The 144,179-nt window shown below is 38.3% G+C and overlaps 7 protein-coding genes and 1 pseudogene across 12 annotated transcripts; 4 read left to right on the top strand and 4 right to left on the bottom strand.

Moving 5' to 3' along the window:
* Nucleotides 1-45: 45 nt before the first annotated feature.
* Nucleotides 46-1,013, bottom strand: LOC129771029 (uncharacterized). The gene is made up of 2 exons (XM_055774273.1): nucleotides 945-1,013; nucleotides 46-882 (listed from the first exon to the last, which is right to left on the bottom strand). The coding sequence occupies exon 2, from the start codon at nucleotides 878-880 to the stop codon at nucleotides 326-328; it is 555 nt and encodes a 184-aa protein (XP_055630248.1). The 5' UTR covers nucleotides 881-882; nucleotides 945-1,013; the 3' UTR covers nucleotides 46-325.
* Nucleotides 1,014-6,627: 5,614 nt separating this feature from the next.
* Nucleotides 6,628-7,876, top strand: LOC129767599 (cuticle protein 19.8-like). The gene has a single exon (XM_055768641.1). The coding sequence runs from the start codon at nucleotides 6,690-6,692 to the stop codon at nucleotides 7,665-7,667; it is 978 nt and encodes a 325-aa protein (XP_055624616.1). The 5' UTR covers nucleotides 6,628-6,689; the 3' UTR covers nucleotides 7,668-7,876.
* A 7,853-nt stretch (nucleotides 7,877-15,729) lies between these two features.
* LOC129767598 (citron rho-interacting kinase) lies at nucleotides 15,730-58,376 on the bottom strand. The gene is made up of 6 exons (XM_055768639.1): nucleotides 57,981-58,376; nucleotides 56,945-57,042; nucleotides 56,738-56,884; nucleotides 42,985-44,828; nucleotides 19,560-21,715; nucleotides 15,730-16,872 (listed from the first exon to the last, which is right to left on the bottom strand). Exons 1-6 carry the CDS (start codon nucleotides 58,210-58,212, stop codon nucleotides 15,830-15,832), a joined length of 5,520 nt encoding a protein of 1,839 aa, XP_055624614.1. The 5' UTR covers nucleotides 58,213-58,376; the 3' UTR covers nucleotides 15,730-15,829.
* A 659-nt stretch (nucleotides 58,377-59,035) lies between these two features.
* LOC129766698 (39S ribosomal protein L46, mitochondrial-like) lies at nucleotides 59,036-60,131 on the top strand (annotated as a pseudogene).
* A 1,364-nt stretch (nucleotides 60,132-61,495) lies between these two features.
* On the top strand, nucleotides 61,496-77,680 carry LOC129769072 (transmembrane protein 134). 2 transcript variants are annotated; one of them, XM_055771087.1, is made up of 2 exons: nucleotides 61,496-62,081; nucleotides 75,348-77,680. In XM_055771087.1, the coding sequence occupies exons 1-2, from the start codon at nucleotides 61,882-61,884 to the stop codon at nucleotides 75,661-75,663; spliced, it is 516 nt and encodes a 171-aa protein (XP_055627062.1). In that variant the 5' UTR covers nucleotides 61,496-61,881; the 3' UTR covers nucleotides 75,664-77,680. The 2 variants fall into 2 exon arrangements, with proteins under 2 accessions (XP_055627062.1, XP_055627061.1); XM_055771086.1 differs by having other exon boundaries at nucleotides 75,315-77,680.
* Nucleotides 77,681-86,303: 8,623 nt separating this feature from the next.
* LOC129770897 (uncharacterized) lies at nucleotides 86,304-101,533 on the bottom strand. Its single transcript, XM_055774069.1, has 3 exons — nucleotides 101,151-101,533; nucleotides 100,874-101,071; nucleotides 86,304-87,312 (listed from the first exon to the last, which is right to left on the bottom strand). Exons 1-3 carry the CDS (start codon nucleotides 101,188-101,190, stop codon nucleotides 86,426-86,428), a joined length of 1,125 nt encoding a protein of 374 aa, XP_055630044.1. The 5' UTR covers nucleotides 101,191-101,533; the 3' UTR covers nucleotides 86,304-86,425.
* A 13,519-nt stretch (nucleotides 101,534-115,052) lies between these two features.
* Nucleotides 115,053-130,806, bottom strand: LOC129767585 (protein LSM14 homolog B). Of its 5 annotated transcripts, none has more exons than XM_055768626.1 (9): nucleotides 130,666-130,806; nucleotides 129,817-130,310; nucleotides 125,253-125,597; nucleotides 123,347-123,648; nucleotides 123,143-123,265; nucleotides 122,275-122,520; nucleotides 121,589-121,821; nucleotides 117,578-117,798; nucleotides 115,053-117,506 (listed from the first exon to the last, which is right to left on the bottom strand). In XM_055768626.1, exons 2-9 carry the CDS (start codon nucleotides 129,935-129,937, stop codon nucleotides 117,499-117,501), a joined length of 1,599 nt encoding a protein of 532 aa, XP_055624601.1. In that variant the 5' UTR covers nucleotides 129,938-130,310; nucleotides 130,666-130,806; the 3' UTR covers nucleotides 115,053-117,498. The 5 variants fall into 5 exon arrangements, with proteins under 5 accessions (XP_055624601.1, XP_055624603.1, XP_055624605.1 ...); XM_055768628.1 differs by having other exon boundaries at nucleotides 122,302-122,520; XM_055768630.1 differs by having other exon boundaries at nucleotides 122,302-122,409.
* Nucleotides 130,807-134,265: 3,459 nt separating this feature from the next.
* Nucleotides 134,266-136,286, top strand: LOC129767511 (cytochrome c1, heme protein, mitochondrial). The gene is made up of 5 exons (XM_055768495.1): nucleotides 134,266-134,438; nucleotides 134,877-134,921; nucleotides 135,039-135,320; nucleotides 135,383-135,676; nucleotides 135,743-136,286. The coding sequence occupies exons 1-5, from the start codon at nucleotides 134,367-134,369 to the stop codon at nucleotides 135,965-135,967; spliced, it is 918 nt and encodes a 305-aa protein (XP_055624470.1). The 5' UTR covers nucleotides 134,266-134,366; the 3' UTR covers nucleotides 135,968-136,286.
* Nucleotides 136,287-144,179: the final 7,893 nt, after the last annotated feature.

Below are 144,179 nucleotides of genomic sequence, written 5' to 3'. Positions count from 1 at the left end.
AAGAAAATATGAATTATTCGAAAGAAATAAAAAAGAATGGTTTATTCTATTATCATCGGAACAAACTGCTTGCAAAATGGAAAAAGGAAAATGAATCGCAGACTGGTAATATAAACAATTTCATGGCTTTTTCTTTATTCACATTCACGCTTTACTTTTTGTAGGAAGTCAAGAACCGACTACGTCTAAAACCGGTCCGAACAAAAGGGAAACCGACGACGATATCCCGATGTACACATCTCCGTCCGATCAAGACAATTCCGATGATGATGCCAGCGAATATAACGACTCTTGGGGATGATGAGGATTCGTTCGATGATGGGCCTTATGGCGATATCTTGGGTGAGATGAATTCAAGTGAATGCATCCGATATTGGGCTTTCTGATTTTCTTGATGGAAGTTGGTTTCAGAGTTCGGCGTAATGACAACAGCTGGTGTGGCTTGGGATGATGCTGCTACTGGAAGGAAGATTTCATCACGTACGTTCATAGTCTGCGGGGGTGTTTGGTGGGTAGCAGGAGGCGTATTTTCCAGAACAAGCATTTTCTGGAAGTTGTTTTCCCGATTATTCGCCTTTCTCTTGCGACGTACCAGCTCTGTAACGTCAGAAGATGATTCCCCGGACAGCTCTTCCAATAAACGCTTCGCTTCGGCAAAGGATTTCGTCGGGCTGCGCCTTACCGTGCACTTATATTTCAGCCACGATTTTTTCGGGCAGCTGTTTTCATCCCGAAGCAATTTCTCCTGCTCAGCGATGTTTTTCGCATTCGACCAGAAAATGATTTTCCCGCTCTTGGTATTCCGTGTCCATTTCTCCGGGACGACGGAAAGCTCCTTCCCGCCCTGAGCATTATCGGTTTCCACGACGATGAACGGCATGTCTGGATGAAAAAGGCATTCTATTATTAAGTTTCCCTTTTTTAAGTCAAATTTAAGTACATACTTATTACTTTTGCGAAATTTTGCAGGAATTCAAGCGAACTGATGAAATTTCTGAAAAATATACCGACCGCTTCGAGAATCAAAACAAACACTGAAATGTCAAATGACGCACGTTCACATGAAGTTCCGCATAATATTATAACGAATTCTTCATGAGACTTTCAAGTTCACAAGGAGTTCTTCATGAGACTTTCAAGTTCAGATGGAGTTCTTAAAGAACACAATGAGGATTTTTAAAGTACCGAAAAGTTCCATAAAAAAGGATTTGTTTACTTTAAAATACAATAATGTTTGACATCAACACAAGTAGTAAAATTATATGATAACTCATATTGTTCGCGTGGAGCAGAGGTATGCATTCCGGTTTTCAAGAGGAAGATCTAGGTTCGAGGCTTGGTAAGTACAGTCATAAAAATGTTATTTGTAATAAATATTGAGCAAAATAAAATAACTCGGCAACCAAGAGAATCATCATAATCAGTGGAAAATATTTATTTTGGGCGTATTTTTTTTTGGAACGCTTTTTAAGCTACTGTTAGCTTGCTCTAGAGCGGCCTAAGCGAACTTTTTGTGAACTTTCTAGTTTGCAAGAGAAGTTGTTTTGTATGTTATAAGCAGCTTATTCAGTGAATGTGAACTTTAAAGTTTGGTTAACTACTTAAAATTGAGCTTGAATAGAATTCCCTTCATTGATCTCTGATGAGCTGATTAAACTCAAAAGAAGAATGTTATACGAACTTTTGGTTGCTTGGGATTAGGTTGTGTATTTCTTGTGTGCTCATGGCTAATTTCTACCTTATGATCATATTAATATCTAATTTCTTTATCCTTTTTATTAATTTGTATAACCAACTTAACTGACTCTCGGTCCACGAGTACGGTAGTTTTTGCTTCCGAGCGGCAGCTTAAAATGGAGCGAATACAATATCGTTGCTTGCCTATTGCTTTAGGTTGCATGCAATCGACTCATACGATGAGTCTTGAGGTTCTGGCTGGAGTACTTCCTCTGCCTCTTCGATTTATAGAATTATCATACAGATATATCATTCGCTGTAAGATTATGAATCCATTGATAATTGATAACTTCGAAGAACTTCTTCAATTGAATCCAGAGTCAAGTTCCGCCACCTTATATGTTGTGTTCCGTACACAAGGATTGCAACCTTCGCTAAGCATCATAAACCAAGACTATCTATCGTACTTCCGCTTCTTCGAAATTTGGCGAAGTAAGTTCTGATAGAATGTTTTTTACTGATGGAACATGCATTAATGGCTCCACTGGTTTTGGCATATTTAACGAAAACTTCAGTGCCTATTATAGGTTGAGAAATCCCTGCTCGGTATACGTTGCGGAAATGGCTGCAATCTTTCACGCTTTGGAGAAAATTGAATCCTTGTCGATTGATCGCTATTTTATCTATTCAGATAGCCTCAGCTCAATAGAAGCTATCCTTTCGATAAAACCTATGGTATAAAACAAAACGTAGCAATAATGGTTATATAATCATAAAATTTCATAAACATGGCGGTATAACACGACAAACATATTAAAAAAGCCTATTTACTATAAAAAAAGACAATAAACAAGAAATGTTTTTTCAAATATCTCGAAAATGGCTGCATTTAGAAGGAGATTGATGAAGGGCTTTTTATTTTAAATCACATCAAGATTCATAATTTGTGGCTAAAAATTATTGTTAATATACAAAAATTCAAAGTTTCGAAAATTCATAAAAATTCGATGTTCCACAAAGTTCGTTAAAATCAGTTTTACCACCTTGGGTTGATTTTTTAAATTTTCTTCATGACTTCTATATTTATATGAATTAAAAAAAAATAATATGGTTTTTAGATATTGCAAATTAAAGTTTTTTTGTAAATAAAAAAATACTAGTTTTTATCTCAGTGTATATTTGTTTCACGTTTCAACATCAATATTCTATAACTCTTTCTAAGATACTATTTCGATACGACTCATAGTTTTTGAGATATAAATTATCAAAAATTTCTCTTACTAAAATCGATACGCCAAAAAATTCCCAAATGTTGTAGAAAACTCATATTTCCTCCAACCCAAACGGAATACAAACTTTCGTTCGAATCAAAAATAGTCATGTTTTGTCATTTGTCGATTTCATTTGGAATTGCTCTATAAAGAAATATATAAAAATATATGGTTTATATATTTAGTTAAGAACACCGAAATTTGTCAGCTAACCCATTAACGACCAAGCTGTAAAAATTTGTTTTTTATGGAAGCCATTAGTGTAATTTTGATTATTGGCGCTAAAGAAACCCTAATGTTCAAGAATTATTTTTTTCCCATCTTCCATTTTCCGGGAAATGGCTGTTCGAAAAATCGAACATTGGCCGAAACCCGCACTTTTTATTTGCAAGTACAAACATACTGCGAACTGAAAGTCCCTTCAATTATACGGCAAATATACGGTATTCATAAATGCATCAATTTTACATTCCGGGACGAACAAGCACAGGAGGATGGAGGTCTCTAAGTATAAACTCAAACAAATCCACCTAAGGTGAGATATGACATTTCATATTTAATGTAATTTTAACTTATTACTGGCAGGTTTTTTCTTTCAAACGAAAGCATATGCTGTTATTTCTATTGTTGGTCTTGGAGAAATGTCTATGCTTAAGAATCATTTCTTAGGGGGTCTTCGTAGCCACTTGGTTACGCGTTCGCTTACTAAGCGATCGATCGTGAGTTCAAACTCAGGGCCCTCAATTGACCATCTTTGTGTTATTATAGAATAACTACGTCCACGCAACCATCATCAGCGATGGAGATCGATCCACGGTCGAAATAAGATCGATTCATCCATACAACTGCTCTGCTCTGCAAGAAACATCGGGCTGCTGTTCTATAAACAACCCAACAATGATCAATATCAACTGTCTCCGCTGTCCGGTCTGCTGAACAATGGAAGAACCGATAGAATATCCTTACGCCCAAATGGCTACTACAGTGTAACTTACCATAATGTAATGGAAAAGAAAACCTATCGCCTAAATGGCTACTACTACTACTGTGTAATTTACAATTTATAGAAACATAAACATATGTACATGTACACGATAAAAACCCGGCTCTGTTACAGATAAAATGCTACTGAGCCTGATAAATAAATAAATGAGATAAAAAAAACAAAGAATCATTTCTTCCCAATTATCTTTTTCCCGAAAAATCGAACATGCAATGTACCAAAAATATGCGAAAAAAAGGCATTGAGTATTGGGTGGTTACTATTCGGTCCACCAGGAGAATATTCACACCAGCAATCACATTAGAATCCTCGTTACACGTACTGATCGTTTTCTCCAGTTCCTGCACACACGGACACACGGGCCGTTATCACTTAAGGTTATTATGGACAAACAATCGTACAGATTGTCAATAATATTTGCTAAATTAATCGATATTTGCAAACATTCACAATTGAAAAAGCAAAAACAAATGAAAAATCTTCCGTCTTTCAAAGTAAATAAACCAAAATGCGCTGCGGATGTTAGATGTGTTGGTATTGATTCAGCAGAGAAAAATGTTGGTTATGGCCAACGTTCGATTTTTCGAACACTCAATTTTCCCGGCTGTTATTTTCTTGTAGGAGCCTCAATCGAATGATTTCTGCCCGATATCGCAGTGTATGTTCTTTTATCAAAGTAATACTGTAGAGAAGTTCACATATTTTTGTTGTCTCGTGCCAAGGATTTATTTGTAGAAGGAAATATCAGCTTTTAGCAGGATTCAGCGCCGTCGCGAAGACATTGATTGTCCTGGAGTATTGTATCCTCCTGAGTGATCCACATCATATTCCGATTTGAATCCATTGAACTTCAGAGTTTGGGGATACATGTTATGGAAGTTGGGTGAAATAAAGCATATTACCTTGGATACTTTTGAGAATCGTTAGGTGAAGATCTAAGATGAAATGCCAATGGAAGTCGTGCCGGCGGCTTGCCTGTTATAATTTCGAAAAGAGTTTGCGGCCCGTAATAAAATAAGTATTTGAACTAAACTAATTCTACTGTAACTTCTACTACTTTACCATGATAATGAAAAATAACCAAAGCATAAAAATGTATGTGTTATGTCATGTATAAAGTGTATCACTTTCACGGTGACACCCTGTTTGTTTCGTATGTTGTTCTCCCACTTTTTTACAAGTTACATCTTATTTTATTAAAAAAATAGACAACCATGAGTACTCTGCTTGCAATACAAACGACTTAATTTGGTGCATGAATACTGATAAACTGTAAATAAATAAACTAATACAGTCGCAAAAAAATAAATAATGAAAACTCATTTGTGAGACATACTGTGAGGTTAGCAGAACCACTTGATTCTAAAATTATTGATTTTAATTAAGCTTTCTGTTCTTCTGACATTTATCATAAGAACAAGATTTAATTTTCAAAATAATTCGTAAAGATAGAATTTAGTCAAATAAAAAATAAGCGAAATTTTTCGCCATCAAACTGTTTTTACGCAAAATGATCCATGAAATATAATCTCACAATCTGTTGTAAACACGATGTCTCTACAGCGATAGTGAGAAGATATCATTAACACACATATAAAAATGACATCAGACAATTGATTGAATTTTCTCTGACTTTTGCCATTTTCACAGTTCTACCGCTAAATTTGAGAGGGACGAATATTGTTCGGGTTAAAGTCTCTTCTGAATAAGAACGAACCAAATTTTGAATTACTTTCATGCTCGTATTCATTTTTAACTTCATTTAATGGTATCGACAATGAAAGAAATGAATTTGAAAATTTAGTACAAAAAAACGTTGACTATTTTCGCGCACATAAACCTATCATTCAAATGAAACAGACTATCCAGCCAAAAATAGGAAACCATAAAAACAATTAACCTTTCAAGAAATTCTAAACCCTTACTAACAGGATCGTCCAAATCCAGTGAGCAAAACCAGGATAGCCAGAAACCAGAAACCCGAAAAATGCCATTGCCAACGATTCTTTACCTGGTTGCTAATTGATACACAGGATCAGAAGAAAAGGTGATAGTCAAGGTTTAATGATTTTTGATTCCCTTTTTCGTACCAAACACATTGCTGCATACAACTATCTCCATGCAAAAAACGCGAGCAACATGCATTGGGAAAATCCAACTATACACGAGATTAAAGAGATACTTAGCTTCCTGCTATATTATCACACCGGCAACGCATTTGTTACCAAGTGACGGCACTTAACAAGAGACAGCAGAAAGACGAAAATTATGTCGATATGTAACATGGCACATAGCTGGGAAGGTAGAAGAATGTTTATTAACCATTGTTTTATGTTCCTTTGCCAATTCTTTGCAAATCAACCGGTTTATCGACTAGGGTAGTCCCGATAGAGGTGATCCCACCCTTTTCATCCTGTCTCAATATGCATGGTGGAGTCCGGTTCCGACTAGGAGACGAAATAGCGCGCACAAAGAAAAAGCGTAAGATGCTCAAGAGACAACTTTTATTGTATTGCGGTTATTTTTTGCGCCACCGGCTGGAACTGTATCACCAAATGTCTACTGCTTGTGTATGAAAAAAGAATAATTCCTGTAATGACAACCTAGTTCGGGTGAACAAATTCGATACCGGTATAAATAGTCCAACAGTTCGGTTCTCAAGGCATCAATCGTGTTGAATCCTCCAACTGAGCGAGTACTGGTATCCCAGCAGCGCAAAGTTTAAAAATATATACATAATGAAAGTGTTTGTTGTGGTCTCATCGCTGTTGGCCGTTGCCGCTGCTGCCCCGCACTTGCTGACCCCGCAGGTGTACGCTGCCATTCCGGCCACGACCATTATTACGGCCCCAGCGGAATTGACTAGTCAATTCCACGCACAGGATGAACTCGGCCAATACTCATATGGATATAACGGAGGACTCTCGGCGAAGACGGAAGCCAAGTCTCTGGATGGTGTAACTCGTGGTTCGTACAGCTATGTAGATCCTGAAAACAAGGTCCAGACTGTTACCTACACTGCGGATTCTGCCAACGGATTCCGTGCCGAAGCTAGTAACATGCCAGTGGCACCAGTTGAAACCAGAATTGCCCCGGAACCTGTTCAAGATACCCCTGAAGTTTCCCAAGCTAAAGCAGAACATTTGGCTGCCGTTGAGGAAACTAAACTGCGCAATGCTGCTGCCGACAAGGCCGATGAAGAGGAGAAGTCTTCCGTTGTTGTGGACAGCGTACCCACTGCCGCCATCGCTCCAGTCACTTCATATACTGCTGCTGCCCCAGCCATTGCTTTGACCCCAGCATCACGTTTCGCTTATTCCACCTCTTCTCTGGCATTGAAGAATAAACCACTTGCCATTACTACCTACGCTGCTCCAGCTCCATTGGCTGCCGTCGAGATCAGAAATCCAGCATATTTCTCCTACTCGACTTACACTCACGCTGCCCCAGCTGCCATTCAATACAGTGCTGCTCCAGCCTTGCAACTCCAATCGCTTCCAGTGAGCGCATACTCCCTGAACGTTCAGGCTCCTGGTTACGCCTATTCTTACAATACCCCAGCTTTCATCACCACACCCCACGTTGCTCCAACCGTTATCGATGCTCGTTCCGCCGCTCCTCTGCCGGAGCCAGTTCCAGACACTCCAGAGGTTGCCAAAGCCAAGGCCGAGCACCTGCAAATCGTCGCCGAAACCAAGGCTAGGGATGAACAGTAATGGTCTTATGAACCTAACCAATCCCAATCACCAATACGCTGATCATCAACATAATCTAGCTCATCGGAAAAACTACCTTTCAATTTTGTAAAAATGTGTAATTAAAAAAATGCAGTCCCATAGAGAGTACGCGTGTAAATTAGTTAAACGTCTCAGTATTGCGCTTAATGAAAAACTAAATAAAAAAAGGAGAAATATGTAAGAATTTACTTGATGTTCGCTTTAAAGGTCGGTCTATAACTATCACAATCCATTTTCTGACTGCCCTAAAACATGATGGTTACAAATGTATCATTCAAAATGTTGCTCATTGCTAGCTTAAAATCGAAATCGATGGAACCAATATTCTCCCGATAATCACCCCTATCCTAGTATCCGATCGAATCAGAATTATCAGAACGGAATGAAATTTCGCATTTTTAAATTCGTTCGATTCATATTCAATCGAGTTGTGCAAATGTGGCAACCTTACTACGCAATGCGACCCATCCGAGATGACGAATGTACAATATGGCCGAGATCCGAGATGACGAATGTACAATATGGCGACATCTGTCTTTTGCGGCAAATGACTCTATTAGTTTAGCAAATCCGAAAGCATTTTTAAATTGTTAAAATATATCATAATAATTATATATAATCTATATATATAAAAATGGAGTGATGTCTGTCTGTCTGTCTGATTCTTTTAGACTCGGAAACTACTGAACCGATCGACATGAAAATTGGTATGTAGGGGTTTTTGGGGCCGGGGAAGGTTTTCGTGATATTTTGAGACCCCTCCCCCCTCTCTAAGGGGGAGCTGCCATACAAATGAAACACAAATTTCTGCATTACTCGGAAATTAACCAAGCAAACGAAACCAAAGTTGGCATGTGAAAGTTTTAGGATGCAATAAATGTTTCTATGGTGATAAGATACTCCTTCCCCCTCTCTTAGAGGGGGCTGCCATACAAATGAAACACAATTTTTTGCATTACTCGCAAATTAATCAATCAAACGAAACCAAAGTTGGCATGTGAAAGTTTTAGGGTGCAATAAATGTTTCTATGATGGTTAGACAGTCCTTCCCCCACTCAAAGAGGGGGCTGCCATACAAATGAAACACAAATTTCTGCATTACTCGAGAATTAATCAAGCAAATGAAACCAAATTTGGCATGTGGAGGTTTTAGGATGCAATAAATGTTTCTATGGTGTTAAGATACTCCTTCCCCCTCTCTTAGAGGGGGCTGCCGTACAAATGAAACACAAATTTTTGCATTACCCGAGAATTAATCAAGCAAACTAAACCAAATTAAGCATATGGAAACTTTAGGGTGCAATGAATGTTTCTATGGTGGTTAGATACCCCCCCCCTCTCTTAGGGGTGGCTGCCATACAAATAAAACACAAATTTCTGCATTACTCGAGAATTAATCAAGTAAATGGGCGGGACGAAGTTTGCCGGGTTAGCTAGTATTATAATATAAAATCATGGCCAGACCCTTCTTTGCATAATAGAAATTTCCATCATAACATTCAATGCCCAAAATTGATATAAAAGAGCAAGTTCACTTTAAGTTGATAGTGTCTGGACCTTGATTTATTTCACCAATAAAGAAAAAAACATGCAAAGGAGGGTTGATACATAGAATAAATTTGCGTTGTCGTGACGGAAAACGACGCCTCGTTAGTTCGTCAATTCTGATCACTTTTTCTGCTACGGTGGCTTTCAATTGTTCCAGTTGATTGAAATATTTGTCAGCATTGATCGTATCCCCTTGAGGAAGGAGTACGTAGAACACTACTCCTCTCTATTCCTACCAAATGCGCAAAAGAACATTCTTCGGTTGAAGTCCAGGCTTCGCATCGTTTGAAAGTCTATTTTCCGTAGACTAAGTGCGTTTTCGATGCACGTTTTGGTATAAATTCCAAGTCTTGTCTCCAGTGACAAGCATCTTTAAGATAGGATCCCTTTTATGTCGCTGGAGAAGCAAACCGTACGTAGAGACGCGATTCATAAGGCCGGTCTCCTTCTAACATTCCTGAAACGCGTAATCTGTAGCAGGTATTGTCTGATACGTCTAAAATCATTATAATCGATTGTATATGTAAGTGCGCCGAGGCGGAAAAACTCTCAGAGTAACAGATAGTGGTTATCGAAACAGTACCTTCATTTCAGGATTTTTTATAAACAAACAAATGGTGAAACGATCAGGGAGTGTTTCGAAAAGTAATCTCAAACTTTAAAAAATCAAGAAAAAGCTAGTAGGTTGTTGAATTTTTTTTATATGACACCTCCCATCAAATTCTGCACAGATTCCTTCGTGCACTTCCTGGATGCTGCTGACCAATTCTTCCTGAAGACATGTTTCCAAACAATACATTGGGTTGGGGAAAAAGAAATGTCGTATATTGTCAATATATGGCAACACTTAAACATATCTTGTGTTGTACTAATCGCATCGGGTCATACCATACGGCTATTTAAAGACGACAATCTGTGCTACAAGCGTGAGCGTCAAAGATGGAGTCCACCAAGCAAGAAATTCGCCATATTTTACGTTTACGTGCCACACGAGTTGACGCAAATAAATCTTTTAGACCGAATCAACGCCTGCGATACACTGCTGAAACGGAACGAGAGGCTCAAGAGAGACTAGCGAAAACTGGCTGTCTGAGTTTTTTTACAAATAAGGAGGGGGGTTTTATAAGGGGGGGATAATGAAGTTGCCTTCTAAGTGGCAACAAGTTTGCGAACAAAACGGCGCATATTTGACTTAAATTGGATAATTTTAAGTATGCTAAATAAAGCGTCAAATTTCGATCAGAAATACGACATTCCTTTTTCCCCAACCCTCGGCCTTATTCTGCGTGGCGTGTGAGGTGAGATGACAATTGTCACTTATGTCACGCGATTCCACCAGGCGTATGCCGTGAGAAATCTCACTTGAATGAACTCTCACTTTATTCCCGCTCTCAAATATACGTGACGATTGTCACATGAACTGGGATTTCTAGGTGACAATCGTCGACATGTCTTGAGGTGTCGACAGTGCATGAAAACAAATGAAAAAAGGAAGAGGAATAATAAGTGTTTTTTTGGGTCGTATAGAATCGATAGTAATGGTATTATATGTATCAATAAATTCAATTTATCTTCAATTTTCACAGTACGAAAGACAAATTGCAAGTAGTTTGTTTTTTTTTGTGAAAGCGGTAGTGAGTCTGTTATTCCTCAATTGGACGAATAAGCACACCGAAATTATTTTCATTTCATGAAATCTATTTATTTTCTCTAAAATATATCTATCATATGGGTCTTGTGTTTCATCTATCTATCCGCGAGTCATCGTCACCGAACTGCATATCCATTTCAGAAGCCGTGGTATATGCCCGAGCCGGAGCCAGAGCAACAATTTAACACTGAGAGTGCAGAGAGCAGCAGCAACTACGACCAAAACAAACAAAAATGCTAAACTTTACAGGATGCAATCAACTGTTTCACCAAATCTAAATCAAATACCTGCAAATTCGGCAGAATGTCCTGATACACTAACAACAGGCCAGGTTAAATCAGATCTATAGATACGGTACTGACTGCAGCAAAACAAATATCTGACCTCTCTGAGCGAAACAAATAAAATTCTGGGATGCCAGATGTTTTTTCTCAAATATATGCGATAAAAATCTGAAATATTTGTAAATATGTGCTAATGTCTGACATACTGACCAGCTTCGTTTATCATATGGAATCAATAATGTTTTGTCACTATTTTAAATAGCCTGCAGCAGGAATAAAAGGTTATGATAAAAGTTAAATGTCTACAAATTCGTGAACACATGTGCTAATGTGGCATCTCTGATCAGATTTGGCAACCAGCAGAATGAACGCCTTGTCACTTGCTGTTCATCCTCTCACATACATCAAATGAACCTCTCACGGCATCCGAAACGACTGTAGGAATAGAGTGAGGAGAGTTGCGTGATGGTGATGTGACAATTGTCATCTCACCTCACACGCCGCGTAGAATCAGGCCGCCTATATCAGCCTTTTTGAGTATGCCTTTGGCAATTGCCCAGTGACGTTCGTTTGGCTTGCAGTTGTGAACAATTCGCGTACAACGTCTTGATGACGATAAGTACGATTTTGAAGTCATACAAGAAGAAATTGAATTTTTGGAAGATGCAGATGAGAGGGGAGTGGGGAGATTTTCAGGATATGTAGGTTAGGGTGGCAATGAATGTCGGGCTCCCAAGAAGGAGGAACATGAATAAGGCGATTTAGGGGTGCCTCTACTTTTGATTCTTTTGTCCTCGAAAATCTCCCAAGAAGGAGGTACACGAAATTGGTGTTTAAAAAAAACGAAGCGAATTGTTGTTACCGATCATTTCAAAATTAATCGGTCACGAAAGGTTGTTTGTGTAAATATTTTCTGGCTAGTGTGTAAGTCAATTTTTGTTTTGTTCCGACTGGTAGAATTGTCGTTAAATGTGCATGCCTTGATTGAATATTAGTAAACGTACTAACCCGACATCGCCCCGACAAGATTAAGTGTTGTGCGAAAAAGACACTGTCATGATTGACAGATGTCCTTCCGGTGGAAATGGAAGGAAGTAACGTTTGCATTAGAAATGGACAAGAATTGCCGATTTTCTCCGGTGTATCGCGACGTGACGGTGGTGATGGATAACGAGACCTATCTCACCTTGGATGGCAACGACTGGCAGGGCACTTCGTATTTTACTTCCCCCACGAAGGAAGAGAGCTCCGAAGTTGAATTTTATTTCACAAACCAACTTCCCCAAGAAGGCGCTGCTGTGGCTGACAATCAGCGAGAAGGGGATGTCGAATCCGATCTTCTTTAGCTCCGAACTGGCCATGAGCGGAGAAATTCATAGTACGAAGTGCCTGCCGGAAATTGCATCGTTTATCAAGAAATACCATAAGGGCGAAGACGTGGTGTTCTGGCCGGATTTGGCGATCGTTAGAGGAGATGGAGTGGCTGAATATCGATGTGTTACCCAACTCGGCGAACCCGCCCAACGTCTCCCAGCTGCGTTCCATCGAGAATTTCTGGGCAAGCCTGAAACGTAAAATCTACTCCAACAATATTGTCGCGAAAACTGGGAAAGAATTGATAAAAAAAAAGTTTTTCTTTCATTTTTTTGCAAGTAAACTAATATAATTACCTTTCATGGGAAATTTATCAAACTCACTTATCTGTCTTAGTTTTTTTATCACCAGCTTGAGCTTGAGCTTGGGTAGACTTTACAATTCGTAGTTGCTCTCCGTGATTGACCTGAACCAACCAAATTGCACAAAGAACACACATTATGACGCTTGGGACTAGCAAATCATTATCGTTGTGCAATTTTTCGGTGATTCGAGCTTTAAATGGTCAATAACGACGCCGGCTACGTCCTTACAGTCACCAGGGGAAGGGAAGGAATGTTAGTATGATATCCGCCGCCCGAAGGCCAGAAGGTTCGCCTCTATAGCGTGGTTCCCTAGCGAATATCATGGAAGGGAGAGTTGTTAGTGGGGAAAGGTAAGAATCAGGATTCACTGAGGTAAGTGATATGATTATGTAAACGCGAACTATGGACCACTTGACGAAACAAAAATCCAAAAATCTCGTGTGTTACAACTAGTGGGAGAGATTATCTTTAGGTATCCTGAGAAGGAAAACCTGTAAACCTGTAATCTAAATCAATCGGACTGGCGATATAATCCGTTATTCATCATGTGTATTCTGTACCAAACTTCAATCTCGATGGCGTAGTTGTTTTTTGGAAACTCGATAAGGTGACCGGTAAAAGCTTCATTTTGTTTTGAAAGGTTTTGTTTTTAATATTGAAAATATCTCAACGAATCATCGATACGTTTTGCCGTAAGATTAAGTTTTCTAAAACATAGCGATTACACATTGAAAAACTAGATATCGGTCACGCCACGAAAATTATCCAATTTTTGCTTAGTTTCATGAAGAATTCATAATATTTTTGTACCAATCATCTTGGACACCTCCTAACAATTTATGGTATTATAAAATTATTAAATTCCAATAGTTTTATGTTGAGATGTGTAGATGTGTAGAAAAAAATGGTTCGTGCGAGGGAATACACATTGCGGTCTTAGAGTTTATAGTTATTTTCAAGTGAACAATTAAGATTGAATTGAGTTAATATAAGTACCTGAACCAGCACCAGAACCTGTACGTATCCTAGGCATATGGGGTCAAAGCATCTTTATGATCATTTTTCAAGCCTTGAACGCTTTTATTTTTGAATTGTTGTCTTTTATGTTATGTATAATTGTTATAACAAAGCTTCTTACATTGCGCAATGTAAAAAGCATACCCCACACCACCAGGGCCCGAAATCTTCGACGGTGAAAAATGAAGACCGAATCTACTCCCAGTAACTCCGCTTCGACTAGAGCTGCTTCGGCAGTCACCTCCAACAAAAAAATGACTTGACTAGAAAATGAATTGACTAGCGTTGACTAGCGAGGATGACTGGTGAGCTAGTCCAGTCAGTGGTTATTTTAACTGACTCGACCAATGAATACAAATCTGCCTCTTCATTCAACTGACTTCAATCCACATTTCCATTTCCCCCTAACAATAATGTTGTACCACCGTATGCAATCTTATTGTACGTCCATATAAAGTGGAACGAAAATTTGATTCCTGATGCAAAAAAGTAGTTACCCCATCAATGGACGGTTTATTTTCTACCCATCGTGAACTCAAACCAACGAACTGAGACATTTATCAAGTATGCTATAAAGGTCCTCGCGTTAGTATTAGTTAGTATTAGGCGTGCAAAATAGCACACACACAGCACACTATTTTATACGTGTGAATAATTTTTGTGTACGAAAAAAAAAATCTAGCTCACCTGTAGCGTTTGTCAAATCACGGTGAACTCAAACATCGATGCATGCATTAAGATACATGGGAAAGAGAGCGAGAAACGAGTTCGTTTTGGTGGAAGTCACTTCAAAATGCAATGAGGACAATTTGACTGGGAAGAATGAATTGATATAGTCGAGTAGGTAGAGGGAGATAGCGACTAAACGCCCGACTGACTGTTCTGTCGTTTTGGCGGAGAAACTGCGTGAAGAAGCCAAAAGCCATTACTAACTGACTACGGATATAGTCAGTCGGTTAGTCAGCCGACTATCCTCAGTTAACAATGACTATGCTGAGCCCTGTACACCACAATGAAGCATTGTAAGCAAATTGGTACTTTCACTACAGTTCTGGCTTTACGTGGAATCCACGTCGTGGATACCATCGATATCGTCCAATTTGTCGACTTTATAATAACTATGCCAATAAATGATACTGAAGCAAACATTATGCTTCAAAATTGGACCTCTAAATTATTTATACAGATTTTCTGAGGAAAAACTAAGATAAAGAGATTTTTTGAGACCAAAAACACAGATTTTATTATGGCAACCCTGGTCACGACGCGATATATCGTTCTTCCCACTGTTGATTTGTGAATTCCGTGACATAGCCCGGTACCATTATAATGGCTTCCCTGTCCGAGCTAATGTAAGGTTGAACACAATTGATGATGTGGCTTGAGTGCACCTCCACGATTTGGAAGCTCGATGTCAGGACCAATTAGCCGCAAAATTTCCTCTATTTTTGCAGGAGTCATCCGAAACGCTGCCTAAAAATCAACTTCATGATTAAAAGTGAAATTTGTTCTTAGTGCGTCATATTTCACTCTATAGTATTTTTGTTTACACAAAATAACACTTTCTTCGTCACTCGATTCGTCCAAATACGGTACATTTCCGTACTCGCAAATTTCAAAAGAAATATCGAAATAAAAAGACGAACTTGTAAATAAAAACACGTGTCCGCTCGAAGTTGTAGAAACTTATAATTTGCTCTTGTATTTTGTTTATGCAATATTCACTTGTAATATGAATTAAAAAAATCTCGACGTTCTTGAAATTTCATATGAACATATATACAATTGCAAGATAATAATAAGAAGATGCTCAGCAGAGATAGAAATTTTCGGACACAACAATTATTTTCATGTTGAAAACATTTGAACGAAGTAAATCTTTATTCAATGAAAACATACTTCTTGTCATAAATTAAAAACAACTTATCCAGTATTGAGAAATGTTATATCGTTCACGAATACTTACACCGCCTGACCGAGGGCTGACAATGTTTCATTACTTTGAGTCACCGTTGTCGGGTAACTTGCTATGCTAGATAAAGTTTCCATCGAATTACTCATGGAAGCCGACGTAGTTTGTAATGCCTTATATCCATCCAGCTTGATAATTTCCTGCTCCCTCTCCGAACCACATTCACACGCCACATATATGCTGGTTCGTGCGAAATCCAGGAATGCCAAAAGTCGTGGTGCCTTAAGATTAACAAAAGCTCGTCGTTCCTCTGATGCTACCTTGCGCTCCAACTCCTTAGTGTATGATTTGCTTACATAGAGAACTTGAACGCAATCCGAGTGTGCTATGAACAGACAAGAATCGCGATACTTCACGTCTAGCGGCTCCTGCAACCAGTTTATATTGTCCGGACGTGAGCGACAACCAAACTCATCCACGAATATTCCAACCTCCTTGAAACAAAGCAAAAGCTCTTGGCTGTTCACTTTGAAGGCAGCCATTGGAGTGCACGATCGAATATCCCTCAGGCTGGTATCGGACATATCCAGGAATTCCTCCGCCCCAAATGATCCGAGATCGATTTCGAAGAATTTATCCGAGCTCACGATTGCTGTATGTTTAGTGAAAAGCACTGAAGAAACGGGCAGCACTGTATCCAAACCACGCACGGGTTTGAACCGTCCCAAGTTTGTGTCAAATTTAAGTATTACTATTCTGGAGGATGTTGCCGCTATTGCGACCGCATCGGATAGTTGCTGGGGCAGAACGTTATCCATCATGCGCACCAGATGCCAACGCTCGCTGTGCGTTCGGTTGGCTATCGAGAGATCTAGCACGAATGTCTCCAGCTTCGGGGACAGGCAAGATGATGCCTGAGCCCGGTTTTGTAGGTGCCGTAAGTCGCATTGGTACAGATACTCACCATCGTTTCCAATGATGATCGCCTTTGGAATGCTTTGCGAAATTGTGAATGATTTTACATTGGAGATGCCTTTGATTTGCACAATATCCGATGTTTCCATGTTGTAGGAGTATAGACCACTATCACAAGCTGAAATGGGAAATGTTAGCGTTATACAGTTTTCTCATGTCAGTCATTCCATGACAAGCCAATATAGTGGTTCTCAGATTTTCCTGAAAAGTTGTAGTTTTGCTCCTTATCGCAAAATATTAGACCCATTTTTTTATTTATTTTTTATTTTTTTCATTTCCATTTAAGGGTGGTTCGAAAAATCGTTTTTTTCCGCCTTTTTAGAAAGTTCATAACTTTCGAACTACTTATAGACATATGAAATTAAAACCAATGAACAATACAATGCAAATACACTCGCAAAGAAATTGGTTTTTGTTTTCGTAGTTATTGATTGTATTTGTTATTTATAATTTACCTGGTAAAAGATAGAGATTTTTTACTTGAAAGCTGGTGGTTTTTACACAACATATCCAAAAATCAGAGAAGCGTTTTTTCTTTTTTGAGTTATGAATTTTAAAAGTTAACATGCTTTCAATCTTCATTCATTATTCCTATGAGCCTACAATGATTCAAAACGACCGTAACATGGTTACATTATCGATACTAATTATAATTTCTAATCCCAAACTGGTGGCTAAAAATGATTGTTATCATACAAAAATTCGAATTTTGCAAAATTCATAAAAATTCGATCTTCCACAAAGTTCGTCAAAATAGTTTTACCATCTTGGACTCATTTTTTAAATTTTCTACGTGACTTCCATTTTATATGATTTTTTTTTAATTAAAAAATAAATATTTTTCATATTGCAAATTAAAGTTTTTTTTGTATATAAAAAAGAGTACTAATTTTTTCTCAGTGTATATTTATTTCACGTTTTAACATCACTACTCTGTAACTCTTTCTAGGACACTATTTTGGTAAGACTCATAGTTTTTGAAATATAAATTATCAAAGATTTCCCTTAGAAAATCGCAAAAATGCAAAAATGAGGCAAAAAATTGGAAAGCGAGAGCATTACGTTTGATGTGCGAGGATATGTGCGCTAATATCTCTTTGCCGGCTGAACGAAATACTATGACAATTACTTTCGAAAGATAAGAATTATGTTCGTTTCTTATTGACCCAAAAACATTTTTCCATAGCTCAAAATCTGCATTGAAAGCATATTATTGACATAAGAAAATGCACAGGTATTGGTAAAATCACAAAAATCTGTAAATACACTTGAAAGCCAATCGAAATCAAGATGGTGTGGGATATAAGGCAGACATGGAAAAATATACATCTATATAGACATCATATTAATTATTCATTCATTGGATGTGTACTGACATCAACCCATTCCTTGTATAATGTGCACAACAGTATCTATAAACGCTATAAAATTGAAAATTTGTCTTCAAATGAAAGATTCTGCGATTCTCAGTCAATTTTCTATGATTAACGATTTGCCGTACATCTGGCATCACTACAAGAAAATAAGAGACATGAAAGAGAATTGAGCGGGAGAGATTTAGATTCTCTTTAACAGATGGTGCATTGCATCGAGTTATGAAATCATTCTGTAAACGATTTCTGGAGCGGTAGGTGTTTCTTGGATCGAAGGAAAATATTTCCAAGATAGCCTCTGAGTGTCCAACCCTGGTCACGACAGATGGGTCAGCGTTTGATGCATGTTCCTATTTCACTACCGTGTGTTCAAAGTGATGTGCAAAGTTGTCCACCTCATAATGCATTCTAGGAATAGTGCAGAGCTTACTCCGACGAGCAAAAGCACAGCAGGAGAGAAATACAAAATGTTGTAAAAAATAAGAAATGATTCTATTAATATAGTTCAAAGGTATCTGGAAGGATCCTTAAACAATAGTACAGAACGAGTAATTTTCATTTTGATTTGTATCAATTTCACGAAATTGTTACGATTTTGACGAAACGATTTTTCTTGCAGTCAGGGGGTGATTTTGCCTGCCATTTCGTACTCAGTACTCTTATGCTTTCTATGTTACAGATAATAGTAATATTTTTTTGAACATATAAAGCAGTTTTTATAAAAAAAACACTAAAATTGTCGAAACTCCATACTTCCACTGCAATTGACAGTCGGGGGAGAATGCCAAACAACTTCATGATTTTATTATACCTCTTTCCTGCTTACGCAAGCATATCTACTAAATGCCAGTAAAAAAAAGCGCGAATGTAGAATGCGTCTACTATTGCGCTGTTAACCCTTCGTAAAGACTAGGTTTACCTCCATGCAAAAGCAAACAACATATATTTACTGAAAAATCTACAGTGTCAAACATATCAAATACATGTTTGGTATCATAACCTTTCTAATTACTGCAATAATTTAAAATCTAATTGGCTGAATTGCATTTTTTTCCAAATTGTTCACGAAATTCCCTGATTTTCAAGGTTTTCCCAAGTAGTCACCACCCTGATAAACCCTTTTCAAGAATAAATCGTGATCGTATTAACACAATCAATCAATAATTACGAGAAAAACAAATATATGTTTCACGTAATATTTTGTCAACAAAAAAAAATAGACTAGATATGTCGAGAATAATTGGAATGTTACGAATTTTTGGAAAAAGTCATTTTTGACAAAATTGATTTTTCGGACCACCCAAAAATAGAAACCCTAATGAAAAAATGAAAAAATACGGGTCTAGAATTTCGCGATAAGGAACAAAACCAGAATTTTTCACGAAAATCTGAGAATAATTACTAGCGTATGTTTGATTTGTTGCTAACTTACCCAATAACACAACACTTTCGCTGACATCATAAACATCATTTATGGCTAACACTGGTTGCAGTCTTTTGGTTTTGAACAGCAGGTCTCCCACATACTTGTCCTCGTCATCGTCGGACTTCTCGTCCACCGTGCTGATTGGTTCTTCGGTAGCCTCCGAGTCGAATTGCGCAAGGCTAACTCTTTCTTGCAGCGATTCTCTGTCACTACTGTCTTCTACCAGTTCATTGGCCAGCGATTCCAAATCCCCCTCACCTCGACACTCATCGGTGGCGCCCGAGCGACATTTTCGGTGAACATTAGCTCCACAAACAACGCACTTCCAGTAGGGATGTCCTGTCAAGATGTGACGATCGCAAACATTGCACAGCTGAACTGGATTCTTCGATGAGGAAGTTTCCATGGTCATGTCGAATGAGTGAGCTTTCTTTTCACGGAAAGGAGACTTTCTGGGACTCATTTGAAATTCTTGCCGGGACGTAGCATGTTGCTCGGTCAACTTCGAAGGTGATCTCTCGGAAGTAAAATTCCCCCTTGATCTCTCCTCTACTATCTGCTGATTTTCTTCATCATGCTTTGCTTTCTTCAAAGTACCCTGCATGGCAATCATATCCGTTTTTGCCCGAAGCAGCTGCTCTTTCAGTTGGTTGGTACGTTGGCGCTCCTTTTGCAGCTCATCGTGTAACTTTTTGTAACTGGTTGTGTTTTCCACCATAATCGGATTCGGGGGGACATTCTCTTTCTTGTCATGACCTCCACTGCCAAATATTTTATCTGCCAGTGTTTTCTTCTTCTTGTGAGAACTTTCTTCCACACGTGACTGCAAATAGTCGATGAGTTTTTTATGCTGCGCGAGAGTTGCTTCAGATTTGATATCCCGTTCTGTGTAGAAAGTTTTTTGTTCCGTGAGAACTGTCTTAACATGGTCCAATTCGTTGTTCAATTGATTGATCTGATTTTTGTAGTCTTTTATCTCGTTTTCCTGTGTTGTAGTATATTCCTTAGCCAGGAATAAATCAGTAAGAATTTTGCTGTTTTCTTCCTTCAATATTAAATGTTCATGTTCGTAGTTGTTTACTAGTTTTTGGAGGTTACCGATGTCCAGATTCAGTATTTCAATACGTTCCTGAACTTCGAACAGGTTGCTGGTTTTCTCGATCAACTCTTTTTGCTGTTCGACCATCTGCTTCTGGAGGTCTTCGAATTTAGTTCTCAGTTCTTGGTATTCTACCAAAAGTTGGGAAGATTTAGATTCGCTCAATGTCTTCGATGATTTTTCGCACTCGAGCTCTTTTCTAAGTTTGGCCACTTCTTCATTCTTACCTTTCACTTGCTTCCACAAACCATCGATCTTTTCTTGACTTTCTTTATTTCTCCTCTGCTCTTTCTCCAATAAAATCTCTAGCTCAGTTAGCTGAGTTTCTGTGATATTACAAACACCCTTCAGCATGTTGAAATTTTTGGACACTGTGTTCAACTTTTCCTCTAGATCCCTGTTTAACTCATGCGCATCTGCCAACTCTTCCTGGCATTCATTCAGCTCCCGAAGGAGCCGAGAATTCTCCGATGCCGTCATTCTCAGCTTATCATTCGCTTGGCCAATCTTCTGCCTTGCTTCATCTAACTTTTCGTCCAAGCTTTGAATTTTGGCGGCAGCCGTAATCAGTTCCGTCTTTTCTGCAAGACGCCCCTTTTCAGAATAATCTCTAGAACTCTTCTCTCTCTTCAGCTCCTCTTTCAGCAAACGAATATCCTCCTTCAGATCATCAATCTGTTTCTCCTTGTTACATATGATTTCTTTCGTCTGACCAGCCCTGAAATCAACCTCCTCTTTTTCCTTCCGTATTTTATTCACCCTTTCATCCGCCTGCTCGACCCTTCTGCCAAGAATGCTGTTGTCTAACTTCACCTTCTCCAATTCTTTCTCCAACTTCCACAGTGACAAATTAGCGGTTCGTGCAGATTGCTTGTCCAGTATCGATTGCTCCCGAATGGCGCTCAGTTTATCTTCCAGCCGTTCGTTTTGTCGTTCCAGAATTGATGCGGAACCCGTCCCCGTCGAGCATTGGCTTGTTTTGAATTGGTCGATGATCTTCTCCAGGCGAGAAACGACCTCCTCCAGTCCATCGGCCCGCTTGCGTTGCAAATCCTCACTCTCTCTATAAAACGGAGGAGAAATAAAACGGAAATATATAAAAAATAATATCATTCGCTTCTTACAAGTTTTTCAAATGAAATTGGCTGTTGAAAAATGGTGTAACGAAGACACAACAACAAAACAATAAACGAACCGTTCCATCGGTATTGTTCGTTTCCATTCATTTGTTTCGTGTTTATAAATTTTCCCCATACACCTAATTAACAGAAGAGCAAATGTGACATTCGCAAATATCAGTAAGTTAATCTGAATCTTGATCACAAACAATCATCTCCTAATCAACTCTGCAAGCAACTTCAACATCTGGAAAAATGAAACACAACTCACACTTTTCAACCGCAATTAAAGCAAATAAAGCTGTGTATATCGCATATCGTTAGATCAACTGTTATTAACAACAGTAAAGAGATTCGTAGACTGGCACGATAATAAAGACAACGACAACGGCATATCTGTTGTGTTTTGGTTGGTTTTGTGTAGATAAAATAACACACATGAAAAATTATCAATCTTCTCGTCAGTGAGGATACTGAGAATAAACGTTATTGAAGCGAAACATAACCTTCAAACTGTTGTAAGCGGGGAAATGGGAGTTGTAAAAACTTGAACAGAACACCGAGAATGTTTTGAAAATCAGTTCGATTCATACTATCATTTAACCCTCCTGTACTCGCGTGCAAAATCATAACACGTATACTCGCGCACGGTGTCACAGACCGAAAGTTGAACTTCTCTGTAATGTTGTCATTGTGTATTTTGCAGGCTTTATTGGCATTTATTCGAAGAAGAGGGTATGATTGAATGAAAATACTCCAAAAAATATGTTTTCTTCGTCTTTATTATGTTTTGATAGTCATCTAATTCAGCCTCCTCAAAACAGAGCAATTTTTGATACTCCAACACAAATAACGAAATTCGAATTTTTCACTGTTATTTAAGCAACTTAATACAATTCATGGAAGTATAACAGTTATACAATCACATAAAAACGTATTAATCGATTGTGGTTTCATTGGAGTAAGAATCAGAACATAGCATAACTGCATGATCGAAATAAACTTATTTTTTACATTTCATGTAGTTGTTGCGTGTTTTCGGGTATTTTATCGAAGAGAAGAATGTATAACGACCTTCTAGATAATTAACAGATGATAAAGGTTCTGGAATATAAAGTTTCCATATTTCTAATATTCTTTGTGTCTGGTAAACTAAGAATTAAATCCTTTTTTTAGATGGGGCATAAAAAGATGATATAAAAGGGTTTCTAGGAACTTCCTTCTCATTTTCTTGTTTTTATGTCGATATTGTTCATTATAAAAAAATATCCCCGAAACTGTAATTGTTAAAAATTACCATAAGCCACCGAGTAGTTTCTAGTTTACTGTTTACAATTCTTCCACAAGTGAAATCCTTTGTGTATATGTATGACCATTATATTTTGCGAATAACTATACGAAAGTCAAACTTTTATATTTTTCTTTTGAACGTATGAAACTAACGACGGATATATCAACAAATAGTTAATATTATATATGGATCCGTCCAATCCTGTTACAAAAGGGACTGCAATCAAATAAGAATAGTCCGGTAACGATCATATGCATTATATTCAATCATTATTCCGCGCCACTAACATTAATTTATACATTTCATTCAACAATATTCTAGAATATGAAAAAGTTATAGGAAGTTGTATCAAAGATACGACCGCATTGTTGACGTAGAACTACGCTGTTATTTTATATAAGTCGCCATACATTGGTGGCTTGAAACTACTAGTAATATAAACACTTCTCATCATTTTGCGCTATTCTCATCGCTTCTGTTAATATTACTGGCCTCAAAAAAAGTTGCATTACTTTCTCATGCTCGAGAGAAGCGCAGCTGTCACCCTTAGTGGAGGAGGTTTTGCTACTGGCAAGCGAAACCTAATTACATACAAAATCCCAGAACGACATTTACTTTCATGGTGACTAAACAAGCGAAATAAACTCTTTTTGTTAATAACAACCTCGAAAACAGTAGCATTGCTTCATTATGATCAATATTAGCGCAAATGCAATCCTAGTTGAAGGCAGTTTTGCGACTGGCACGCGAACCCAAATAACTTATAACATTCCAGTAAGACATTCAAGATGCTTGATATTCCCCAAATATTTTTTTGGCGCACAAACTTAACGCCTGCTTCGCCATAACGTCAGTTTGATGCATTGATGCATTCTCAAAGGCACCAACGAAGCCCTTATGATGACGGAAAACAACCAATGTTAACAGCTTGGAAAAAGACTGAATTATGCCACACAGCTTGTACTCTGCTGTAACACCCATCGATGCGAATTCGCTGATAAGTTTGTCAAGAGCGACCGCCTTCACCACCAGCGGGGGGAGCTTCTTGGTTGCTGACTGGGTAACGACGTTTACATTTTCTGACTGACGCGCCGAAATCGCCTACTTCGCTGTTGTTTGATGCGGTGTCACACTCGCGAAGGCTCGCTTCGATGCGAGCGCTTTTCACTGCACCAACATCGCGTGCATCATTAGATGACGCTTGCCTCGAAATTTTATTGCCCCTGGCAATGCGTTCGTTTTTTGCAGGGCTCGAGCCTGCCTTCCTCTTCTTCGTGCTCATCACAAACTACGCGAAGCGTCCAACTTATGATGCGGAAAGAAAAACACAATACGAATAATGCGAAAAACGAACAGAAAAACCAAACGACGATATCCAAGTTGGATTACCACTGGTGGGGTCCAATCTTAGATCGAAGCGCAGCGAAAGCAAAGTGAACTGGATTGCTCAACAGTCCGATGCCGAATGAAAGTTTGTTTCAGCGAGATTCACTGTTTATACTCTAGGCAAGTATTCCCCTTCATTCTTCTACTTTTGCTTTGTTCACGGAGACTTTCAATCCTACGATTTCCCCTCCGTTGGTCGTCGATAAGTTGCTCGTTATTGACAGCTCTGTTCGGGAAAGCACACAAATGGACAGAACAAATGTATGGGGAAATGGAAACTCTTAAAGTTTTCATGAATTTTAACCATTTACAAACCAGGGATTCTAATGTATAGCATATTAAACAAATCTTACGGAATTTCCGATTTGTTTAGTATGTAAATCGCCAGAATCCGTTCGCGACAAAAAAAGTTATTAACGCTAACTTTATTTCATAAAAACGTGACCTGTTTTCTGATTTGGCATCCTTAATGAAAGACGTAGTTCTACGTTAAAAAGTCACTTGTCCGAAAAAATTCCTCCTATACTCGCGTCGGTGTGTCAGACCGAAAGTGTAAAAAAAGTGGCACACGTCCAGTTTATACCAACACATGCGATACGCTAAACGGTGACGAACGACGAATAACGACGCTAGAGAGAATCGCAAAGCCGTAGTGTTGATATTTTCTGAAAAATCAACGAATTATTGATTTCTCGGTCTGACAGACCAATGCGCGAGAATAGGAGTGCTAACATCGTTTTCTTCATATTATTCGTACCCGTCACTGACGATGACCAAATCGAACGCTGATTAACATTCATGTACTCGCGCGCAAAACAATAACACGTATACTCGCACACAGTATCACAGACCTTGAACTTATCTGTAATATTACTATTGTGTAATTTTTATGCTTCTTTGGTGTTTATTTTAAAATGATGGTATAAAAGGGTAAACTCCACAAATAACATACGCACATAGGGATGAAAAAACAGTCATAATTATAAATGACCATCCAATAACGAAAATTGTTATTTTAGGTACCTGCCACCATATAAACAAAGTTTCAAAAAATCGGAGAAAGTCGAGACAGAGGCCGGTAAATTTGGCGTGGAATTGCTCTGTATAGTATGTTTGTCCTTGGGTACGAATTGCTCGTTGTTGGCCGCATATCATTCCTGAGACATTCTCACGCAGTTGCAGAAAACGATGTCTGTCCCAAAACAGAACGGTACAATCGTGTTAATAAAAACTGTGTCAGCCGGGCATTATAGCAAGAACTGCAAGATGACGCGACGTAAACAAGGAATTCAAAGCCCAACTTGACTCTATTACATAGAATACTTATTTGGTACGGAAATGTTAATTTTCATGTGAATTTGTATTTTTAAAATGTGAAAATTCATTGCCATTTCCGCTACAGACCAACGAAACACAAAATTTCAGTTTTTTTCTGATTCAGAACTAAGTTTTTATGATTCCAAAATGAATTCTACTAGATTTTTTCCACTTTTGAAATACACGAAAATAACATAGATTATATTGATGTAAGCAAAACAAAATTGCAGTTATCGTATCGAAAGAAAGCCAGTAACTGAGATGCACACATTCGATTTGCATTTCACCCAAGTGAAAAAAATACAGTTTTCGTCGAATTTCAAACGACCCACGGTTGTTATCAGTAATTCAATATTTCATTAAAAACAATACACAAAAAGGAAACGATAGCTTAAGAGCAGTTGTGTTGTTCGTCGTGAGATACGAGATACGACTGATGTTTTTGAATAACGTGATGATTTTTTTTTTTTAATTCGTTTATTTTTACAGGCTCAGTTACTTAAGTTTAAAGGAGCCGAATTCTTAAATATAATTTTAAAACTATATATATAAACAATTTTCTTACATCTATGGTTAGTAAGGTGGAAAACCGATTACTCGCGGTGTACTCGAGTTTAGAAGGGTGACATATTTTTAGGAGAAGGATGGGATATAAGGAAATTGTAACAATGTTGATGAACACTCAATTTATAAATCTATTCGTATATCTATAGTGTATTTACATTTCAACTTATTCTACTATTTATAGCAAGGGGACGAATTACCCGCAAAGGAAGGAAAGGAGGGTATAAGGATTTAGGGGCAATCACACACGAAGATCTATAGCTTTAAGGAAAACATATATATGGGACATGTAATCAAGGTCTAACCGAGCCAACACATCTCTCACCGGCACATTGGGCTGTCTTTCTCGGGCCCGAAGGGAGTTTTTTAAATTCGATCTGGCGACCAGATACACCTCGCACGACCAAACAATGTGCTCGATGTCGTGATAACCTTGGCCACAAACGCAGAGATTGCTGCTGGCAAGATTGAAACGGAAGAGTAGTGCATCTAACGAACAGTGATTGGACATGAGTCGGGAGAAGGTGCGAATAAAGTCCCGACTCAAGTCTAGACTTTTGAACCACGGTTTGAGGCTAACCTTAGGAATAATCGAGTGAAACCAACTGCCCAATTCATCTTCATTCCACTTGCGTTGCCAGTTAGCGATGGTATTTTTGCGGACTAAAGAATAAAATTCATTGAAGGCGATTTGACGCTGATAAATATCCCCTTCAATTGCACCTTCCTTTGCTAATGAGTCAGCCCTCTCATTACCCGGAATGGAGCAATGTGAAGGGACCCAGATAAAGGTAATGACATAACATCGTCTGGATAAAGCACTCAAAATTTCTCGTATTCTCTCAAGGAAGTACGGCGAGTGCTTTTCCGGCCTCACTGAACGGATAGCTTCGACAGAGCTAAGACTATCCGTTACAATGTAATAGTGTTCAACAGGTCGTGAGGCGACGCTGTCCAGCGCCCAATGAATTGCTGCCAATTCAGCAATATACACTGAGCAAGGATTCTGAAGACTGTGTGAGGTGCTAAAAAATTCGTTGAACACTCCAAATCCTGTGGACTCGTTTATGGTGGACCCATCAGTAAAGTACATATTATCACAACTGATACACCCATACTTTTCATCGAAGATCGTTGGAGCGATCCTCGATCGTTGGTAATCTGAATATCCATGGATATCTTGCTTCATGGACAGATCAAAACGCACAGAGGAATTGATGTAGTCAGGGAAACAAACACGGTTGGGAATATACGAAGAAGGATCAACCTGCATGGAGATGAATTCATGATATGAACTAATGAATCCGGAGTGAAAATTTAGCTCGATCAGCTGCTCAAAATTTCCGATCACCAATGGGTTCATGACCTTACACCGGATGAAGAACCGAAGAGATAATAAATTGAAGCGATCTTTTAGTGGGAGTAGGCCTGCCAAAACCTCGAGACTCATGGTATGCGTTGAGGGCATACATCCCAACGCGATACGGAGACAAAGATACTGAATTCGCTCGAGTTTAATGAGGTGTGTTTTTGCAGCTGATTGAAAACAGAAACTGCCATACTCCATCACTGAGAGAATAGTTGTTCGATACAACATTATAAGATCTTCTGGGTGGGCTCCCCACCAGGTGCCGGTAATTGTACGGAGAAAGTTTATTCTTTGTTGGCATTTTTTACTCAGATACCTAATATGGGCCCCCTAAGTACATTTGGAGTCGAACCAGACCCCAAGATACTTGAATGACATAGCATGAGTGATCGGTTTACCCAAAAGTTGAAGCTTTGGTTTTGCTGGTCTATGCTTCCTAGAAAAAACCACCATCGCTGTTTTCTCCGTGGAGAATTCGATCCCTAGCCCAATGGCCCAGGTTGAAAAATTGTTCAAAATATCTTGTAAGGGTCCTTGCAGGTCGGATTCGTTTGATCCTACGACAGACACCACTCCATCATCTGCAAGTTGTCTTAGGTTGCTATTTTGTGTAAGGCAATTGTCGATGTCGCTTACATAGAAGTTGTACAAAAGGGGGTGATGGTTCTATTATCCTACGTTGTGTTTCTTCAGCTGTGGTGGGACAGCAACCGGGCAGCAATAAACAGCAGGGAAGAATTTTACATGCACTACACTTTATTTTTGGTGTTCCCTTAATGCGGGTCGAAAAACTACTAACTAGACCACTTCAAGCAGCCGGCCGGTCGGGTATACTGGCTGATCGGCTCGCGAAGTGAGAGCTGAGAGAAAGGAGAACTGGGCTAAAGTGCGCCCGCTAGCACCAGCCCCATAGATAAGATCAAAAAGGCTAATGCAGTGCAGCCAGAACCAACAGGGGGCTTAAACATGAGCCCTGGGGGAGGCCCATGTAAGAGACCCGACTTACTGCCGAATCTCCGTGAGAAAAGTTCAAATGTTTCTCACAAAGCAAGTTATATAACATATTATTCAATAGAGGTGGCAGACCCCGAGAGTGTAATTTGTCCGACAAAACCTCTATTGAAACAGCATCGAAGACCCCCTTTATGTCCAAGAATACTGAAGTCATTTGTTTTTTTTCGGCGTAAGCCATTTGAATTTCTGAAGAAAGCAACGCAAGACAATCATTCGTTCCCTTGCCCCTGCGGAACCCATATTGTGTATCTGAGAGCAGGCCATTCGTTTCAACCCATCGATCAAGGCGAAACAAGATCATTTTCTCCAACAATTTCCGTATACAAGACAGCATTGCTATTGGGCGGTACGAATTGAAGTCGGACGCGGGTTTTCCGGGTTTTTGAATAGCTATAACTCGTACTTGTCTCCAATCATCTGGAACAATATTATTCTCCAGAAACCGATTGAATAAATTCAACAAGCGATGTTTCGCCACATCAGGGAGGTTTTTCAGCAAGTTGAACTTAATTCTATCCGATCCCGGAGCAGAATTGTTACATGAGAGCAGAGCAAGAGAGAATTCTACCATCGAAAACTCGGAATCAAGATCGCAACTACCTTGTGGTATATCTCGAACAATTTTTTGCACAGGAGAGGAATCAGGACAAACCTTCCGTGCAAAATTAAAAATCCATCGATGTGAATATTCTTCGCTTTCATTCGTTGAAGAGCGATTTCTCATGTTTCGAGCCACTTTCCATAATTTTTTCATTGACGTTTCTCGTGACAAACCTCCCACGAAATTTCGCCAATAAGCACGTTTTTTCCCTTTGATTAAGTTTTTAAATTGATCTTCAAGGGCTAAATACGTTTGAAAATTTTCAGGGGTTCCACGTTTCCGAAAAGCTTTAAATGCATTCGATTTTTCTACATAAAGCTTTGAACATTGGCTATCCCACCATAGATTGGGTGGCCTTCGAGAAATGGTGGAACCTGGGATGGGTTTCATTTGAGCGCGAAGCGCGCTGTCATAGATCAAACGAGAAAGGAAGTTATACTCCTCCAATGGAGGTAAACCATCTCTGGAATTGATGGCTAGAGCAATCGCGTCCGCATATTTTTTCCAGTCAATGTGTCTTGTGAGGTCATATACCATGTTTATAGATTCAGAAGAATTCGACCCAATGGTGATGGAAATTTCGATTGGCAAGTGATCACTACCGTTGGGGTTCTGGATTACATTCCACTTGCAATCTAACGATAGTGAATTCGAGCAAAGCGAGAGGTCAAGAGCACTTGGGTTAGCAGGAGGTTTAGGTACACGTGTTGTTTCCCCAGTGTTCAAAACGGTCATATTGAAGCTGTTACAAAGGTCATATATCAACAATGAACGATTGTCGTCGTACTGTTCCCCCCAGGCAGTTCCGTGAGAGTTGAAGTCTCCCAAGATCAATCGTGGCTCAGGAAGGAGTGAGCACATGTCATCAAGTTGTTTGCGGCTAACCGCAGCTCTCGGAGGCCAATACAAGCTGACAATACAGAGGTCTTTGCCTCTGATGTTTGCATGACAAGCAACAGCTTCGATCCCTCCAATAGGTGGAAGGTCAATTCTAAAAAATGAGTGGCACTTATTGATCCCCAAAAGCACCCCTCCGTATCTATCATCACGGTCCAAGCGTATAATATTAAAATCGTGGAAAGAGATATCATCTCGCGAAGAAAGCCAAGTTTCGGACAGAGCAAAAACATCACAATTGAAGTTATGAATTAAAAATTTGAATGTATCCAATTTAGGGATAAGACTACGACAATTCCACTGTAATACAGTGATATCTCCGACCTCTCTATTTGAATTAGACATCAAGAGAGATAATCATTGCAAGGAGGGGCCATGTTTGCATCAATTGTTGCAAAATTGTCTTTAATACTGGAAGCATTGAGATGACAAGGGTTCTGATGGAGTCGGAAACATTAAAACACGTGAAGATTTGATCCAAAAGGTCAGACAACTTTATAAATCCCGATTGGGAAGTTGAGCTTGACGGCGAAACAGGGACAGTTGGGGTTTTTGATGTCCCCTCGAGTGCTGGGTAGTTCGAAGATGAAATATTCCCACGAAAGCCAGGAGGAACCTGGTTTTGTTTGTCCGCTGCACTCGATTTTTTAGGCAAGCTAACAGAGGATATAACCGTGGGGACTTGTTCTTGAACTTTGGGAGTGGTCACATTTTTGCGCCGGGGATTCCCTTTGAAAATAAACGGTGTGCCCCCGCTAGCTGCGTCCGCTTCCATTTCATCAACTGGCAACGTGGAAAAGGTATTGTGTGTTGAGATTGGTTGTTCTTGTTGTTGGGTCAGTGGCGAAGCGCCCTTCAAAATTTCCGCAAATGTGCGCTTCGAGCGTTCCTTTAAAGAGCGCTTCTGTTTCTCCCAGCGACTCTTGTAATTTTCACAAACTGAGAGCTCGTGTGGGGATCCCCCGCAATATGGACATTTATGCTCAGTCGCACTGCAGGATTTCCCCTCATGTTGCTCTCCGCAAGTGGCACAGCGCTCCTTGTTGGCACAATAATCCGAAGTGTGACCAACTGACTTGCATTTGTTGCAAGTCATGGGCTTTGGCACGAAGAGTCGCACAGGTAGTCTCAATTTGTCCACCATAACGTAGTCAGGGAGGGCGGCACCAGTAAAGGTGACTCGAAACGAGTCGGACGGCGTAAATTTAGTTTGGTCCCCATCATGGGAATGTTTCCCGAGTTGGCGACAGTCCAAGATTTTCACTTCCATTGAGGGGAGCTTCTTGAACTTGCCTTTTCCTTCTGCTTTTATTTGTTCGCTCGTCAGACCCGTTTCAGTTATCACCCCCTCAATTTCTACGTTATGGGAGGGTATAAATGTTCGATATTCGAGAGTGAAATGTTGATCAGCAACAATCTCGTTTGCGTGTTTCCGTTCATTCACGATAACTCGCAATTTGTTCGGTCTAACCCTGCGAATTTCAGATACAGAAGTGTATCTCAGTGGAGGCGATCTGGCGTAGTGGTAACATCCATGCCTCTCACGCTAAAGGTCACGAGTTCAATTCTCACTCCCGACATTCTTCCAAAAATGGAAGTATAAGTGACGAACCAGCCAAATGAGTTGAAAGTCACTATAATACAGAAAAAAAAAAAAAAAAAAAAAAGAAGTGTATCTGGCCAGATCTTTCATGATCTGAATCACGTTAAGGTTTTTTCCTTTCGGTTTGGGCCGGAGGAAAACAACCCAAGGACCAGTTCCAGGTGCATCTTCTGGATAAACTCTGACACGTGGAGCGGAGACAACAGAGGGGGAAGACGAGGACGAGGACGAGGACGAGGATGAGGATGAGGACGAGGATTGGGTTGGATCGGAAGCATCAGAAGGGGAAAGCGAAATCGATGATGGGAGAGGGGGAGTGGAAGTAACAGTGGGTTGAGAAGGGAGGCTTGCAATTTTCTTAGAGGGGGGCTTGGTAGGATGAGCGGATTCGTCCCCAGAAGAATTATCTTCCTTATTAGGGACTCGTTTATGTTTTTTCCCAGATCTTGTATGAGATTCATTATCGGAGATCTCCATCTCTGGAGATCCTCCACTATTCTCCATTTTACAAAAATTTCTGTCTTATTTCTAAATTATTATTGATTTTACCAATAATCTTAAAAAAAATAGCAAAAAAAAATTATGATAATAATATTAAACAATGAACAAATGAATTGAATAATAATATTAATAATAAATATGTGTACCTTAATATATAAGATGTTCCAATAATGCGCTCTACTGCCCTAATCAGGGAGAGACAGAGGCTACGCGCTACGGAGACAACACAATAGCGCAAGAATAGCTTACGCAGCCACGTGATGATGAATCCCGTTTGCGACAGTCACGCGATGGCGATCCCGTTATGCCGAATCAGTTCAACAGCCGCAATCCGGCTCGCTGCAAGAGCGCTGCTTCCTTTGTTCCTTCGTTCCACTTCACAAAAGGTCAGGTCGAAAGCGGACAGCAATGACCTTCACTCGTACAAAATTCACTCGTACCAATAGCACAATAGCAAAAGTGGCAACGCACAATACCGACACTGAACTTTACTCGTCAAGAGTTGGATAGCGAATGCAACGTGATGATGCTTTAAATAGTTTTTATACGCTATCAGCAGCGTACTGTGCGGGCGGCATTTGCCGGGGAATTTGTAAAAAAACATCCATCATGAGCAGTAGTCTCTCTTTGATTATCTCAAAATTGAAACACCCAACATCATTTTACTCCAATACCCTTTTGATTTTTCCGCTACGCATGCCTGGGTGCCCTTCCATGGTATGCGATGATTTACAGTTATTGCTTAAACTGCATTATAAGAACGCATATTTCTAAGGGAGAATGTCTATTCTCCCTTCCCGTGCACTCGTGGCCGAGTGGTTAGCGTCTCACATTATCATGACGGGTGTTCGTGTTCGATTCCCGTTCTGGCCGGGGGATTTTTCGTCAAAGAAATTTCCTTCGACTTGCACTGTGGTCACGCGTATTCAAGAGCTTGCCCCTCGGAATACATTCAAGGCGTGTTATTTGTTAGTTAGTTAGTAAATACGTTGAGACGGCAAAAGTTCCACAGGGGGAACGTTAACGCCATTCAAGAAGAAGATTCTCCCTTCTTCGCACCGTGGTATTGGAATGAAAGAGTCAACTACTCTGGTTTACACAAAAGTAATAATGGCACATCTCTAGGGATTCCAAATATGACTTATTTCAAGCGAAAGTGAAATTTTTCGACGTTAAAGTGTAAGTTTATTGGCTATTTTGAGTACAGTGAAGTAAAAATCGTGATTTTTGTAGATTCTAGTTGAAGATTCACTAGGAATTGTTTAATGATATTGCAGCGAAATTAAAAAAGTTGTTGGGAGCCACAGAACGAATTGCTTTGCTTATCAGCTTTAATTTGACTGATAGAAACATTCAAGTTTATTATGTATTTTTTGGAAAAAATTAAGAATAACACCTTAAAAATAACTAACATTTAAGTATTTCGCTTCTAAAATGGTACTCGAATCTGCTGATTCGAAAGTTTTACAACTGTATCCTGTATCAAATTCTCTCATATTTCGAATGGAATTCTACCTAGCGTGATTTTGGAATCAGCGCCTGTTTAAGGCAATCAGAGCCCGAAACAGAGAAAAAGTTCAATAAACCTGTCAGTAAGGATTTTTTTCCATCAAATATGATCCTCTATCACCTACCGAAAGAATTCGGATTTTTTTTATATAAGAAAGGTTTGTTATGATTTTAAGGGGATGAATCAAAAATAATTTATATTCAATATTCAAAATTTTATATTCAAAAAACTGAAAAATATATATTGAAAAATACGTTTTCTCGAGGTCTGCAAAGTAGGCCTCCGTGGCGGCGATGACCTCCTCATTCGACTCAAATTACTGCCCGACGTGTGACTTTTTCAAGTTTGGAAACACAAAAATAGTCCCACGGGACCAAATCTGGAGAATCCGGTGGATGGGGCAGTAGTTCGTAGTACAAATCGACCTATTTGGCCGTGGCGACGGTGGAATTTCCATTTTTTCCTATTTTCCAAAATCCGCGGACACGCTCGCTTCCACACACGGTCAAAACAAAACTACGAGTCCGATTCGGCTGAAATGTTGACAGTAGCCGTTTACGAGATTGTATTACACGATAAGTAATCTTCATTATGACACCATCGGGCGATGGACTTATCGGACCGCCCTCGTATAATTGAGTCCGTCCCGTACCGTCTAGCAGGACATGTTCTGATTTTGATATTCTTCTGGGGCTTCCTGATTTATTTTTCATATACAGTGGAACCTCGATTATCCGCGAGCGGATGATCCGCGATGCGGTTTATCCGCGAAAGCGAGTTCCATAGTAATGCTATGGACTTTCCAGGAAATTATCAGTGAGGTGTAGGATTTTGCATTTTTGTTTTGGTAATGACTTTCACATCATTTGACATCTGGTGTACACAACCTTATAGATGGATAGTTTTATGATTCCTTTATTGATAAAACATAGTTATGCGATTTTCGTGATCCGCGGAAACCTAGCCAGACTATTCCGCGGATAATCGGGGTTCTACTGTACTGGCATTTGTCCTGATTTTTATAAGAAACTAGCTGACCCGGCAAACTTCGTCCCGCCTAAAATTTGTTTTTTTGTTATCAATACCTTCAAACATTCACATTTTCTTACTATGATCAACTTCATGGGTCCAATCGCAGAACTGTTCATTGATTGATCTTTTAGTCGAACCCGTTGAATTTACCTTTTACTATAAAATTCCTAGTATTTCTAACAAAACTCTTCATTATAATATCAGATTATTTTCAGACACAATTCTCGTTCAAGATTTTTCAACCAGTTACAAATAACATGTTCCTCCGTTACATGGAATAAATGCCTTATACAGAAAATATGATAGAATAAAGACAGTCCTAAATCGGACAATTCTTTCCTCGAGTTCTGCTCTTATCAACACATCCGGCGATCCTTTTTTGGTATAGATAGAAGGAGATATAGGAGGGCGTTTCATCACATTAAAATCCATTTCCAGTTTCGAACAAAGATCAATTTCAAATGGACTAACAGCACTTGTCTCTATGTAATTGTAGAACATATGGGAATTTAATTTTCCGAATTTTCCCTTTTTCCTTCAGAGTTTTCCGAAAATTTTCAATTGTCATGTTTGAAGGGGTGTCATACCATCATAGAAACATTTCTTATAGCCTAAAACCTTTACATCCCAAATTGTGCTTGATTAGTTCTCGAGTTATGCAGAAATTTGTGTTTCATTTGTATGGCACTATTGTGCACGACTTTTGATGACTCTGAAACCGCATAAAAGTGTCCTGTACTCGTACAGAACAGAAGCCATCCTCTCCGGAGTATTTTCTGCGCATGGATCATCCGAGAAATATATATGTTGAATCAAAAAATGTGAGTATTATGGGCTCTTGAAGTGCAAATAACGTACAACATGTTTTCATTTATTAATATCTCAAAGAAATGATAATCGTTTGGACCGTGATGACAAATACGGAGGGGTGCTATTGCCACTCATTTTTTCGAATTGACCTTCCACCTATTGGAGGGATCGAAGCTGTTGCTTGTCATGCAAACATCAGAGGCAAAGACCTCTGTATTGTCAGCTTGTATTGGCCTCCGAGAGCTACAGTTAGCCGCAAGCAACTTATTGACATGTGCTCACTCCTTCCTGAGCCACGATTGATCTTGGGAGACTTCAACTCTCATGGAACTGCCTGGAGGGAACCGTACGATGACAATCGTTCATTATTGATATATGACCTTTGTAACAGCTTCAATATGACCGTTTTGAACACTGGGGAAACAACACGTGTTCCTAAACCTCCTGCTAACCCAAGTTCTCTTGACCTCTCGCTTTGCTCGAATTCACTATCGTTAGATTGCAAGTGGAATGTAATCCAGGACCCCAACGGCAGTGATCACTTGCCAATCAAAATTTCCATCACCATTGGGTCGAATTCTTCTGAATCTATAAACGTGGCATATGACCTCACAAGACACATTGACTGGAAAAAATATGCGGACGCGATTACTCTAGCCATCAATTCCAGAGATGGTTTACCTCCATTGGAGGAGTATAACTTCCTTTCTCGTTTGATCCATGACAGCGCGGTTCGCGCTCAAACGAAGCCCATCCCAGGTTCCTCCATTCGCCGAAGGCCTCCCAATCCGTGGTGGGATAGCCAATGTTCAAAGCTTTATGTAGAAAAATCGAATGCATTTAAAGCTTTTCGGAAACGAGGAACCATTGACAATTTTCAAACGTATTTAGACCTTGAAAATCAATTTAAAAACTTGATCAAAGGTAAGAAACGTGCTTATTGGCGAAATTTCGTGGGAGGTTTGTCACGAGAAACGTTAAAGAAAAAATTATGGAAAGTGGCTCGAAACATGAGAAATCGCTCTTCATCGAATGAAAGCGAGGAACATTCACATCGATGGATTTTTAATTTTGCACGAAAGGTTTGTCCCGATTTCGCTCCCGTGCAAAGAATTGTTCGAGATGTCCGGGCTAACTGCGGTTGGATGGTTCTGGCTAAGCAGACTGTGGAAATTGAGAAACACAAGTTTTTGGAGTCCAAATTTTCTCTTTATATTTCACTCATTACACAACATTTGGTAATCACTTTGTCGTTGGCGGTTAGGAAAATAACTGGGAACATGAATCACGTTTTGCGCTGCTTTTATGTTTGTCGAAAGTTGGTGGAGTGATCGTCCTGTGGGCTCCACTCGGCTCGCTCGAGTGCTGTTCGTTTGCAATGTTGCTACTTAATTCATCTCGCTCTCGCACGTTGCGGGGTGATACGATGGAATGAAATGGAGAGCAATTGTTTCGGGTAGTGAATGGAAAATTTCTGTTGCTGACAAAATGGAGGATTTTAATTTATTTGTCCTGACATGTCAGAACACGTAAGCGCTCGCTACACGTGGCGCGAACACGAGATATACCACAAGATAGGTGCGATCTTGATTCCGAGTTTTCGATGGTAGAATTCTCTCTTGCTCTCCTTTCTTGTAACAATTCGGCTCCAGGATCGGATAGAATTAAGTTCAACTTGTTGAAAAACCTCCCTGATGTGGCCAAACATCGCTTGTTGAATTTATTCAATAAGTTTCTGGAGCATAATGTTGTTCCGGATGATTGGAGACAAGTACGAGTTATAGCTATTCAAAAACCCGGTAAACCCGCGTCCGACTTCAATTCGTACCGCCCAATAGCAATGCTGTCTTGTATACGGAAATTGTTGGAGAAAATGATCTTGTTTCGCCTTGATCAATGGGTTGAAACGAATGGGCTACTTTCAGATACACAATATGGGTTCCGCAAGGGCAAGGGGACGAATGATTGTCTTGCGTTGCTTTCTTCAGAAATTCAAATGGCTTACGCCGAAAAAAAAACAAATGGCTTCAGTATTCTTGGACATAAAGGGGGCCTTCGATTTCGTGATTACACTCTCGGGGTCTGCCACCTCTATTGAATAATATGTTATATAACTTGCTTTGTGAGAAACATTTGAACTTTTCTCACGGAGATTCGGCAGTAAGTCGGGTCTCTTACATGGTCCTCCCCCAGGGCTCATGTTTAAGCCCCCTTTTGTACAACTTCTATGTAAGCGACATCGACAATTGCCTTACACAAAATTGCAACCTAAGACAACTTGCAGATGATGGAGTGGTGTCTGTCGTAGGATCAAACGAAACCGACCTGCAAGGACCCTTACAAGATACTTTGAACAAATTTTCAACCTGGGCCATTGGGCTAGGGATCGAATTCTCCACGGAGAAAACAGAGATGGTGGTTTTTTCTAGGAAGCATAGACCAGCAAAACCAAAGCTTCAACTTTTGGGTAAACCGATCACTCATGCTATGTCATTCAAGTATCTTGGGGTCTGGTTCAACTCCAAATGTACTTGGGGGGCCCATATTAGGTATCTGAGTAAAAAATGCCAACAAAGAATAAACTTTCTCCGTACAATTACCGGCACCTGGTGGGGAGCCCATCCCGAAGATCTTATAATGTTGTATCGAACAACTATTCTCTCAGTGATGGAGTATGGCAGTTTCTGTTTTCAATCAGCTGCAAAAACACACCTCATTAAACTCGAGCGAATTCAGTATCTTTGTCTCCGTATCGCGTTGGGATGTATGCCCTCAACGCATACCATGAGTCTCGAGGTTTTGGCAGGCCTACTCCCACTAAAAGATCGCTTCAATTTATTATCTCTTCGGTTCTTCATCCGGTGTAAGGTCATGAACCCATTGGTGATCGGAAATTTTGAGCAGCTGATCGAGTTAAATTTTCACTCCGGATTCATGAGTTCATATAATGAATTCATCTCCATGCAGGTTGATCCTTCTTCGTATATTCCCAACCGTGTTTGTTTCCCTGACTACATCAATTCCTCTGTGCAATTTGATCTGTCCATGAAGCAAGATATCCATGGATATTCAGATTACCAACGATCGAGGATCGCTCCAACGATCTTCGATGAAAAGTATGGGGGTATCAATTGTGATAATATGTACTTTACTGATGGGTCCACTATAAATGAGTCCACAGGATTTGGAGTGTTCAACGAATTTTTTAGCACCTCACACAGTCTTCAGAATCCTTGCTCAGTGTATATTGCTGAATTGGCAGCAATTCATTGGGAGCTGGACAGCGTCGCTTCACGACCTGTTGAACACTATTACATTGTAACGGATAGTCTTAGCTCTGTCGAAGCTATCCGTTCAGTGAGGCCGGAAAAGCATTCGCCGTACTTCCTTGAGAGAATACGAGAAATTTTGAGTGCTTTATCCAGACGCTGTTATGTCATTACCTTTATCTGGGTCCCTTCACATTGCTCCATTCCGGGTAATGAGAGGGCTGACTCATTAGCAAAGGTAGGTGCAATTGAAGGCGATATTTATCAGCGTCAAATCGTCTTCAATGAATTTTATTCTTTAGTCCGCAAAAATACCATCGCTAACTGACAACGCAAGTGGAATGAAGATGAATTGGGCCGGTGGTTTCACTCGATTATCCCTAAGGTTAGCCTCAAACCGTGGTTCAAAAGTCTGGACTTGAGTCGGGACTTTTTTCGCACCTTCTCCCGACTCATGTCCAATCACTGTTCGTTAGATGCGCTACTCTTTCGTTTCAATCTTGCCAGCAACAATCAATCTCTATCACGACATCGAGCATGTTGTTTGGTCGTGCGAGGTGTATCTTGTCGCCAGATCGAATTTAGAAAACTCCCTTCGGGCCCGAGGAAGACAGCCCAATGTGCCGGTGAGAGATGTGTTGGCTCGGTTAGACCTTGATTACATGACCCAAATATATGTTTTCCTTAAAACTATCGATCTTCGTGTGTGATTGTCCCTATGTCTTCATACCCTCCTTTTCATCCATTGCGAGCGATTGCCCCCCTTGGTATAAACAATAAAATAAGTTGAAATGTAAATATACAATAGATATACGAATAGATTTAAGAATTGAGTGTGATTATCAACATTGTAACAATTCCCTTATATCCCATCCCTTTCCTGAAAGAATATATCACCCTTCTAAACTCAAGTAAACCGCGAGTAATCGGTTTTCCACCTTACTAACCATAGTGTTAGGAAAATTGTATATGTATAGTTTTAAAAAATACATTTAAGAATTTGGCTCCTTTAAACTAATGTAACTGAGCCTGTAAAAATAAACGATTTATAAAAAAAAAAGAAATGATAATCGTGTCGATTATCGACACGTTTCTCCGATAGCGAGGGAGTCAATTTTTACACAGGTAATCCGTCTCTTAGATTTGTCCTAAAGCAAGGGTTAGGTCAGGGAATGTTTTACAGATTTTATAAACACGACGGAGAAAACTGGCTCTGAATTGGCTAATGATATTCTGCAAAAGCTGGAACAAGTTAGATTAATATAGGGGGAGTGGGGGCATAGTGGTCACCCTAAGGAATATGCCCATTTCCAGCGCCCACATACCGATTTAATTTCCGTTTCTCAAAGAATATTGTAGTTCAACTCATTGTTCTTCAAGATAGCAAACGACTTTTACTATAGAAATTCAAACTAGAACACTTTTCATCATTAGAAAAAAAGGTGAAAAATCGAACTTTTTTTTTGCTTGGAGGTAAAGTGGTCACCTAGTGGGGGCAAAGTGGTCACCCGCCCATATCAAGCTAAATGGGATAGATTTATGCGTTTTTTTCGTCCAAATTTGTTCAAATCATATTTGTTATAGTAGGTACATGCATGAAATGAGCATGGCCTATTCACCTCGAGTCTCAATTTAATTTTAATCTCGCACACAAAAGCGTAGTAGGAAACATATAACGTTCCGCATAATGAGGCTTGGTTTAGTTGGAGTGGCATATTTAACCAGGCCATCCACAAAAGGATTTTCTTCGAGAGCAGAAGAACATTGTAAGTTGTTATTCACCTATGACCACTTTTCCCCCAAACATGAAAATAATTTCTATGCTAATAAATCGCTGAGATTAAACAAAATATCTGTTCACCTCTCCTAGAATATGTGAACAGTCGTCCAAACTGATGATTTGTCCAACATATCAGATTGAATAAACTAAATTTCACGAGAAATTCCTTAGATACCATGCGCACAGAACTACGGCCGAATGGCTATCGAGAGAGTAATTTCTGTTTTTATTTGTATTTTGACATGCGACAGCTCTACTGAAGTACAGGGTGACTCAAAAGTCATTAAATTCTTCAAACATAAGGTGACTATCAATACGGCATCTATAGTCAATAGTTATACTACCAAACAAGCAGGTGACCACTTTGCCCCCACTACCCCTAGCTGACTGTCGTGGCCTGTGCTGCCCACAGTTTGAATCTCGTCAGAGTACACGCGAATAGTATTTCACCTACAATAGTAACGTTCTTTGTAACTGTACAAGAAATGTTCATATATTTCAGCAGTTCAACTACACGTTGGAGTGTACTTATTGAGTCTTTGGGAGTATCGTTGAAAGGGCATTCCGATATAAGATGATCGACAAAACTGCAAGGGGTATTAGCGTTGAAAAAGTGAATTAATCGTTGCAATTAAAAGGCATGATCTTAGACGTAGCAAGTAAACTCCTTAAGGCCTTGCATCATTCGAGGAGATGAAGAAGGAAGCATCTTATCGTGCCATTCAATACGCAAATGCAAAGGGTATTCAACTCGATATCCCTGATAATTTCAAAGTTACTCGACCCCGAAAGTAGTATTTTTCAGTATTTTTCAGACTTTGGTACAGGGGAACTTGTCAAAGGCGGAAGTGTTCAAGACGCAGATGAAGGATTTATTCCCTGACCTGAACTCTCCGACGCCTTTAGGCATCTTGAACATTATTCTTAGATATTCTCTCGAAGCAATTTATCCCAACATCGAGACGGCGCTACGAATTTTCCTGATGCTTTCAGTTACAGTGGTATCGTGCGAACGCAGTTACATTTTCAGATTTGACTACAGAATAAGAGAGACTGGTAATGATACTATTAGCCTTCTAAATACGAATAAACTGCTCAAAGTGAACATTGGTATAAGTAAGTAGTTTTCTCAAAATATCACAATCTCAAAACTAGTAAAATAAATCAGAAAAAAGCGGTATTTTTGGGGCGCCATTTTCATAGTTTGCCGGGCACTGTCTACCCTCACTACGTCGCTGTACGCTATATTTGGCAACGTCTTTATGTTCTATGTTGGAAATGACATGGATCCCCGAAAAAAAACTTTTACTTTGGCGTCTCTTCATCCGCATATTTTTTAACAACTTCATTGATGGTAGTCGCTTTGAATCAGCTGTAGGCTGTAAGAAGGGTAGTTAATTCCATGAAGCCAGTCTATTTCAGTGATCGCCCCGTAATAAGCGCGATGCCGTTCGTTACAGTTGATTTAAAATAAAATTCAATATATATTATACTAGCTGACCCGGCCAACATTGTTCTGCCATATAATTTATTTCTAGAGAATATTTTGGTTGGTAAAAATAACGAGAGAGTTTGTATGTCATCGTTCAGATCTGTAAAATTGATCTAAATGATGATTTTCACAGCGAAACATACATATGCGTACCTCTTATATTCGAATTTTACCTTTTTATTTTAAATATCTATAAATGCATAGTCAATTTTTTAGAATTTTTCCAATCATCTCAAATATTTTCCAAAGTACTCTATCATTCTAATTTGGGTGAAGACAAACTCACAAAATATATGGACGGCGTAGATCTGATCAGCCATTCTCCCTTGATGATGAGTTATACGTACGTGGGAAAAACTCTCTTTTATAATCAAGATAAACATGTTAAGTTTCGCGGTTTCAATTACTTATGATGTACTGATTTAAAGGTTTGATGCTGAACACGTTTAATCACGCTGTGACAAACGAATCTAATGACGTAAATCCAATTCAAAAATCAGTACAAGTCTCAGTATCCAAGTTTCACAGAAACTTCAAGTGAAACCTTATTTCACCCAAATGAACTTGTTTTCCTAACATAGGAAAATGGACTCACATAACTCCATGTAATTATGAAACATAAACCTCATCCCCTCAATTTACTAGTCATCTTTGATAATAGCTTCCATTTGCTCTCACCTACCATTCTGTGCAACACGTGTCCTGAGTTCAGGGAAGCAAGAAGTGTACGTATGGATGAAAGAATAGAACGAGTTCAAAAAGGAGGAAACTAACTTACCTTGCTTTGATTAAATCATTCCGCAATTGTTCCTCTACTTGAGCGGTCAGCTCTTGCAGGCTAGAGCTCGCACTTCTAAACTCTTGTTCGGTAGCATGACTCAGCGAACTTCTGCGGCTCGTATTCGCACTGCTAGTAACACTCTGCTCCTGAAGCTTACAAATTTCTTTCTGCAGATCCTCACACTTCCGCTGCATCGCTTCACTCATCTTGTCGGAGACTTCCTTTGCCTCTTCCAGCTGAACTGTCATTCTTCGCTTTAAATTATCCACAAATTTCATGTGTGATTGTTCGGTATTTATGACGTTGTGTTCGTTTTCTTGCATACGCGAGCGCAGTTCACGGTTTTCTTCCTCTCCCTTAACCCGCAAATCCTTTTCCATTTTCCACTTTTGTTTCAGCTCCAGCAGCTTCGTTTCGTACGCCGCAATCAACTGCTGATGGTTACGATCGTAGTCCTCCTTATCCACCATCAATTGATCTTTCGATTTTTTCACCAGCTCCTTGTAGTTCTCGATCATCGTCTGCAGCTGAATGCACTCATCAACCTTCGAACGAAGATCACTGGCCTGCGCGCGGAACTTCTCATTCAAGCTAATAATTTCCGTACGCCTATCGGCGATCTGTTTTTCGTAGTTTTGATCGGAGGTTTGCTTAGCCTTTTCCCACTTTTTGTACGTTTGCTTGAGCACATCCGCAATCGTTGCGTCATTTTTCAGCCGTTGCTCCTCTTCGATCTTCAATCTGTTGCGTAGCGTTTTTATATCGGTTTTTGCCGCGGCTAATTCGGCTGTCTTATTCTTTAGGAGTTCCTGCAGATTTTCCAATTCTTTTTTGGTCTCACCAAAAATTTTACTTTGAGCGTTCATTGTCGCAATGCGACGATCTTTTTCCAGCAGCTCTCGCTGTAAATGGTGAATCTCTGCATTGTGCTCTTTGATTAGTCGATCCTGATCCTTGATTCTCTGCGACAATCTCGTCGTTGCCATGTGTTCGTCTGTGTCACGATATTTGCCGGCTGGATCAGGTTCTTCATAAACATATGTATAACCTAGGAAAGGCAAATTTTGGCCGCTGAAATCATTCACCTTGTTGATCGGATAGGTTGGTTTGCTGGTGAAGGCATTTCTCTTGAACGATTTATCAACATCTTCGAAATTAGAGATGTCATCATCGCTACTAACGTTGGGAATTATGGGCGGAATGCGGTATCGCAGCTTCTCCCAGTTGATATCACTGAAGAATGGGTGCCTTCGGATTTCCGCATAACTTATTCGGTTGGACGCTTTCGTAACCAGCCTATCGATAAGATCTCGATAATGGGAAGACACAGAAACGTGCGCCGGATATTGCAACTTTGCTATGTGCCGCCCATCGCAATGGGCCAAAATCTTCGAATAGGTTTCATTCACATTCTCATCGTGGAACGGTGTCGCTTCCGTTACGAGCTCATATCCAATAATCCCCATTGACCAGAAGTCACACGTGACATCGTGATTGCCGGTGTACGATTTCGATGCCGTCGAGAGCGTTTGCAGCAACTCGGGTGCGATGTAATCCGGAGTTCCTACGGGTGTCATGCTGGTTACACTACCGTCCTTATTGAGTGATGTGGCGTTTCCAAAATCTGCCAACTTTAGATGACCAAAACGATCCAGCAAAATATTTTCCGGTTTGATGTCTCTGTGGACGAAACCGAGGTTGTGTAGCGAATGTAGCGCTTCCGTCAGTTCAGCGAGGTAAAACTGGGCAAGCTCTTCGTCGAAGACTCCAACGCGGATCATCAAACTCAGCAAATCACCACCCGGCAGATATTCCATGACCAGGTACAGACATTCTTGGTCCTGCAAAGAGAGAAACGATGTGATTAGTGTGAATGTATTCGTAGGGCTAAGTCTTTAATGTCTATATAGGAGGTCACTCTACGGAAAATTTAACGAAAAATTTAGGGATTTCAAATGCAGATTACGCAAAATTGTTATTGTGATGTTTTGCTTTAATCAGTAGAGTGGAGTAGTAAATTTTCAAATTTTTGAATGAATGTAATAGCACGCATCAGTGATTGATGATATTATTCAATGGAAAAGTTTAAGGATCTGTGCCTGAGGGCACGAACAAAAACTCAACGTAGGACTGAGATTGTTCGAAAAATGTTTTTGAATTTAATTCTCATAAATGTTCAGAAATTTGTAGATTTGGCTCATCTAATATTTCAAGTGGTAGCTCTGAAAAAAGGCTTTTGTTTACATGGATTGGTATTCTACAAACGAGTTGTAAGAGTTGAAGTGATTTAAAAACCTCGTAACCAATTAACAATTAGATTTGAGGAAGTTAAACGGGAATAAAGACGTAGTCCTACGTCCAAAATATTACCATGATCCATGCAATAGACTCTGTCTTTAGTTTTTTTTCCATTTTGGATGGGAAAAGGCTGCTAATTTTAGTAACGATATTCCATTAACTCAAGAGCAACGGTTGAGATTTCATGAAGTGCCTTTCGCAGGCTTTCGGCAACCCTCCACCGATGTCAGAATCAAATGGAGCAGATCGCGTTTTGTTGATAAAGTAAAATATGTAATATAAAATCGTGTTCATGGACCACTCTTTGAACTTATGTGGATCACATTATATTGTAGAATCCACAGTATGTGACATTTTTTGAACTGTTTACTCTTTTTTCGCAGTTTCAACTCATCACTGGGATGCTTCCGACCCACATAGGTGTGATTACAAAAAGGTTGTCGCAAACTCGATTTATGCGGACTACGATGGGCTGTTCAAAGCAAAGTTTCGTGACATCCTGCCGAAGGCTTAAATAATAGATAGAGTGAGTACATGTAACAGCGTCAGTTCACATGAACCAACGTGAGTCTCAACGTGGTAAATGGATCGGATTTGTAGTTGATTGAAATTGAATGTACTAATGTCAATTGATATATATTGTGTTTAGAAAATTTTCTGCTCTTATTTCGAGACGCGTGAAGATATTGTGCGTGTGTTTCTTGTTCGTTTCGACTATTTTTTCATTGAAAAACGTTGAAGATTTGAGAGAGGTGACACCTAAGACAACCGCCCCGGGTGTCACCCGGTCACGCTAGGTCTCTGTATCAGTATTATAGTAACTTTCAACCATATCGGACAACGGCCTTACTTCTATTCCGAAGGAAGAATGTCGAAAGTGAGAATTGAACTCGTAACCTTAAACGTGAGAGGTACAGAGGTTAACCATCACGCCAGATCGCCTCCTATATTACGATATGTGTTACACATTAGACAGGAAATTTATTCAGCAATTTTTTAGATTATAACACAAACAGTGAAGACAGTAGTCCACAATTTAGTACCGTTCACGAACGGTACGAATAAATTAGTTCACCAAAAAATTGAACGGACTGTCGTTCTTTTTTAAAAACATTTTTTAAGTAAATTCCAAAAAAAAAGAATCCTGAATCACTATTCATTTTATAGCAGCAGTCGTAGTAGGTGTATTTGAAATCTTTTGACAGCAGAGTATTTGGAAGCTCTGAATCTTTCAAAGGAAAAAAATGATCCGTTTTGTTTTAAAAAAGTTGGGCAAGATGGAAGCCGAGAGAATTTTAAGCACCGACATAAAAATCCACCGAGACTACTAAAAACGCGAAATCGCTCAAAGCGGCTAAATCGCTAAATCGAGTGCTCCCGTGCCCGAGTGGTTAGTGTCCCACATTATCATCCCGGGCGTTCGGGTTCGATTGCCGTTCTGGCCGGGGTGATTTTTCGTCAAAGAATTTTCTTCCGACTTGCACTGTTATCATCAAGGTTGCCATAGTAAAATCTGTGTTTTTGGTCTCAAAAAATCTTGTTATCTATGTTTTTTCTCAGAAAATCTGTATCGTAATCTGCATTAACACTTTGTGGTCGTTTGTCTGCTCTCAGTATACTAATACTAATATTATAATTTATGCAACAATGTATCAGTTCACACTTTTTCTAAACGAATGTTAATGTCTTGTGAACATGTTCACGAATCAAAACGGTGCTACTATCCTACTATACTATCCGTGCTCGAGGAAAGGATTAATGGAAACTCCATGTATTGCGGCACTGTGTAGATGTAAAGAGCATTGTTCTGTACGTTCAAACAAAAAGATAAAAGTCGAAACACGCCAAACTAATTATTTTTGTGATACATGTGAAAGATATCACGCGAAGAAGAATATAGCAAATATTTTTTAAACATAAACATAAAAACATTGTTTGATAATTACTTTTCAGAAGTTTACAAAAAATAAATGAATCTTATTTATCTTTCAAAATGTTACAAAGTTATGCATCACTGTTTTCACAATTAAAAATAATTGCGACCAGTACGACACACATGTAGAAATTTAATACGACCTCAAAGGGTTAAATTTATAAGTTCAATTTTGAAGCATAATCTTAGCTTTGGTACCATTGGTTGGCATAGTTATTATGAATTTGACGATGTTGATGGTTTCCACGTGAAAATTCGCATTCACTGTGCTTTAGTAGTTTTTTTTCCAAAATATATATTTTTATCAAGGCTCATATGGTGTTAGCCTCACAGGGCCGGGAGTTCAATACTTTGACAATTTTTCTTATTATCTATGTTAATAATATATAACCGATTACTCGCGGTTGGCTCGAGGTTAGTATTACAAGTGTTTTCGTAATTCGGATGTTGCTGTCTCCAATGCTCTGTACGTGTGCCCGACACGGGATACTTCCTATTGGGATGCAGCTGACCCTTAATCAGCAACGCCCCCCTAGTCTGTACCTCATATCTAGCGTGGTGCGTCTTTCTCGACTCGAGGAATCCAGGATAAAATGGTCACTAACCGGTGCTTTAGTAGATGAACTGTGTTATATATTTATTGTAAAGCTAGCCGAAAACGCAGATTTTTGCATCTTTCCGCCTTAGATTGAACATGAGAAAGCAGTGTTACACGCTACATATGAATGCAAGATGTATCTCATTCAGATTGATTCGAATGCTATATGAATGAAATTGGAGAGTTGTTTTGAAAAATCTGTGAATCTGTATGAAAACCAAAATAATCTGTAGTCTGTATCTACAGATTCTTGGTTTCAAAAAGTCTAAAAAATCTGTATAAATACAGATTATTCTGTAGATATGGTAAGCCTGGTGGACATGCGTATTCTAGAGCTTGCCACTCAAGAATACATTCGAGGCGTGTTAGTCGGCATAGAAATCTTAACTAAGTACTACTAATAAAAATGACGCAAGTAATACTTACGCTGAGAAGGCAAGAGAGGGGGAAATCGACCGTGTATGATGTGCTGAAACGTATCCGTGAACGTACAACTATAGTGAAAATGGATCAGAGGACGTGTCGTAGTAACTACGACGATCTAACCAACGGTCGAAAACTGAGGTTGAACGTATTGAGAACAATTAAGGCAAACCCGGGACTCTCGGACTACGACATCGCTAAAAACACAACTCTAACCATTGTCCATTATAAGTGCATTCGGTGAATCCGTATGCTACAGACTATCGTAATTTCCGTACCAACAAGCAAGCATACACTGAAGCAAAAAACGCGATCGAAAGTTGTACAACATGGTTTTGACGAAGTACGTAGGCCTGGAATTCTATAAGGCCACTGACAGAGGAGATGTTCCCAGCAAATTTAAGTTCGTTTTCGCTGATAAATTTGCCAACAAGTTATTGATTTGTCAAGGGATCTGCAGCTGTAGACAGAAACCCAAGACTCTCATCACAAACAGGATACTGAACTCGAAAATTATAGCGAAGGATGCATGCAAAAACGTCTCCTTCCGTTTATTAAGAAGCTCACGAAGAATCGTGAAGTTTTGGTCAAATATGAGGTACTCTCTGAGGTTTACCAACAGAGAGCACAAACTCTGATGGAGGATATCCGAAGAAAAGTACGAAAGTTCATCAAAATTGTAACGGAATATATTTTTCAATATATAAAAAGAACAATAAGCTATTTGCATTTTGATACAAACGTTTTTGTTGTATCTTTAACCAATGTTTTAAATGTTCCAAGTAGGATTGGGCGATCTTGGATCGATATTTAGAAGATCGATCTTTTCCTCTCTGATTTTAGGTTTTTTGGATCGATTCTCTGTATTCCGAAAAATCGATATTGTCTTATCGATTTTTCCGATCCTTTTGTTCGTAGAAAATTGTTTGCAAATTTATTTTTCAATGAACATTGATTTTTATTTCACCAAACCAAACCTCCCACGCTAAATGTCATGAGTTCAATTATCACTCCCGATATCCTTCCAAAAATGGAAGTAAAGTGATGAACCGGCCAAAAGTGTTTAAAGTCACTATTATTATTATTATTATTATTATTATTATTATTATTTGTTTTATTTCATCCAACGTTTATAGTCTAAATGAAGAGTACTTAATTCTAATTTCTTCGTAGCCTTGTGCGAAACTGAGCTGAGTTCTCATTAAAATCAAACATATAAAATACGGCATTAAAATGACGCATGATCGCTCGTATTGGTTCATTACCACTGTAGTCCTGTCTCCATCGTGGCAGGCGAAAGAATTCGAAGGTCCTAAGTGCGTAGCCAGGAACGTTTATGTCCACTAGGGCCAGAAGGTTTGGAGCGTCGAATTCGGCGTTCAGCAGCTTAGCAGCAAAAACAGCTTTCGCATTCTTCCTCCTTTGTTCTAGTGTTTCCAGTCCTAGTAACTGGCATCTGTCCTGGTAGGGCGGCAGATTGACCGGATCGTTCCACGGCAAGTTGCGAAGCGCAAATCTCACAAATTTTCGCTGAATGGCCTCTATGCGATCGGTTGCGGTACTGTGATACGGATCCCAGATAATCGAACCCGTCTCAAGAATGGGACGAACCAGACTGACATACAGCGATTTCAGTGTGTAGGGATCTTTGAACTCTTTCGTCACCTTTCCAATAAAACCAAGCTGTCGTCGTGCCTTCGCAATTACTTCTGAATGATGGTTTCTGAATGTTAAGCTCGAGTCCAAAGTAATTCCGAGATCGCGCACCGTCTGCACACGCGTTAAGGGTGTTCCATTGATAACGTATTCGAATAGCAGGGGAACTTTCTTGCGATGGAAGCTGATGATGTTGCACTTTGGAACGCTGAGGGTCATGTTGTTGGCACGGCACCACAGTGCAAACGTGTCCAGTAGCTCCTGAAGCCGGCGACAATCATCTTCGTTATCAATGATCACGAAAATTTTTGTGTCGTCAGCGTATATAAGATAGCACCCGTTCTCCAGAAGTAAAGTTGCGTCATTCATGTAGAGCGAGAATAGCAGAGGGCCAAGATTGCTTCCCTGAGGCACTCCTGAGGGATTACAGAACCAGTCTGAAGTTGATGATCCAACCTTGACCGCAAGAGCTCTATTACAGAGATACGACTCCAGCCATTGAACAAAATTTCTAGACGAGCCCATTTTACGCAGTTTACGGAGAAGAATTGAGTGGTCAACACGATCAAAGGCTGCTTTCAAGTCGGTGTAGATTGTGTCCACTTGTTTACGCTGTCCAATATTTCTGAGACAGATCGAAGTAAACTCAGTAACATTTGTGGTTACACTCCTTCCGGGATAGAAACCATGCTGGTTTGTAGAAATGTGTCCTTTCGTTCTGTTGAACATAAAGTTGGAAACAATGATCTCCAGCAATTTTGAACATGCACAAAGAGACGTGATTCCACGGTAGCATCTGACATCTGTTTTGCTTCCCTTCTTGTGGACAGGAAACATGTAGGAAGATTTCCAGTCAGTCGGGAATTTGGTCAACGACATGGACAAGTTGAATATGCGCAGCAATGGTTTCATAAGTTGGACAGAGCATTTTTTAATAACACATGCAGGTATTCCATCTGGGCCGGGACTATTCGACGATTTTAGTTTCTTTACGGCTTTTACAAATTCTTCTGTTGATACCTCAAACGTATCCAGCTCAATCACGTCATATGGAGTGAAGTGCAGTGGGTCTACGGAATCTTCATTCGCTGGCGCAACTTCAAAAATAGAGCGGAAGAATTCGGCGAAAAGTTCACACTTCTCTGAACTAGTGTTTGCAACTTTTTGATTCAGATATAAGGAGATTGGAAGCCCAGTTTCCTTTCGTTTTGAGTTTACAAAATTCCAGAATGATTTTGGATTTCGTTTGAGGTTCCTTTCGATTGATTCAGAATATTTGCGGTAGAGTTGGTCGTTCAAATGCCTGTAACGGCGGCTAGCTATATGGAATACAATTTTATCTGGAAGAGAGCGAGATCTGCGGAAGGTCCTATGAGCGAGTTTGCTGCGTCGTTTCATTCTACGTAGTTCTTCGTTCGACCACGGCGGTTTCTGGGGTGGCCGGTTCGGCGGAACACATTGAGAAATTGCTAGACGAACAGATGCAGTGAATGTGTGGACCGCAGTATCAATATCGAGACAGTTCATTACAGAGGACCAGTCGATTTGATTTAATACAATAGACAACTGTGTGAAATCAGTTTTTGCGAAGTTATACCCTTGAAGATCGAAGACATCATTAGTATAACGCGTGGGAGAGCTGCAATTTAGGGTGACCATGAACGGCGGGTGGCATTCATCGATTGCAATGAGCGGGTCGTTCATACTGTCCAGCGTAAAAGCACCGTCTATTACTTCACTGACAAGTGAAAGGTCCAAAATGTTTCCGTATCGGTTAGGAAGACTATTGATTTGCCGCATATTGCAAGAATTAATACCGTCCAGTAGCACTGCTCCTGATCGACTAATTGTCGAGATAGCAACGTCTAGTGTGCAAAATGCGTTATCCGAACTGATCCATTTTAACCCTGGCAAGTTATAGTCACCAAAAACAATCATCATATCGTCTACGTTAGTCCTGGATGCGACTGACTCCAAACAATCAGTATGACGCCTCATAACCTGCACGTCGCTCGATTTATCCGGGGGGATGTATATGACACCAACAACAATTTTGCGATTTCCAATGGAAATACTAACCCACGCATGTTCTAGAAGAAGTTCGTTTACCTCGAAGGATGATGAAGGAATGTTCTTCCTGACTGCGATGAGAGCTCCACCGGAACGTTTCTTATCGCTAGTGAGCGTAGTACGGTCCCCTCGATATACGACGAAATTGTCGCCAAACAACATCCGGGATGGAATGACATCGTCGAGCCATGTTTCGGTGATTACAATGACGTCATATGGGGAAGCAGTAACGGCAGTCATGAAGTCCTCGATTTTGCTACGTAGTCCGCGAGCGTTCTGATAATAGAACGTCAGCCCAGGATTTTTCGAATTGTTAATGACGTTAGTAGTTGCAGGAGTAGATCTGGAAACGTTGGAACGATCAGGAGACGAAATATTCATATTGCATGCATATTTGCCTGAGAAGGATTGATGGGAGATCCCGTCACCAACCACGACCGAAGGGCCAGGACGACTTCGAAAGCAGGAACTATTAGAGGAAGAACTACCTGGAAGCACGACTTGGTCGGGTGGCTCAGGGACTCCCTTAGTGCTGTAGAAAATGCGTCCTGGATAAACATGACTACAGCTAGCAATAATGTCGTCTCCATCATGATTACCGTCGTGAAACTCAGTGTGAGCAATTTGCACGTTGGCGACGTCGTTGAGATTTGATGGATAATCAGGATTTTTGTCTGTTTGGAGTTGAACGTCACATGGTACCATGTTTGCACTGTAACACGAAGAGGGATCAAGCAGATGGATGTTACAGGAATGTGCATACTTGCCTGAGAGAGGTTGGAAGGAGATCCCTTCACCGACCACAACCGAAGGGCCAGGACGACTTTGAAAGCAGAAATTTTGATGGTGAGAACTACCTGGAAGCACGACTTGGTCGGGTGGTTCAGGGACTCCCTTAGTGCTAAGGGCAATGCATCCTGGGTTTAACCGATGACAGCTGATGGTGGTTTCCTTGCGGCAATTAATGGTGAGTCTGGATTCACAGTTGACAGCCTCCGAAATTTTTGTGGGCCATAATCTTCGAACTGACGGAACATTATTCCCTCCGGCCACGTCGTGGCATCAAGTGCTTTGCTCTTCAAAGCAGGATCGAGACCAACTTTGAATGAGACGAAAGACATGTTGCTGGTATCCGTCCCTCTGGCTACCAACTTCATCACGACAGGATCGCTGTCCATCTCCAAATTTGCTTTCACCATATCAGAAATTGCGTCATTCGTAACTACCGGTCGGATGCGCGACAAATAAAGCCAGAATTTGCTAGTCGGTTTTTCGCTGACAGGTACGGATATGATATCCGAGGTTAGCTGCTTCGAACCGGATTGGCACACAGATGATAGACGTACTGATTCAAATTCACGGGGTCGTTTGGCAGTACGTACCGACTCACTAGCGGTCGGCCATCTATTGTACTGTGGGGACTGCACCGTCAGTGCGGGCTTAGAAGAAATCTTCTTTATTTCCATTTGCAAATTGTTTATGGACTCCGAGAGCATAGTCAGTGGTGATTTTTCATCCGCAGTTTTAGTTATAGCTCGAAGATGCGAATTGTTGAACAAATCGGCGCATTTATCGCACATCCAATAGAGGTTTTTCCCATGAGTCGTAAAGTAATTCATGAGAGCGCGCGTCACGTTAGTGCAATTCATGTGGAACATGCAACCACAGTAACCATGGCATGTAACACGATCGAGGCCAGTAATAGGCCGGTTGCATTTGGCGCAATTATTTTCCATGCTTGATGAATGTGATGCAAAGCGCCTTACAGTAGACTACGATGTGCACGGTTAGCGTTCGATGAAAACTTGCACGCAACAATGCTTCGAAAGCGTAACAATAGGCCCAAAAGCTGTTGGCGAGGCGGTAGCGAGGAACTATAATACGAAAAAAAAATCTCGCCAAGAACCACATGAAAAAATTTCATATACATTGAACCCCTTTCGAGGTTTTCAAATTAGTGGTCGTAAATTTGGGAGAAGCAGTTTTGTAAGTTTGTTCAGTACAAAACAAGTGGCCACAAGTTATATTTACACCATCACATTCACTAAGCTGACAGTGAAAATTGTGACGAAATTGGATGGTAATATCAAGTCAAGCTGATGCGTTCTTTTCTAGGACTGGGACTACTACCAGTCTATATATATATATATATATATATATATATATATATATATATATATATATATATATATATATATATATATATATATATATATATATATATATATATATATATATATATATATATATATATATATATATATATATATATATATATATATATATATATAAATGGATTTCTGTCTGTCTGTCTGTCATTAAGAATCGGAAACTACCGAACCGATCAACATGAAAATCGGTATGAAGGGGTTTTTGGGGCCGGGGAAGGTTTTCGTGATAGTTTGAGACCCCTCCCCCCTCTCTAAGGGGGGCTGCCATAGAAATTAAACACAAATTTCTACATTACTCGGGAATTAATCAAGCAAATGAAACCAAATTAGGCATATTGAGATTTTAGGCTGCAATAAATGTTTCTGTGGTGGTGGTGGTGGAGAGTCTCCACACCATCCAGCCCCCCCCCCCTCTTCCCTTTCTAATGCGGATTGATCTTTGTTCGAAACTGGAAATAGAATTTGATGTAGAGATGGGCAAAACGGTTCATTTCAGTGAGCGGCTCAGAGCCGTGCGCTCAATGAAAAGAGCCGGTTCATTTGAGCGGCTCGACGGCTCTTTTCAAGAACTGGTTTATTCGGATATGTGAAGAATGGAAGACGTAAAAAATAAGGTTCAAAACAATAATCAGTGCAGAGAAAAGTAAAAATATTACTTCACTAAAAGTTTTCTCTTATATATTCCCATCACAATTATCTTCTTTTTTTTTATAAACATTATCTTTTCAATGTTATCTGATGAAAGTCTACTACATCTTTCACAGCAAACTTGTCCTGCTTTCGGAAAAACTTACTCATGGTACATATTACTGAAGTCGCCGGAATACATAATATTTTCAAAAAAAAAAAGATAGAGCCACGGAGCGATAGATTTCCTTTCATTCCACCAAAACGAAGAATCGCTTAGTCTCAGCAAATGTGGTTCCGCTAAATGTTTATCTACATTAGATGTTGCTGCAGCTTGTGGATCATGTGAGGATCGAAGATTACCAACCAATGCATCAAACTCCTCCCATACAGATGACAGCGCTTCATCACCAACGATTTGTGGTAGTTTCGTAGGTGTTTATTCTATGAATGTCATTTTTAGCATTCTTATCAACGACTGGTGTGCATAGTTGTACTTTTTGTTATATCCAAAACCTTGCTGCTTGAAGCGAGGATCTAGCAGTATTTTTAGGCTACCAATTCGTCTGACTCAAGATTTGTAGATCGCTTTACCAGCTTCGAAATCAATTCATACCGAGTTTTTTTTTATAATCCCTAACGTTTTTAAATATTTCGAATGGAATGTTTTCATGATTAACTGGATTATATTAGTCAAATCATTTCATTCGATACCCATATGTGGGTTGGATTTATCATAAATAACTGTGATTTACTAGTCAAGCCCGTTCATCTGATACCCATATGATGGGGTTTTCAGAAGAAATGTAGGCTGTCATTTCGTAACGGTCGCCATTTTGGGTTTACATTGTTCATGAATAATTGTGTTCTACTAGTCAAGTCCTTTCATTTGATACCCATATTATGAGGTTTTGGCAAAATATGTAGTCTGTCATTTTATAATGGCCTCCATCTTGGATTTCCATTTTACATAAATAACTGTGTCCTACTAGTCAAGTACTTTCATTAGATACCCATATTGTTTTGCAAAAAAATACATATTTCGCCATTTTGGGGTGGCGGCCATTTATGATTTTCATTTTTCATAAATAACTGTGATCTACTAGTCAAGTCCTTTCATTTGATACCCATATTGATGGGGCTTCGACGAAATTAGTTGTCTGCCATTTTGTAACGGTCGCCATCTTGGATTTACATTTTACATAAATAACTATGTTTTACTAGTCAAGTCCTTTCATTAGATACCCATATTGACGGGGATTTAAAAAAATACATATTTCGCCATTTTGGATTTGCATTTTTCATAAATCTGTGATCTACTAGGCAACAACACTTCTATAGAATGAGTAAATAAATTGGAAAAAATGCATTTGATTTTTCAAAGATCGATTCTTTGGTGCCGATTTAATTAGTGAATCAGTCCCTACACCGTTTAGAAATTCGATTCGTCAAAATCGATCTTTTTCTAAAGATCACCCAATCCTAGTTTCAAGCCTTTCAAGCGAAAACTTGTTCATACTGACTATCGTAAGTAAGTTTGGATAACAGAGAAATTTACAGAGAAAATTATTACATTCTTTGAACACAAACTACTGTGGCACAGGCAGGTACAATATTTTACCGCATATGCCATAAATGGAATCCCTCAAAAGTTCCATATAAAAACCCATCAACAATATACAACAAACGGAAATTATTGAAAGATGAAGCATCCGCTGGGATCAGATTACTACAGAATCCACACAAATTTACAAGAGAGCACTCATGGTTATAAGACATCTAATCTACATCAAACGGCGATATAATTATTACAACCCACCATTTTTTCGGATACAATAACACTTCTACAGTTAACAAATCTCACAAGGACTAAATCCTGTGCAAACTTTTTATCCCCATTGCAACAGTATTGAGCATGCCGATGCGTAAATGACTTAAGCTACGTGCGATTGAAGATAGAGCAGCAGAACCAACCTGGAATGCATACTGCAGCGGAGTGATCCAGTCCGATCGTCTTGCTGCCATGATGTCACGCTCTTCGTGGATCTGGGTGGAAGTGACTATCGCCTTGCGCATTTTCTTCATTGCATATACCTCGCCTGTTTTCTTCTCCGATACCAACTATAATAAACAGAAATAGTTGGAACTGAGCGCAGTTTAAACATTATAAAGGCATCTTACGTGGACCTCCCCGAAATAACCCTTCCCGATCAAATTCTTCACGTTGAAGTCGTTCACATTTACGCGCATTGTACGGGTTTCCTTAATGATGGGGCGATCTAGAATGAAAAAGGAGATACATTATGGAATGTGAACTCTGTCAATATGTTGTTATCGATTGTGGAATAATCCGCACCGTGGATCATCCGTTCGCGAATAATCGGGGTTCCACTGTACATCATTTTTCTCTCTGTGAGATTTCATGTTTGGAAATCAAATTTATATTATTAGAGTCGTTATTGAATTTGCAGCATTATTCCACGTGTAGAATAGCAAATTTGTTCACCAAAGTCCAAAGTCCTGATTAGTGAACTGTCTGTATTTGTCTAGAAAAAGTGTGCTTTAATATCTACTGTTCGGAATTTAAATCATTCGTCGAAACTTGATTCATATTACGAACACTACTCTAATACTAATTTTAATGAAGATTTCTTCGTTAATGATCTTCATTAATGACCGTTCATCGAAATAATAGTAGATTCTCACATTTTTCTAGCACTTAACATGAAAACAGCAAACCAAATATTTGAAATAACTGCAAAAACTGAAAAAAATGTTTGTTTTTACGGAATCAGCTAATGCAAACATTTTTTATTGCTTTTGACTGTCACTTTCTTTTAAATGTTAAAATTTAATAAAAATTTAAATTAAAAATTACAGGCTGATACCTGGAAATGATATCGTATGGAATTGTATACCTCAAAGAACGTCGAGGTTTTCATTATTAAATTATGCATAGCATAAAAGTTCAGAAAAGTTACTTTCTCAAATGAAGTGTTCAGAGTTTGAGTCTGCTCGAAATGAGTCAAAACGGTACATTGATTGTTGTTCCAACGCAATTCTCGAGAACTAGTGTTTGCCACAGATTTCACAACCCACTCATTTTCGTAAGAAATGTTATCCAGTAGTTTGGCTGAATTGTAAAATCTATTCTACCAGATTCAAATTACATATGTCATCAGCCCGCCAAAACACAGCGCTGCGATGTCTCACTTACATTTGTTTACAAAATCCGCAACGTTTTTATCCTTCTTTTTGATAACATCCTTACTGCACTCCTCATACAGCACAAACAGTGAATCCAGCAGACTCTCGCGGGATATACCATTCTCCAGCAACTCATCATTATCCTGATCCAGGCTGGAGGAAGATTCCGCTACCATTGCCGCACGACCAAGGATGAGATTGTTTAGACGCGCTGTGCGCGCACTTATCTTGCTGCTATCCATTTTGGTTGGCACAAATCACAACCCGCGTAAACCTAGAACTGGAAAGCAACCACTTTACGGGACATTTTACGAGTACATGTTAGAACAAGCCACAAAATGATTTAGAAACTCAGAATGTTTATCTCGCTTTTGCTCCACAAGCCACACGATAAAAACCGTTGCAGAAAGTGAACCTGTGTTGCCAGATCGTCGAACAAAAATGTTGAATCATTGACGTGCATTTTGCATAGACGGGTCTCAAAAATCGATGAAAAATATAAAGATGCTTTATCTGGCATCATTCATAAAAATTTTAATTAAAATTAAAACTCGCGAAAAAAAAATTGTTTGGCCATAAACATCCCAAATATGTTTCAAAAGTATCAGCCTTGTGTATTCCTTCAACTATAAAATTATTAAGTACGTAGCGGCTAAAACAAGACACTGATCCAATCGATTAGCATCTATCGACTGTAAAGCAAGTAACGTATCGCCGAGGCAGAACTCACCGGATGGTCATATGCGATTTGTTTTCCAGTATTGTTCGAGCCAGCGAGCGGCCAACAGCATTTATTGAAGCTGTGAGTTAATTTTAAAGTTTTCAAACTAGCATAATTTGAACTACATAAGAGTTTCTACAAAATCACGCGAACAAAAATTTCTACTAAAGTGTATATTGTTATATTTCGTTTTCACAATCGACATATGCATTAGATTCGATCGAATTTCAGGAATACAAATTTAAATCCGTTCGGGTAATTCTGACTCGATCGGATTCCAGTGACAGGTTTTTCAGAAGAGATTGAATTCGTCCAAATCCAAATCTCATTATCCACCGAGAAAAATGGGTATTTTTGCTGGTGTCCTGGTGGAGAGGCTTCCGGTGATAACTAAGACATCGACACCACTTGAAGCCAACTTTGAGGTAAGAGGGATCCAATTGAATATATTTATATTATTCATTCATTTTTCTATTTTATATATTTATTCATTTTCGTCGAACAAATGTAGACTACACACTCAGATATTAATGTTATAATGTTTTCTTAAGTTAAACATTATTTCTACGGTACATGTTTCTTTTTAGCTGTTTTTTATTCATTGTTGTGTTAATTAATTCGCAGCGCTGATTGTATATACGCATCATGCGATTTATTCTGGAAATTTTTCGTTAGAAACAAATTGCGTGTTCTTAGTTGTCGCCCAGGTACATAGAAATTTATTTTTTCTAGTAATTCAGCTGATTATACTCTTTACGAAATTAGATCATTAACAAAAGAAAGCATTGCAAATTTACGACGTTCCTTTAGTGATTGGATGTTTATGAGCATGTAGCGTGCTTCATAGGAAGGAAGTGGAAAAATGAGGTCCAGTTCAACTTACGGATTGCAAATAAGAGAAACTGTTTCTGGACTAACTCAATGCGTTCTTCATGTACTACCATATACGGGTTCCAAACGTTGTTTCAGTATTCCAGAAGAATTATGAACGCAGGCTATCAATCTCGAAAACAGCTTCAAATCAAATAATGAAATTCATAAGGAAACGGAGAAATGCAGGTGAAACTACTGTAAGTCGGAAAACTTGATTTGAACTCGGAAGCATTGAAGCAAACCGCTCAGGATTTGCAGGATGCATACAACTATGAGTTTATCAAGTTCAAGCAAGCTCCGCGCATTATTGAAGCCGAAAAAAAGAAATATACAAAATCATTGAATCAGAAGCTGGAGAAACTGATCTTACTAACGAAACAACGATTTGGGTGACAGAAGTTTACATGTACTGTCTCAGGGCAAACATATAGCAGAAGAATAATTAAAACAAACTGAAAACGAGCTGGTGGTGAAACGCTGCCCGTATCGTTTTATGGAAACGCTCCTGTGGGGTTTCATAAATACAGCATAGGGCCATGTTCTCACTGCAGCGGGGCGTTAACGTAGCGTGAGTGGGGCGTGTTCACTTCTCGTCATGATATTTTAATTCACTCACATTGCTGGCACGGTGTAATGTGAGTGAATTAAAATATCATGACGACGTGTTCTATGCAAATTGTCAATGTGTGTTTTTGAATGAAAGAATAAGAATTTGTTTATTTTTCAATATTCCAACATCATTGGACGTATCCGGCTAAAAACTCGGAGGGTGAAAAACGTAAAATATAAAAAAAAAACAAAAAAATTTAAATTATGTCACTACTACAAACAAAGATATGCTAGAGAGAAGCGGAGAAGTACAAATATCGCCGGCGTGAATGGTTTTCGTTTGCACGCCAGCCACACGTCAAAACCACGCTCACGACACGTCAGCCTGGTGTGAACACACACGATTAATCGTAAGCGTCACATGCCCCACCCAAGCCACGCTGATGCCCCGCTGCAGTGAGAACAAGACCTGAAGCAGCTTTTTTTTAAATGAAACATTTTTTTCAAAAATACATTTAATAGCAATACTTTCTTTATATAGTGAATTATTATAAGAAAAGTAACACTTTTTTCCCCACCTGATTATTGGATCTCTTATGACATTCCTATTGGATTCTTTTTGACAACCAATTTGATTTTATCCGCATGACCCAGGTATATCGCTCCCTGCTTCCTGAATCTGACGGTGGATACATCAAGCTCGATGTATTTGCATATCATATGTCCTAAGAACTCATCTGCCAATTTCTGGCGTTTTTGACTAGGAAAAGTTCCTGGGCCTTAAGCTTTACAGCAACTCTATGGATGGGATTCTGAGCAGTGTCTTTCCTGTACATATGCTTCTCTGCAGTTACAAAGCTTCGATAATGCCATTAAAGCTATCTGTATATGGTGTATGCTGAATGGCGGAGTACTTGTTGATGTCCCCTGCATCCAGATTTTTTATTGATTTTTTTGAAGCATTCTGCATCCCCAAAATCTAGTACCCAGGTGCGGTTCAAAGTTGATGAAGAGAAATCGATCAAGTCACTTACACCCCTTGCCCCTCAATTTTGAAATTTCTTATGATTCTAATTTCTTATCATTCCTAATCATTGCTGTCAGAGATTAATGATTTGAAAATGAATCTCCAAAAAAACCATAACAATTCTGGTATTCGAAAATCCAGAATATAATTTCTTTCTCCAAACCCTTTCAAATGATGATGATGATGTTGAATTAAAGAGGCTTTAAACTTTTCAGTTTATTCGCCTCTAATACCCTATCAAATCACAAAGTTAGCACATCTATATTTTTCCGCATGTGTACGAACATTCATTTATCGTATTATCGATCAAAAATCGAGGAACGCGTCGAACTGATTTTTGACATCATGCCTCACTGTCAACAGTGTCAAAAACTAAGCGAAAGGAACAAAAACACTCCGTGTTTTTATCATAGTCGGTTTTTGCGAAGAAAATGAACAATAAATCGCAATAAATTAGCGTTTGTTTTACTCCTGTAGACTAGTGGCTAGCCAAACGATAAACTTTACGCAATTTCATTTGTCAATATACGTCCATTCAAGTGCTCACTAGTTGTTCATTGGTAGGAATAAAGAAAATATGTACATGTTTGGGTGTTCTGTACCGTTCGTGAAGCGATAAATAGCGCTGTGGTTTTTGTGTAGAAGTAAAAATATTGCAATTACGGTCAGGATTCGGTCCTCTTTGTGTGCTAGAGGGCAATACCGAGTGATTCTGCTAGGACGTTAGCCCCGCGATTGGCAATGAATTCCACCGGAAATGGTCGTGGTATTGGAACCGGCAACGGGAAGGATGCCAGCAAACGATTTTCGATTCACGACGCGTTTGAAGAGGAAACCGACGAAGTGATTAAGGTCTACGGGTCGACGGTCATATCGACGCCGATGAGAGCAAAAGCCCGATCCCCGGATGATGTGTCCATACGGGTACATCACGATCAAAGGTAAACAGCGGACGTAGTTATTATATATGCTTGCTTGGAGATAATTAAATACTTGGTTTCGGTATCTGATGGTGATGGGTTTATTCTTCAAAATATCGGCAGTGTTGTTAATGATGATACAAATTTTGACATAGTATAATTAGTTAATTCGTAATTATTCTAAATATCGATTATGTATGGATTAGTATAACAACCTTTTAGGGGAATATGTTTCAGATATAGATATAGTACACTATATTCTATCGAATACTTATTTGAATTAAGTTTATAGAAATATATATCTAATGCAATCAGAACAGTCAATCGGTAATCAAAAAACAATTAAGAAAGAATGAAGTGTTCGGATAATGTAATAACACCAAAATATCTGTAACTTTTTTATGTCTCATTTATCTTCAGCTTCTGAACAAGAAATATCAGGTAAAACTTTGCTTTTTTAATTCTTTTTTAAATTTAATTATTTTGTTTTCAAAAAAATAACAAGTCTAAACTAAAAAATCTGTTAAGTGTTAGATGGATTGGTCCTAAGCCTTATCACCAGCTTTGTGACTTTTTACGGGAGTAATGACCAAATGATACCCGATGACGGTAACTGTTTACTGATGGTTACTTTGAGGGTACTCCTACATTCTCATGGAAAACGATATACAGTGATACAAACTCGTAGTCGAACTCCACCAGTAGGTCTTTTTCCCTTTTGAAAGTCGAAAACAAGGTTTCGGAACATTCTATTTAGATGAAGTCATAGTGTCATATGAAAATTAAAAGGTTTGCTATATGTTTTCAGAATAATGGATTTTATTTCTCTAAGAATTGCGAAAGTATGTGCGAATGTATGAAAATTGACTCAAATCCATAATCGTACTCTGGTTGAAATTTCAACTCGATTCATAAGGCGTTGATCAATCTCAGGATTCCATCATTAGTATGGTATCCCTTGTTCATTGAAACTATCTTTAGATGTCTTTAGCCGTTATCTACGAGTTTTTTGGTGTACTCGGAAGGAATATCCGTCCATTTTTTGATCAAGTGGTTTTTAAAACCGTTATTTTTAGAAATTTGGTGGTTTCTGGTTTTCATACACATATAACTTCCATATTTTTTAACTGGGTTTGATGCTGGGAGATTGGGTAGAATAACTTTTGAGCAATTATAATGTAACCATGTGCGAACTATGTGTGACTTGTGCTTAGGGTCATTGTTTGGGAAAACTTGAATCCTCGATTGAATCTCATTTTGTTCACACTTTGCTTCATGTTTTTCTTTAGGGTATTCAAGTAAACATTCTGATCCAATACACCATCGATGAAAAATTTACTGATGATGGTTTTTGGACGTAGTTTTTCTACAACAACACAAAGATGGTCCATTGAGGGCCCTGAGTTACGAACTCACGATCGATCGCTTAGTAAGCGAACGCGCAACCAATGTGGCTACGATGATTTTTTCTCTACTTGTTATGATCAGACCAAGTTGTTTAAGATCGTTTGTGACTATATAACGACCAAATTTTGATGAAGGCTTGTGTTTTTTATATGAAAGGGGAAATTATACATGTATTTGTTCGGAATTCAGCCCCTCCCTCTTTCAGTGTCTGCTCTCCCCTTCCTAATACGCTTTTGATCACATCCAATGTGTATTATATATGATTTTTTTAGTTTAAAATTTTTTTTTTTATATTTCAAATATGACTTATTTCGAGGAAAAATGTAACTTTTCAATGTTAAGGTGAAATTTAAGCAACTATTATCAGTACAGTGAAGTAAAAGTTGTGACTTTTAAAGATTTTACTTAAATTTTTGAAGTAATTGAAGATCGTTGCAACCATATAGGACTTGAACTGTTATCCTTGCGTCGTGTATAGCTAAAGCCATATTTCTTTCAGCTCTACTGCTCTCGAATATCGATTGCTGCGATCTATTCAGTAGCCTTAATATAGACATTCGTCGTCGTAATTTTCGCTTCCACAACTTTCTTCGCCTCTCTGTTGCTCGAACCAATTATGGTAGAAATGAACCTGTTAATAGTATGTGTAGGATTTTTAATCAATGTTACAGTGTTTTTGATTTTAATTTACCTCGCTCAGTCCTCAAAATTGTACTCTCGTTTATGTTAAATTATTATTTTGTTACTTTGAAGTGCATAATAGTTTGTAATATTGTCATTTGTTTTGTAAACTAGTGTCTAGAGTTAAAATAGAATAAGCTGTTTCTTTGTTAGGATTAAAAATGGTGTCATTTGGATTATTGTAATCTGTTGACACAAAAATAAGCAGGTTTTATGCCCAATTTAGAAAAAACCTTTTTGCAAATTAAAATGGGCTTTCACCTGCTCCAAAAAAAAAAAAAGATAAACAAAATAATTAAATCGATATTGCAGCGAAATCAAGAAGGATAGCTGTTGGGTGTCAAAGAACAAATTTTATAGCGGGTAGAGATCTCCAGTTTAATTAATAGAAACAATCAAGTTTAATGTGATTTGTTGGGATAAAATTAATAATAACACATTGAAAAATTTCTCTATTGAAAGAAAAATTTTAACGCTTTCGCGTGAGTTCTGTTACAATACTAAAAAATTTATTCAAAAGTTTCACAATATATACATGGTTCCTTAAACTAAGATTGACGAGGAACATCTCCTCTCTCTCTCTTGAAAACCGATAACATATCGGTTTCGTTTAGATCATCTACCTTCCTTGTCCCTTCTTCTAGCGTATGGTAACGTGCAGTCTGAGACGGCTGCACTACCCTAAGAAAATACCTTAAGTTTATAGCACCTCGTCGGTGCGCCTATCTTATTCTTGGATTTCCCCTTTCCATCCTTCGCTCTAAATAACATCCTTTTATTTTATTACACCCTGCTGGTGTATCTGGCTGAGCGCAGCTAGGGATGGAAAAGGGTAATAAAAATGCATCCTAAATGATGCATGCATTAAATTGTTTACCGGACGCTATTTAAATATTCGTCCATTCTGAATTTATGACCGGCAATAATTTCGAACTACAAGCGTTTTCTAGCCTAACAAAACACTTGAGCTCTTACATCTTTTAATTGCCTTACATTGGTCCTTTCTAAACGTTTCTATACCTCGCTTGGAGGTCTTTTCTAAATATAATCTCAAATAGTGCTTATCTTATGGATCTCTAACTCGATTCGCGATAAGCCTCAGCTGTCCGTAACATTCCGGACTCCGTAAATCTACTACATAGATTTACCAAATTCTTCAGTATTATCATTCTTTTCTACATTTTAATTTAAATTTTTGATAGTCGTTCTACATGTTCTAAATCATATACATTTGCTTGAACATATTTCCATCTGTAGCTGTATCGCTTTATTCTGTGTTTTATTGTGTGATTTGATTTCACTCACATTATTATCTTTTCCTTACACTTACACTTACAAGTTTATACTAGAAAACATAACTTATTATTTGTTTTATTAATAATAGTATTTTTTGTTTCATTTTTATTCTGCATACAGTTATGCAAACTAATCGTAAACATTCGTAAATTTCGAATAATTGCTCTCACTAGTAATTTGATATAACCGTTAATTATATAAACTAACTTCAAGTTTCTTTTTGGAAAATTATTCATTGAGGTTCAGTGTTATATAATATTTTCCATTAAAGGAAATGCAAATTACATTTTCTTTTCTCTTATAAGATTTTCTTTCATCAAACACAACGTTCTATTTTAATGCTAAGTTATCTCGTTGCCAAGAAAGGAATCTTGAATCCAACATCCCTTTGCTAGTTGTCTTGTTACATTGCTGATATTGTTTTTCTCAAAACATCCTTTTGAAATAATTAGTCAATGTGCTAATCTTTTGGTAGTACAATTACCGTTCCTTCAGCAAGTATTAACATTAAAGTTTGTCTCTGAATACTAAATCCAATTTTAAAGCCTCAGTTCTCATGTAACTGTTCCGACTAATCATATAATACGACTGATCGTAGCTCACATAAACTTTTTCAAGTCGTTTTCTTTATGCATGCAACTCATGCTCTCATAGTGTGATATACTTTGAAATACATTTAAAAATTTCATTCAATTTTTTTTCCTGTTACTTGTATTCAAATAACTCATAATGTCATCTACATTGTATAGTTAACCATCTCCAATCTTTCCCTCAGTTAAGACTGGAAGCTATGCTTCTAATATTCATTTGAATAATGCATTGATCATATTCTCAGCAACTCACATGCTGAGCTTCGCAAACCACTTGTTTAAAAAATCTTTCTTCAGCATCTCACATGCTGTATTTCATCAACCGACTTACTGGTGATGTTGTTACTCTCAGCAATCCACTTGCTGAGTTTTAAGCAATTCACTTGCTTAAAAAAGAAACTTTTGGTTTTGACCCCTTCAGCAAATCACTTGCTGAAGGTTAAGCAATCCACTTGCTAACAAATCAGTCTTCCAAATTCTTCATAGCTGTATTTTTAATTTTTTCTACCATCAACTAATTTACAGTTGATATCGCTCCTTTCAGCAATTCACTTACTGAGCTTTGAGCCAATCATTCGTATAGAAACTGGCTTCAGCATATCACTTGCTGCGCCATAATTTTTTCTTTAGTGGTCAATGTATATTTTTCAGCAGAATACTTGCTATACTTTTAACCCATCAGAGTAATGTTTTGAGCATTCCAAATGCTTGACGCTTGACCAGACAGTCTCTTCTTTTTTGCTCTAATTGATATTTTGGACCTTACAAGTTATCATTTTATTGGGTCCATTTTATAACGAAACAATTGTATCTTAAATTGTATTAAAGTCTTTCAGCAGCTCACTTGCTGAACTTCAAGCAAATCATTTGCCTAAAAATATTTTCTAATTAATTCAGTTAACAGTTTTGTTAAATTTCCATTTTAAGATTTTCGTCTTTATATTTTATCAAGCTTAAGATTTTCTATACTTTATATAGATATAAAGAATATCAACATATTACAAACGTTGAAAAACAAACTTTCCAACCTCTATATTAGAGAGTTTATAGTTTTGATCTACGGTAATAATTTCCCTATCTGGGCCATAATTTTGCAAATTGCGGAAACATATAATGAAAGAATCCGAACTCATATCTTGCGCTAACTCAAGATGTATTGCTCTCGTTGTCATACAGGTAAATAGACGCCCCTAATACTTAGGAAACAGTCTTCTAAAGATTTGAAAGTTATTCAGAGCCATAATTTTTTTTGGTTATAAGTAGTCCTATTTTATACGAATCTATGGCTTTTAACTATAACGATCGCATTATTTTATATGTGTTGCCCTATGACTAAATATTGTCAACATGTCACAAATTTTGCAAAATAGAATATTCATCATATTTCGTTAATGATGGTACAATAGTGTAACTCGCGGTTACAGAGTGGAAGTCGTTTTTGATACGACGTCGAGGATACTGGTAATCTGGGGTACAGTATTTATCGAGATTTCCAATACTATAATTATCGACTGAATATGATTTTCTATTGTGGGAATTATTTCTCCTTGGAAGAAATGAAGATTCATTTATAAACAATTCCTTTGGTGTTATTTCTGGCGCTACCTTCCTCGGAGGCTCAATAACACAAATCTCTATATTTGTTGAGTTTTCAAATTGTATGTTAGCATCTTGTGATGAATCATCCATCTTGATGATAACACTTTTGGTTTTACATTGGCTCCCAATTTTTGGGATGAACTTTGCACTTCTAAGGAATTTTTTAAAACCTTCACGCCAGGCTTTCGTCTTCAAATAAAATTTTGCTAATATTTTTGTTCTATTTCTGAGGACTACTTCCTCTACTGCTACAGGTGGTTCTATTTCTTCAAACCGTTTTTCAGTTGGGTATTTTATTTTCTGTTCAACAATCAGTGTTGCAACAGAATTCTTAATTAATCCAGTAGCTGGCCTTTCCCATTCTGGATCCTGAAGGTTGATAGATAGTTTTTCTATCTTAAAATTTTTAGCGTTTCCATTATTGGAATCCGCTATTTCTTTATTTGCAGATATCTCATCCGCCCTGACTTCATGCATCACGCATGGTTTTTTCTTTTCCGCCATAATTCCTCTTTCTGTGGAGGTTTTCGTATTTTCTTCTATCACAGCCCATACATCTGTGATGATACCCGTTTTGCCTATTGCGGGCAAACTATTCTCATAATCAGATTCGCGTTTTGCGACTGATATGGTTTTAAATGGCTCTTTCCTCACTGGGAATGAGCAGCCATCTTCACCGCTCTGAGGACTAACATCTCCTAGTTTTTCATTCATTTCAACTTGTATCACTTCAAGTTTGTCTTCATCATCTGAATCTTCTGACTCAGATGAATTGTCATTTTTCCTCCTCATATACCTAGCCAACTTAGGGTTCCACGGAGGAGGTGCAATTAATCTGGTTACTTTAGATGATTCAAATACTTTGTCATCTGAATCATTACCTTTCCTCCTGCAATCAACTAGATCAGGATTCCAAGGAGGAGGCATTTTTAATTGATGGCATTCCTCTGAGTTTCTAAACTCAGATTCAGAATTGCCATTTACTCGCCTATGCAATTCACTAATTACCCTAAATGGAGGCGGCTTGGTTGGCATATCCTCCTTATAATAATTTCCCCACCCACTAGGATATATGCTAGTAGCGAGTATTCCTATTAAGTCACTTATTCGCACTTTCTTCGAATAATTATATTCTAGATCTGTGCATTTGACACAGATCCACCGATCACCCGTTAGAGGGGCTTGCTTTAGATTAGTGCAACTCAAGTGGAACCATCGCTCACACTCGCAACAATAAATCATCTGTTCCTCATCAGACTCGTGACATAGGTGACAGTGACCCTTCACATTACGTGTGAAGTATTTAGTGGTAATCATCTTGTATGTGTTTTCCATATTCCTACTAATTTTATTGTTTATATTTTAATGTTGGCTCACTTGACCGTACGAATTTATTCCTTTATCATTTCTTTGCTCTCTTGGCCCCTATTTTAAAAACTCCCATGGTTGCTATCGCAACCCCTATAATTCTTAATATAGATTAATTCTATACCTGTTTTTCGATTAACTCATCTGGTGCTGGGATACTACTGCTGCTGCTGGTGCCGACTGGTTCTTGAGTGGTCCAAACCTTCTGGCTCGGATTGTTCTTGTCACTTCTGATAGTGCCAATGCTGGTGCTGCTGCATCTAATGCCACCGCTTGCTTCTGGTTCCGCTGGTTGACAGTTCCTGGTATCTCTAGCGATGGTCTCTCCGATTGTGCCGAGGATACTGCTGCTACCTCTTGCTTCTAACTCCACGACCACGTGCTGCTGCGGCAGTTGGTCATATTTATAATAACTGCCTTCTGGTACTTGAATTAACATATATTTATGTGTGTATATAGCATCCACTGCTTTAGTAAAGTTCGCGAAACGAATACACTCTTTAGGCATCCACTGCCTTAGGAAAGTTCGCGAAAAGAATACACTCTTTAGGCATCCACTGCCTTAGGAAAGTTCGCGAAAATAATACACTCTTTAGGCATCCACTGCCTTAGGAAAGTTCGCGAAAATAATACACTCTTTAGGCATCCACTGCCTTAGGAAAGTTCGCGAAAATAATACACTCTTTAGGCATCCACTGCCTTAGGAAAATTCGCGAAACGAATACACTTTTTAGGCATCCACTGCCTTTTGATAAAATTCACGAAAGAAATGCACTTTTTAGGCATCCACTGCCTTTGAGAATTCACAAATTCACACTTCTCGCATTCACTGCTGAGAAGATTTCACGAACATCACCTCTGGCATCCACTGCCGAGAAGAGTTCGCAAATTAACACATTTTGTACTTAAATAAAAGGAAAAACTTGCTCCTCTCTGGAGCCACCATGAAAAATTTCTCTATTGAAAGAAAAATTTTAACGCTTTCGCGTGAGTTCTGTTACAATACTAAAAAATTTATTCAAAAGTTTCACAATATATACATGGTTCCTTAAACTAAGATTGACGAGGAACATCTCCTCTCTCTCTCTTGAAAACCGATAACATATCGGTTTCGTTTAGATCATCTACCTTCCTTGTCCCTTCTTCTAGCGTATGGTAACGTGCAGTCTGAGACGGCTGCACTACCCTAAGAAAATACCTTAAGTTTATAGCACCTCGTCGGTGCGCCTATCTTATTCTTGGATTTCCCCTTTCCATCCTTCGCTCTAAATAACATCCTTTTATTTTATTACACCCTGCTGGTGTATCTGGCTGAGCGCAGCTAGGGATGGAAAAGGGTAATAAAAATGCATCCTAAATGATGCATGCATTAAATTGTTTACCGGACGCTATTTAAATATTCGTCCATTCTGAATTTATGACCGGCAATAATTTCGAACTACAAGCGTTTTCTAGCCTAACAAAACACTTGAGCTCTTACATCTTTTAATTGCCTTACATTGGTCCTTTCTAAACGTTTCTATACCTCGCTTGGAGGTCTTTTCTAAATATAATCTCAAATAGTGCTTATCTTATGGATCTCTAACTCGATTCGCGATAAGCCTCAGCTGTCCGTAACACACATTAACACAAAATAACTAACTTTTATGTTTCTCAATTCGAAAATGTTATTTAAATCCTACTAAATTTCATCAGAATCGTCTTAAGTAGCGTACTTTTTAGTGTAGAGCCAGTTTAAGGCAACAGAGTCCGAAACAAAAAAAGGGTCTATAACTCTGTCATTGTTGAAATTCGAACATATGCGTAAAGGGATTTTTCTCATCAAATGTGATCGTCTATCACCTCCTGAGAGATTCTGGATGAAAGTCAATGAGCTAGTCTTGTTTTGGAAAAATATTACACTTGCGAAAAAATGCAAGGGTGGCATATTTTTCCTGGTCAAAACCACGAAAGGGACCGTTTTAAAAGCAGGTAAGGTATATCAGCATTTAAAAACAGAACATTGTCAGTAGTAATCCTCTACTGACCACTTTGCCCCGAAACAAAAATGTAATTTCTATGCGAAATAATCGCTGAATTGAACAAAATATCTGTTCACTTCTCCTAGAATATGTGAACAGTCGTCCAAACTGATGATTTGTCCAATATATCAGATTGAATAAACTAAATTTCACGAGAAATTTCTTAGATACCATGCGCACAGAACTACGGCCGAATGGCTACCGAGAGAGCGATTTTTGTTTTTATTTTTTTTTGACATGTGACAGCTCCACTGCAGTACAGGGGACTACTTTGCCCTCACTACCCCTATTTGTTTTTAAACGGTTTTATTTAGCTTGCCCTGTTTGTATGTTTGTATGAGAGGCGAAAAATCATTTGTTCCCCATTTATTCCACTACAAAAAATCATAACTTTTGATCTACTGGACCGATTCAGACGATCGACATATCAAATTAAAGCCAATGAGCTAGTCTTGTTTCGAAAAATATTGCACTCTGAATAAAAAAGGATTTTGTTTTCGTAATTATTGTTTATATATGTTTTTTTATAGCTTACATCGTTTCGGGATCACGGGCGCCATATTTTTTTGTATTTTTTCCTGAAGGCTGAGGTTTTTTTTCCACATAATATATCCAAATACCAGAGAGGTGCTATTTTTCCTTTTTAAGTGATGATTTTTTAAAGTTAACATGTTTTCGGTTTTCGTTCAATATTTCTATGCGACTAGACTGGATGTATGTGACTATAATCCAATTAATTGGCAAGTGTGTTATTTGAAAAAAAGACTAGCTAATAGGCTTTAATTTGATACGTCGACCATCTATAGTTCGTCGATTGGTCAAAGGAATCAAAAGGAATAAATTTTTGTAAAAAGGCATTTTTGGGAAAATAGGAAAAAAATATTTTTTGGACCATCGGTTAAATTTGAAAATCATAACTCAAAAACGAAAAAAACGCTTCCCTGGTTTCGAGACATGTTATTTGAAAAATCCTCAGCTTTCCAGAAAAAAATATAAAAATATATAGCGCCTTTGGTCCCGAGACCATGAAAACTATAAACTACATTGAATACAATCAATTATAACGCTAGTGACCATTTTATCCTGGATTCCTCGAGTCGAGAAGACGCACCACGCTAGATATGGGGTACAGACTAGGGGGCGTTGCTGATTAATGGTCAGCTGCATCCCAATAGGAAGTATTCCGTGTCGGGCACAGGTACAGAGCATTGGAGACAGCAACATCACAATTACGAAAACACTTGTAATACTAACCTCGAGCCAACCGCGAGTAATCGGTTACATATTGCTTACATAGTTATAAGGCAAACATTGTCGAAATATTGAACTCCCGGCCCCGTCAGGTTGACGCCATATGAGCCTTTATAAAAATATATATTTTGGATAAAAAAAAATTACAACAAAAACATTTTCTGCAACTATACTATATTTCCAAAAAAGACCAGCAAATTGGCTTTAATTTAATATATCGAACATCTGAATTGGTCCAGTGGTTCAAAAGTTATGAATTTTTGAAAAAGTCATTTTTGGCAAAAATGCGAAAAAATGGATTTTTTGGACCACCCTAAGAGACAATTTTAGATAAAAAATTTTGTTCGTGCAATTTGAAGACATTTGACATCAACATTTTTTTTTTGTTAACTCCGATTTTCACGCCGTTATAGCGAAACATTTTAGGCCATAAATCGAAAACGTGCCTTAATTGAAGAGGGCCGTTATAGCGAAATGCCGTATTAAGAGCGGCCGTATAGCGAGGTATGGGTGTATATAAATATCAAATATTGATCTGCCTGATCCACTCCTTTCATGTATTTGTTGTAGTCCAATACACTTTCGGGTTATTTTTTTTCTATTATATTATTGGTTTTGCTACATTTTCTTTGAGTGTTTGTCAAAGTAGCATTATGTATGGTAGAGATCATTCGTATCGTTTCAGTTTTCGAAGCTCTGAAATACACTTACATACGCGCGCTGTAATTTTCCAAAAATTCTATATTTTACCGCATAGCTCCGCAAACTCGAATTTTCTTTTCGTGTAAATTTTCTGCAAGTTCTACACTGTTGTAATAATTATCCATGTAGAGGTGGTGCCACTTTTCATAAGATGGTGTCAATAGTTCCGTGTCACTGTTTTTGCTAAAGGCTGTCCAACGCCGGAATAGATCTTGAATGAAAAAATGTATTCCGTAATCGAATCACATAGCATCCGAATGAATATGCCATAATTCGTAATTTTCGACGGATTGTAAACCTTAAAAATAAACATCTACGCCATAATTTCTTCATCAATTGAGATTTTTTGACTCTCAGTTTAAAATTTTCAGGCAAATTTTTTTGGAAAAATCAATTGCAGTAGAACAGAAAAAAAGATATTTCAGCATGGAAATTATGTTTTAGCAATAAAGAAATGATTAAACTATCCATCTATGAGGTCGTGTACACCAGGGGTCAGATAATGTGAAAGACATGACCAAAACAAAGAGCATGAGTCTACCACTCACTGACAAATCCCGAGAAGGCCTAAAAATTTACTATGGAGCTCGCTGTCCCACGAATAAGCCGCACTGCGGATCATCCGCTCGCGGATAATCGGGGTTCTACTGTATCCGCTGCACTTTAAAAGGTCAGTCAGCATTATCAGGTTTATTGTTGTTGTCGGAAAAATGTAAAAATGATAAAATGTCTCTGAATCTGAAAAAAAAATACGGGTCTAACAGATTTCGATTAAGAACAAAACTACCACTTTTCACGAAAATCTGAGAACCACTATATCAGTTTGGCATGGAATGGCTGCTACGATATCCTCGACGCTCTGTGTATCTTTGGTAAATATGTATGGACCCGGAGATCCTACAAATTTATCATTGGTTCTTAGTAAATCAAAGTCTGACCACTGTGCACTGTCTTATTTGTCTGATTCATCCGAATCAGTTGACAATCGTAGCGTTCTCCGAATTCTTCTTGAAAGTATTTCACTTATTTCTGGGGATTATTAAAGTATTTTTTTAATTTTAGTAATCAAAAAGTAGTTTCTTCAGCTTCAATACACTTTCCACATCGATTTAATAGCAAATGCCGTGTTTGTATCTCAAATTGAGGAATGATTTCATTTCATTTCATTTATTTCGTTTCATTTATTTATAAATATTTTCATTTATAAATACTTGTAGATTAAGGATTACCCCTTTTCAATTTCTACAATTGGTTGCATATTTGTGCGAAGCAAGATCATACTAACAAGTTTATTCTACAACTAAAGTATACATAATACAACGAAGCAAGATAATACTAACAAGTTCATTCTACAACTAAAGTATACATAATACAACTAATACTAGTATATAACTAATTCCTTCCATTAAGCTAACCAAGACACTCAAGATGGAACCTTCTTAGGGACGGAATACTTTTGATAGCAACGGGAAGTTGGTTCCATAGAATAGTTGTTCGTACAATGAAATTTCAACTATTCGGTTTTAATGGCCTTGATATCTTAAAAAATGTGTATAATTTTGCCTCAATTTTTGGAAAAGAGAAAACGAGTTTAGGATACAATCACTGGCCATCGAATGCTAAAATAACATTGAGGTAATATTCTCCAGCAATATTTTGATCAGGTGAAATGAACCTCTTACAGATAAATTTAAGTCCCGGAACTTAATTGACACACTTTGTATGTTGATGTGAAATCTCAGAGATTTACAAATATTCTAAAAATTAGAAGAAACGATGCATTTATGGTATACATCTTATTCCACAGTACATACACACTGCTTAGAAGAGAATATTCGAAATTTTTATGAAACAAATATTTTTTTGTCGACGGTGCTATTCTTAGAATAGTTAAAAAAATTATCTATTGGGGAAGGATACCTAATTGACAAACGACGAATGAATAAATGATTTGAATAACAATCCCACTAACACGTAACGCAATGATTAGTTACGCTGCTATTATTTCGAACATCACATTATACTGCATTTTCACTGTATATTTTTATCATACTCCATCTTGACCAAAGTATAACTCTGTAGATTTAATTAAATACATATGAAAAAAGGAGGTTTTTTTTATTGTACGATTGTTCTGATTAATTGATAAGTAGTTCAAACCTAGTATAAACACCACAACACTGCCGTTCTTGCATCGAGAAAGAACCAGCAGATCCCAGAACGCCTCCCACGACGGATAAGTGATTCTAGAATCTGGTTTTCTTCTCTTTCTTCTTTCCCATTTCTTCCTCTGCTTTTTGGGTGCTATGGTGCGCAAACATTCAAAATCATATATCTAGGACTCTAAAATACACCGATGATACCACCTCTAGGGATAGCGATTCGTTGATACAGGAGTACGGCAATCTGTCCTCGAATGATACGTACACCTACTGCTGGCGCCATCCGAAAGTGCGTGAAAACTGGCGAACCGTGCTGGCTGCCGTAACACTACTAGTCATTGGAACCGGCTTGATCGCGATGGGAGCGTACGCCATTGCTGAGCCCCACAACGGATCCCAGGCTGCCGTTTTCTTCGTTGCCGGATTCATCTGCTTCGTCCCCGGAGCGTATCACGTGGTTTACATCTGGCTGGCGGCACGCGGCTATAGGGGCTTCGATTTCTATCACTTGCCACTGTTTACGTGAAGAAAACACACATACGTAAGTTGAACATTTATAATGTCATTGCAAACACACGTACCCGTACACTTTTTTGCTCATGCTTCCTTCCCTGGAGAGAAGGACAGTTAAAGATGGCTGGAGATGCAGCGAAAGGAAATATGAAAGCATTGTAAACTCTTTCTGGATGGCAACGGAAAAGCAGCAGTAGCTCAGAAACGAGATGTGATTAAATTGTAAGTTGGTTAGACTTTATTTTTCTCGAAATACTAGACGCAGATAAAAAACTTCTTGAGATCGATCCTCACCGTAAGATGAGGGGCACTTTAAAATCTAATAAATTATTTTATACTTTGTAAGGAATAAGATATATACACTCTCTTTTATGTATAGGTCTAATTTTGATAATAAAACACATATTTTACTGAAATTAAACGATGAACAAAGACTTACACGGAGCCCAGTTTTTGAAGTTGAATTTAGATTAGGAAAAAGGTAGCATTATACGATGGCACTATTCCCTGGATAATCAGAATAACATTCAGATAGTGACCAGACACGATGTCCACCTTCTCATATTCAATCAGTAACGATTTGATTGTATCTCAACAGGTAATTAAAATTTCTACACAGTTACAGTCAATATATAGAGAAACTTCAATTGAATAAGTTCTAGGTTTGAAATACTCGAATCTGTTAATCGTAGATTATAATGAATTGAGTAGAAACGCAGTGCGACAGAACAATTCAGTTAGACTATAATCGGAACAAGTATTTCGCGAAGACTCCCAAATTATATTGTAACGATACCAAATTCATTCATGACTTCTTTTTGGGCGGAGTTATTTTAAGTTGCATTTCTTTTTGTACGCAATCTGACGTACATAGGGACAAAATCTAAAAAAAACAGACACATTGCATAAAAATTTGCGTTTAATAGTTACATGACGAAGTATTCTTCTCTCCTACTGCAGGGTACGCAAGTAGTAAAAATTCGCTAATGAATGATAATGCCACAAGCATGTTAATACAATAGAAGCAATAAAACGAGACACGCGAAAGTAAAGTCGGCTGTAGTGTTCTGTTTTATAGCATGCATCCTGACAAGACTGGTGATTGCATTTCTTTAGTTTTTTTCCTATGTGCGAATGTGCCATTATCATTTCAACACTCCAAAATTAGGCCGTTGGTCTGTGAGCTTAACATCTTCCACAAACATTCATATACCAGCAATTATTAAAACTGAATACAATATAAAAATAGGAAAAGATAAGGTATGTAGACTTCAAGGGCCTTGCAAGTAGCCCGAGGATGCTTTTGGTTGATCAAAACACAATTCTCTGTAGTAATTTTCTAATTCACGTACTTTCTATGTATTTTTTCTTAAATTCAATCGTCAGTGTTCATTTGTTTTAGCGGATGGATCAGAAAACTGTTTTTTTTTTGCAATTTAAAAAATTGTATATTTTTAGAAGCTCAACTGACTGCATTTTGTGAATGCTTATTTTTCAAACAGTATTTGGAATACGTTTACTTTCTACCACAATTCAACGAATTTTCGATCCGATCCAAAAAATTCTAAATTTCAAGAGAAACATAGGTACTCCAGCCAGCAACATTAGATCTTCTTGTGTGATCAATTCACCAGAGAATGGAAATAGCCGCGAATTTTCAGAATCATGTGAGAGGACTTTATTAGACTGCTTTTGTGTAGGATACATGAAAAACTAATCAAACATTGCACCAAACAGGGGACACATGTGTTTATACAGTATTTTGTACCACGCACTCCCAAGTGAAATCATGACAAAGAAATGGGCCGAGTAGGGTTTGTTTTACTTTTGTTTGAACTTTAAAACAATATAAGCAGAGGCGACCTGTGAATTTGACGGATTCAGCCGTCGGATTCATCATCGGAGTACTGTAAGTGTACTGTTGCTATTGTATTACGCAGCAAGCAGCAACGAGGATTATGGCAATTATCTATTTTATGGAATAAAAAAACCTGAATAAACCTTTGTACTACTTATAATCGTTCCAAGAAGTCTTCGATTTGTACGATTTCGTCTACTTGAAAGAAATTTCCATTGTAATGTCCCTTATATTTCCATTGTTCTGTTTACACAATCCTGTGAAATGAGATGTGAAAACTCTCCAATCCTGTTAGCCAATATTGGTACCGTTTTGTCACAAATTCCGAACACTTCATTTTTAAATGTAAATTTACTAAACTTTCATGTTATAAATAATTGTATAATGAAAACCCTGACATTCTTTGGGGTACAGGCTATATTTAAACATCATTTACAAGTATCGATGCAGCCTATCATTTATAATAATAAGCATTTGAAAAAAAGTGACTATCAAGCCAATGACAAAATGTTTGCGTTAGCAAACTCCGTAAAAAACAAGCATCGTGAATTTTCCAGTTTTGTAGTTATTTTAACTATTTTATTTGCTGTTTTCTTGTGAAGTACTAGAGAAGGTCCGATTTTTTTTCCTTTTTTATTAAAAATGACCTTTTTCAAAAAATCATTACTTTGGAACTACTGGACCGATTCAGATGATCGACATATCAAATTGAAGCTTTAGAATATTACACTGACGAAAAATTGGATTTTGTATTTGTAATTCTTGATTGCATTTTTATAGTTTACATGTTTTCAGGATCAAGGGGACTATATTTTTTATATATATATTTTTTTGGAAAGCTTATGATTTTGTTATGATTTTGATTATGATGAAGCGTTACGAACTTATTGTTCAAATGTACTGTATGGTTCAAAAATTAAGATTTATTAAATTCAATCACAAACATAAAGGAAATGTATTCCTCGGGCCTTGATTGACGTAACGTTGATAATATTTTTTTCTAAAACCGATTATCTTTGTTGATTAATTTTCATCTGACAAGTTCGAGAATAGGTCCTAAACTATATATCATACCTCTAGGTTACCAATTACCGTATATTTAACACAGATAAAGGTGTGCCTATGCTGATTTGTTTGTTTTGAATAATAATAATTTTGTATTTTTTCTTAAAGTTAGCTTCAAATAATACAGATAACCCTAAAATTTTCATCCTCATCTCCTATTTTCAATTGCGAATTTGGTATTTTCAAATGAACAATATCCAAATAATTTAACCATCGTTCGTTTTTCAAACAGAACGAATTTATTTACGTTTTTCAATGACGGATGGCGTTACGTCCCCTTCATCGAAATTTCGTCTGCACATGCGCAAGTAACTTCAATTTACCTGAAGCCAGCCGCATCGAGGGTGTGCTGGAAGCTATATTGAATGAGCACCATGATTTATTTAGTTTTTTCAAATCACACATGCTCGGACAATATGACAAGCTGACAATCAATCCTGATAAAACACCGACTGGAGAGCATGTGAGTAGATCAAATCAGAGATGGGCAAAACAGTTCTCTTTGATGAACGGTTCAGTCACTAACCGTTCATCTAATTGAATCAGTTCTTTTGAACCGTTCTTTCGCTCTTTCGTCCAGCGGTATTAAGAACAACATACAAAGTTAGCTGAAACCCAACATGAACAGACAGCTATTCATTGATATCGTTGGAATGGATAGTTTACGTATGAGATTTATATTTTTGAAATTTAGTGGAGAAAGATAAGGTACTTCTTCTTCAAAAGTCGTAAACTGTATGTGAAAATATGTTTATCGGCCGACAAAAGTATATGTAATAATTTAATGCGAACAAAATAAGTGCAATTTTTCATATTTTCTGTTTGGACAACACACAGGTTCCATGTAAGATCATATAGGCCAAACAATGGATTGAAAGCAACGAAAAAACTTTTTTCTCAACTTGCCCTCACTATGAGATTTCATGTTTACCTAATTCATGAATTACCCCAGTTTTTTTTCCGATAATCAGGAAGTATATTAATATTACGCGAAATTGAAAGAATACATGAAATTGAAAATATATAGCTTTGCCTTTAAAACTACGAAAATCTAATTCAATTTCTAACCCAAAATTGAGTACACATTAACAAAATAATGCGTTTTGCTCATAAATGACAATATTGTATTACTTTTCTAACAGACGTTCTCGTTATATTAATCTATTCCGTCCAGCACAAATCAGTTCAGCTGCACTCGACAGTTTGCCCGCAACAAACACTTCGTTCTCAAACAGTTCACTCTTAATCAGTTCTTTGAAAGCGTGAACTGTATGGGAAAGAACTTCTTTCCCATACAGTTCACTCGCAAACAGTTCGTTCGTTCACAAACAGTTCACTCTCCATAAGTTCGCTCTCAAACAGTACACTCGCAAACCGTTCTTTGAGAATCAGTTCGAGGAGTGAACTACCGTTCTATGTAAAAGAACGACCTTCGTTCACTCTTTTCGGCGAACTAGTTCTTTCGTACCGTTCCTGAACGGTTTGCCCATCTCTAGATCGAATGTGCATGTGGCTAAACACATTGCAGGAATCAGGGTAGGCGACTGCAAAACGAAGCGTGAAATGGTGGTTCGAAGAAATAACAACAGTCTCCATCTTTTACTTCAAAAGTACTAACGTTCCGAACGTTCGCCGTCTCAACGCAGCATTATTTATATCATTTTTATTAGTGCAGTAGAACCCCGATTATCCGCAGAATAGAGTTCACCGAGGTCACCGCGGATTATGAATGACTAAATTGAAATCAAAAGGTTGAAAAACACAGAAAAATATATATTTCAGCTTGAAGACTATTATGGAACTCGACGGTGCTGTGCTTGGTACTTAGTACAAATTTTCTAGCCAATAAACACACATTTGTATTCTGAATGACAAGGTTTACAATATGTGTAACCATGGTGCAAGTCAGATGTAATGTCTTTGATGATAAATCTCCCAGCCGCTCTGATGGGTCACCACGGATATTTCAGAAACATTACATTACAACAACATTTCAACGAAATCCCACCACAGTATGCTGATTTGACGCGGTCAGCACATCGTCGTACTACGACGTCGTGACTTGTGCCGACAATTTAAGGTTTACACAAAGGTAGAAAGCGAACGACTGCAATTCCTACGACACAATCAACAGAAGCGTCATGAGGAAGAATACATTCACTTGCGCGACGCTATCCTGAGCAACGCCAACACAGCCTTTACCATTACCAGGCCAAAACGCAATTTATTATCATGAGATTACAGCATGTTTGATCGAACAAAAAATGAAGCACATATTACAACATTACACGTATTCCGTCCAACATGTTACTGGATGTATTCAGTTGAATGGGAAAAGTGAGGATTATCGCATATACATATTTTTATTCAGAGTCAGAATTACCCGAAAGTATCCCAAATTTGCATTCTATAACCCGTTCGACTCAACAACAAACAAAAAATATAAAGATAAATCCGTTCCCCCGTATCAAATATGTGTTCTATGTAACAGAGTAGCGCATTATCTGCAAGTGGAGAAACATCTTCTAATTTGTCTGATAATGAATTTATATTATGGATTAAAATTTGGTTATTTTTATTTAACAGCCAAAATTTTCACTAGAAATTATTTTAATGGCAGAACAACGTTTGCCGGGTCAGCTAGTATTTCATAATTCTTCGTGTATATCACCCGAGAATAAAGTCTTGCGAACCAGCCTACAGCTGAAAGTCTCTCGAATAAAGGCCATTAACTTACAAGACATTCCACCAACTTTCGTACAGATTTTGGTACTCCTCCCCTATTCATATCGTAGTTCAAAATAAAATTTGAATAACTCGTGGACGGTGCCGACTCGTTTCATCCTTTTTAGTAAAACTGTTGTATCCGATTTATCGTAGCTATTCAGCATCGTGACTATCCTCTTATGTTTTCTCGCTAATTATACTGAGTACCGTTATCCATTATCCATAGAAGCACCATATTAAATTGTAAACAGGTTCACCAGACATTCACCCCTATTCTGTATTTCGATCGATTCGAAATATTTTGAACGACTTGATAAAATTCCATTCTGTATTCCGTTCGAGTTGTTTTTGCTTTACGTTCGATATGTTTCTCTTCGAACATTGAATGGGCGAAACGTTCGAAATAGGGAATGCGAAATTATAACTCGAACCAAATAACGGTTTCGAACGAAATTGGAAATTGGTCGGAATACAGAATAGGGCCCGGCCTGGGTTCAATCCCAGCTGGCGTCGTTGGGATTTTCTGAGGCGAAAAATCTCTGGTTACGTCTTCCTTCGAAGGGGAAGTAAAAGAAGTTGGCCCGGTTCATGAGTTGTTGAGTCTGATAGGTAGGGACAGGTGGAGTCGCCTCCCTGATGTCGGTGATTGGCACTAAAATGGGGGAAATAGGCCGACGAAAAATAAGCGAAGATAAAAAAAATAAACAGAATAGGGCTGATTACGATTCGTTAACAAAAAAATCTAAATTGATACTTGGCTGAATAAAGTATAAAATTATAATTATAATAAGACAAACGACCGCAAAGAGATAATACTTTTAAAAAAGTCACAGGAGGGTTGTGTCTGAGACACGACCGCATAGTTGACGTAGGATTCCGTTCCGTTGATTTTGGATTCGTTAGTTATTCGTTGATTTTGGATTATATCGGTACACTCTTCTATAATGATTTGGTGGCCCTGAAACGGGCCGTTTTGTTTGGCTGTTCGATATTGTTTGTTCACTTCACCAGTGTTTACCGAGTGATGACGATAGAAGGATGGTAAACAGTCGTTGGATGATGAGTACCAGATAGAAGAAGCAGAAGTGGAACGAGATATGATGAAAACCGCCTCCTAGACGGGATGCCTCCTGTGTTATGTATGGATGGAATAAAGAAAAAAAAACTCACCAATGCAATATTAGATAATTACCAATACCGAACACAATTATCAATTTTTCTCATCAGTAAAAACTTGTTACTTTAATATAGAGAAAACATATTTGAAAGGGAAAAGGTAATTTCCTTTTATAATTTTTACTTTCTGAGTGTTTATTCAACCCAATGCGAATTTTAATTGGACTAACAACACCTACAGGGTGGGCCATTTAAAGTGGAAGGATTTGTTTTTGCAATAGCAAAGTAAAGAAGTGGAATTTTAAATTTTTTTTTTTGAAATTCATTTATTTTGGTCCAAGGAGATTTGTTCTAACTACTTTTTGATTATGATATCTCGTAAATGACCGCCTCTGGCCTTGACCACAAAATGTGCCCTTTTTCGGCATTTTCCATCACTTTGCCCAATGTTTCGGCCGATATGGCAGCAATTTCTTGTCGGATATTGTCTTTCAGCGCAGCCAGGGTCCTTGGTTTACCAGTGTATACCTTGGATTTTAAATATCCCCATAAAAAAAAGTCAGGAGGCGTCAAATCAGGTGATCTCGGTGGCCAGTCATAATCGCCGTTTTTCGATATTAATCTTCCGGGGAACATTTCGCGCAATAATTTGGTTGTGGCAGCCGCTGTATGGCATGTAGCGCCGTCCTGTTGGAACCAGTAATTGTCCAATTCATTATGCGTCGGAGAGTGGTTCGAGCGATGCCTAACTCTTGCGAACGATGGCGACCTGATGTCGATGGAGTCTCTGCAACACTGGCTCGAACGGCATCAATATTCTCGTCGAAACGTCTTGGTCGTTGTCTGGACAGATGACTGGCATTACCAATACTACCAGACGATATAAATTTGGCATATAATCGACATATAGTGTTGTCTCCAGGCGATGTTTTAACTTTATTTTTATTTTTCCACGCACGTTTAGTTAACACAATTGAGAAGTTATTTTGAATGTACAGCTGAACAATTTCAGCGCGTTGTTTAGGTGTGTATTGTTCCATGGTTAAAATTGTACTGAAATGACGCTTCCAACGCGGTATGACATTTGTTAATCTGACATCTCTGTCAAAAGTTATGGGGTTGCCAGATACTTCCACTTTAAATGGCCCACCCTGTATAATATACGAGATGTAGAGGATATGGGAAATCACTTTTTCTAATATTTCTTCACATTTCCAATTTTTCCCGCCGTACAAACTTTTCTTGGGTGAAAATGAACACACAAAAACAAACAGCTTAAACCTAACGACCCGTTCTCGTTAGGATAGGGGTTGAGATTTTTCAATTGTTTGATAGTTAGTTTAATGACTTATATTATTTTGTTCAATATAAAAAAATTTTATGCAGTGCCAAAATCGATTCACATAAAAATTTCATCAATCCATCATGAAATGACTGAGCAATAAGCGTTTGAAATTGGGCAATTTTCACGATGTGCTCGGTTTTCGATTTTTAAAATGTACCCCAATATGTTTCCGAAAGACGTAATCCTAAGTCAAAAGGTGCTTTTATTTGTTCATTTCATCCTTCAGCAAGCATAAAACCACTTTTTTTCTTCCGAAGATGAAATGTTTTCTGCCAACGCTAGTTTGGTAGTACCATCTGAAGAATCCGTATGAGTAATTTCGCGCTCGAAAGTTGTACAACAAGGTTTTGAGGAAGTACAAAGGATGCATGTTGATGGCTTACGAAACGTACATGAAGATGGATTTTGGACAGTTCCCAGGCCTAAAATTCTATAAGGTCACTGCCAGAGAAGATGTCCCAGCGAATTTAAATTCGTTTTCACTGATAAAGGGCCTGGCCGGGTAAGGGAGTAAAAAGTGCCCCCGAACCAAATCACCAGCTGTATGGCAAATATTGTATAGGATATCAAATAAGAAATTTTGGCGGTTTATTTGAACCCCTATGTGGTTTAACATAGGATCTATAGTGAAAAACGTACTTGCATTTTTCACCATAGATCTAATGGTGTATCATATAAGGACTCAAATTTCCATGCAGTTGGTGATTTGGTTTTGGGGTACTTTTTACTCCCTTACTCAGCCAGACCCGTTGGAAATATAAAAAAAAATTTTTTTGTACCGCGCAACACTGAAAAAAACTGAAAAAAAATCACATATATCTAGAAAAGCCGTGGGAACACATTTAAATGTGAATCAGAGTAGTACTGAATCTCTTAACCCAAAAAAAAAATAAAAAATTTCAATTTTTGATAATTTTTCTTGATACACCGTAGTAAGATGTACATTCAATATTTTTTTCAACTTTTAATCTCGAAGCTTTTGAGGATGGCGTGAAATAAATGAAAAAGTACGTTTTTCACTATAGATCCTATGTTAAACCACATAGGGGTTCAAATAAACTACCAAAATTTCTTATTAAATATCCTATACAATATTTGTGATTTGGTTTGGGGACACTTTTTACTCCCTTACCCGGCCAGGCCCCTTGCCAGGAAGTTCTTGATTTGGCCAGGGATTTGCATCTGTGGACAGAAAACCGAGGTTCACGTCACAAACAAGACAATGGACTCAGTAATTTATAAGGAAGAGTGCCTGCAGAAACGCCTCTTTCCATTCATTAAGATTCACAAATAGTCGAGAGGTATTCAGTTGTACCGTGATAATGCGGTCGATTACATTGAAAAAGACCTCAATCCTCCCAATTGCGCCCCATTCCCGTCAATCGCAAAATAAATTTTCGGAATTATGTGCATTTTGATATAAACACATTTGTTGTATCTTTAACCAATCCCGAGAATAATTGTGATTCCAGATTTAAGCTTCAAGAGCCCACTTAGAAAATTGTTAATGGAGGGTTCTCGGATTGAACTTACGATCGTTCGCTTAGTGAGTGGACTCGCAACAAATTTAACTACGAAGATTTATCTGATTAAATTCAATAAAAACTACTTCGTCGTTGCTCTCAGCTCTGGGCTTAAGAGCTGCTCGGAATCGACGATAATTTTGTTCAAAAGACATTTTTTCCTAGATAGGTGAGCTGCATTTCCATCCCAGTCAATTAGCGATTACCATATTTGGGGTTTAGAAATTCATTCGTGCCTGTATAGAAATCGATGCATCCTGGATGGGTAACTGTTCGTTGTGATTTTTGTGGTAGCCACTATCGGTCAACTTTATTCCAAGGCTACAATTAAACAAACTTTGTAGCCAATAAAGAGCACTATCGAGCAATAAAACGTATCTTATGTGTACGATGTCTCGGTGTTTTAGAGTTTGGGATAATCTGATCTAAAAATGTAAAAAGTTATAATATGTACGGTATTAAGATTTGAAGATGAGAATACCAGATCTCTGGATGAAGAAAATCAAACAAAAAAATGAACCATCGTTGTTTTCATCTTATTAATGACTTAACAAACATAACTAACAAATTGTTTTATCAAACACTCACTGTACAATAGACAGCTGCTTAGACACACGATGTGGATATAAACTGGATGGATTACTTCGTCATAAAAAAAATCACTACCTACTCAAAATTGTACTGATATCATCTATCAAGTGAGTAAGTTGAAAAATTTCCGGCAGTTTGATGGTTCGCATGTTCACTCAACATTATCATAAATTCAACGCGGCAGTCTCGCTGCTTACCATCATCGCTCTCTCCAATTTCTTCCGCACCGTCGCCACCATATGTTCTAACGACAACATATTTCATGAAAATTTGCAGTCTGGATACCACCAGACATTGTAAATAAACTCTTTGGAATCGATATCGTTGCCAGTAACAGCATTGTTATACAGTAAATCAATCAAAATAAACCATGTGGTTTCTCCCCCCGCCCGTGTGGTTACAAGAATGATTATTTATCGAATAAACTCAATGTATTGTGTATGATTTTTATTCCAAATATTCAAGTCTACGTCATTTATTGCTTTTTATGATTATCGCTTACATTTACAACAACTGAAAAGACAAAAGGTTTTTTTCCTCACTAATTCTATCAGTTTACCATTACGTCGACGTTGTGTTCCTTATTTGGGAATCGTTTCCGATGCTTCTTACCCTTGTAGTCGTACATATTTTGATACTTATTGATGGAATTCCGTAGCTTTTTGTTCAACCATAAAGAAAATGCTTCTTCGTTTGTTTGCGCTTTCTCCTGTCGCTCTTGTACCTTTTTCTGGTGTCGCTCGAAAAATCGTTTTTTCTTAGCTTCCACACGTTTCTGCTTCGCTTCCAATTCTTCCTTCGACAGTCCATACTCTGAATGATACCCGTTATAATAAGGCAACTTGTCATTGATGCTTCTCTTGTGCCGGCAGCATTTGCGCTGACACTTGACAGATTTTTTTCTAAGATGTTCCTCAACTGGACTGTCTCTTCCAATCAACTCATTGGCATCATCTTGTTCTTCCGAAGTTTCGACCGCATCTGCAACAAACTCGTTATCGTACGAGAGCGACTCTTTCATCAGTTGTTCTTTCAGAATTTCTCGTTCCTCGGAATTTTCCTCATCGTTTTGAGATTCTTCCGAGTAGTTAACTTCCTGGCCATCGATCGATCCGGACCCTTCCTCGCTGGCGCGAGCCTTCGTCGGGCTACTGCTGTCCTCGCTCGTTTCGGGATTATGGATTTCGGTATCCAAGCTCGACTCGGTAACCTCCTCTTCCAGCTCTTCGTACTCCTCCTGCTCTTCTTCCTCCTCCTCGGGTTCCTCGTCGTATTGCACAGCTTCCACCCGCGATGCGATGTCCTCGTCGACGGGCTCGTTAATGCTCAGCTCCTCGATAATGTCTTCATCCACCTCGTCCATATCCCCGTTGGTGGTCTTGCTCTCCGAGTGGTCGTTCAAATCCGGCGATGATTCTGATTCCTCGTTTAGCACCCCTGGGAGTTATGTAGAGGAATGAAAATTGTTTGTTAATAGCAGTGTAGAGTTTTTGAATATTTTTCTTCTTGGATTGCATTAACGTTCCCAGTGGAAGTTTTGCCTTCTCAACGTAGGTATTACTAGCGTCAATTTTATTAGATTAGTACTTAGTTGAGATTTCTTGAATGTTTTTTGGAGTGGCAAGCTTTAGAATACGCGTGACTGTGGTGCAAGTCGGAAGAAATTTCTTTGACAAAAAATCCCCCGGCCAGAACAGTAATGGACCCCTTACTCCCGGCATTAGAATGTGGGACGATCACCACTCGACCACGGGAGCACAACAGTTTTTGATTGAACTATCGAATAGTGTAGCAAGATCAATCTGTAATCTACGTGTATTTGAAAACTATCTGGCTAGATGATGATGATCAAATATCGGGTAACATTAATCAATCATTTTATTCATTATGTACATTAATGACTTGCGACGAGTTTTACGATGTGTTCATCTCGATGCCAAGACATATTAAACGTGCAACAACACTTACAGAATTTAAGAGGCACTGTATTTCACACGTGAAAGCTGTGTTTCATTAACATCCGATCGATGTATTTTTAAATTTTATGACGAAGATTGTTACTGACGAAGTTTTATACGAACGGATAATTCAATGTGGGATTCAATTAACCTGACGAAGTTTTTTTTGAACGGATTATATTATGTAAACTGTGTGCTCCCGTGGCCGAGTGGTTAGCGTCATAACTAACATGCCGGGTGTTCGGGTTCGATTCCCATTCTGGTCGGGGGAATTTTTCGTCAAAGAAATTTCCTCCGACTTGCACTGTGGTCACGCGTATTCTAGAGCTTGCCACTCAGAATGCATTCGAGGCGTGTTATTTGGCATAGAAATCTCAACTAAGTACTAATAAAAAAAATGACGCAAGTAACACTACGTTGAGACGGCGAAGTTCCTCTAGGAACGTTAGTGCCATTGAAGAAGAAGATATTATGTAAACTATTTAATTTTTAAAATTATCTTTTTTTAATTTGTATTTATGTTCTCTCTATTATGTTCGTCATGATCCTGGTGATGATGGACTATTTTTATTTCTATTTTGTTGTTTTTATATTAAATTAGTTTAAAAAATACAAGTTGCCTACACAAGTTTGAGCGTCTCGCGCGTGACACGGATATAAAGGATATTAAATTGAAAGTTTTCTAAGTGCCGGTCTAGAAATTTTTCGTTAGGGAAATTTTCTCGATTTCTCTGGGTGAGGAAATTCATAGTCAATCCAATACAAGGCTGGCGGTTGGGCTTGTGCTCTGGTGGACCACTTGGCTGCAAGGGCCTCTTCGGGACCGTATCGGCTCTGTGGCGGACATGGCTGAGTATTGGCTTTTCATTTGGCATTGCAATTTTCTGAACTTATATCTGTAAATAAAATCAGTTCGTTGTTTTTTTTTGTTTGCTTAACTGATTTCAATGCTGAAAAAATAACTAAATTATCTTTTAGATAACTCGTCTTGCTTAAATCTCTGTAGGGGAAGGAGGCGGGACCATCACAATCATCGTCATCAACTATGCCGAAGGAAAGCGCACCTGAAAGATGACATTTAAGCTTGCCAACCTCTTATGACAGTATTCTAGTCTAGAATTTTGAAAAAAAATTAAAAAAATTACTTCATATTTCTGTAGATTAGGCATTCAAGAATATACCCTGGAAAGGACTTATATTAGGCTGTCAAAAAAGTCCTGCGGTATTTCCGCGAGGTGTCGTTGTAAGTGCGTAATTCTAGTTGTATTCATTGTATCGAGTCATACTATAGCTTGTTGGAAAGGTATTTTTGCGCGCTATAATATAGTCCTTGACAGTGTTTTGTTTGGTGAAGTCGTTCGTGAGTTATAGTGTCGCAAATATGGAGCAAAATAAAGAGAAAATCCGACATATTTTACAGTACTACTATGACAAAGGCAAAAATGCATCTCAAGCTGCCAATAAAATTTGTGCAGTTTATGGACCCGATACAGTTTCCATTTCCACCGCACAACGATGGTTTCAACGTTTTCGTTCTGGTGTAGAGGTCGTCGAAGATGCGCCACGCTCCGGAAGGCCTGTCGTCGAAAATTGCGACAAAATCGCTGAATTAGCCGAGAAAGACCGACATAGTAGCAGCCGTAGCATCGGCCAAGAGCTGGGGATAAGTCATCAAACCGTTATTAACCATTTGAAGAAGCTTGGATTCACAAAGAAGCTCGATGTATGGGTGCCACACACGTTGACGCAAAAAACATCTTTGACCGTATCGACGCATGTGAATCGCTGCAACATCGCAACAAAATCGACCCGTTTCTGAAGCGGATGATGACTGGCGATGAAAAGTGGGTCACTTACGACAACGTGAAGCGCAAACGGTCGTGGTCGAAGCCCGCTGAAGCGGCTCAGACGGTGACCAAGCCCTCATTAACGGCCAGGAAGGTTCCGCTGTGTGTTTGATGGGATTGTTAAGGAATAATCTATCATGAGCTGCTTCCCTATGGCCAAACGCTCAATTCGGACCTGTACTGCCAACAACTGACCGCTTGAAGGTAGCACTCATGAAGAAGTGGCCATCTTTGATAAACAGAAGCCGCATTGTCCATCAGGACAACGCCAGGCCACACACTTCTTTGGTGACGCGCCAGAAGCTCCGGGAGCTCGGATGGGAAGTTCTTTTGCATCCGCCGTATAGTCCGGACCTTGCACCAAGTGACTACCACCTGTTTTTGTCCATGGCGAACGAGCTAGGTAGTCAGAAGTTAGCCACAAAAGAGGCCTGTGAAAATTGGCTATCCGAGTTTTTTGCCAATAAGGAAGCGAGCTTCTACAACAGGGGTATTATGAAGTTGGCATCTCGTTGGGAACAAGTCATCGAACAAAACGGCGCATATTTGACTTAAAACAGATGATTGTAACTAATTTTATGAACAAATGAAAATTCAAAAAAAAAAAATACCGCAGGACTTTTTTGACAGCCTAATATAAAATCCCATTATTTACCGAGTTGGAGCCATTTTAGTGATGCGGTATCTAACCTGGTACGGCAATAACAATGAACTTCAAATGCGTTTTTCTCGAAACTAGTTTTTTCAAACTGGCGTACACGATATCTCAAGTTCTACTGAACCGATTTATGAAAATTTGTTTTATTGTTAAAAGATAGATGAACAAATAATGATATAATGGATAGTAAAAATACTCTTTGTTTTATTTTATGGAACTCGAAAAAACGTCCGAAATTCGTGTCTCTACACTAGAATACCCCTTTAAGGAACGAATGAGGCCAAATAAGGTCATGCTGTATGTACGATGGGTGGGCGATTAAAGTTAGATTCAGTTAGAATCCGAAATCACTGTTATATAGCCGAAAGAGAACCTGAAACAATTGAGAATCAGAGCAGTGGGTCAAAAATTCCTAAGGAGGATCGTTTGAAAAGCTATACCCATGGCTATTACGCAAAGAAAGTAGTGGAGGAACGCCTGAGCCAAGTTGTTACGCGGGGGGTTTCATCAAATACCCTGCCGATAACGAAGCCTGTGTAGTACCAGCGCTCCCTCTATTTTCCGCCATTACTGCATTAATCGGTCATTGATGTAGCTGATCTTCTTTACCGTGCAACTCGTGGGACTCATATGAACAATTCTAAGAAGCTTATTTCGCTGGATACAACGTTGAAGTTCCTCCATTTGAAGTTGCTGTGCTTGTTCAACACTGCAAGTTCAATAACAAACAGTTCATCATAGGATGTGACGACAACGCCCACCATACGGTCTGGGGTAGTAGCGACATCAATGCTAGAGGTGAATGTTTGCTTGAATATTTAATGTCAAATAATATTAAAATTTGTAACCGTGGAAACGACTCAACATTCGTTAACTCTATTAGACAAGAAGTTCTTGATTTAACACTTTGCGGTTCTAAACTATCAGACATGATAAATAATTGGCATTTGTCAAGTGAAGTATCTCTATCTGATCATAAACGTATAATTCTGGTGATCTTTTGATCGAACAACTCGGAGATCCAAGAAAAATAAGAAAAATAAGAAAAATAGTTATCATTCCAAACTTCAGGAGAAAATTTTGATATCAGTAGAAAGTATATCTTCCACAGAACAGCTTGAAAGGGTTTCATCAGAATTTGAAAAAAAAAATTTAAATCTGCCTGTCCACTGAAGGGCAAAACTTCGAGTAAGGATGCATCTTGATGGAACATCATCTTGGATGGCACTACCGTTTCAAGTGGAACTTTTGCCTTCTCAACGTAACTATTACTAGTGTCATGTTTATTAGTAGTAAGGTAAATGATTTTAGTTTGTCCAGTCGAAAATATAATCATGATTTATCCACTTTTTTGAACGCTCTAATTCAACGCACCTGTGTCAATTCGGGTATTTGTAAGTTTCAAAAACATACAAATAAAATTTTAAAAACATACAAATAAAATTGTTGTTTTGGTCATAGCTTTCATATTATCTGACCACTGGTGAACATGACCTTGCAGATGGATAGTTTAATGTTTTCTGTTTTGATAAAACATATCTTTTATGCTAAAATATCTTTATTCTGTGTTTACACCTCATTTTTAGTAGTACAGTGTTTTCCAACTTTAAATTCCGAAAGTAAATTGAAACAAAACACACATAGAATTCGAATTTCGATGAAACTTTTATTTCAAATTAAAGTTTGGTTTATGCCATTATGTGTGAAATACAACATCATTCAAATATCCACCTAGGGCTTCCTCGCACACCTTGATCCGGAACAGGTAATTTTCGATGACTTTTCGGCACATGGGGCGGTATCTCGGTCATAACTTCACGAATGTTGTCTTTCAAATGTTCAAGAGTTTGCGGAGAGTTGGCATAGACACGGTCTTTCGCATAACCCCAAAAAAAAAGTCTAGCGGGTTCGCATTATCTGGACCGCCAATTGGCATCACCAAAACGCGAAATTATGCGTCCCTCAAATTTCGTTCGCAATATGGCCATGTTTGGTCGTGTTGTGTGGCACGTGGCGCCGTCCTGTTGAAACCACATGTCATCCGTATCCATATCTTCAATTTGTGGCAAAAAAATCGGTTAACATGCGGCCATAGCGCTCACCATTCACAGTTACCGCCGTCCTCATTTTCAAAGAAATACGGCCCGATGACTCCACCAGACCATAATGCGCACCAAACAGTGACTTTTGGCGGATGCAATGGCCTCTCAACAATCACGTGTGGATTTTCTGAGCCCCATATACGGAAATTTTGGGTGTTCACATAGCCACCGAGCTCGAAATATGCCTCATCGCTGAAGATAATTTGATGCGAAAATTCAGCATTTTGCTGCTGTTGTTCGTTCACCCAATCGACGTATGCCCGACGCATTCCATAGTCATCACGCTCTAATTTTTGTACCAGTTGGACTTTATATGGATGTAGGTGGAAGTCCAAATGCAAAATTCGCCACAATTATGTGTTTGACAAGCCCAATTGCTGAGCACGCCATGGAATCGAAACATTCGGGTCATCCTCCACACTGGCAGCAACAGCAGAAATATTTTCGGCCGAACGCACATTACGGTTTCACAATATCCGCTACGGATCCAGTTTGTTCGAATTTACGCACTACATTAGCGATTGTGTGCTCTGTAGGCCGTCCATGACGACCAAAATCCGTCCGTAATGCTCGAAAAACATTTGCCGGTTTTTCATCATTTTTATAGTATAATTTAACAAAATTAACACGTTGTGCGATGCTAAAACGATCCATATTGTAAAATGGCAGACATTCAACTAACGATATGACGCTTTGGTTGACAGCTATGTCAAACGGTTGTCAGCGCAGGGCTGTATACTTTCGGAAGCCCGAAATGAAAATATCGCGTTATCCGCGATTTTCGTTTTTCGTGGTAACTTAGCCAGACTATTCCGCGGATAATCGGGGTTCTACTGTATATATATAGAGATTTTTACAGATTTACATGTTCACAAGCGCCCCTCATTTGAACTAACTTTTAATCAATCACCAGATGATTATTTGACACGTATTCAGACCTTTCCTGGATTGTAACACTTATAAATATTGTAAACATCAAACTTGCACACCATTTGTATTAGATTTACATAGCTTAACCATGTAATTAACGCATTTAGATGACCTCAATTCTGATCATGAGTTGTCCGATTCACTAATGTTGTTTTGTCCACATGATTTCTATAGTAAACGATTGGCGCGCTGCAGTTTGTTTATGGTGTCCTTCGCGCATAGCAGAAATAAAGTTTCTCTGTGTTGAGTGTGTTGAGGTGAACACTTTTAAAATGTCCAAGAAAGGGCTGTTCTGAAGAAAGGCTAAATCATGAAAGGATCAATATGATGACAGCAAACTCAAACAATGATAAATGCAACATCTACTTGAAAATTCGAGTTTTTTCATTCAAAAATGGTGATTTCTAAAACCGGACAAACCATGATCAAAATTTCTCTTTGAGGAGAATCGTTAAAAAACATAAAAATTTGAATAAATTCAACACCTTACGTAGTATTAGCAACTACACCCAAACTAGCGTCGGCAGAAAACATTTCATCTTTGGCAGAAATGATGCCATTTCGTGTGCTGGAGAGTCAAATGCGCAAATAATGAACTGTTTTAAAAGCTTGAAAATGGTTTGTATGTATGCGAGCAGACATCTCTTTCTGTTTTCTCATTTCATTTGGGATTGTGCCAAAAAAAAGTCCATACGACGTCAATGGGGATCGAACCAAGGCCGGCTGGAATGCAAAGCTATTTCACACGACCACGCTATCCATATAGCTGCCAGCGCTGTTATATAGAAGCGTGTTAATATTACACCTCATCTTGAAATGAAGTTGGAAAGTATTTTCTAAAATTGCGAAAAGACCGGGGTTATATTTATTCCCAGGGCTGGTAAAAGTGACAGGACACCCCCAAAGCGTTGAGACAAATAAGTTGAACATCTGTCATCCCCAAAATGATGGAAAAGATCATTGATATTCACATCAAATCATATTTGAACAGGAGACCATTGAACATATTTCAATTTGCCAGCCAAGGAAATAAATTAAATGAAACAGCGTTCCACACGTTAATTTCAAAAATAGAGAAGTCTTTTGACGCTGAGGAAATCTCATTTCAGCTTTTCTTGACATTGAGAGAGCATATGACAATGCATCCTACAATTCTATTATTAAAAAGCAATGAAAAATGCTAACCAAACCAACCGACTAATTACAGCTAAATTAGGAGGATCTACGCTAATAACCAAACCAACTAGAGGATGACCTCAATGTTTGTTGTGATCCCTAGTTGTAGGTTATCTTATCAATAGCCTAGCCAATTCAGAACACAAAGTTATTGGTTTCGCTGATGACATAATCTTTCTAGTGATGGATAAAATGTGAGTACACTGAATTCTTTTTTTACGCGTTTTTTCCGCGATTCTATTGAAATAACGCGATTTGGCACTGCCTACCGTTGCTTCGTTGGAAAGAAAAAGAGAAGAAAAGAAATTCTGCGAGAGCGTGTGCGAGTTTGGTTGTGGCGAGCGCGCGCCGTTGAAATTACCCGATTTTTTTACGCGATTCTCTCGAAATTACCCTTTTTTTCACATGATTTGCTCCAAGTTACTCGATTTTTTTCAGGCGATTTTTTCTGCCCTCTGGTCTTGTAGTAGTATATTCGGGTAAAAGTGGGAACTAAACTCGAGAATGACTCACTGAATTTACTTGGCAATCCCAGACTAACATATGCTTCACTAGTGTGGTGGCCTAAAACTACACAAATATCCGCTCAGAAAAATCTCGATGAATTACAACGTCTGACATGCTTATCAATAACTGAAGCAATGCCAAGTACACCCTCCAAAGCCCTAGATGCTATTTTATACCTTTTACCCTTGCACCAATGTGTGAAACTTGAAGATCTGACAGGGCATTTACAAAATCTGAAAGATTTTCAGCGGAAAATTATAGTAAGTCTGTAGTCTGAAATTGGTAAATCTACAGAAGCTGGGATTACTGGATCAGGAATCGACATGTCAATTCCAATGCACGATGGTCCAGAAGGTGCATTTAAAGGGGTACCCCTGTCTGGAAGGTCGGAAAATAAAGAATTTTCGTGGATTTTTTTTCGAATGTTACGAATACCACCTGAAATTCATTCAACGGGTAAATTTTTTGATTAAACTGGAGATTAGAACAGTTAGTCTGACAAATTTGGCAGTCAGGTTACAGTGAACTCAGAAGATGCTATGGGATAGCTTGACGGGACAGCAAGCGTTTCTTCTTGTGACTTGGCTAAACTTTTTACAAGCATGTCCAAAGAAACTTCTGAATAGACGAAGCTTAGTGAAATATCGGTATCACAAAGAGGTGATTTCATATCTGTAGGTTTAATCAGTTCGTTTTTGTTTTGTTTTGTAAAACTGGTTATGTATTAATTTATTATCAATTAGATAATCGACCAACTCAAACCTATGTAGGGGAATGAGGCGGAACCTTCATTATTATTATTAAAAAAAAATAAAGTGAAGTGTTCGTGTATTTTGGTTATTGTTTAAGGTATATTTGAAGATGTATTTACCATTTTTTGAGTGCACGAATAATGATTATGACGCTGTTGACAGCTGGATGCGTAGATGTTGTCTGAAAGTCGGTACCTTGCTGGTGATATCGGTTCTGAAGCAACGGGGTGCCGTAGAACAAATTCCAATGAATATATTTTTTTTCAAACTTTAGGACAATATCTAAAGCGTTACATAGGGGTTTTTTCAGCCAAATCGGTCGAGTAGATTCTGAGATATCAATACCACCAGTTGAAATAACATGGTTTCGAGAAAAAAACGCGATTTTAAATTTGTACAGCAATACTATATCCCTTGAGGTGACTTTATACTTTTGGCTGAAACTTTCCAACGAAATCAAATATCGAAAAATCCTTTTAGGACAACATTTCTGAGGGCATAAGCTTCCCAAAAATGCAAAAAACAAACAAATTTTTTTTTTCGATTTTACAGACCGGGGTCCCCCTTAAGGCAGTATTCTAGTCTAGAAATTTGAAGAAAATCAAAAAAAAAATTCTTCATATTTCTGATGTTTAGGCATACAAGAATATACTATAGAAAGGACTTTTCGAAAATCCTATTATTTGCCGAGTTATAGCCATTTCAGTGTTGCGGTATCTAATCTAATACGGCCATAACAATTAACTTCGAACGAGTTTTTCTCGAAACAAGTTTTTTCAAACTGACGTACACGATATCTCAAGTTCAACTGATCCGATTTATGTCGAATTTATATGAATACAATCTGTATGCATCTCTCTATCGCATGTACCAACAAAAAATTATAGTTTTTTAATTTTACTATTTTCAAAAAATCAGGAAACGTTAAAAAAACAGCAAAAACAGCATTTTTCTTTTCAAACGGCCGCCATTTTTTCAAAAAACATGTTTTTGACTTGTCCTAGGTTCATGCGATAGTGACATTTTCACTGATTCAGAATCTATCCGATTTTTTTGTTTCAAATAACCAGAAGGACTGGAATCGTGATTGCCATGGTTCAACTTTTCTTTTAACTCTCTCACTTCATCAGCTTGTAACTATTATAGATATTTTTTCTCCGTTCATTTTTTGTTTTATAAACAAATAATGATATAATGGATAGTAAAAAAATCTTTTGTTTTATTTTTTCGGGAGCTCTAAAAAACGTCCGAAATTCGTGCCTCTACACTAGAATACCCCCTTAAGTGGAAATTAACAGCTCGACAGTTATTCTCTAGACAAAAACTGTCTTCGACGAAGTTGTTACATATGATAGAGCGCTCATTTTTATATTGACAAAAATAGGGTGACCACTCATTATAGATAGGAGTAAACATAGTTCGACAATGTTGTAGGCCCAATTATTTGAGACATCTTTTTAGAACAAAGTTTTTTACACTATGAAAATAACTGTTTTTTTTCCTCTAACTTTTATATTTCAAATTCTACCTGCGAATTGTTTTTAAAAGACTTTCAAAGCTTACTAATACAAACATTTTGCGATGCAGAACTTGTCAATATTCAGCTCTATCCGAAATTATAAGACATTTCTTCCCAAAAAGCTCTTTTCATTTGTTTGTCATAAAGAATTTTTATTGACGGTATTTCAAAGAACATAGTTCACTGTACATAATGTGAGATTTTCAAAACTATGTTATTTTTTGTATTTGAGTAAATTAAAAACGAAAACATGAGTTTTTGGGTGAAAAAGCATCAATAACTCTGAGTAGGATTTAGATATTGATAAGTTCTACATCGCAAAATGTAGGTGATGTAGGCTTTAAAAATCGTATGAAGATAATTTTGATACAGAATTTGAAATATAAAAGTTAGAGCAAAAAACCCCGTTTTTTCGTGGTCACCCTAATGCAGAACATAATAAAGTTATTGATAGTTTTTCACCTTAAAACTCATTACTTCAATTTTAATTTATTCAAATACAAAAAATATCATAGTTTTGAAAATCTCACATTACAAATCGAAGCAAAAATCGAATATGAACCAACTAAACACTCAAAATAGCCGTACTTGTCAGCATAAGTGAGAGACATGGGTACTAACATAATCCCACAAAAAAATCTAGAATCGAATATGCGTAACCCGCGTAAATTCGAAAGTCGCGATACTTTTTGAGCAGACCTCGTATGTGAGTGAAATGTGCTTTTTCGAACGCCGCTCATAAACTTCGTTTATGTTTGTCGCAGAAATAATGACAAACAAATGAAGAGTGTGTATTTTTGGGGAAGAAATATCAATAACTCTGAGTAGAGTTAAGATATTGACAGGTTCTCCATCGCAAAATGTTTGTAAGCTCTGAAAGTCTTCCGAAGACAGTTTACATGTAGAATTTGAAATATAAAAGTTAGAGCCAAAAAAACATTTTTTTCAATGTGACCCTAACGCAACTTGGAAAAAGCCCTATATTGGTTATTTCCAGAGATAGAAAAATATAGGAGGTTGTGTTCAAGACACGACCGCATTGTTGACGTAGAACTACGCTGTAGTTTAATTCAAGTCGCTTGTTTATAACTGCGGATATTATTTTATAATGCTATGAAAATTTAGAAATAACCATTCCACCAGTTTGGTCGCCCTGAAATGTTTTTTTTTTATTGTAGAATCATTTGACGACAATTGTTTGATAAGTCATTCTTGTGCTCGCAGAATAATACATGCTCGAGATAGGCGCAGCTATCATCCTTAGCGGAGGAAGTTTTCCTACCGTCATGCGAAACCAAATCACTGACAAAATTCCACAACATTTATTTTCTTGGTGAGCTAACGATAGCCTACCTTGATGATTCCCCACACAATTGTGTATCTTAGCTTATCAACCTTAATGCAATCGCTTAAGTTTGATACAATGATTGCAATGCTAGAGACATCAGCGAGTCAGTAATTAGGTCGCGTCCACAGCTCAATCTGAAACGAAGATATGTGATGGCGCAAAACAAGGAAAAACAAACGATGTTCATTGTTTCGTATCTAGAACGATACTAAAAGTTTGCCTTTCCTTCATTTCCTTGTTGAATTAAAGAGACTTTAAACTTCTTCAATTCATTCGTCTCTAGCCTTGGGAAAATTTACTGTTTCCTCATATTACTCCTCCACCCCCATTGCCTTGAGAAAACCATTCGATTCCTCGCCGTTCATCTCGCTTAGCAACAGTGTTGTCCAGTCGGTGTCCTTACGAAAAATTAAGTTTACCTTCTTCTTCTTCTTCTTCTTCTTTGTATTAAAGAGGTTTTAAACTTTCCAGTTCATTCGCTTCTAATGTTTACCTCAGCGAGATCCACTGTTTATACTCTAGGCAAATATTCCCCTTCGTTCTTCTTCTTTTCCTTTATTCACGGAGACTTCACATCTTACGATTTCCTCTTCGTTGCTCGCCGATAAGGTGCTCGTTATTGACAGCTCTGTTCGGGAAAGCACGCAAATGGACAGAGTAAATGTATGAGACAATGGGAATGCTTCCAATTTTCATCAATTTAAACCATATACACCTATTGGATTGTAATGTATAGCATATCAAACAAATCTTAGAGAATTTCCGATTCGTTTAGTATGAAAATCCGTTCACGGCAAAAATAGTTATTAACATTAACTTTATTTCATAAAAACGTAACCTGTTTTCTGATTTGGCACCCTTAATGAAAGACGTAGTTCTACGTCAAAAAACTTTGTTCTACAAGGATGTCTCAAATAACTGAGCAGAATGTGAATTCGGCGAAGACTGCGGATTCTTGGGAAGGGCATTCTAATTTCTAAGGAGATATATTCGTCTTCTGAACCAAAAAAGGTGAGGAATTCCATAAAAGAAGTCATACCTACTTGGGGAGAAATACATAGTCCCAATGCGACTATCACTTATTTCCTGAGTGATGAAACGAACTGACACTGCATATATAGAAAATGGGGGTGAATTACAATAGATCAAACTCATGGTCGCAATGGCTTAAGACTCCTAAAGAAGAAGAAGAAGTACGAAGGATGTATGCTAATGGGTGACGATCGTACATGAATATGGATTTTGCTCCTAGGACTGAAATTGTATAAAACCACTACCAGAGGAGATGTCCTCAGCAAATTTAAGATCGTTTCGCTGATAAATTGGCCAGGAAGTTCTTGATTTGGCAAAGGATTTGCAGCTGTGAACAGGTAACCAAAGTTCTCGCCACAAACAAGACAATGGACTCGAAAATGTATAGAGAAGAGTCGTCTCCTTCCGTTTATTAAGGTTCACAAAAGTCCGGTGAAGTTTTGGCCAGTCGCAATATGCTTCAGTGTTACCGTGACAATGGGGTCGATTACATCGATGATGATCTCAATCCTCCCAATTTCTCCCAATTCCGCCCAATCGAAAAATATTGGACAATTGTCGAGCGGAAATTGGAGAAAAGTGTCAAACGGGCTCGGGATGCTGCCGACATGAAGAGATCATGGAATAAAATGGCCGCTGAGGTTGACCAACAGAAAGTTCAAACATACGAAAAGTACGTCTCGGCAATACTGTTTTCAATATTTTTTTTCCTGAAAAGAATAATTAATTACCTGGATTTTAATATAAAACATTTTAGGCATCTTTAACAAATCCCGAGATACAACTGGTTTCGTGAATCCGGATTCTAAATGAATCAAGCTTTAAGAAAAAAACGACCAGCATTGATCAACAGATAAGGTGTTGTCTTTTTAGAGAGCAGTATATCCCGGACCTTGCACTATTTGACTCAAATTTTCAGTTTAGATCTCCGGAGTATTCGACGGAAAAACATTATCCGACATAAGAGCTGTTGAAAATCACTTGAGAAATATACTTGCCGATAAACCACAGAAGTTCTACACAGATAGAATTATAAATGGCCCAAAAAAACGGCGAAAGGTATTAAAGTAATGCCCAATACGCACTTGATTCAATTTGATTTTGAAGATAAAAAAAATAATTTGAAAATTGAACAAAAAACACTTCTGAAATGACCCAATAAAACTTACCATTCGTAACGACATAACCGTCTTCCTCCTCGGCCTCACTGTACTCGTCCGGTTCGTAATCCACCAGCTGCTCCCGGAAGGTAACCCTCCGTTCGCCGACCGTGAACTTCGGAGATGGGGGCGTTGGTATGGCAAATGATTCCTGATTGGCAAGCTTAATCTTTTCCTTGATGTTATACTCGTTAGCCGGTCGAAGGACTGCAAATATGCATACGAAACAGAACCGAAGCAGAGCTAGAAATCCGTCCCACTGGATCACTCAGTCGAGAATACTCACAATATCCTTCGTAGTCATCCTCGTCGTCGTTGTCTATCATCACGTCACTTTCGGATTGGCAAATCTTCGGTTATCTTCGATTGGTTCGCGAAAATATTGCACGATGTGGAGATATGCTAGTATTGAACCGTTTTTATTATTTGCGACCTATCCGAACGATGGCTGCATCGATTGCAGTTGAAAAAAAATCATATGTGTCACGAAAATTCATAAAAAAAGAAGTCACATGTGGCACAAGGAACTAGGAACGCACGCTAGCACGCGAATGGATAGTAATATGACCACATCCTTTTCATCGCAAGCAATGCGGAAACATCAACTCTACTGAACGATTTCATGAACTGAACGCTCGAAGAGAATCAAGCAAACTGAGCGGGGCACCTTTCTTCAGCAGCTGTGAACCCCATTAGTCACGGGCATATCCTGTGCGGAAAATAAATGGTGCTGGCGTGCACAAAATTGGTATTGGTAATTCGAAGTCGGTGAATTGCGTGAAGCTGAATTTGATTTTAATTGATGCACATAATAATACATTTTCTTTATTTCCATTTTCTTAGAAAGTTATCAATGAAATCTATAGTTGTAACATCAATAAAATCCGATGATCTTGTGCGTCACGTAATTCATGAACACCATAACTACTGAGATTAATAGAATATACATATGAAGCGAACGAGCCCCCTTTAAAAATCATGGGCACTCCAATCGATAGAAACCGAATTCATCTATCGATCAAACAGAGGAAACCGACAGGATCTTCCACTCACCGGCTTCATATACCACCCGTTGGAGAAAGCACGTTCACATGTTCAGAGCACTATACAATGCTAGGTATATACAGACCGACTGCCACGTGGCTGTCATTATTTCCCCTCATCAAGTTGCATAATGGCAATGAGCATACTGCTTAGGCTCGTATACTTCTAATTTATTGCTCAGCTGAGACTCTAAACAACCCATTCTAATAACCGTCTGAGTAACAGAAGGTAGGAACTGGGAAAAACATGTTTGTGGTAATAAAGCTTCCATTGCATGCCGGTTGTTTCCCCACAGCATGGTGTGAAAGTTTAGAACTATAGCGTTTGCGGCTATGGGGGGTTTTAAAAAAGAAAACGTGAGACATGCATGCTTAAAAATACTGACGACGCCGTAAGTGAAGCCACACGCCATTTACTTCACTGATGCATTGTGCACTTAAAAAGGAGCGATAATTACTTCTGGGGAAACTGTAACGACTTCTCTAATGAATCATACCTTTAGATCAAGATTAATGCTTCATTTGAGAAAAGTCGCAAGAAACATGTCTTGATTTTTGAAAAAAAAATTGTAAGGAGTTGTATCTAGGACACGACCGCATATTTTCGACGTAGAACTACGCAATTATATTATGCAATCCACTTGTTTACCACTTCGAATAATATTTTAGAATGCATGGAAATTTTTGTAATAGATTATGTTCTTCGTTACAAATAAATTTGATGAACTCCTTTTACGTTTGACATGATGCCCGAGACACCAAAATATGTGAACGGAAGAATTGTCAAACGATAAAACGGTTCTCAAACCGCGAAAGTTCATTCACCTCTAGTATCTGAAATGACGATTTTCCCTGGCTTCTCAGTTTAAAAGTACGTTTTAGGGAAATATATTCCGGTCTGCACAACGACAAGCGAGTGCAAAAGTACTCAACACTAGAGACGTCGGTTAATCGTTCGATTAATTTAAATAATCGAATATCTGCAATTTTATCCGAGTAATTTTGTATCGAATAATGAAAAATCAAAATATGAATACATCGAATAATTATCACAGTAATCGCGATTAATGAAAAAGGAAACAATTTTTTTCAAAAAATAAAGTGCAAAATTTAAACTTTGGTTGTCGAAATTCATCGATTATGCTAAACCACATACGGTTGAAGCATAAAAATAATTCCCTGATGGTGGAGGAGACTGGGGAGAAGAATTCAACGTCTGCAGGAGTAAATAGCGGAATAGAAGGAATAGAAGGATGTACTAAAGTGGTAGTATTCAAATTCAGAGTGCCAAGGAAAATACTAGTGGTCAATGATTCTACAAAAATACTTCTTTTGAACTAGTAGTTATAGGGACCAAGTAGAAATTTTCTAATAAATCTGCTATTACAACAACATTCGAAGAACAGGTAGTTTTGAACACAAAAAATTGTATGTTGGTGCAATTAAAATATTTTGCATCATTTGCATGATGTGCTCTTTTTTTAATCGCCCGCAAAAAAATCACGAAATGGTAAATTTAACAATCTACTGAATTACCATTCAAAAACTACTATTCTGCATACTTTTTTTTTATTATAAATGTCTGTTCATCTCGATTACAAGAAATAAATATTCGCTCGAATGATCGAATTCTGAAAGACAATTATTCGAATGAATCGATTATTTGGCCCCACGATTAATCGATAATCGAATAAACGAAAAATTTAGACATCTCTACTTAACACCAAAAATACCCCCGACTTGCATGTATATTTGCAGGTACATTAATTTCGAAGTTCGTGTTAGGGAAACACAATTCAGTGGGCAAAAAATACCCCCGACTTACATCTTTTTACAAAGCGGATTCCCCCAGGCACATTGATTTAGAAGTCTGTGTTAGGGAAACACAGCTTGGTGAGAACAAAAATACCCCCGACTTGCATGTATATTCGCAGAGCGTATTTCCTCAGGTACATCGATTTTGAAGTCTGTGTTGGGGAAACCGTAAATCGGGCCAATCAAAACTTGACAGTTAAGGCGTTTAAATAACGCTTGACATTTTACAGTTATTCAATTGTTCATCTCATGGAAAATAATATTTTATTATTTGCGATAGACGCGTATTTCCTATCAATTGATGCAAACATCTTTCCGATCGGTTAAGAAATGTTAGAGTTATAAGCATTCGAAATATGGGTAGGATTAGCACACCAATCCGCAGAATAAATGTATGGGAAAAAGGTTCTTCCAGTTTTTCTGAATTGAAACCGTTTAGAGATTAGCGAATTGTAATGTATAGCATATCAAACAAATCTTCGAGAATTTCCGATTCGATTGGTATGCAAATCATGAGAATTCGTTCACAGTGAAAGTAGTTATTAACGTTAACTTTATTTCATAAAAACGTGACCTGTATTCTGATTTGGCACCCTTCCTGAAAGACGTAGTTCTACGTCAAAAAATGAAGTTTTATGCTACCAACGTCAATTTGTTGTGGAAACAGCGAATCTCAATCGCTGTTTTCACAACCGTTTGGCGTACATCCATCAAAGTATATAGAGTATCTGTTTCCAATTATTTTCTCCAACATGCCACCGTTGAGCGAAGCATGAGGAAGCCTCAAGGAGAAGAGTTCTACAAATTTTTCGACTTTGTAGTATACGTCGAGCGGGAGAACGTAGTTGAGAATCCGATTGTAATAATTATGGACTGCACCGATTTTTTCCAATTCAAAATGTCCGATGAAAAACAGGTCTAGTTTACGCGAGGATGTTCATCTTTTCGAACTCTTGGCATAAAATGGGTTAATCAACCGCAATTTGGAGAACAAGCTTGTACACTACGAACAAACCATTCTTTCACTAATTGTATATGGCACGGCGATCTTGTAAAAGCTGTACAAATAGTCATAAACTGAGACTACCAAAAATGAATTTACATCTTCCGTATGATCTAAAAGAGTCCGAGGGTACTGAAATCCACGAGCTGGCTAATGGGGAAAAAGAAATGTCGTATTTTGATCGAAATTTGACGCTTTATTTAGCATACTTAAAATTATCCAATTTAAGTCAAATATGCGCCGTTTTGTTCGCAAACTTGTTTCCATTTAGAAGGCAACTTCATTTACCAGCCCCCCCCCCCTCCTTATAAAACCACCCTTCTTATTTGCAAAAAAACTCAGACAGCCAGTTGTCGCAAGCCTCTTTCGAGGCCAACTTAGTATCACCAAGAGCGTTTTGCATGGACCGGAAGAGATGAAAATCACTTGGAGCCAGGTCTGGACCATACGGTGGGTGCAATAGGACATCCCATCCGAGCTCCCGTAGCTTCTAGCGGGTCATCAAAGATGTGTGAAGCCGAACGTTGTCCTGGTGAAAACAACACCATTCCTATTGATCATTTCTGACCGCTTCTGGTCAATCGCCTGCTTCAAACGGTCAAGCTGCTCACAGTAGAGAACCGAGTTGAGGGTCTGGCCATAGTTGAGCAGCTCATAGTGGATGATTCCCTTCCAATCCCACCAAACACACAGCAAAACCTTCCTGGCCGTCAATCCGAACTTGGCGATGGTTTGGGCCGGCTCACCGCGCTTCGACCACGACTTTTTTCGCTTTATGTTGTCGTACGTGATCCACTTTTATCACCAGTCACCATCTTCTTCAAAAATGGGTCGAGTTCGTTCCGTTTCAGCAGTGCATCGCAGGCGTTGATTCAGTGCATCGCAGGCGTTCCAAACGGTTTTATGGTCTATACCCAGTTCCTGGCCAATCACATGCCGGTCTTCTTGGATGATTTCAACGATTTTATAGGTTTCCACGACGATTGGCCTACCAGTACGGGGTGTATCTTCGACAGCCACTACACCAGAACGAAATCGATCAAACCAACGCTGTGCTGTGCGAATCGTTACAGTATCGGGTCCATAAACTACACGATTTTTTTCGGCCGCCTTCGTTGCAGTTTTACCTAGCAGGTAGTGAAAACGTAAAATATGGCGAATTTCTTGCTTGGTGGACTCAATCTTTGACGCGCTATAACTAATAACTAAGACTTAAAAGGACAATCACAACACTGTCAAAACGACACTTGTAGCACAGATTGTCGTCTCTAAATAGGCATATAGTATGACCCTATGCGATAAGTACAACACAAGATATGTTTAAGTGTTGCCATATATTGACAATATACGACATTTCTTTTTCCCCAACCCAATATCTCACCCCTCAAAGAAAAAAATGACCAAAAATGGAGCCAAGTTTGGGATACGAGGGTTTCGAGGACGAGAAATGTTTCTATGACACTCCTCCCTCCTCTGGAATGGAGTGAGGATTCCATCAAAATAATAAACATATTCCAACCAAACATAACAATTGAAAATTTTCGGAAAATTTTGAAGGAAAATGGGAAAATTCAATTCGCATATGTTCTACAATGCTACAAGTGCTCCCGTGGCCGAGTGGTTAGCGTCCCACACTATCATGCCAGGGGTGCGGGTTCGATTCCCGTTCTGGTCGGAGGATTTTTCGTCAAAGAAAATTCTTCCGGCATGTGCACTGTGGTCACGCGTATTATAGAGCTTGCCACTCCAGAGTACATTCAAGGCGTGTTATTCGGCATAAAAATCTCAACCAAGTACTACTTATAAAAATGATGATGTTTGCGATAGTGAAATTGATCTTTGTTCAAAAGTGGAAATGGATTTTAATGTGATAAAACCAGCTGTACGGCACCCGCAATGTTTTTGGTGCCAACATCTCAAACGTCAAAAGTATTTGTTTTCTTCAAAACAGCGATCCGCGTTGACGCCATTGAGCATCGTTTACTAGTTTAAAGGAGCGTCAAAGAATAGCTGATTTTCAGTCGGAATGAACGTTTTCAATATTAAAATTATGAATGAAAATTAGCTTTTCCATATCAAATTAGTATTCTATTTAAATTGAAAACATTTTTGTTTGCAGTTGGGGAAAAAGTCTCATACGAAAATTGTTTATGAAGACAACTTTATATTATAATGAAAAAATTCAGTAACAATGTTGGAATTGTATAGCCATATGGTTGAATGAAAGTCAGAAATACGTGTCTCAAGTAATTAAACAACATGATGTGAAAATTTTCATTAAAATTTTGAAATTCAAAAACCGGCTTCATGTCTTCTAGTCTGATAGAGATTACACTAACGAGTTTGGGACCCAAATTATGGCCCCTAATTTGAAGTCGCCACCAGACGTCGACACTATTTTTCTGTCATCGCGAATTACCAATTTACCACCATCTGACATATCGTGAAGTCGATGATGAACTTTTACAGCAGAGGGATAGTGAGATAGGCGGTGACGGTAGGTAGAGTGAGATAGCGATAATCGTGCCATACACCTAGATAAAACGCACTCCTATATCTTCTTCTATCTATATCAAGAAAAAAAGATCACAGAATGTGTTGATAAGAGCAAAACTCGAGAAAGGAATTGTCCGATTTAGGGCTGTCTTTATTCTATCATATTTTCTGTATCAAACATGTATTTCATGTACCGGAGAAACATGTTATTTGCAAGTGGTTGAAAATTTTTTAACGAGAATTGTGTCTGAAAATAATCTGATATTATAATGACGAGTTTTGGTATAAGTACTAGGAATTTTATAGTAATAGGTAATTTTAAAGAGTAAATCAATCAATGAACAATTCTGCGATTGGAATCAAGAACGTGCGCTTAGTAAGAAAACGTGAATGTGATAACGAAAAATAAATGTTGCGCAGGACGAAATTTGCCGGATCAACCGGTCGGCCAATAAAGATTGTTCGCACGCAACCCATCTGATACCTAAATAGGAAATAAAAAACATTTAAATTTAAAAAATAGAATACAAATGCTCACGATGGTTCAACTCCTTAATTAGGTAAGAAAAAGTGAACTCATCCCTCGTTGATTTCAATGGAGCCGCACGATACACGAGTATTATACACTGCGTTCCATAACTATAGAGCCACTCCATTTTTCTGAGTTTCCAGAGATATGTAAGAAGTCGGTTTGATTGAAGTATGTAGTGTAGAACACAATAACTATCTTAATTTATAAGACTGGCCATTTGAACTTTATTGTTGTGTTCACGCACGAAACATTAAAAAACTAAAATTCCAGTGTTTCATAACTATAGAAAAAATCTCATTTCATTACAAAATTAACGTCAATTTTACATGAATTACAATAAGTTTCTAATTCGTAGGTCATCTTTAGTTCTTAATCAGTTCAAATAACCCATTCGGGGTGGTTTCGACCAAGCTGCGTCATGTTGTAGTGTGTATCTCGTTCTACGTAGAGGATACTGATCGTTTAAACTCTTCAAACCATTCATACAGCTTGTAAGCTGCATCTGCTATTCGTACGATCACTTCTCATAAGTTCTTGTTAGGGTTTTAATATCGTAAACAAGTTAGCCAGTCCACAATCTCAAGCCTCTATTCATTAAACCGTGCTAAATTAATAAAATAATTATCACGGTGTTTTTGATGCAGAAACAGAGGTAAATGATTCTAAAGTACTTCACTACACTTCTGACTGTGCATTCGTGTTGAGGACAAGCTATTTGAACCAGGCCTTTTTGAAAATATTTTATATTATATTAGATCGCCATGCACTTTCACAAAAAACAGGCCAACAAGAGTTATATAAAAGAGATAGGTAAACCATCAGGAATACCAAAACGTTTTACATTCACATTCTTGCTAGTTTCCTAAAAAAAATCACGTGAGGCATTTTCTACATTTCTTCCTCATAATACAGTGATTTTATATTGATAGCTTTGCAAATTAGTGCGTCTTTCGATAATCTTTGGTTATGCCCGTCAACTTGAGTTGTGCGATTACCAAATTTCTGCTATTAATAACAGTCGCTGTTTATGAGCATCGTTCGGTTCATACCGTTTATAGTGTTTAGCCCATTCCTCTGGCCGGCCAACCCTCTATTAGAGGTGTTAATTTGACGATCCTGGACGGTGTAACCGTGCCATGGAAAATCCTATGGAAATTTAGGATGAATAATAAATGTTTCTGTAATTATACATCATTTATTTGTAGCAGCTACCGCAATCACCACCAGAAGCAATCATTCATCCCTGTTTGGGCTTTTTTTGTCGTTTGTTGAAGGGCAAATGATACACTAGGTTAGCGAGAAAGCGGAAACCCCGTTTCTCTCTCATTATAACTTAATTACCATGAAATATGTTCACCGCCAGCTAAATTATGTGATTACCGTTGTTCAATTTAGGTGTACATAGATGAAATCAGAATGGTGCCTCAGAAAAGCAATGTTCCTCTCGTGCATTAAATTATTGGCTTAGGGTGGGTTTAAACTAGTGATATATTCATGTGAAGAAATATGATGAGATTTATAGAAATCGCATCAACCGTTTACTCTAGCGTGAACTTCTATAATGAATATATTCATATTTTCGATGAATTTATTCACCTGAAGTAGAACTGCATCCAACTTCAGTGATTTCTCACCAGTGAGAAATTCACAAGCATTTACATATGCTGAATTTGTTCAAGTTATATATACCCCGAATAAGTGTATAATTTTTATTCTCACCCGTTTACACCTATTTTCACGTGAATAAATCCATCTATAGCTATAGATCTCCCTAATGTAAACCCGTAATTAGAGATGTGTCCATTCAATGAAATACGTAACTATTCGAGGAATGCAAGCTGACCGGACTAAGTAACAAAATCTGAAACAAAAATAGTAAATAGCAGAGGCGACGCGTGCCCAAGTGAACTACCTGTTCAATCAACAATGGTGTGTATGTGTTTTCTATCGTTCCCATCGGCTTCGTTCGGCTTGGTTCAGAGTTTTAAATGTCATTTCTACGCAAGACGGCACATTGGTAGTAGTGATCGCTTCATACATAGCTGACTGCGTTTGCCCTTTTCGCACTTGAAGATGCAGAAAAGTGTTCCAGTTATTACAGGTCGGACTCGATTTTCCGGAATGTTGATTTTTTTTTCATTCCGGATAATCGAATCATACAAAAATCAAAAGGAAATCTCTTGGTAAACGTAAAATGACTATGATTTGCACTGATTTATTTGTATACTGCAGTGTCGTAGCCAGAAATCGACGAGCGCCCCCTGGGGGGAGTGTTAATGTTTTGAAAATCGAAAAAAAAGAATCGTCTTCTGATAGCTCATGGACCAAAATATTATTCAAATGGTCAAGTCCAACTACAAGCGAATGCTTATGCGTGAGCTTCTTGGATGCCAAATAAAGGTCGATGACATTGTTAAGCGAATCAACATTAGGGATGCTATGTTTTGGGTAGTCGACGCTTGGGACGAGGTACCGGCTGATTCCATTGTCAAGTCATGGAGAATCCTGATATCCCGTTGTCGGTTGTAAAAGAACGCATACTTTCGATTCTGCAGAAATTGATTGACCAAGACAATGCAGACACGACGAGGATGAGGAATTTGAGACCCTGACCGACGATGGCATAGTCAGCATTGTTTTGCATCCAAACACATATTTCTACGATGATGAAAATTCGTTTCCGACTGCCGAGGGTGCGAATGCTTCATCAGTTTTGGAATTCCATCAGATTGACGAAGATGAAGAGTCCGAAAATTTCGATTCAAATGAAACAGCCTTATGTGGAATCGAAAAAGTTATTACTTGGGCTGAGGAGAATGGATTGCTGATGGAAAGACAATTCCTGCTGCAAGAATTACGTAAAAATATTTTAGAGAAAAATGTTAATTCTTGATTTTTGCCTTGTTGCATATTATGCACATTAGAGTGCCAATTAATGTATGGAAAAAAGTGACCTTCGAATTTTCGACAGAGACTTCCTGCAAAACGTTGATTCCCGCGAAAAAATACCCTATACAAAATTTCAGCTCAATCGGACTTTATTTACTAGTGTCGCACAGACGTTAATGTTTCAGTTTTTTGAAAAACCGTAAAATCAACCTAGGGATACTACCAAAAATCGAATTTCGGGATTTAGATGACAAAAAAAATCTAGTAGATCATGCAATCATGCAATCTGAAGACATTTGGCATCAACTTTTTATTTTCAAAGCTCCGATTTCATGCACTCCCCTCTTGAGTGATTCTACGGTTCTCGGAAGACTCAAACTTTGGCGGCTTTACGACAATCTATAAATATAAAAATGGAGTGATGTCTGTCTGATTCTTATGAACTCGGAAACTACTGATCCGATCGACATGACAATTGGTATGTAGGGGTTTTTGGGGTCGGGGAAGGTTCTTATGACAGTTCGAGACCTCTCCCCCTCTCTAAGGGGGGGCTGCCATACAAATGAAACATAAATTTCTGCATTACTCGGCAATTAATCAAGCAAACGAAACCAAAGTTGGCATGTGGAGGTTTTAGGAGGCAATAAGTGTTTCTATGGTAGTTGGCATTCTTTGTGTGGACACCGGCTGGACAACATCGTTGCTGGACGAGCTGGACGGCGAGGGATCGAGTGCCTTTCTCAAGGCAAGAGGGTGGAGGTGGTAGCGCTGGAGTAAAGTAGAGTAGAGTTTTCAAAGGGCCTTTCTCAAGGCTAGAGACGAATGAACTGCAAAAGTTTAAAGTCTCTATAATACAAGACCTTCCTTCCTTCTATGGTAGTTAGACTTTCCCCTCTCTCTAAGGGGGGCTGACATACAAATGAAACATAAATTTCTGCATTACTCGTAAATTAATCAAGTAAACGACACCAAAGTTGGCATGTGAAGGTTTTAGAGAATCAATCACGCAAACGGAACCAAATTTGGGATGTGATGATTTTTGGGTACGAGAAATGTTTCTATGATGGTATGACACCTGTGTAGCACCATTAGCTATAATAATAACCTTGCCGATATCGCCTATTATGCCACACAATAAAATCCCACTTTGTATACATATACTTGATGCACATACACACGCACGGTACCCACATCCAGTCGTCGCCCCTCCGGATCGTCTTCTATCTATATAAATAAAAATGGATAGTCGAATGTGTTGATAAGAGCAAAACTCGAGAAAGGAATTATCTGATTTAGGGCTTCATTCTACCATATTTTCTGTATCAAACATTTATTCCATGTAACAGAGAAACATGTTATTTGCAAGTGGATGAAAAATCTTGCACGAGAATTGTGTCCTAGAATAATCTGATATTATAATGTTGAGTTTTGAGTACTGAAATTTCATAGTAAAAAATAATTTTAAAGAGTAGATTAGAAGATCAATCAATGAATATCTCTACAATTGGACCCATGCACGTGTGCTTAGTAAGAAAACGTGAATGTGATAACGAAAAATTGATTTTGGGCGGGACGAAGTTTGCCGGGTCAGCTAGTAGTAAATAAAATTCGATTGAGCTGGAATATTGTATACTGTATGTTTTCGAGGGAATCAACACTTTTCAGGAAGTCCAATTCGTAAATATGAAATGACCATTTTCATTGGCACTCTAATTAACATCGTTACTCATGAATTTGTTTTTAAACTGGAATAAATAATAATTTGTCAAACAAGTTTTATTGGATTTGTTCTGCGATAATAGGCCTGATCACGAACGTCACTTCACGGTGAAAGCGAAGTGAATTGTATACAACGTTATTACTGCTGCCACCGTGTGTGTAGAACCCGGAAGAGTTCATCCCTCGTGACAACTTTGATGAACTCGGTGTTATGAATATCACGATACTGCCACGCCACGGGAAAAACCAAGTATATTTGTCACTTGTGTTTTAGATGGTGAAAGCTAGTCACGCGGAATGGAGTAAGTTTAATTTCGGATTTATTTAGCTTTTTTGCTAACATTTTGAGTCGTGTCTTGCTTTTTAAGAAAGAAAAGATAAACAAACAGCAATTTACCTGCTTGGTGGCATTTTTAGAACGAAATCCTGATGTTTCCAGAGGACGTAAATTTGTTTATTTGGATTCTATAAATGCGTTATGGGGTGTAATTGAGGACTAAAAATATAGCTCCTGTAGACCGATTGAAACATGGCGAAAGGTCTAATTTCGATTGTCCTAAATGAATAGAAATTTTTTGTTTCTATTTTAAGGATTAGACTAACAGAGAGTTGCAACCCCATAAAATGGCAATGGAGGCCACATGCCACTGACGATCATTATGGTTGATTATGAATAATATTGATTTGCTGATATTTTGAATATAAAATAATAACTGTAAGGTTTTCCAACATTGCAGAGCTGGTTTTTGTAATTCGAACATTCGCAATTGGTGGACAATACCCGAATCAGGACGATAGTTACATCGAATAAGGCCATTGATATTTTATTTTTACGTAATAGATATTTTCAACGATATTTTTTTGAAGACATACTTTGAATGAAAGAATATATTTTGTATAATTTTGATATACGCCTAAAGAAAATCTTTAAGAAAAAAGCGTTTGGCAGAAAAACTCATCAGGTGTTTCATATGAAAATTATACTTATGATCGACGGTACTGACCAGTTTCTGTTCAAATAATTATATCAAACCTCATGTCCCGTATATCAAACCCAACGACTTATAACTAGCACGAGTTCTTTGTTCCAGCTTTTTATCTCATCAATTATAATTCCCTTAAGCATTGTGTACAAAAAACGAAAAAACAATTGTTTGTAAAACCTGTGTATTTCGACGTTATTTCACATTGGTCCGTAAATCGACCATGTATGGTGTGCTGGAACGTTTCCTCGAACGTACAACTGTTGTTAGGTAGATCAGAGGACGCTTCGTAGTGGAGCTTACGATCGAAAGCTGAGATTGAAGGTGTTGAGAACAAATTAGGTAAACCTGGAACTCTAGGACTACGACATTGCCAAAAAACATAACCCTAACCAAAGTACCATCCGGAGAATTCGTCGGCGAGAAAGTTATCGTTACTTCCGTGCCTGGAAGCAACCAAACAGGACGCTGTAGCAGAACCTGGTGGCGAAAGGGCGCGCTCGAAAGTTGTATAACAAGGTATAACAAGAAGTGCGAAAGATGCATGCTGATGGATGACGAAACGTACGTGAAGATGGAATTTGGACAGCTGCCAGGTTTGAAATTCTATAAGACCACTACCAGAAAAGATGTACCCAGCAGATTTAAATTCACTGTGGACAGAAAACCAAGGTTCTCGTCACAAACAAGTCAATGGATTCGAAAATGTTTAGGGAAGAGTGCCTGCTTGGTCAGAAGTTTTGGCCAGATCTGGCTAGCTGATCGAGAGGTGCTTCAGTGGTACCGTGACAATGGGGTCGATTACATTGAAAAATACCTCAATCGTCTTGGTTTCCATCTCTAATATTTTGTTTTGCGTTGTGTGTTTGTTCGGAAAGTTTTATCAACAAAAATACACATGGATGCGTTTCTATAGAGTCATGTATTTTTTAACTCTCGTTTGTTGGTTTCTTTTTTCATCTGAATATTTTTTTTCTCTTTTTTCAACCATATTTCATTATAATGTCTGATGTTTGCCTTCTAAAACAAAAGTTTGGATTCTATGGTCTCGTACTAGGTTCTCCCTTTTCCAGCATTTTCCCCACTACACCGATTATCCAATAAAAAAAAACTGCAATTCACCTGGTTATTGAAGCATTGACAGTAGCTGTGTTTTCCTATAGAGTGAGTGGTTCGGACTTGAAAAGTATCCACTTAAATGAAAATTTAGAAGATGCTTGAGATAAATTAGGATTAACATAAAACTTTATGTTATTTGATCTTTTTCTTGTTTATGATATTTTTTATTAAATCCAAAAATTAAAATTTGAAAATTGACTCTACTATGGTGATGATTCATTAAATAAATAGAAAAAAAGGAAGATGTTTTAATGTAGGAACATTCGGTGCCCTTTCCTCCACCCTGATTCTAACCGTGACAATTTTATGGAAGATATTACATCCGACGCTATTCCTATGTTCCTGTTTAATATAATAACGATTCAGAGTGTTTTCTCGGAGAGAAGCACGATTTTAAGAGCTGTTGTTGTTTTTTTTTATTCCCAATCGCGATAATATATGAACCGGGCACCATTCTTACGTTCATTCGAAATATAGTAGTTTTGTCACGTAGAACGCTGGTCAACTATGCTTGCCGCTGTATGCGGCATTCGGCATCTCGCGCTTTTTAATGATAAAATAACATCTACATCCGTTGTTCGCATATCTATTGGACCGAATTTGGCTTTGTTTTCATGTTCATTATATCGTTCTTCTAATGACGCGTTTGCTTCGCTGCATATTGTGGAAATCATATCGTATTTTCTCTCAGCAACATTGTTTATATTACACATATACGAATCCGATCTATACTTCTGTTTCCCTCGGGGTTACTATTTGTCCATATGTCGGGCTTGTTATAAAATAAGCTTTGTTCTGTTATCCTCTCGCCATTCCCCATCGTTCAGGATCTCCAATATGTTTAAGCTTATTCGTTCTCTCATTCGATCTTCTTTCACATCAGCATGGAAAACTAATATTATCCTATTCAATCCTTTCCCAATCACGACGGCACCTCATCCATACGGAACTTGTTAGTAAAAAGTCTCTCCCATCTTCCGTTATAAATTTATTATATAATGAAATAATGTGTATTTTCCTAAATCAGAAAAAAATCATTATCCACATATTTGACCATCTTCTTCCATTAACTGGATCCTTAGCATTATGACACTCCCATTATTCATTGAATCATCCCGAACATCACCCGCGTCAGCAGTTAGGAGCCCATTTATGGTGGGGGCGATTCGGGAATTTTAGCCAGCTTACAATTGTACTTCTATTCCTTGTATGTATCTGTGAGTTTAGATTCCACAAATTTCTACCATATATATGAACTAATAGTTAATAAGGGTGGTTTCATTCAAAGTCTCCTCAGGTCTATCGCCTCTTTACTCCCTATTTTCGATTTACACCATTTAGCTAATATTTACTGTATTTGGGAGCGGGCATTATCATATTTATGCGTGTGAATAGTTTCATCTCTCTTCCGATTTGGATGTATAAGTGTGAAGCTTTTTCTGAAATAACTGTCACCCTATTATTTCTTCTATCAAATATGATATATATAATTATTCAATATTATTCTCATAATTTTAATTGTTACATATCTTGTTCCATATCCCTTCATGTTACAATCTTTTCCAATGAAATGTTATGCGAGATTACGGGCCTACCTGTTGAAATAACATTCATTTTTTCTGCTCTGCACTATTTTGAAAGCTCACCGGATAAATACTAAATATTGCGATTCGCGAGAAAAAAATTGAGAACATCAACATAAATCAAATCTTATTGCTTTGTTTTTAATCGAAGCAAGCAATATATAGTTGTCTTTTTCCAGGAAAACATGCATTTTCATATTTAAAAACGGAAATTAAATTAAAAATAATACAGAAAAAGAGAACTTGTTAATAGCGAGAAGTTGTTCACGCACCGTTTGCTCCCTAGGTACTCTATAACGCACGATTAAAGGAAAGTTTCATTTCGGCTGCTTCCCCCGAACGTACGACCAAATTTCTAAATCCGGATCGCTTCGTGCTGAGACTCTCTGTTTCATCTCCCATCTCATTTCATTGTTTCCATCAATCGCTAAATAAATTCTTCATCATTTTCTTCATCGTTATCTTCACTCTTTTTAACTTCCTCCGCGGTAAGGTGAGTGAATATCTTATATTAGTTTGAAGCTTTGCATTGTAGCTTAGCTTATCAGTATTAATTTCCCACGATAAGTTGCTCGTTCATCTTCACTTCTTTCTACTCCGAATACAAATTCCGTTATTCCTGCGTTTGGTTTCGATCACTACGAGTTCTCCATTCATCATAAAAAAATCGAACGGCGAAATTCTATTTTTTTTCGAATTCTCTAATTACTGTACGCAACATCATTGTTCCTCTCCTCTAGCGTTGGGTTGTCCTCTATGCCACTACATTAAAAAATAGAAGATTTTCTGTTGCCAGCAATAGAAAACCAAACTTCACGTTGCACACCATCGAGCGGTATGGCTGAATCGAAGGGAAAGAAAACGATTTTAATAATGCCTTTTTACACGCAAGGTTGCCTCTGATGTTTTGTTTGCAAATTTGACATTTGGTGGGGACATCCACACACGTTCGATGTTATTCTCATATTCAGTTCCATTTGCTACAAACTGTTGACGGGCCGATTGTCTTGCATTTATTCCAGTCATCACTCTCCTTTACTGATCTGGCAAGAGGAGAACGATTCGTACTACTTAATATTGTGACTTTCACTCTTTGTTCGTAGAAACAAACGATTCTGTACATTTTCTCTCAAGTCCACTCAATTCAGTTAGTTGGTTTATGGCTGCTGTCGATGATCCTTCATATGAGGTGCTAGAGAGGGTAGTGAAGTGGCTAAGCTTTCCCTGATATAAGAGGACAACAATGTATGCGCGTTCGCTGGTGACTTCATAATCAATCTCTCTTTTCGTTCACTTCATTGTGTACTTCTATTTACATCTCAACCACAGGGACCATGACCATACCATGTGCTCGTTTTGTTTCGGTTGATCTTTCTTGTGATGGTAAGCTTAACGGAACTCTGGTCAGCTTTTTAAAAGTAAAAGTACATCTGTAGTTGGTGTTGTGTAGCATTATTTGCCTGGAACGAGTGGTGAAATTCATTATTTTCAATTTGTTTTTGCTATCAAGTTATGCTGGCACTATGCTTACCCGCTGCCACTTCTATAACAGCAGGTTGTTGCTGCTGGTTTAGGGATGGTTGCTGCTGTTGTTGTTGTTGCTGGTTGCGACCGTTGTTAATGTGGGGAATACCGTTGGACTGGTTGTTACGATTACCACTACGTCCTCGGTAGTTGTTACCCCCACGGTACTGATTATAGCCACGATAGTTATTCGGGCCACGGTTGTAATATCCGCCACGTCTGTTGTATCTGAAATGCAACGAAACAAGACATGTTGTAATTCCCATGAAATTATGATTCAATATTTTCTAATACAACATAAATAGTTCTATTATTCTAAATACCAGTTTCTCATGATTCCAATAAACATGTAATAAAATTCGTTAATTCAACACAGACAAAAATAAATTTGGCAATGACTTTTTTCAGTCTCAAAGTTACTGTTGGTCAACTTCAGCGGCCATTTTATTCCACGATCTCTTCATGTCTGTAGAATCCCGAGTCACTTTGGCACCAATTACGCAATTCCGCTTCACAATTGCCCAAAATTTGTCGATTGGGCGGAATTGGAGCTAATTGGGAGAATTGAGATATTTTTCAATGTAATCGATGCCATTGTCACGGGGTACCACTGAAGCACCCGTCGAATGTAGTGGTAGCTTACCAAATCTGGCCAAATCTTCATTGGACTTCATCTGCAGGCACTCTCTCCTATACAATTTCGAGTCCATTGTCTTGTTTGCGATGAAAACCTTGGTCACACTATGGCTTCCGTTGTATTTTTCACTAAAATGCATCCTCTGATCCATCAGAACAACAATTGAACGTTCACGAAAACGTTTCAGTACATCATACACACTCTTGACCACGCCAAAAGTTCAGAGCGTTCAAGCCATATTGCAGAGCATGTAATGCAAAAATACAAATTTCATATGGAAAATCCTGGTTGTGGGATATGGTTTTGAACATGAGACTATAATCAGCTTATTCAGAAAGCGCAATACACAGATAGATTGTTTTTATGGGGTCTCCAATGCTCTGATTAAAATTCGGGAACCTTTACCCAGGCCACCAAGTGGCCTTTGTTAAACCTGTGAGATTGACATGAAACTCTCTGTACCCATTCCGAGAATATTTTTTACACATTGAAAATGTGTACGTTATATCGAGTGAAGCTATATCGAGGGTAAGTTATATCGAAATTACCCTGCATATACAGTTGAAGGTTAGTGTTTTCGAATTTTTTTGTGAACGCATTATTGACCAAGCTGTGTTTTTTATAACGAAAGCCATTGGTGTAAGGGGCTGTCCACATATCACGTGGACAGCTTTAGTGGGTAGGGGGTAAGAAAATGTCCAGACTTGTCCACGGAGGGGAGGTATAGACTGAGTCAACGTGGACAGGAGGAATGTTTTGTTTTAAATACTATCACCTATGTATTCAAAATTAAATTAAACAATACATATTTGAGAATTTCAAACTCTCCGTATTTATCACTAAACGGATTGAGCCGACTGAGAGTGCTTTGTCTTGAACTGACTCTAATTCAGAAAGTGCACTACTTAGTATAGTTATGCTGCTCATTTGAAAGATAAGAAAATGCGTAGAATGCAGTTGTAAAATGGAACCATGTAACTTTTAGAGGTATGAAACTAAGCCTTCTGTCACGTCCGACTGCCCGCATAGACTCTTTATATCCCCTCCCAAAGTTTGCTCAATTTCAGCCTTTCTATATTAGCTAGTAGAAGAAAACACACTCATATAGGTTACCTAACGAGACGGCGTTTATTGACTCGGTTCTGACCTACTTCCCTAGCTCCTATTGGGTATTACAGTACTCACAGGTATATTCGGTATTGTGTCAGGGCCCGCCGCTGGACCAGTCCCCGACCGGAACGTAAAGCCTTTTATTTTGTGGCGTGTAGTGTTGTGGCTGCTGTATATGAACACTGGATTCGTGTAGTGTTTGTTGCCTGTGCGCCGTCCTTTTAATTCTAGCTAGCTCGTCTTTTATTTATTGAATTTTTATTTCGTTTCATTTGAGTTTATTTTTTTATCAATTGGGTGCATAATTTTATTTTTGTGTAAATGTCCCTAAATAGCTTATTTAATTTTCCTATAGGCAGGCGTGTGTTTTGTCTTCGTTTTCCCTATATTTTAATGCCTTGGGTAGAATAAAACCCCGAACAACATAAACGAACAGGTGACCTGTCACAAGAAGAAACTTAAAATTTTGTGTTTTTATGCTTTATAATTTTATTTTAAATTTGATTTTTCGATTTCCTTTACAAAAAATCCAAAAATCACCAAGCAAAAAAAAAGATCAGTACACCTAAGTTTTTTTTTTACGCGGGGGAAACGTACCTCGTAAAAACAACCGCTAATTGGAAAATTCACGTAAAAAAACATGTCACCTTATGATAGATATCAAATGGGACTATCCTTACGTAAATCGGAAATAAAAAGCTCGTAATTTTTTCCTGCAATTTCGTTGGTTACTGGTGGCTATAGTTCGGTTTTTCTCACGAATGAGGTCATCTGCTGCTGCTAAAAGATTCCCTTGTGATCTGTACACTCTACAGCCAATGCACGTGCAGTACTACTGTTGGACCGTCCAGAGCTAAGTAGACAGGAAAAGACGTTCACGAAGCGCTGCCCGTAAAAAAACCCGTCCAGTTGTACCGCCCGGTGAGCTCCCCGTTACCCAACACCTGAAATCCACGTAAGAATCGTGATAACGTGCGGCACTAATTTCCTTCATAAGCGCAAACCTCCGTTACATACACTAATTACCGTAATATGCTCTGAGGGAGTATAAAAGAGAAATGTGAGCTGAGGAAGAGATGTGATATTGCTCTGGTATTTACGCGGGTACCGCGTAAAAAAACCGCATTAATTGGAAAATTCGCGTAAAAAAAAACGGGTGAATTGGAAAATCCGCGTCAATTGGGAAATCCGCTTAAGAAAAACTTGTAAAAAAACACGCAAAAAAAACCGCGTAAAAGAGTTCAACCGGTCTGTACTATAAAAACTTTAAGGTCACCACAGCAGAAAAATACCGTCTTCGCGAAATCTGGTACACGGACGGCTCAAAAGGACCATTAGAAGTTGAATTTGGGGTAAGCGACGGTAATAACAGACTGACTTTAAGCAAAAAAGTTGCGGACATCGGCCAGGTCTTCTCGGGAGAGGTGGCTGGCATTTTCGAGACAACCACAATCCTACTTTCCAAGCCGCTGCTGGTCCCCTCCGATTCGGTGAATGCCATTGATGCTATCGGTGCGGCTAGGTTCAAACCCTCATGGGTACAGGCCATTAGGAAATATCTATTGCCCAACACTGTGTCCATGTGGGTTCCCGGACACAGCGACATCACAGGGATCGAAGCGGATTTGCCGGAATCGGTCACATCGAACCGTTTTCGCTCGGGAGGTGTCGCTTGACGACATGAAGTTGTAGACTATCAACTCCCTTCGGGCTTTTTCTTCCGAAAGGTGGTTCGCAAAGAGGGCAGTTTTTTGAATGCTTAAATGCAGGTTTCGAGGACGTTAAAATGATACGAGAACAACGAATCCTGTCCAGACTGAGGGCTGGTCGCTGACCGAACACGGTTCAACGGAGGACTTTTCCGTCTACTCTGCAACCTCTGACAAATTCACAACTCCGTCGAACATTTTCTCTGAGGTTGCCCAAAATATGGTAATCTGCAGAATCTCTATGGAATCAGCGGGAGTGTACGAGACATCTTAAGCGAGGTTTCAACGAGGGTAGCAGCGCTTTTCTGTTACTTAAAAAATGACTCTTTTTCAGGATTTAACGCGTGAACAATGGATCAACCACGAAGACCCTTGTTCCCTCCCCTCCACGATGAAGAGGAATAAGAGCATCTTCAACAGCACGACTTGCTCTCCATTGGCCTCGAGTCATGGTCCGAGGACATCCTTGTCATCTGATCCGGCAAGTGAGCAGCAAACGGAGAAGCACAGCCCAAGAGGCTGGAAGCCTCCCAAATAAAGAATTTAAAAAAATTACACTCACCCTCCACGTCTAGTCGAACCAACACCGAACGTCTCCGTGTTCAACTTGCGCTCCAGTCGCCAATCCGTGCGTTGCTGCTTGCCCTTGGCACGCTCGATCGCCTCACAGGAAATGTTGTCGAAGAACGACTTGGTTTTATCGTAACACGAAATATCCTCTTCTTCCTGCTCCTGTTCACCGGCACCGGTTTCGTTGCCAGAATCATCCTTCTTGTCGATACCATCGCTGGTCAGCTGTGACGTTAGTTAGAATTGTTCAAGAAGAAAAAAATCTCGATTAGCGCATGATCTTGAACAACCCCCAATAGACAGGGAGACGCGATTGAATCGAATAAGCAAGAATTTGGTTGAAGTGAAGATCTAAAAATATTGTTCCGGATGTGTTTGTGACGTTTGCTTATTCTTTCAATCTTCTAAACCTATCAAACCTTCCATTGTAGGTTTGCTATGTTTTAGTCACGGAAGTGGAACAGCAGTACTATAAAAAGGCAAACGAAATCCATCATCAAAATTGTTATGTAGAACTGTACGATGGATGCATTCTTGATGGAACAATGAATATTTATCACAATATATCTCGTTATTCGTTCAATGGTTAATGTGAATGTGCGTATGTGAGAGCAGCAAACGCTCCTCCAATGTGGGTGGTGTATGTCGCAAATAAAAAATTACAAAACAAAAAAATACCTGTTCCGGCTTGACTTCATCGCCCACCTTGAGTTTGGACAGTTGGGAACGCAGCTCCTCGAACTTGCTGTTGGCCTGCTCGAAATCGTAGTCATTTTCGAACTTGAGAGTATTCTTCGCACGGTTGCCGCTGCCCTGTTTTTGATTATTAGGCTTCTTGTTATTAGGATTGCTGTTATTAGGCTGTTTCTTATTATTGGTATCACTAGACGTAGCACTCTTTCGGCGAAAATGGTTGCTGGTGCCCTTTTGATTGAATTTAATTTCGAGAGACGAGGAAATGTTTCATTCCACAGACAAGGGACGCAAATTTAGATGTGGCGTTGGAAAATGGTCTCGGTTTTTTTGTTTTGTTTTATCAATCCAATACATGGTTTGGTGCGAATATACACATATGATAGTGCGGATCCAAAAAACGGAGAGAAGAGAAATAAAATAACGATTTCAGTTTTGTTTTCTATGGTGTGTCTAAAGGTTCTTTTTTCTCGATCTTGTGCGTTTCAGCTAATATTGCTGAAATTATCTATTGCACAAGTGCTAGTTTACATGCATAAAAAAGTGTACTGAAGGGATACGTGTTGTCATATTTGAATCACTGTGAGTCAAGTGTGTTCAGGAAATTAAATTTAATCAGAAGCCGATTCAACAATATATCGCGAGTGTACGATTACAGGTTTAGCTATGCTATCTTAAAACTAATATGACGAGCGAAGCTATAAATAACATAAATTGGAAATGGGATGTGGATGAATAATAATGTGTAAAATTAACAAATAATGTGAGAGAGATTGCGAGTGATAAAATCATAAATATAATAGATGTCTAATTTTTTCACTTTCTGCTAACTATGATATACATTTCACATTACCTGTGCTGGTCCTCCTCTACCTCGTGGACGACCACGCATATTATTGCCGTTATTCTGGTTATTGCCACGATTATTGTTCCACCCACGGTTCTGATTGACACCTCCTCCTTGTCTCTGTATATTCTACAATATGAAACAGAAACGTATAGTTATAAAAAACATCATGAACTACAGAACAAAGATATTTAGTCGTAAAAGGAGTACCTTGTTGAAATTCTCTTTCAATTGACCATCATTCTTGCCTGAGTCACGTCTCTCCCGTTGGTTGTTATTCCTTTGGCTATTATTTCGGTTGCGCTGATTGTTGCGCTCAAAACCAGATCCATCACCGCTATTACGGTTTACATCCCGATTATTGTTCTGCTGTGGACCTCCTTGCTGATGTTGGTTAGTTTGCACGCCCATGTCGACGGTTGGGCTCTTACGCGACATCAAATTGCTAGGCGTCGTCGAGCGGGATCCACCGGTACCACCGGGTCCACTACCCATCAAATCTAAAATCGATTCTATAGATTAGTCATCCCATCTGATCGATGACGCGGGTCTTCTGTAACTACTAATATTTCGATTTACATGAGAAGGGCGGTGTAATAAAATCAAACTCAAATACAGTATATTGTGAGTAGTAGCAAGCAGGCAGCAAAGCAAATAATTAGAAATATTACGAACAAATCCTAATACTACTTTGGAGCGAAGGGGCAAGAAGAAATTAAATGTAAAACATCGACCACTGATGTAAACGACATTGACGTTGATTATGGTAAAGATCAATAAAATGGTATTTAAGCTACGAATTTGGCTGATGCACTAAAAACAACTTACTGCAGAGTTTCGGTTATAAAATGAAGTCACTCAACCGTTCTTGTCTGAACATACCAGGTTCGTTAGGTTATTTGTACTTACTGCTGTTAGTTCTTAGTTTTCTAATTGTAGGCCTTATACTGAATCTCGTCGAAGAGCATTTGCATCCGAAGCACCGTTATTTGCTATTCAAACGGATCAGAAACCCAATTGAGCTTCGAACACAAACGCAATCCAAAGACATCCGGAATAAAGCTCTGTTCTTCTACTCTTCTACACATCAACTAGTCATTTACATTTTGTACATGCTATCGAAATGTCTACCCTTCTAAAGCTACACTGGAATCGAATCATCCTGCACTTTACTGCGTTGTCACTATTTTATCTTGTTAAACTGGTACTCTATGTCATTATCTTCCTACTGCGGAATTTGAACCCCTATAAAATTTAACTGTATCCCTTTGAGTGCTGAACTTCTATGCAATCAACACGGCTCGAACATAATTTGGATTTTAAAAAATATTTGGGTTATATCTCAAACCATGCGCGCACCCTATTCGATCCATTCCCAAAATCGCAAACAAACTATCCAGAATCCACTGTACCAAACACTACTCGTTCTGAAGAAATCAAAATGGACGAATGAGATGGGTGATTGAAATACCATACGGTGAATGAAACATGACTTTTGCAACAATGCAGCAAAATGGATGAAACATAAACTCTGAGTAGTATCCAAAAGTGAAACATTACTCAAGTAGTTCATTGCCAATTGTAATAGATGCATAAATGTTGGTGGAAATAATTGAAAGCTCTGTACAATAGGTAGAAAAAAGACCACACACTAAACTACATCTGCTGTTAAGAAAGCCAAACAATTATCATGATCGGATGTCAAAAATAATATCGGGATAAGATGTTTGTATGAGTAGTAGGGATACGAAACCCAAAAAATAAATCTGGCAAAAAAGGATGCTATTCCGGCGTTTACCGCGCATTTTCCCACCTTGATCTTTCAACTCATTGCCGATGATCACCGACGAAGACGACGATCCTAAATGCGGCCCTGTCCCAACAGCACAAGGTGGTGTCGACTGCGGCTGCTGTAGTGGCAGATCCGGACCCAACAGACTGGCCAACTCAGAGCCAGGCGCTTTGGCGGATCCGCCACCGACCACAATTGTGTTCCCACCCGGTTGTGCTTGTTGCTGTTGTGCTTGCTGCTGCTGCTGAGGCTGTGGTTGCATTTGATTGACCGGCCCACCAGGAGGGAATGGACTCTTACTAACCAAATCGTTCGATAGCATACCTCCGATATTGTTCAATCCACCGAAGGAGCTATACGGTTGGCCCATCGGCTGATGACCTGGCGGGGGACCACCCATCGGACCTGGAGCATTGGGTCCCATCTGGGGCAACATAAAGGCCTGCTGCGGCTGGAATCCGGGTTGACCCATTTTGTTCTGCATCGGCGGAAGCTGTGCGGATGGTGGTAAATGCATCTGCATTATGGCCGGATCGTTCGGCACCGGGTTGTTGTTGATCACCCGGATGTCCTTGATATCGGAACCACGGAATAGGATGTAGTCGTAGCATTGGTTCTGCGGCGCAATCGGAAATTGTGTCTCGCGGTCCTCCGTGCCATACGATTTCACTGCGAATGAAAATATTGATTAGAAATCATGAATTCAATTATGATTCAACAAAATCGTTTCAAATTAAGTACTTTAAGTATTATTTCTGATATGTTAACATCAGTGTTCGAGGATCGTCGAGGATATCCATCAAAATCGAATGATACACAATGTGTCATGCAAGTAACCTCTCACGAACATATAACCAAACACGAGTGGATCATTCAGATACTTGTATGAATGACAGTAATCAGTTGTGTTACACTAAATGATTAAACCAAGAGAGGAGCGAATATTGTTTGCATATTCGAGCTGTACCAAACATCGCACACCATTTTCGAAGCCTGCTTACAAGTTTGAACCGCATATATCGTCCCGTTCTACTATAGCGAAAACCACTGCACAGACAAGTGCAGAGCGAGAAATGATACAAGCAAAATTACGTCCTCATTGGATGGAGCGGTGTTGCTAGTAAAACTATGCGGTTTATATGAATATATAGTGCCAAAGAAAATGGCCATTCCGAATTTTCAAAGGGAACTTGATTAAAAGTGTTGATTCCCACGAAAAATTACCCTATGCAAAATATCAGCTCAATCGGACTTTATTTACTAGTGTCGCACAGCGGTCAAGTTTGTGTTTTTTGAAAACCGAAAAATCACCCAAGGGAGGAGTAAAGGAAATCGGGGTTTTCGAAAAAAAAAATTTGATGCCAAATGTCTTGAAATTGCATGAAACGTCGAGATCTAGTGTCATCTCAAAAAAAAAAATTGTCAAATATCGGCATTGTGGGACTTTTTTTGGAGTACGAAACGAAAAGTATGGTTTTGGGTTCCAATAAAATAATTATCTCGATTTTTCTTTCGGAACTTGCTACGAAATGTTGATTCTCATGATAGCTCATTCAGACTTCATTTACTGGTGTCACAAACATTAAAATTTGAGTTTCTTTCAAAAACAAAAATCACCGAAAATCGAGGTTTTCAAAAAAAAAGTTCGATGCCAAATGTCTTAAAATTGCATTAGTCGTCGAGATCTACAGTTATCTCGAAAATTTTTTGTCAAAAATTGACAAAATTTTTGACGAAAAAAAATTTTCTGCAATTTTTGACGATTTTTTTTTTTTTGATAACTGTAAATTTCGACGTGTCATGTAATTGTGAGACATTTGGCATATTTTTTTTAAACCCCGATTTCCGGTGATTTTTCGGTTTTCAAAAAACTCAATGTTTTACGTCTGTGGCACTAATAAATGAAGTTCAAATGAGCTAATAATTTGCAAAGGCTATATTATCGTTCAAATCAACATTTTGCAGCAAGTTCAGAATGGAAAATCGAGATAACTATTTTTATTGGTACCTAAAACCATACAATCGTTTCGTATTCTGAAAAAACAAGTCCAAGTGTCGATTTTTGACATAAAAAAATTTCGAGATGACACTAGATATCGACGTTTCGTGCAATTTTAAGACAAAAATTTCCGATTACTCCCCTGGCCATCTGGAGAACACCTTTCTAACAATTAACCCTATCAATACGGCAGTGTCCTCCGTCAAAGTGCTACCGCTGTTCGGAGCACTGCACCGAAAAGTATGCACATCGCGCTGGTGTGATCGATGTGCATTATGACTTTCATGTCGTCTAAAAACGACGCTCGTACACACAGCTCATCACGCGGATGTCGTCTATAGACGACACTCGTAGCGAAAGGGTAAATCGATTTTTCGTCTGCTCCAACGAAATACATATAAGTTTTGGGCTAGTTTTGGTGCCTCGGCATGTCGTATTATGAGTAACTTACTGTACTTTTTATGTCAACATATCTCTCAGTTCCAAATTTCGGAGTGAGAATCATTCGCGACTAGCTGAGAGAAATAATCTATATATTATTTTTGTTTAATAAGATCGGGACTACGGGGTTTAAGCATTAAATAATTGAATTCAATGATTTTCATTGAATTTTTCAAAACTTAGAACTGATTCTAGGCATGCTGATTCGAAAGAGGGCATTGCAATTTAAAATTGTTGTAGGGGGCGACTCCATGAATAACATTAAACAAATCATTCGTTTGACATTTGACGAGACGGTGCTGTTGCAAGCATTGACTGCATATGTGAATTGGTGGAGACGTTGACGGAACGTGGAGGTTCTTTTCCGTAACGTTTTATGTGAATCGCACAATATTCGGTGATTCACCTCAGCCACCGTAGCAAGAAATCATACTAAATACTGTACTCAACGATATAATAGTTTACATTTTTTATAAACGAATTTTTATGTCTAGTGAACTTTTTCACGAATTTATAACAAGTTTCTATGAATAATAGGTAACGGTTCTCGGTATGAACAAAATATTTATTGCGTGGATAGATAAGAGGATCTCTTTCCAGGGAAAATAATTCCGACCGTAAAGGGTTAAAGAATCCATAACGACTCCGGCAAAATGCCGAAATTCCAATGTATTTCAAAACAATTTATTATGTGGTTTTTAAGCCTCTCAATTCTTTTTTTTATCTCACGTATTTCGACATGCGACGATATCCTTGGGTAACCTGAGAACAACTCGTGATTCACCGCATCGCGCTTTATTGGATATTCCACATAATTAAGCAGTGTATGGCGAAAACCATCTATCCCGAGAAAGTGACCGAAAGAGTATACTACAATCAAACTTCTTGTTGACAACTCCCAATTTAGAGCAACAAGAGATACCGGATAGTGCAGTACTATTTCATCATTGTAACCTTTTGTGCTATTAAATCCATAACAGAAAAAACTGCTCAATATTCTTTGCAGAAAGCTTGATACTCTAATCATGGATATTCATTCTATACGTAAAATTTATTCATAATTCATAATTTTTATGTAAAAAATTGTCGATTAATCCCCAAAATGTAATCCTTGATTTGCTTCATGAACATATGCAGTTTCTCCCAGTTTCGTATTCGCAAATAAAGAACCAAATATCCGGCTATCTGGCCTCGAGGCTTGCTGGATATCCTGCCAAACTACTGTCCGTTTCATCACTACATATTACTTAATTTTGGTAGAAATGGATTATCAACAAGTTCGGACCTAGATCAAAGTCACAGTTTATAATTACGTTACGGTTGACACCATCTAGATTGCAGACAAAGATGGCAGGAAGAATGAAGACAACCATATGGAAACCGTGTATTTGGTTATGGAAAACAACCCATTGTAAGCAAGCAATAAGGTTTCAGTACACTGTAGATGACATCCAGAAATTTTGTTTGGGCTTCCTTCGGAGATTGATCGATTTATGATTAAAATTTGTGTGGTAGCTTTGAAAAGAAATGAGGTAATTTTTCTCCAAGCAGTAGCAATCATGTTCAATAACAATTTATTTCTCTAAATAGATCAAAGAAGGTTATACAGCTCTAGATGAAAGAATCGAAATATCGGCCCTTATCGCCACTTGATTATCAAGATTCAACATTATTGTCTGTGCATTGGCGCAATTGAGCAATAATAGAATGAGCAACAGCAAAAATCTAAATGAAATGTTAAAATTGTAAGATAGGTATAAAACTATACTCTGAATTACATTGAGCGGCGAACTTAAACTACACGTGCTCCGCAATACCGAACGGCTGAGAAGTCTATTCGCGTTATCAAGATTCTTGTTTGCTGAGCCGGCTATAAACATTCTACTCTGAATTCTTCCCCAGTACGTTATGGTCTACTATCAAACAAATCTCTCAATCCAAACAATCGTACAAAATATGCTGCTATTAAAATTCGGCTAAGTTTCTGACTGTTTTGGTTAAACCTGAATTAACAAACAAAAAACATTTTAAACACGTAATGAGGTTGTACATTTTGTTTCGTAAAAAAAAGCACAACCACACCAACACAGACATAAAAACTGTCTACCCAATGTGTAAATCGCTTAACCAATCGAAACCTTTCGCTGCACTAAAGAAAATCCTTTTCGAGTGCGACAAGAACATTTTTTCCTTCAAAACAGTCTGTCCTTCACAAGAGAATTTTAACTTTCTCATTTCTACGAGCCAAAGTAGGCAATTATGAGCCAAACGAGAATGAGGTTAGATTAATTCCTCTTGTCGCTCTACCATTGGCCTACACAAAAAAAAAACTCGAGTATTAAACCAGATGACGAAAAAGAAGCTTTCAAACAATGGCTTTTTTCAAAAAGGTAACAAACAAAAGAAGTTTTTGACCTATTCTATCGATTCCAGCGGTGTGATATTTACCTCGCGCTAGAGCAATCGTGCAACGATCCGGATCCACGGTAAATAGCAGTCCCTCATAGCGGATGTCGGCTTTCGAAATGAGCGATATGCAGGAGCCAATCTCGGGCATTGGACAGCTCATTTTGGCTTCGAGTAATTTGAGCTGCCTTTAGCACATATAAAACTTCCAGAAGGTATCCAATGTCTGCAAACTGGCTGGCTGATGGTGATGATTCTGCAGACGATGAAATAATTTCGCGATAAACGCGATCACATACGACGGGAAAAGTATTGAAGGAAATTTTCCTCCTAACCACCACTACTCGGCACAGACACGATTAATACGCTTTCACTCCGAGAAGAGATCCTTCTTCAGCACTTTATGGCGTACGAATGCGAACGTACGATGAAACAAGCGCTCGAGGCAGCAGGCTACGATTCAAAGATGGACGGCGAAACTTCTGCTGTTAGTATTGTTCCGCTGATGATGATGATTGCAACGGCAGCACACACAGCTGGAAATATAGTGTTGCCAACGTGAATTCATAGTAAATGTAAGTTGGTTGGAATGTTTAACTGTATCAGTTACTACTACTTTGCGATAAATAGATGAACATTAACATAAAACTGATTTGAAAAAAAAAATCATTCAAACTGTACAAATATTATTTTCCAACACTCGAGTCTCTGAAGAATCACATTTTCAAATCAAGAATGTTGGCAACACTAGCGATATGTTCAAATGTGTAAGTGAAACCGCACAATGTACAGCCACCATCGAAAAGAAATTCGCAAGAGGGCAGCAGAAGTCAAAACAGGAAAACACTGGTAACGGGACATTAGTGAACGGGTTTCTGTACCATCACATACCGCACTAAATCCGAAATCAAAACATTTGACTACCAATAAACTAGTTGAATGTTTATTTTAACAGAAAAGTGGCGACGGAAGATAATTCCATATGAAAACAGCGGAAAAATATATCCGTACGCGTACACATGAAAACTACCTGAAGTTGGCTGCGGTGGATAACATGCCATCCTTTTTTTGCTGGTCATGCTTTGATCGATTTCCAATGATGATGACGAGTCAAAATGGCGCACAGGAAAGTTTGATCGATTATGTACGAATTGTCTGACAGAAGTGTCAAATGTCACATTTTTTCCAGAGGTAGGTAGACTCGTATGATTTGATTGTATTGTTTAAAATTAAAATGCTAAATTTGGATGTTAATTTAAAGTTACTATTGCAACACTATGAACGCGGTGGCCGTACACTATTTGTCCGGAGGTCAAATATTTGGCACTTTTTGACAGATAAAGTTTGGTTTGAAATTTGTATAAAGACTATTTTATTTGCCATTCTTTAATTATTCTAATTGGCAAACAATGTCAAACATCGAAAAAAATCGACTTAAATACTCTAGGTAACCTGACCATGTATCGACAGATTCGAAGAACAGACCGAAAAAATATTTTAGGCATCCATTAACTGAATATTTGCTTGTTGTATTTTGTGTCGAATATTATTGATCAGTACACGTTGATCAAACTGTCAAAAAGTGTCAAATATTCGGCATCGATCAAACAGTGTATGAGCTCTCTTACAAACGCTAATTTGTTTTCTACTCTCAATTATCAGCAATGGCAAACAATATCAAACATGGAATAAAATCGACTGAAATATTGAAGGTAACCTAACCATGTATCGACAGATTCTAAGAACAGTCCGAAAAAATATTTTAGGCACCCAACTTTTGAATATTTGTTTGTCGTGTTTTGTGTTGGGTTTTCTTCAAGCAAATAATTCCCCCTCTGCTTCCTCTCGTACTGATTTCATATACCGCTCCCCTAACCAACTTAGTGACGAAACGGCCTCATTTATCTATATAATTGGGTTGCCAGATGTGTTAGTAAGCGCATAACCCTAGAAAGATATAGTCTGCTTTGAGCTGTCTTCATACTGTAGTATTCTTCTTTGCCCGTAAATCAATGTTGTGATGAACAAAATTTTTTAAATATTGAAGTTGTGAGAGAAAAAAATTAATTACCTTGTGTTCTACAATCACATCGTTGTTAGTTCAATTGGATTTCACGTTTGCGGAACTAAGCTTCTTGTTCCGTTTGTGTGAAGAGAAAATGGTAATAGATTCTCAGGTGGATTCGCTTTGAAAAAAAATTATGAATAAAAATTTACATTTCTGTATCGAACGTGTATTTCATGTAACGGAGAAACATGTTATTTGCAAATGGATCAAGAATCTTGAGCGAAACGAAACGCAATTTTGCATTTTGAAATCCGTTCGACTCAAATCCATTCGAGTTGTGCAAATGTCGCAACCTTGCCGCGCAATTTGACATTGACGACATTGAGTTTCGTATTCAATTTTTGTGATGCAAAAATGGAATAGCGGAATAAACACGCTTTTAGAATAGAAATTTTGGATGAAAATTAACTTTTCAGTATCAAATAGGTAATAGAGTAACATAGAAAACGTAACATAGTTTCTGTAAGTCTTTGGTTTTATATTCTTATATAAGGTACACCGGGGCAGGTTGAAACGATTTTTTCGAGGTTCAACTTGAAATCACTAAATTAATTTGTTTGCAGCATATACAAGGTATGACAGATGACTTTCGATAAAAAAATATTGAGATTCATCCTAGATGTTCCGAAAATTTTTTATGTTGGAAATATTTAGTTTTCATATCCATTGTTTCAACTTGTCCCGTAGAGCGGGGTAAATTGAAACGCGAACTATCATAAGTTTAATGTTCGGCTTTGCTTCTAGAGCTATCTACAACTGATTTATCGAACACTAAATTGAAGGAATTACAGATAAACATTGGGAAAAAAAAAGTTTTGGTGCACATGAGATGGGATTAGTCTGATACACGCAAAATGGACACTACATACTAGGAAATAATATACGAAAAATAACATCAAGCATACTATTTTAGACACTTTCTTATTAAATTAGAGCCACTCAAAAATGCTACTCATTAGGTTTAAGGGATCATTCAAATATGTAAATATTACGTAACGGACTCAGAAAGGGAGGACGGGATGCCTTGTGGAATTTTGTTTAGAAATAAATCCAAGTAAGTCTCAGCATTTTTATGCAAATGACCATTTGTTACATGTTATGGAGGGAAGAGGGAGTCGAAAATAGTAAAAAATGTGTTTCGTAATATTTGAATGACTCCTAGTTGTAAAATTGAGAGCCCCGCAGACTGCAGACTGATTTGTCGGCCGATAGTTTGGTCGGCTTCTTAATCAGTATGGAGAGGTATGCATGTGCGCACATTACGCCGATTCAGTTGGATCATTTTTTGCACCAGAAGGCAGACCCGACCAAAATGTAGGTTGACAGAAAGTCTGTAGTATTCGGGGGTTCTAACAAATTTGACTTCTCATGAGGAACTGAGGAATACTGAGGAACGAAATATGAATGATTCTAAATTTTTGAATTTATCATTCATTCATACAGCAATCACAGACAAATAACGTCCGGCATATGCAAAAAAGTTTAAAAAATAGTCGATTTTCAATGGTTTCAACTTACTCCAGGGTTGAAGAAAAAAACATGGGATCAGTAGAAATGCTCAGAGCTAAAAAGAATTCTCAGTTTAGTTTTCAAATTATCACTATTTGATTACCTGACGCTATATTTATTATTTGATTCTCGCGACATTTTTGAAAAAATCAGTATTCCGGACCGATTGAGTCAACTGTCTTCGAGCCTGTACACATGATAGAGATTAAATTCTATCACAAATGCGGATGGATTATTTAAACTTTTGTTTTGCGTCAAGCCAACGACGACGGCCTTAAACGGATAAACGACAATATTTTTAAAATTGGCTACACCTAGGAGGCGCTGCGGTGAAAGTGATGATGGTTTCATATTTTGCAATGTGAGATCATGGAACGTTTGTAGTTTTTTCCATAAATTACAATGTTATAATCATAAAACATCGTTTGACTACGATGAGTTTGGAAGAAATTTAATTCTGCGCAATTTTATATTTAACATGTTATTTTCCTACCACTTTCAGTAGTGAAAACTGTATAAATATTGACAATGGTTGAATCAAAGAAGGAAATTCGAGAGCACAATCAAAAACAGCTAGAAAAATGCATGGTTTCTGCATGTGAGTACTACCTTGGAAAGTCCGGAAGTGAAAAATACGTGATTTGTTTTTGAGTTTTAGGTTACATTAGCATCATTTTATTAGTTCAAAAACAAAATCCAGATGTCTCACCGATCGTTTACGTTTTGCGCTAGATTGCCAATACTATGAACCTTCCAGAAAATCCCTTTTTCTCATTATTATGGTAGTTTAAATTGCAGTGTGACAGATTAACATTTGTTTTTCCCACCAAGACGAGCAGCAGTATTTTTATACACACCCTGATATTCGCGTCTATTCCATGTCAGCGTGACAATGTTTTCGTTTTTTTCCTCAACACAACGAAAAGTCGACTGCACGTTGACAGCTTTTTGTGAGTGAGGAAAAAGACGACCATCAACGCGAGAGATCCTTCACTTTTCCCCATCGCAGTCCATCATGGCGGCTTTCGTAGGAAGAATTTGTGGATCCAGCTTATTTAGCACGAAAAGTGGAGTTACCTTGCAAAAGGTCGGTATGGTCCGTCTGCGGCAGCCAATCTAGTAATCTTCCGTTTAGGTGAAGAGCGGAAGAAAATTCCACAACGCTGCCCTGTCGTTTTTTTGCATCAAGTTTGATTGTGTAATCGGGAGACAGAGTGCAGTGCTCGATGTAGGGCGATTATGAAAATCTGGTTATATTGTATCAGCTGTTGAAAATAGGATTTGGATACATTGTAGAATTGAAGTTATTTGCAAGCTTCATTCATCGTTTCTGTTTTATACATAACAGCAAAACATACATAATAGGTGCATTTACGTTCATGAAGATTGTTTTCAACGGGATTATGTAACCGGATTTTTGTGTAGTACGGGATTAAAATTCCGCGGTGCGATCGTCAAGCGCGATTTCTCCTGCACAGAAGATGAGGTAAATTTTATATAAATAAAGATATTCTTACCATTGTAGGTGAGGAATGCCTCGACAAGCCGAGCCTGGACGAAAAGTCAGAAGGTGAGTTGAACAGTTGTCAAATCAAACCCTAAATTAAATCGGATAGATCGATTTGTTTCGGCACTTGCGTTCATATGTCCACTAACCATTTGAAATATTTTCCTCACTTTTATACAGCTAGCGACCGTTAGCGGTGTCATTGTGGGAGGAGCAGGAGCTTTATTGTACGCTCTGGAACAGTCCGTATCGGCGTCTGGAACCGAGGTGCATCCAACAGAACTACCATGGAACCACAAAGGTTTGTTCAATTCCTTGGACGCTGCATCGGTTCGCCGCGGTTACGAGGTGTACAAGCAGGTTTGCGCTGCTTGTCATTCGATGCAATACATTGCCTATCGTAATCTGGTCAATGTGACACATACGGAAGCCGAAGCGAAGGCTGAGGCGGCCGAGATACAGGTACATTTCGAGTAATATGTTGTTTTATTCAATGAATTGATTTTAACCTATTTTTTAAATAGGTTCGTGATGGCCCCGATGACACCGGTAACTATTTCATGCGTCCAGGCAAGCTGTCGGATTATTTTCCAAGTCCGTATCCGAACGAAGAGGCGGCTCGTGCTGCCAACAATGGTGCTTACCCACCGGATCTTAGTTACATTGCGCTGGCTCGTCACGGCGGGGAAGATTATCTGTTCGCGCTGTTAACCGGTTACTGTGATGCTCCAGCCGGTATTGTACTGCGTGAAGGGCAGTATTACAATCCATATTTTCCAGGAGGCGCTATTTCAATGGCCCAAGCACTGTACACCGAGGTATTTGTTTCAAATCCAATCCATAACACTCGATTCCATCGCACCCTTGCCCATATTCAATTACAGGCCGCGGAGTACAGCGATGGAACCCCACCCTCCGCCAGTCAGCTGGCCAAGGATGTTTCCACGTTCCTGGTGTGGGCCTCCGATCCGTGCCATGACGAGCGCAAGCGTATGGGCATTAAATCGCTGGGCATTTTCCTGGTTCTAGGTTCATTGGCTTACTACCTGAAGCGATATAAGTGGGCTGCACTCAAAACTAGGAAAATTTCCTTCTATCCAAAGAAGTAAACAAGACCTGGCAGCATGTGTGGGCATCGAAAGAAGTAAAACAACCACTTCGTTCCATCATCGTCGGAATCGTGAAGAAAACAACAACAAAAAAAAACAGCACACTAACTTATCACTGCAACCACATTTACGGAAACCAAAACTGCTGCTAAATAATTGTACAACAGATTAAAGACCGAATAAAATGCCATCACATTTAAAACTGCTGAAAACCCTGCGTTAGAACAGAGATTGTGGGGGTGGGGGAGAAAACCAGTACTGTATTCGCCTCAGCGAGGAAGAAAATAAAGCAAAGTTTTAGTGTTATTTAAATCCGAAACATGTTTTTTTTCTTTCGTTACTGATGATAGTAAAAATGTCACAAATGCGAACCCGCCTCGAATTGAATATTAGAAAATCTGTTGCGTGCATTTGTTTGGCTCATCACTGATGAACGAGAAGTTTCAGTGTATTCCCAAGCCTGGAGATTCTCACACGAAACACTCGAATTGTGTGATAAGCGGCCCATAGACGTTCAATATGGCACAATCATTTTGGTTTGAGCAATATAATTGTTCGTCTAGGGGCAATAATGAAGCCCCTAAACCAGGGATTCTGCTGGCTAAAATTTTTGTGGAAAGTATTATTGTTGAAACTTGTATTAATAATTATTAATTAAACTTCATATTTTCTGAATTTTATGTCTATTTATTGACGAGAAAATGATATCAAGATTACTCACTTGACCAACCACAAAGTTTTTGGGGGTCGATGGTACATCATTCTGGAAAAGGGTTCTCTTGCCCAAAATAGCTTGAGAGTTCCTGCCCTAGACGAACAATTTTATTGTATGAATCAAAATATTGCGCAATAATATTGAACGTCTATTGGCCGCTATAGGGCTAATTGTTGATGTTATCTTTGACTCACGGCGAATCAAGTTGGAGACACTACCCGTATGTATAGAAAGGGCAAATGCGGTGAAAACAACTGGGAGAGCAGAAATTGCTTGTGCCCATCGACCAATCAGAACGCGGGATTTTCGTATAAATAATGCCCAACCCTTTCACGTACAACATCGAGTCTCAGTACGAAGGCTACGAATTAAAATTAAAATATTAGGGGTCTTCGTAGCCTAATAGGTTGCGTGTCCGCTACTAAGCGAACGATCATGAGCTTATAACTCAGGGCCCCTCAACTGACCATCTTAGTGTGTTATCCTAGCTACTATGTCCACGCAACGATCATCATGTGTCGGTAATCCTAGTCCCTTGCCGCTCACATTTTCGGTCTGCTGCATCGTTAATTGGCACTATTAATAACGCAACAAAGGAAGCCTCATATCAACAGTCTCGCTGTGAACAGCCCAATTGAGAACGTTTGCGTTTGCATTTGGTCAACTCTTTCGAAAATCAATCGTACGAGAAGGTATTAAGGCCGCCATCATTTTTTTTTATATCATCGAGGCATTGCCGGAGCCGCAGTTAATCTTAGGTGACTTGCACTCCCATGGAACAGCATGGGGGTCTCTCTATGATGACAACCATGGTTGTCATGGTTGTCATCATAGAGATGGTTGTCATGGTTGTTTTGGTTGTCATCATAGAGAGACCCCCATGCTGTTCCATGGGAGTTGAAGTCACCTAAGATTAGCCGCGGCTCCGGCAATGCCTCGATGTTATAAAAAAAAGATTGATTTATCATCTGTGCGAGCACTTTCAAATGATAATTTTGAATACTTGGGAAGCATCTAGGATAGCCAATCCCCCTGCTTGGGCAAACATGCTAGACATATTTCTCTGGGATTCTTCGTTATCCCTGGATTGCACTTGGAAGGTAATACAAGATCCCCACGGTAGTGATCACCTACCAATAACTTTATTGATCGCCAATAAATCAAGATCTCGTGAGTAATTCGATATTACGTATGACCTCACGAAAAATATTGTAAAGAATAAAATTTTGCGGAAATAATATCTGAAGCAATCGTTTCAATCGTTCCCCTAGAAGAATATAAATTTATACGATAGCGCACTTCAAGCTCACAAGAATGCTACATGCTACTTTCCGACGTCGTCCTCCATCACTTTGGTGGCACAAGGAGCGTTCAAAGGTTATACCTTAAAAATTATCCGCTTTCAAAAAATTGAAGAAAACTGGATGGTTTCAAAAGTACCAATCTTTAGAAATCGAACTAAAAGGCTTGATTGAAGCAAAAAGCGTGGATATTGGCGGAAATTCGTCGATGGTTTGTCAAGGGAGACCGCTCAGAGCACTCTTCGGAATGCGGCTAGGAGAATGCGTGGCTGGAGCCATACCAATGAAAGCGAGGAATACTCTGACCGTTGGAATTTCAAGTTTGCAAGGAAGGTAAGGAAGGAACAAAAAATTGTATGTTGGCGCAATAAAAATATGGTACTTCATTTTCATGATGTGCTCTTTTAAAAAAATCATGAAATGGTGAATTTATCAATATACTGAAATACCATTCCATTCAAAAACCTTTGTTCTGCGCCTTTTTTTAATTATATTTATGGTAACTTTTAAAATTATCACATCATAATCTTTTTTATTTAAAATCTCTATTCGTTTTGATTACAAAAAATAAATATTCACTCGATTAATCGAATACTGAAAGACAACTATTCGAGTGAATCGAATATTTTAAAAAGGCCTCACGATTAATCGATAATCGAATAAACGAGAAATTTAGACATCTCTACTTATACTCATAACGCTAAAAAGTCGTGAGAATATTTCGAGAGAGTCTAGCAATTCTTTTTTATCCCCTGAACGTAGGCTGTAAGCAGTATATTTGGTTCAGTAGCATATTAGGGGCTTAGAATGAAAGGGGTGTAAGTGATTTGATCGATTTCTCTACATCGACTCTCTCTTTTGGTCATAACTTCGCTGCAAATACATTCCCAGCTGTATTTGACAATGTGGAAGATAGGTTAGAACCTCATCTATCGGATTCTATAGCAAACTTAATTTGGAACGTTTTTGCAGTCGAGTTATTAACTAAATAAAAAGTTGATGAAGAGAAATCGATCAAGTCACTTACACTCCTTGCATTCTAAGCCCCTCATATGAGATTCAGGGGCCGGTTTGCCGTTGAATCATTCAGATTCATAGGTTGCTACTGAATTTGAATGCAAATAATTCCTCAAGCGTAGGGGGTCTTCGTAGCCACTTGGTTACGCGTTCGCTTACTAAGCGATCGGTCGTGAGTTCAAACTCAGGACCCTCAATTGACCATCTTTGTGTTGTTATAGAATAACTACGTCCACGCAAACATCATCAGCGATGGAGATCGATCCACGGTCGAAATTAGATCGATTCATCCATACAACTGCTCTGCTCTGCAAGAAACATCGGGCTGCTGTTCTATAAATAACCCAACAATGATCAATATCAACTGTCTCCGCTGTCCGGTCTGCTGAACAATGGAAGAACAGAAAGAATAGCCTTACACCGAAATGGCTACTACTGTGTAATTTACCATAATGTAATGGAACAGAAAACTTAACACCTAAATGGCTACTACTAACTACTGTGTACTTTACAGTTAACTATAGAAACATAAACATATGTACATGTACACGATTAAAACCCGGCTCTGTTACAGCTAAAATGCTAATGAGCCTAATAAATAAATAAATGGGATAAAAAAAAATCTTCAAGCGTATTTCATTTGAGCCAGCTAGAACCTACATTTTTTGTATTAATATCGTCGACATTATTTTGAAGCAGGAGCATACGGCGCTTCATCATATGTTTTGAATCTAAGTTTATGTAAATATAATGTGATGATTGGGTGAGCGATGCAATGTTTGATAAATTATAAGATATTTTCATTTTTACTTGAATTACCGTATAATTATCCTTAATGATATTTCATAACTTAACGTGACAACACTGTACGTATTTGCTGTACTTTGCTTTAAAAGGAATGTATTCACGTGAATAAAGATCCTAGTAAATTTACCTCAACCTTTCTGAAATCGAATTCAGGGATATCATGTAATTAAAACGATATATTGTATATTCTGACAAATTTATCTTTGTCTTTCTGTAACTCCCATTATGTTTTTAATAAAAAGGCCCATCGATAATGATAAGTTTCATTAACAAGTCGTTTAAAAATTATATGTTTAGATAACAAATTTTTGTACTCTTGGAATTATCGCTTGAAATAAAAATCAATTGTTTTGAAACTACTATGCGGAGTAGTATGTCGTTGCTGATCTGGATATCGCGTATAGCAGTTTCTATATAGTTTTCAACAGCGTTTGATACAGTTCCGAAATCGCTAATGTACATACCGAACTTTTTATTTCTTATTTATATCTTACGCGTATCATCAATAATAATTTCGAGCTAATCGGGATCATCATTATCGTCGTGATTTTCAGCAGATAAATCCCTTGTTTTTTTTATTTATTCGCCATTTTCAAATAGTTTTTTAATTGTGTGTTTCATGTAGTTGACAAATTGTGAATTTCCAGCAGCGACTACGATGTCTACAGTAGCGCTGTATATTTAACAGAATAGCAAACCAGCTTTTTTGGGTCAGGTTTGTCAAGTTGTGCTTTTCATAAAACTCTACCATGCCTAAGAGAAGTAGTAGTAGGAATGGTTTTGTTCTAATACAATATATAAGTATATGTCAATACATGCAACACCAAAGGGCTCTGTCTTCATGTAGCAAATTATTTATACTTTATATGAAATACAAACGAAACACACGATGTTCGCACTATTTTACGTAATATTTCATCTAGGAATTTATCATTGTGACAGCAATTTAACAGTGTTTGCCAAATAAATTCATGATACGTGTTTTACAATCAGCCACACTCATATACTACAGGTGCAATAAATATTTCTCCGGTTTCCAGTTGAAAAATCTAAGAAAAATGTAATTCGTGTTACATTTCTAGATCAAACAACATTGCCCAACTATTGAAGTTCAAAAACTATGATCATTTTCTGATAAACCTATTTTGGTGGAGATAATTAAGCCTAAAACCATTGTTAGGTACATTAACTTGTTATAAATAGAAAATATTCATGCATCACTCAGATGGAAGAAAAATCATCATTTTTCAAATCAGGCTGCGGGCCGCATGAACAAAGCTGGAGGGCCGCAAGTTGGCCACCACCGCATTAGATAATCCAAACCGACTCTCGTAGCCTTTCAAAAAATATATTTTGACAATTTGACAAAAATGTGAAGTTTAAAATTAACTTTAGTTAGCTTTAGCTAGTCAGTAGTAACTATATTCGAAAATGTTTCTTGGAACTCTGCGCAAAAGCCTATTTTTTCCAATTAATTTATTTGTAAGCCTTAAGGTGAAGGTGGAAGCTAGCCATTGTAGTAGTATAGGTAAACCCTCGTGTAAAAATGGGGTAATAGTGTTTGTGAGAGAAGAGCAAAGCACACGTAAATAGATCAATTCACTTATCAGACTGTGTGGCACTTCATTGACACGAGTCTTTGAATACATTTGAAAAAAAAACAAATAACAATTCAATACTAAAGTAAAATGTATGAACGATATGTTCCGATGAACAATTGCAAATATAAATATATATAGAAGGTGCATTTGCATATGATTCTGATTATACGCGAGCGTAACATGAGCAAATTTATAACACATGTGAATTGGGGCACTTTTGGTATTAACAAGTTCTTCCGCATAGTAACTCGATGTTGATAATTCCTTAATATTTTCCTTCGTTGATCGTATTGTTTTCACATATTGGAAAGCCTTAACCCTTCTCTTCGTTGGCCGAGGCATTTAGATTGAATTTAATACTTTTCCGTTTACTGTTTTTGAAAGCATAGGCAGCCGTGGCAGTGTTCCGAGCTCTGCAATACAATTTTCTTACCCAATGTTAAAGTTGCTAAAACTTACATTATAGACCCATTAAACGTAAAAATAATAATTGTATTGATATCAACACAATTTTATTCTATTGATTTTCATGACATGGGACGCTATGACTCCGGAATAACATTTTATTGAGTGGTTTTTATAGCTGTTTCGATGATGTTGTTTGGCATCAGTGTCGAAAAAATAACGATGCTTCCACCAATACAAACAAAACCATTGCAGAAGATTGAAAAACGAAAATTTAACTTTCAGAGCACTTGCTCACTATACGGTGCGAAAGCAGATGAAAATTTAATATCTTGTGAGTAATCGATTAGAGTTTGGTTGATATTACTTGATGGGAAGTGTGCGAAAACGATCATTTTCTTCACACTGTTTCGCAAAATTAATTGATTTTCGGGCGAGAGGTGAGGGAGGAAGATGAAAGAAATGAGCGCCATTGTGGCAGCCATTTGTGGCTAGCTTCCACCTTCACCTGAATGACCAGGGATAGCATCTAGTGTTCGACTATCTTTCGAGGGTGGGCGATGGTGAAATGAGGGGACGAGACAAACAAACTAATAACGAAAAAGAAATAAACACGAAAGCATTAAATTCTTATACAAGACCGTTTCACAAACATATAGATCAACTGCATATAGCAGATGTCGCGAATTCCCAACACTCACAGGGTACTCTCTGGCTGCGTAATTATCCGCACATTGCCAAACTTCGTGATCGATGTCATCGTAACCATTTCCACACCGACAGACATTGCTTTGAACAAAATTAATTCTGTGAAGATGCACATCTAGTGAGTAGTGGTTGGACATAAGTCTACCCATTGCACGAATGAAGTCACGACTTCCCCAGTCCCCAAACATTTGAACCACGCTCTCGAAGCAACATTTGGATTAATTGAGTATAACCACCGCCCAACTTCCAGTGTCCCAATTGATTTGCCAACTCAAGAGGGAACTCTGACGAAGTAATTGGAATAATTCGTCTGTCTATCAAACAATTCGCCTTCCTGGGCACCCATCTTTGCGAGTGTCCGCCTTCTCGTTGCCAGGAATCGAGATTATCCGAGAAAATGAAGTAACGGTCCGCGGGCTTGTTGGAGATCATCCCCAATGCGAAGTCGATTGCTGCCAGCTCAGCAACATAAACGGAACAAGGTTCCTGCAGTTTACGGAAGGCGCTTGAATTTTCATTGAGAACCAAGCCAGTGGATTCATTGAGGCGAGACCCATCAGTGAAGTATATTTTCATGCAATTGACTTTTTGGTACTTTCGGTTAAAAATACGGGGAATGAAAGTTGGTCGAAGCTGATCTCACATTCCAATTATTGCTTGTTCCATCGACAGATCGTGTTCAATTGAGGAACTGCTGATGGTGAAGTGAGCACGGTCTGGAATAAACGATGGAAGACAAATGAGGGGCTTAGAATGCAAGGGGTGTAGGTGACTTGATCGATTTCTCTTCATCAACTTTTTCTTTAGTTAATAACTCAATTACAAAAACGTTCCAATTTGAGTTTGCTATAGAATCCGATAGATGAGGTTTTGACCTATCTTCCACATTGCCAAATACAGTACGGAATGTATTTGCAGCTAAGTTATGCCCAAAAGAGAGAGTCGATGTAGAGAAATTGATCAAATCATTTACACCCCTTTCATTCTAAGCCCCTCAAATATCTGGCGAAATATAATGGTGATGAATCCTCATAAACCGAGATTGTATATTTAGATAAACCTGCCAGAACCTCGAGACTCATGTTATTTATTTATTTGTTTGATAGATAGCATAAGATTTTGCATCTTTTTAATTGCTACATAGCATACGGCTTGTTACTACTGACATAACATAAAAAAATAACAATAATACAATTCAATTATTAAGAAAACAAAACAAAAATTAAACTATAACAATTATCAAAATTAATTCAGGTATTCTTTGCATTGCTTCTTCAATGTTGTAAATGATTTTTGATTTCTCATATGATTAGGAAGAGAATTCCAAAACCTCTTACAAATAGTGTTTTCCCATATAATGCAGTGGTGTGTTTCGACAAAACATATTTATTTAGTCTGCCACTTCTGAAAGGCGTCAATTTCTCATACAAATATGTAGGGTATTTTGTAGTGATTATTTTATGAATCAAAAGACAAGAACGAGCTTTGATAAAGTTGTGGAATGAGTAACCCAAAACTTCGCGTTGTAATTGAGAAACACTTTCCAAGCGGCTGAGATTGAAAACGGAACGAACACAAGTATTAAGTGCTACCCTTAGCCTGTCCAAAGTTTGCACATTAACCGAAAGCAAAAGAAAGTCACACGATATGAAGTATGG

The sequence above is a fragment of the Toxorhynchites rutilus genome, chromosome 2 (genome assembly GCF_029784135.1).
Source record: "Toxorhynchites rutilus septentrionalis strain SRP chromosome 2, ASM2978413v1, whole genome shotgun sequence".
Lineage (NCBI taxonomy): Eukaryota > Metazoa > Arthropoda > Insecta > Diptera > Culicidae > Toxorhynchites > Toxorhynchites rutilus.
This window is presented reverse-complemented; position numbering and strand designations above follow the sequence as displayed.

Coding starts and splice junctions, on each gene's coding strand:
- LOC129771029 (XM_055774273.1), bottom strand. CDS start 880: ATGCCGTTCATCGTCGTGGAAACCGATAATGCTCAGGGCGGGAAGGAG.
- LOC129767599 (XM_055768641.1), top strand. CDS start 6,690: ATGAAAGTGTTTGTTGTGGTCTCATCGCTGTTGGCCGTTGCCGCTGCT.
- LOC129767598 (XM_055768639.1), bottom strand. CDS start 58,212: ATGGATAGCAGCAAGATAAGTGCGCGCACAGCGCGTCTAAACAATCTC. Junction 44,829..56,737: donor CGCTGCAGTATGCATTCCAG/GTTGGTTCTGCT, acceptor CTCTCTTTGCAG/GACCAAGAATGTCTGTACCT. Junction 21,716..42,984: donor AATGATTTAATCAAAGCAAG/GTAAGTTAGTTT, acceptor TCCGTTTTATAG/AGAGAGTGAGGATTTGCAAC.
- LOC129769072 (XM_055771086.1), top strand. CDS start 61,882: ATGAATTCCACCGGAAATGGTCGTGGTATTGGAACCGGCAACGGGAAG. Junction 62,082..75,314: donor CGGGTACATCACGATCAAAG/GTAAACAGCGGA, acceptor TCATATATCTAG/GACTCTAAAATACACCGATG.
- LOC129770897 (XM_055774069.1), bottom strand. CDS start 101,190: ATGATAGACAACGACGACGAGGATGACTACGAAGGATATT. Junction 101,072..101,150: donor GGATGACTACGAAGGATATT/GTGAGTATTCTC, acceptor GCATATTTGCAG/TCCTTCGACCGGCTAACGAG. Junction 87,313..100,873: donor CGGTTATGTCGTTACGAATG/GTAAGTTTTATT, acceptor CATAACTCCCAG/GGGTGCTAAACGAGGAATCA.
- LOC129767585 (XM_055768626.1), bottom strand. CDS start 129,937: ATGAGCTGTCCAATGCCCGAGATTGGCTCCTGCATATCGCTCATTTCG. Junction 123,649..125,252: donor TGGATTGAACAATATCGGAG/GTATGCTATCGA, acceptor ACTAATCTATAG/AATCGATTTTAGATTTGATG. Junction 123,266..123,346: donor TGAAAGAGAATTTCAACAAG/GTACTCCTTTTA, acceptor TTCATATTGTAG/AATATACAGAGACAAGGAGG.
- LOC129767511 (XM_055768495.1), top strand. CDS start 134,367: ATGGCGGCTTTCGTAGGAAGAATTTGTGGATCCAGCTTATTTAGCACG. Junction 134,922..135,038: donor CCTGGACGAAAAGTCAGAAG/GTGAGTTGAACA, acceptor ACTTTTATACAG/CTAGCGACCGTTAGCGGTGT. Junction 135,321..135,382: donor CTGAGGCGGCCGAGATACAG/GTACATTTCGAG, acceptor TTTTTTAAATAG/GTTCGTGATGGCCCCGATGA.